Genomic DNA, 121896 nt, shown 5'->3' with positions numbered 1-121896 from the left:
GTCCTTATTGCTGGTCTGGTATTCTGCATTAATCACATCATTGGTTATCATCAATTGCTTACAAAATAAAATTCAAACTTCTTCCTAGTATTCAAGATCATTTATCATCTAGTATTGACCTGCTTTTTCAGTTTTATATATTTATTCCAAACTTAGGCACATATATAACATAAGCCATTCACATCTAATATTTAGCCTGTGCAGAAAGAAATCCCCTCAGGTTTTCTCCTCATGTGGTTCTTATACCATTCTAATCCCATCTTCTGTCAAAATCGAGATCAACCTAAAATATTCCTGATCTCTTTGATCAGAATCAATCTTTCCCTCATTCTGCTTATTTCCTTGTAGAGCTCATTAAAATCTGCCTTGTATAATTCACAATTATGTAACTCGTCCTCACTAGACTGGGTCTTCCTGAAAATAGACTTTTCTTTCCCAACATTTAGGTCAGGCCTTATACAAAACAATTTCTCAATACATGTTGGACTGAATTTATGCTGAATAATTTAAATAGATATCTTGTGGAATTTATTTGTTAATATTTTTATTTAAGAAAAATGTCCAAGGAGGGAGATAATGCAACATGTCTTTGAAACACAATAAATTGAAATAATTTAGAAAAGACTATTCTGAATTAAAGAAATATTAAATACAATGAATCATGAAGACAGATCGTTTGATAATTTTCCAGTTTATTTTATAACTCGCAATACTCATTTGCCAAATAAATGTACTTCAGGATTTGATTTAATGAGCAGATAAACATGTAATAATAAGCATAATTAAGCTGTTGAAATTTCCTATTATATTTTAAAATGATTGGATTGAAAGTGTCTTTTCTTAAGATTTCTCTTATAGTTTATATTCACTATTTAAACCAACTTTTATTCATCCAAAATTTTTGGAATAAACTAGTCTGATTCATTATTTTGAATAATTAAATATATACCATGTTCAGATAGCCTATTATCAAACTTTGAGTACAATGAAATACTCCGTATGAAAGCTTATCAAACATAGAACACATACTTGATTTAGCATGTCATTCATTTTCGTTATGATTATCTATTATGCAATAAGGAATAACTAATATTCCTTAATCACTTACTATGTGCTAGGTGTTATGCCACCAGATCTACATGTTATTTCATATAACCTTCACAGTATCCATAAGAAGTAAATATCTTCAGGGAATTCCCTGGCAGTCCAGTGGTTAAGACTCCGTGTTTCCAATGCAGAGGGAGCGGGTGTGGCGGAACTAAGATCCTGTATGCTGCAAGGCCAAAAAAAAAAAAGTAAATATCTTCAAGTATGAAAAATTAGCCAAGAGATTAAAAGATTTGTTCCAAATCATAGTCAATTACTGTTATATAATGTCTTGATGACTTGAATCAGGTCACTTAATCCAATACTCATGTACTTAATCAGTATCCTGAACAGTTTCCCTGATTTATAACAGTTGTGGAAAGTATGGAAAGTAATACCATCGATGTGTAACATTCCCTTATGGCTGATTTTTTTCCTTTTTTAAAATATATAAACTCATAATTTCTATTTGTTTACTTGACTCTTGAAAGTGGAAAGCAGGATGCCCACTTAAAAATTCCATTTGGGGCTTCCCTGGTGGCACAGTGGTTGAGAGTCCACCTGCCGATGCAGGGGACACGGGCTCGTGCCCCGGTCTGGGAAGATCCCACGTGCCGCGGAGCGGCTGGGGCCGTGAGCCATGGCCGCTGAGCCTGCGCGTCCGGAGCCTGTGGTCCGCGACGGGAGAGGCCACAACAGTGAGAGGCCCGCGTATCGCAAAAAAAAAAAAAAAAAAAAAAAAAAAAAAAATTCCATTTGGATTTTGAATTTATATGTATGTCATGTAAAACAACATTCTCTGCATTCTGCTTGGCAGATAAAAACTTCAGCCCTGTCTCTGCTAAAATTACAGCAAAACCTGAAATATGTTACGTTAAATGACGGAGGTTATATTATACTGATTAGTTTTCAGATCAAATTCTTAGTTTTAAAACTTTCTGGGTAGGTTCAGTATTCTAATTTTAATTATCCAATGTGGCAAAATATTTCTGGATAACATTTACTGTATAATTTTTCCAATAAAACCGAGGAACAAAATGAAAAATATTTGGCCCTGTTTCAGAACCTATTATTTGCATGTATTTGAAATTAAAAATGGAACAGTTGGAGACAATTATCTCATCACCACTAATGAGTATCAGGTGCTGACAATCTGTCACCCTTTTCTCCCAGCAAATGGAAGCAACCCCAGATTTCATATTTTTGATATGTAATATAATTGCTCCACTATTTCTACTCTTATGTGAGATATTTTTCCTTAGAGAAATTACATTTTTTAGCCTTTGCTGTATCCTGACCTCCAAATCACTATAATGGTTATCTTCAAAGGTTACTTAGTTATCAATTTCATCGAGAATATTTGTTTTACTCTAAATACTATTTTGGATTCTATATAAAGGAAATTATTTGCCCAGCTCTGAAGAGTCATCAAGGGCTTATATGCCAACGAATTACTATTTTCAGTTCTGAATACAGTTCTCGAGTGATTAAAATATGTGACTTTTGAATGAGACTACTTTCTAAATCCCATGCAGCTTTTTCATATTTGTTTTATTATAGAAGGACTTATGTTAAATTAGTTTACTGTTCACATCTATTATTGTTTCTTTACTGTTTTATTTACCATAACCTTAGAGATGCAGAGTAAGTTGGATTCCAAGCCAGAGGGTTTCCTCCAAGTATCAATGAATGAGACAATGCATGTAACATAGTGAACACTATGCCAGACACACAGTAGGTGCTCAGCGAACAACTACATATTATTATCTTATTCTTCCTACTATATCACTTCACCTTCTTTCCCTCTTCCCATTTTCCAGTTCTTAATTTCCAATTATTCCTAAAAGGATTTATCTGAATTTCAGCTAAATAAGGGTTATTTCCTTGCCTACTCGTCATCTTCAGTTGTTCATTGTTTCCATGCAACTATAAAACATGCTATCTTTAGTTCCAGGGAAAACTGCCTATGGTTTAACAAATCCTGTGTTTATTTTCTCCCAAGTATTTGCTTACTGGATACATACATAACTGGTGTGGGGGAGGGGAAGAGTGTTGAGTGGGGTGGGCGGTGTGTGTTTCTTCAGAACTACTAATGTTACATGTAATTAGAGGCTATATTTGCTGGGAAAAACAAGTTAGTAAATTTGTCTTATGATTCATTTGATGACTACATGTTTTCTTACAAACAAGGTAATATTATTGCTTTTGGCAGGCATATAAAGTTATATTAATTTAATCCTAGAATTTTTTTTTTATGACAACTCATACTTGATTTTATTGTTGATACTTTTAGGCTGTAGCAACACAAAATGCTACTGAGTGGAAGTACTGTAGATTGATAACTGGGTTGAACTCTACGCCTAGATGTAAAGCAAAGACTATATATATATATTTAAAATTATTTATTTATTTATTTATGGCTGCCTTGGGTCTTCATTGCTGTGTGCGGGCTTTCTCTAGTTGTGGCGAGCGGGGGCTACTCTTCATTGTGGTGTGAGGGCCTTCTCATTGCGGTGGCTTCTCTTGTGGAGCACAGGCTCTAGGCACGCGGGCTTCAGTAGTTGTGGCTCCCAGGCTCTAGAGCGCAGGTTCAGTAGTTGTGGCACACGGGCTTAGTTGCTCCATGGCATGTGGGATCTTCCTGGACCAGGGCTCGAACCCATGTCCCCTGCATTGGCAGGTGGATTCTGAACAACTGCGCCACCAGGGAAGCCCCAGACAATATTTTTGATTAATTGTAGTTAATTCATTTGTCTTAGGTAGGAACAAAGATCGGTTTATTTTATCCAATGATATTTACTGATATATATTACATATGTAACACTACTTGAGAATCTGGAGAGGGTACCAAAGAGGAATATGAAACATGTTCTCTAACTTCAAGGAACTGTGTGGTTGGGTAGACAATTTACCATATGTGAAAAAAGTCAGCATATATGCAAATTCAGAACTCTGTTGCGGAGAAATATTTCTGGTACAATAGATGGGATTAGGTGGGCTGGTATGCCAGCCTCTCTAGACCCAAACTTCATGTTTTCCAATTTTTCCTGGAGACATCTGCAGCCTGGACAATGTCAACAGACACTCTCTTTCCTCTGACATCTGGTTTGGTTCAAGGTTGCATTTGGGCAGGTGACCTGGGGAGGAGAATGAAGTCAGGGTAGGCACATGTGTGAGATGCGGGGCAAGAGTACACATGGAGGCCCAGTTACCATATCTTAACTACTGAAAACTAATTGCTTAGAAACAAACTGTCAAATAATATATGTTCTAGCCTCCTATTTTGACCAGTATATTTTAATAATGATCTGAAAGGCCAGGTTCAAAATTTGAGGTCTCCAGATCATCAGAGTTACACAGAGGAATGTAGGGACATGGGGAGAAACAGGTCTCTGCCTGAAGCCTACCTCATTCTTTTCCTACCCAGCTCTGCTCTGTGCTCCCCCCCCACCTCTTATTGTGGCGAAGAGCTGCTCCTGGGCCACCCCCCAGGCATACGGTTGTGCACATCAGGTGCTGACCTGCCTTGACCCTGGGAAAGCCTATGCAGTTTTTGGAACAAGACTTGGGGCCACTTGAGCAGGGAAACCCAGGATCCTGTGTATCCAGAGCATGGTCTAGAAGGGAGGGCATGAGTTCTGGGTGACCATGCCCCTTGACCCTGTGGACTCCATATCTTATAGGATTTTTTGCAGCTGAAGGAGGGCTGGAGTAGGTGCTCCCTTTGCTCAGGTCTAAGGGTAATATTAGGTCAAGCTATTCATTTCCCTAGCTTCTTTCCTTCTAGATTGCCTTTGGCTACCTGTTTCCTTCAAGCAAATGTCACAGCTCCTCTTAAGGTGATTCTCTCTACAGAATTTCCTAATTCCTCATTTCTTTGGACTTGGGAATAGAAAGGGCTGTGGGGTATTATACTATATGTTATGAGTATACCCTGACTGCTACCTGTCCATTCCTTTTATTAAACCATCACCATATATTCTTAATTTGAGTGTACCATCTATTTCCTTCTATTACTATGGCTGATACAGCTGGTCCCTCAAGTGAGATTTTCTTTTCTTCCAGTTTTATTGAGATATAATTGACATATAGCACGCTTAAGTGAGATTTTATGGTAAAGGTGAACTTGATGTAGACCTTAAGGGAAACTTCCACTCTGTAGGCAAAGAAAAATAAATGGAATTGAAAGGCTATAGAGGGCTTCCCTGGTGGCACAGTGGTTAAGAATCTGCCTGCCAATGCAGGGGACACGGGTCCAAACCCTGGTCTGGGAAGATCCCACATGCTGTGGAGCAGCTAAGCCCGTGTGCTACTGAAGCCGTGTGCCTAGTGCCCGTGCTCCGCAACAAGAGAAGCCACCGCAATGAGAAGCCTGCGCACCGCAACAAAGAGTAGCCCCCGCTTGCCACAACTAGAGAAAGCCCACGTGCAGCAACAAAGACCCAATGCAGCCAAAACTAAATGATAATAAAAAACATAAATATAGAAAAAAAGAAAGAAGGGCTATAGAATTCAAACTTCCCACCTTATGCCAATATTTTTACCTGTTTATTTGATATTTTATTTGATACAGCTTAAAGGGATTCTTATCTTTGAAGTTTTTAACTTCACACCCTATTGTGTTCCCTTGTACTAATCCTTCATACATCACATGTAGATATTGATAATGTATCTGCCGTATACCCTACGATGACTCACTTCTCTTCTTACTTTTCTTTAATCAAATTTCAGTAAGCTTTTTACTCAGGCAATATATTGTGACATTATTTCACTTGATGGGAATGCATTATTTATAGTACTTACTAGGTTTTCTCTAATCTTTTCTCATTAGCTCAAGACAAGGTAATGCTATTTGGTGCTATAACAACCGTAAGTACAAAGGTAAATTCAAGCCTTGAGATCCTGTAGCAATATTCCATTTTGAGGGAGTATGAACCAGACTATGAATCATAATATGTTTATATTAATTTCTTAAGTTATAGAAATATAAACAGAAAAAATGTTAAGTTATCCTAAGGAATTAATAGACTCTCTTTGTCTCCCCCTGTAATTCTGCTAACCTTAATTAGGAAAACATGGATTTTCAGGACTGAAATGATATGAGAGGTGAGGGAAAATAAAAAAGCTTGGTATGATGACTCAAATATGTCTGGTCTGGGCCACTGAGTACGTGATCCTGTTTACTGAAATCAGGAGAAAAAAAAAGATACTTTTCAGGAGAAAGGATGAACTTGTACAATCTCAATTTTAGTTTCCTACAGTACATTCCCTTTCTGGTAGATGGAGCTGTAGATACAAATTTGGAGATCAACAACATCTGCTGAAACCAGAAGAATAGATGTGGTCATTCAGGGAGAGCATGTAGGGTAAGAAGACAAGATGGCCAAAGAAAAACACCTTCCTTGCAGAACAAAGTTCCTGCAGAGTAGCAGTTAGCAAAGATGGGGAGAGGTAAGGAAGTGCCAACTAATGAAGGTTGATCGCCGTTCGGCTCTACAAGGATTGAGTTATTAGCCGCTGCAGCTGCTGAACTTTAGCATCCTGAAAGGAGGCCAGGGGAGAGATCAGGAGTGAGGTACTCTGTGCTCTGGAAAACTGGCAGAATAGGCTTTCAGATAGTTAGATATTTTCAGGAGAATTTTCTATGAACCTGGATTCTTGCATCTTCCCATAGTTGGAAAAGTACCAAAACCATTAATGAAGATATCTGTTCCTCATGACTAGCAGCAACCTTCTACTGAGATGTGTGCTTAGTTGCATGTACCCCCTTTGCCAAAAATCACATAGATACTGACCTTCCCCCTTACCTTTTCTGAGCAGTTACTCAGAGCTTTCCAAGAGGCTGTCTCCTGGGCTGTAGTCCTCAGTAAGTCCCCCAGTAAAACTGAAGCTCAGAGCTCTCATTTTGTGTGTTTTTATTTCAGTTGACAGTTTTGGTGACCACTAAGTGACTCAGAGCAGACTTCTCTCCTTTGCCTGAACTTTATGTGGATCTGGATCCTTGGTACCAGAAGGGCCCCTTGTGCTTGTCTGCCTCCTTGGTGAGCCCAGACAAATTTGAGTAAGCCTCTTCTGGTTCTTGGCCCTCCCAATTGTTGGTTGATGAGCCTAAGTTTTGTTTAGTGGTATATAACAGGTATCGGGCTCTCCAGTTGAAAGATACAGGGATTTGCTCAGTTGAAAGACACTGAGTGGTCTGGACTGGGTGATTAGGTGGGAGGCTGGCCTAATACCATTACTAAAAGAGGGGCATTAGAAAGCCAGCCTCCAGCCAAAGCAATCTTGAGGGAAAAAAACGGAGCTGGAGGAATCAGACTCCCTGACTTCAGACTATAGTACAAAGCTACAGTAATCAAGACAATATGGTACTGGCACAAAAAACAGAAATATAGATCAATGGAACAGGATAGAAAGCCCAGAGATAAACCCACGCACCTATCGTCAACTAATCTATGACAAAGGAGGCAAGGATATGGAGAAAAGACAGTCTCTTCAATAAGTGGTGCTGGGAAAACTGGACAGCTGCATGTAAAAGAATGAAATTAGAACACTCCCTAACACCATACACAAAAATAAACTCAAAATGGATTACAGACCTAAATGTAAGACTGGACACTATAAAACTCTTAGAGGAAAACATAGGAAGAACACTCTTTGACATAAATCACAGCAAGATCTTTTTTGACCCACCTCCTAGAGAAATGGAAATAAAAACAAAAATAAACAAATGGGACCTGATGAAACTTAAAACTTTTGCACAGCAAAGAAAACAATAAACAAAACAAAAAGGCAGCCCTCAGAATGGGGGAAAATATTTGCTAACGAATCAACGGACAAAGGATTAATCTCCAAAATATATAAACAGCTCATGCAGCTCAATATTAAAAAAACAAACAATCCAATCAAAAAATGGGCAGAAGATCTAAATAGACATTTCTCCAAAGAAGATGTACAGATGGCCAAGAGGCACATGAAAAGCTGCTCAACATCACTAATTATTAGAGAAATGCAAATCAAAACTACAATCAGGTATCACCTCACACTGGTTGGAATGGGCATCATCAGAAAATCTACAAACAACAAATGCTAGAGAGGGTGTGGAGAAAAGGGAACCCTCTTGCACTGTTGGTGGGAATGTAAATTGATACAGCCACTATGGAGAACAGTATGGAGGCTCCTTAAAAAAACTAAAAATAGAATTACCATAAGACCCAGCAATCCCACTACTGGGCATATACCCTGAGAAAACCATAATTCAAGAAGACACATGCGCTCCAATATTTATTGCAGCACTATTTACAATAGCCAGGTCATGGAAGCAACCTAAATGCCCATCGACAGACGAATGGATAAAGAAGTTGTGGTACATATATACAATGGTATATTACTCAGCCTTAAAAAGGAACAAAATTGGGTCATTTGCAGAGACGTGGATGGACCTAGAGACTGTCATACAGAGTGAAGTAGGTCAGAAAGAGAAAAACAAATATCATATATTAAGGCATATATGTGGAATCTAGAAAAATGGTACAGATGAACAGGTTTGCAAGGCAGAAATAGACACACAGATGTAGAGAACAAACCTATGGACACCAAGAGGGGAAAGCAGGGGCAGGGGTGGCGGTGGTGGGATGAACTGGGAAATTGGGATTGACATATATATACTAATATGTATAAAATAGATAACTAAGAAGAACCTGCTGTATAAAAAATAATAATTAAATTAAATTAAAAAGAAGAAAGAAAGAAAGCCAGCCTCCAACTAACACCCGAGCCAGGTTATGTACATACAAAACTTATACTTACAAGCACCAACTTAATTGGGAATTAAAGGAAATCTTGCTTCCAAAATGGCCAAGATGGGGCTCTTTCGTTGCATATGCAGTTAAGTTCAAGAAAGCCAACTTGATAAAATATCCTTTCAGAATTCTGATCCTAAGGGAAAGTCCTTCTAGGAGAAGCTTGCATTTCTCTCTCTGTGTCTTGAGATGTAAATGTTCTAGTAGGGCTCTTAGAAATTCATGTCTTATCTAGACCATCTTCAATTCCTGAGACTGAGAATAAAAAGTGTGGGGGGGAGGCCTTTTTAAACTCAAACGAGTAAACTTAACTTATTCCAATTGTTACTTATGAACTAGTGAGTTTTATATTGTAACACATGATTCATGACTAAGTTTTAAAATCCAACTGTGAGATCTCTCTGTGTCTATACGGATATATGTATGGCTGTGTGTATGTTAGAGATGTGTGATGTGTCTCTACCTCCAGATGGTATTACCAAAATTAATTTGCAAATGAGTTCTATTTAATTGACTTAAAGGAAATTAAGTGCTTATTTAAATTCTCAGAAATATAAAAGAAGCTAACCCAAATGAATTTCAGGTTCATGTTAACTGGGAAATATTCAGTATTAAATTAATATTTGGTATTAAATTTAGTTTAATCAATACAGACATGTCTTTAGAGTCATCAACATTAAGTATAATAGTATGATTGTACCTAGGTTTACTAGAAGTCAAATAAGATCCTACTATATCTGGTGCAATGTTTGTCAGCTTTACCAAAGTTTGTCAGCTTTTTTATTTACCAAGAAAAATAACTTGGTGTGATGAAGTTTTTAATAAGTAAATTAAATGTAAATGAGATTAAGAACCTAAAGGTAAACTCTTTAGGAATAATTATGTTTTAGGAATGTCTACCTAAAAATAGTCTCTCCAGATTTTGCTAACTTGAAACTTTACAGTTTTGCTAAATTAAGTTAAATGATGGAAGTTTATTGACTATCTAGGTCATTTCCAAATAAAATAAGATACTGAAACATTAATTACTGAACACTGGCTTTCTTTTACAGAGAAACTAAAGATATTTAAGGATGATTAATAAATACGTTTGGTGCCACACTGAGACATTTTCTATAAGAAAGCATGTTTTTAGACATTATAGTGTTTATAAGTTTGCCAATCAACAGAATGGTAATGTAAAATTTCCTAAGTGCTTACTTCTTTGTTTTCACTAGAAATTAAGATTTTTAAGAGTTGAGAATTCTAATTAAAATATGTACTTAAAGCTAATAGAAATAATAAGGGAAACATTTCACTATGCAAGGAAAGTAAGAGTTGTGTTTTCAGTAAAAGAAGATATGAGGAATGGAAATGCATTTTGTTAAGGGAAAATAAAGTAATTTTGTCTTAAAGCTGGTTATTTCTGAATAAGAAAGAAAATAAGGGACAAATTAATATGGATATAGCAAGTTGTGGAAGGTTCCTGGGGAAGAAATTAAAAAAGAGTCCTTAGAAAGGAATCCTATGTGTGGTCAGGACTGACTTAGATTAGAATGAATTTAATTGAGTAGATACATTTTAAGGTTAAAGGTAAAGTGGTGCAAAACTTGAATTTGGTTTTCTCTCTCTGTGAAGAAAACAAAGTTCTCTTAGGAAGTTGATTTGCTTTCGGTAACAGATTGTAAAGTTTCTTTCCTTATTTATTTATTTATTTAGTTAGTTTTGGCTGCATTGGACCTTTGTTGCTGAGCATGGGCTTTCTCTAGTTGCAGCGAGTGGAGGCTACTCTTTGTTGCGGTGCATGGTCTTCTCATTGTGGTGGCTTCTCTTGTCGTGGAGCACAGGCTCTAGGAGCACGGGCTTCAGTAGTTGCAGCGCATGGGCTCAGTAGTTGTGGCTCATGGGCTGTAGAGTGCAGGCTCAGTAGTTGTGGTGCACAGGCTTAGTTGCTCTGCAGCATGTGGGATCTTCCTGGACCAGGGCTCGAACCTGTGTCCCCTGCATTGGCAGGCAGATTCTTAACCACTGTGCCACCAGGGAAGTCCCTCTTTACCTTTTAAGTAATGTATCATAACTTTCTGAATTTGCCTTTGAAATCTTTCTTTCTTTTTTCAATTTATTAATTAATTAATTTTTTTGGCTGCGCTGCATGGCATGCGGTATCTTAGGGATTGAACCCATGCCCCCTGCAGTGGAAGTGCAGAGGCTTACTGGACTGCCAGGGAAGGTCTGCCCTTTTTAAAAAATAATTTTATTTAATTAATTAATTAATTTATCTTTTGGCCTCACCACGCAACATGTGGTATCTTAGTTCCCCGACCAGGGATTGAACCCGTGCCCCCTGCATTGACACTGCAGTGTCTTAACCACTGGACCGCCATGGAACTCCAAAAAGAGGTATTAAATTAATTAGGTTTATTTGATATTTTAAATTACATGGGAAGCATCATTAAATGAGTGATAAACCTTCCTATGTTATATTGGGGTAAATATTATTAATACAGGTATTCTAGAAATTATATGGAATTCCTAAAAATCTGGTATGTCCTGGCAAAATGTTATCAGTCATAATTCTAGTTATTTTAAGATGTTGTATGTCACAGCAGTAACCAAGCTTCTTTGTCAATTGCATTGAAATAAGATCTTTAACTATGCCTTTTAAAATCTTTTGTCATTTATAGACAGTTATTGTTGTATTGATGTTTTTGCAAAAAAATAAAGCTTCATCTTCAAGATTCATAGAAAGGACTGTTTGACAAGTACAGGTTTCTGATAAATTTCAGATCATACAGCTGAACTGGGTAAGGAATTAAAGAATTTTAATGGAAACCCTGATGGCTTCATAAAACTGTTAACAAGAGATCAAGGATTAGTTACATAGGACTGAGTGAACTACTGAATATGGTTATAATTTTTATGTTTTTAAAAATTTTTTGTCTGAAATGTTACTGGCTTTTACTCTGTGTTTTCCAGATATAAGGAAACATTTCCCCTTAAGCTAATTATGGCTTACAGCAATTTGGTAAATTATATCCTTGTAAGCAGAATTGAAACTTTTATCTTTTCTCTCTACCTCATCCCTCCAGAAATTGGAAACTCTTAGGTTCCCAGCAGACTTATCAGGTGAATAATGAAGGCCATCTCCTGACAAGTGCAGGAATCTCAAGATATCTTGGAAGCTTCAAGAAGAGAGGCATTCATTCGAATTTGTTGATATCACAAGTGGAATTGAGTTATTAGCCACTGCAGCTGCTGACCTTTAACACACCCTGAAAGGAGTTCAGGACAGAGATTAGGAAAAAGACTCTGGGAAAACTGGTAGAACAAAGCTTCAAATAGTTAAATATTTTCAGAAGAAATTTTTTATAAACCTGGATTCTTGTGCCTTCCCATACTTAGAAAAGCACTAAAACCATTTATGAAGATATCTGTTCCTCATGTCTGACAGCAACCTTCTACTGAGATGTGTGCTTGGGTACATGTACCCCCTTTGCCAAAAGCACATAGATACTGACCTCCCTCTTACCTCTTCTGAGCAGTTCCTCAGAGCTATCTGAGATGCTGTCTCTTGGGCTATAGTCCTCAGTAAATCTCCAAAAAAACCTGAAACTCAGAACTCTCATGTTGTATGTTTTTATTTTAGTAGAAGCCAAAACAGAGCTGTGATTTAAGAATAAGATGGTCAATGCTGTCAGATATTCCAAAAGGTGAAGTAAGACTGAAAAGTATTAATCATATCTGATGATTAAGTGCTGACCATAGTAAGAGCAATTTCAGTGAAGAGTGAGGGCAAAGTCTGATCACAGTGAGTCTAAGAGCAAAGGGGGAATTGAGGAAATGCAGCTAATTCAAGACTGTTTTGCTTTGCTGTGAAAATGCAGAGGTGACTGCAGGGGCGGAGGGGTGGAGGACTTGAAAACAATGTAAAAGATTTGGGCTTTTGACCATCAGTGGATGGTACCAGGTGGGGAGATGAAAGACGAGAGTCAACAGGTAGCTTAAACATAGAGATTCTCAAGGAATGAACAGATCAGCTCAAGGGTCAAATAAAAGAAGAGATTTCTTCAGAGTTTGGAGAAGGGAGGTTGGTGGAATTACAGACAAAGGGTGGGGAATTGAGGGAGTTCAGGAGTCACACTGAGTGGCCTCAATTTCCTCTGTAGAATAAGAGACAGGGTTTTCTACAGAGACCAAGGAGGGCGGAGGTGGAGTAAATCACCTTGGGAGAGTGCTGAACGTTTGGGAGAGAAAGATGCCCAGGAAGAAGTAAAAAGGATTACTGAGAGTTGCTGAGGGCATGGCTGAGGGTGTTTAACTATGAATTCAATGTGGCACTAATCTCAAAACTTCTTCCAATTCTGCCTTGCAGGGTGTAAGGTACAGAGAAGAAAGATGGAGATTGACTTCCACTTAAATTCCTATTCCCAATGGCCCAGACATATAGTTACGAAGGCATGTGGCCCAATCGTGTGTGAGTGCCGACCACACGTTTATGACCATCACCAGAAGGGCCAGCATGTTTGTATTCTAAGATGTGTTGTTCTGTAGAATCAGAATCCTAAGGCTTTTATAGAAATTGAGTCATTTAAAAACAAAATTTATTTATTTATTATTTATTTTTGGCTGTATTGGGTCTTCATTGTTGCGCGTGGGCTTTCTCTAGTTGCGGCGAGTGGGGGCCACTCTTCATAGTGGTGCAAAGGCCTCTCACTGCGGTGGCTTCTCTTGTTGCGGAGCATGGCTCCAGGTGTGCGGGCTTCAGTAGTCATGGCACGTGGGCTCAGTAGTTGTGGCCTGTGAGCTCTAGAGCGCAGGCTCAGCAGTTGTGGCGCATGGACTTAGTTGCTACAGGGCATGTGGGATCCTCTCGGACCAGGGCTAGAACCTGAGTCCCCCACATTGGCAGGCGGATTCCTAACCACCGCACCACTAGGGAAATCCCTAGAAATTGAACCATTTTTAAGGAGGGGAAAGAAGCCAGGAGATGAGAGGAGGGAATGGGCTATTGACTGAAGCACCTGCACAACCTAAACGTTTTGAGTTGTTTCATTCGGGGACCTGACTGAGCACTATAGCGGAGGAGAGCCTCTCAGATAGCTCTGAGGAACTGCTCAGAAGAGGTAAGGGAGGAGCCAGGATATATGGGTGTTTTTGTTGGATAAAAACGTGTTATGGAACATGAAAAGATTACTGCTAATCACAAAGGACAGACGTCTCAAGTTAATGATTGTAGTGCTTTCCTATGTAGGGGAAGATGCAAGAGTCTGAGTTCACTGAAATGATTCCTTAGATGTGCATCTTAACTATCTAGGGCCAGTATCCAAACAACAGAATGCTTCCTTGTTTTCTCCATCCTGAATTCCCCTCAGGGCACACCATCCGGGGCAGCTGCGATGGTTGATGGCTTGATCCTTGTAGAACTGGAATGGTAGGCAACATTCCCCTTCCTCAGGGTCCAACTTTTCTTCTCCCTGATCCATCCGGAGGGCAGGTGGCTGCTCGGCGGGTTGCAGGTGCAGCTCCTCTCAGTGGAGGAGGGCCCTGAGCAGGCGGGGCCTGGCGGGAGCGCCTCTGCCATTGGCCCAGCCCAGGCTGCACCTGCCCGGAGCCGGCAGGCCCATAGCACAAAGTCCGCGGGCCCAGGCCAAGGAGGTAGCAGTCCGTGGCAGTGCAGGTGGGTCCCCGCCCTCGGCCAGGCAAGATGCCCCTGCGGCTGCGGAGAAAAAAGAAATTCAATACCAAGGAGACCTCCCGGCTGGTGGAGGGCGAGCAGACTAATGCGGCTGGCGGCAGCCTACCCAGCCTCCCGGCGCCCACCTGCAGGCTGGTTTTCCACACGCAGCTGGCCCACGGCAGCGCCACGGGCAGAGTGGAGAACTTCTCCAGCATCCAGGAGCTCTACGCCAAGATCGCGAGCGTGTTTGAGATTTCGCCGTCGGAGGTAAGCGCCGGGGGCTGGGGCTCAGCCTCTCGCTCCCTCTCGCCGCTTCTCCCACCGCCCCGCGCAGGTTTAAATCGGCTCCGGCTGGTTGAGCTGCGCTTCCCGGATCCCGAAGTCGGAAGCGGGGTGGGGTCCGCGGCTGTGAGCGCCCCAGGGAGAGCGAGAGGGCCTTACAGGGAAGGGAAGAGGTAAGTCCCAGGACTGGAGAAAGTCACACTCTCCAGTCTCTATCTGGCCTCTGGGAAACCCGGGACGACCTTTCTTCCTCATGTAAATGAGCATGCTCTAGTAACCCGAGATTCAGCAGCTTCGGCGCCTTCCCAGCGTCGAGATCTGGCTCGGCAAATTAACACCCTTCACTTTGTCTGGACTTTGCCCTCCTGCTTCCTCTGCAGGGGTGAGCGGGCCACGCTGAGCATCTCCGGGATTGGCGGGCTAGGGGGTGCCTTCCGGATGATACCAAACCGAGCCCCATTTTGACCCGCATATATCATGTCACATGTCATCAACGCTTTGGTATTTCCGGGAAGCTTATTATTCCAAGGGTGGATAACTAAGAGAGTTATACTAAACTATGCGGGACTAGTTGACAAAAATTTCAGAGGGAAAAGCCCCTATAAATTTTACCCCATATCCTTGAAAAGGGACTGAAATTTGCTTTTATTAGATCGATAGCATGTGTGCCAGGAACTGGAGTTTGTTATAGGGTGATTTCCAAAGCCCTAGTTTAGGCGGACATTTATGTGACCACTTTTATTTATACTTACCCAAGCTAACTGCAAATGCAGGTGTGAGAAGTCAGTCCAAGAAAATATTTTGTCCATATTTCAAGGAAAAGCACAAGACCTTGTTGCCCTGGACTCCTGAGAGTGCAGAGAGCTGCCTTTGGGTGGCAAAGAGCAGCATTTGGCTATCTATTCTTTAATGTTGTTTATCAGGTCAGTTCAAGCGAAATTGAGGTCAAGACAAAATTCCAAGAGGAGATGAAAGAGATCTTGAAGCTAACCTTTTATTCTTTCAGGGTTCCCAGGCACTGAGGGGGCAAATCACAGACCCATTCTATGAATTATTTAGATTGATATAGAGTATTAACGATAATACTTCACGTTTGTATAGGACGTTTCAATTCAAAAAGCACTCTTGCAGGAAAAATGTTATTTGATCTTCTCTAAGAGAGGTAGGTGGCAGAGAGTTCATTGGGTAGTTAAGGACAGGATTTGGAGACTGACAAACCCCACTGTGGATCCAGGCTCTACCACTTACTAGCTGGGTGGCCTTGAACAAGTTTAACTTCTCTCAATTTCAGCCATTTGTAAAATAGAGATAAGGATATCTACCTTGAAGCGTTAATGTAAAGACTGGAGTGCATGTGTAAACCTATCAGATTGCATTGGTGTATGGTCAGTGCTTTACAAATTGTAACTAATATCATTAATACCTAATATCATTAATACCTAACAGTTAAATGAGTGGGCTGAGGTACAATGTGTCTGGCCTTTGGCCAAGGTCACATAGCTAGCAACAAAAAAGCTGGGCTGTTATTTTAAACTTGGATCTTCTTGTTTCTAAGCTAAGTGAGCTAGTTAGCATTCTTAACTGACAACTTTAAATATCTGTCCTGTAACCAGGGACTCCAGATTTATTTACTTTGCATTAAGTCTTCCTCATCATAATGGGATACTATTTTGAGTTCTAGATGCATGACTTTACTCAATCCACTTAATCCCTGAGAAGTATTATTATTATCCCTACTTCACAGATAGGAAACTAATGCTTTGAGGTTCAGAAAATTTTCAAAATTACATATAGTAAGTGGCAGATCCTGTGTTTATTTAATTAATTTATTTATTTGGCCATGCTGTGCGGCATGTGATATCTTAGTTCCCCGACCAGGGATCAAACCCATGCCCCCTGCATTGGAAGTGCAGAGTCTTAACCACTGGACTACTAGGGAAGTCCCAGAGCCTGAGTTTAAACCCAGGTTTTTTTTCTGGCTCCAAATTCCATGAAGTTATATTGCTTCCCAAGTTTTCCAGGGTGTCTCAGCAATAACTTGGCAACCACGTTCAGCATTTTAAGTTTACAATGTGCTGACTTGCATTAAAATTTCAAGATAAACATTAGGTATTTTGATGTGCTTTATCAAAGTTCATACATTTTTATAAACCTAGATATATATATTAGTATGTTTATGCATATAATAAACATTAATGCAGGTTTTCCATCTAGACTAAAAAGAGTTAAGTATATTCAAGGTAAAGTATTGATCATCATAGTATGTGTCAAAGTATCTAAATAGTTACTTTTTTAATGAATGAATGAATATTTTTTGGCTGCATTTGGTCTTCACTGCTGCACGCGGGCTTTCTCTAGTTGTGGCGAGCGGGGGCTACTCTTTGTTGCAGGGCGCAGGCTTCTCATTGCAGTGGCTTCTCTTGTTGCAGAGCACGAGCTCTAGGCGCGCGGGCTTCAGTAGTTGTGGCACGCAGGCTCAGTAGTTGTGGCTCGCGGGCTCTATAGCGCAGGCTCAGTATTTGTGGCGCACGGGCTTAGTTGCTCTGCTGCATGTGGGATCTTCCCGGACCAGGGATTGAACCTGTGTCCCCTGCATTGGCAGGTGGATTCTTAACCACTGCGCCACCATGGAAGTCCTCAATAGTTACTTTTGAAACGAGTAATTTATTAAAATAAAATGTACACTAGTGAGATCCCATTTCTCATCCCATTCCCCCAGCAAGAGGAATAGTGGTATAAACTGTTGAGATGTCAGTGGGGAAAAAACAAAAATTTTCCCCCTTTATATGACTATATCAGAAGTCCTGCCTTTTCTCTAGAGAGGTGGCTATAAGGATACAAATGGCACTGTATGAAGAGCTGTACTCTCTCTGCTAAGGAAAAGAGGGAAGGAGTTGGCCTGACCTGATGGCAGGGAGTCTGTAATGTGTCCCTGGCTGTGCGAGGCGTTTAAGGCTACAGGGTGGTCATTCCATCCTCACCATAGCACTGAGGCAAGGAGTCTTCTCATTTTGCAGTTGAGCTACATGAGGCTCTGAGAAGTCAAGTAGCTTGCCCAGAGTCACTGGACTCATGTGTGGCGGAGTCGGGATTCGAATCAAGGTTTCCTGGTTCCAAGTTCATTGCATAGCAGCTGTGGGATTCTTGGTAACTATATTCAGATTCCAAATACAAACCGGCAAAACTTCTTTTTTACACAAATGATCTTTTCAAGTAAACCCTCAGACTCAACCACCAAAATACTTACTACCTCAAAAAGATGCTGTAGTGAAACTGATAATTATGGATTTCACCTATTTCCTGGTTTCTGAAGGAGGAAGTTAACGAAACCTATGAATCACTTGCAGGGTGCAGTCTGTAATCATTACCTTGAAACAGATGGCCAATTATGCAAAAATTCCTTACAGCTGATATCATTTTTCTAAACAGCTAAATGAGCAATTCAGCAAAAAGAAAAAAAGTAAATCTCATCTAAAAGAACAGTTAAAAGAACAGTTAAGTCATAAATGCTGGGACAGTTTTACAAAACATTTGATACCATCTTTTAAAATATTCAGGATTCAGGGACTTCCCTGGCAGTCCAGTAGTTAGCGCACCGCGCTTCCACTGCAGGGGGCATGGGTTGGATCCCTGGTCAGGGAACTAAACTCCCGCATGCCGTGCGTGCACAGCCAAAAAAAAAAGGAAAAATTTCAGGATTCATGTACGAGTTGATTACTAAACTCTTGAGCTGTAGTCATAAAATTTGTTGAAGGGGCCTTTTGAATATTTTACTACTGTAATTGTTTGACAAGTAGTTTGTGTCATGACATATTTTCTTAATTCTCTATTATGTGGAAAGATTGTGGGGAAAGAGTGAATTTGAAAGAGTTTATTAAGAAATCACTTTTACAGCTAGATACTTGTCCAGAAGCTGAAAACTATAGATTTCAGAAATTATTAACTTCGATTTGGTTACATTAGTTTGTATATGTTGTGATACTAAGTAATTCATTGAATGAATGGATCAAGCAAGTACAGCCCCTTCTCTCTCAATACATAGAGCAGTCAAATAAAGCAGTGCACTGGGGAAGCAGAAGAGTCAAGAATTGTGATTTTAATTTCAAGCCAAACGTTCAACATGCAATTATGCTATTTCTCTTAAAAAAAAAACAAAACCTTCTCTTGTCACCTGCCCCCATCTCTTATGCTATTACCTCATTTCTCCTTTATAGCAAAACTCAAAAGTTTCTGTCTCCAATGAGATATATTCTGCATCTCATCTCTCTGCTCAAGACTGATAGCTCCTCAGCTCACTTAGAGTAAAAGCCAAAATCCAATGATGCTTACAGGCCCTGTGGCCTCTCTAACATGCTCCAGCTAGTCTGGCCTCCAGGCTGTTCCTTGAGCTCTGGAGCCTTAGGGCTTTTGCACTGGCTGTCTTCTCTACCAGAACCTCTCCTTGGCAAAATGATCTTTTTTTTTTTTTTGGTTACGCCTTGTGGCTTTCAGGATCCTAGTTCCACGACCAGGTATTGAGCCTGAGCCCTCAGCTGTGAAAGCGCGAGTCCTAACCACTGGACAGCCAGGGAATTCCCAGAATGCTCCTCCTGAAGTTTGGTCTAATGTCATCTTCTCAGTGAGGCTGGTACTGATCATCCCATTTAAAATTACAGCACCCCCTAAAAACAAAACAAACAAAAAACGAAAAGAAAAAACAAAACCCCCCAAATTATAGCACTCCCTATTCCCTTTTTATAAAAAATAAATTTATTTATTTATTTATTTTTGGCTGTATTGGGTCTTCGTTGCTGCGTGTGGGCTTTTCTCTAGTTGCGGTGAGCCGGGGCTACTCTTTGTTGTGGAACATGGGCTCTAGGCACACGGGCTCAGTAGTTGTGGCTCGCGGGCTCTAGAGCTCAGGCTCAGTAGCTGTGGTGCACGGGCTTAGTTGCTTCGTGGCATGTGGGATCTTCCTGGACCAGGGCTCGAACCCGTGTCTCCTGCATTGGCAGGCAGATTCTTAACCACTGTGTCACTGGGGAAGTTCTTATCCCCCTGTCTTGACTGATATAAATGACTGCTGCTCCTTTTACCACCCACAGTTTTAGCTTTGACAGTTTTCCCCACCTTGTAGATAGTTTTATTAAGATACTGAGTCATAGACTTGTCCCCAGTTCCTGACAGCAAACCTATGCTGTCCTAACATCACCTAACACAAGCCCAAATCTTTTCTAATGCCCTCTTACTCAGACCCTCCCCCACGGTTCTCCATGGTGTGCTGCCTCCTTGTTGCAAGGAACAGTAAACTAGAAATGAGAATTCCTGGTGGTTTTTGGCTGGAAGGCATTGACAGTTGTCACTGCTGGATTTCTACAATGCAGATTCTAAATGGTACCCTGAATATGGTTTCCCTGATTCCACCCATCCTCTATTTTTTTAAAAAAGTAATTAATTAATTTATTTTTGGCTCTGTTGGGTCTTCATTGCTGCGTGCAGGCTTTCTCTAGTTGTGGCGAGCAGGGGCTACTCTTTGTTGTGGTGCATGGCCTTTTCATTGCAGTGGCTTCTTTTGTTGTAGAGCATGGGCTCTAGGCACGCAGGCTTCAGTAATTGTGGCACGCAGGCTCAGTAGTTATGGCTCGTGGGCTCTAGAGCGTAGGCTCAGTAGTTGTGGCTCACGGGCTTAGTTGTTCCGCAGCATGTGGGATCTTCCCAAACCAGGGCTCGAACCTGTGTTCTCTGCATAGGCAGGTGGATTCTTAACCACTGCGCTGCCAGGGAAGTCCCGCATCCTCTATTTTAATATTGATTCTCATCATACCAATCTCAAAAACCTACAAGGCTCCCTGTTACTTACTGTCAGATTCCTTTTGGGCTGCTATTAAAAAAATACCACCAACTTGGTAGTTTATAAACAAGGAAAACGTATTACTCACAGTTCTGGAGGCTGGGAAGTCCAAGATCAATGTACCAGCATGGTTACCTCTGGTGAAGGCTCATTTCCTAGTCCATAGCTGGCACTTCTTTCTCTGTCCTCATCTGGTGGAAGGGGCTAATGGTCTTTCTGGAGCCTCTATGATAAGGCACTAATCCCATTTGTGAGGGTCCACCCTCATAATTTGAGCAATTCCCAAAGGCCCCACCCATTAACACTAGGATTTCAACATTTGAATTTTGGGGGAGGGGACATGAACATTCAGACCATAGCACTTACAAATAACCCCCACGAGCCAGACAACGTCTCCTAGTCCTGCCTGCCTCTTTAGTCCTGCCCCGTGCCTACTGCTCCAGTCTCATCTCCTAACAATCCCCTTTTTATTCCAGAATGTTTAACTGTTTCATTCCTCTATGCCTTTCCTCATGATGTTCTCACTTCCTTGTTCTGGTAGCTCCTACCCACCTCTCCAGTCTCAACTCTCACCTCCTCCAAGAAGCCTTCCTTGTGAATCTGCCAATCTAGATATGTTTTGTTTGTTTGTTTGTTTTTTTGCTGTACGTGGACCTCTCACTGCTGTGGCCTCTCCCGTTGCGGAGCACAGGCTCCGGACGCGCAGGCTCAGTGGCCCTGGCTCACGGGCCCAGCTGCTCCGTGGCACGTGGGATCTTCCTGGACCGGGGCACGAATCCGTGTCCCCTGCATCGGCAGGCGGACTCTCAACCACTGTGCCACCAGGGAAGCCCTAGATATGTTTAATACCCAGTACTGCATGATTTTAACATAGCATTAGCACACTGAATTGAATTTAGTTACTTATCTCTTACTGAGGGCTGGGAGAATTTTTTCCCTTAAAAATCTCATTTCCAGAGTTGCTAGATGGCTTAGTTGCACCATAAAAGTTTAATAAATAAAAGTAGATGGTGGATCCGGTAGGAGATGAAGCTGAAGATGTAAACAGTAGTGAGACTACAAATGTCCTTGAAGCTATATGGGTTCTATTCTGTAGGCAGTAAGAGTAAGCCAAGTATTTTTCAGCAGGGGAATGATCCCTGACTGGTGTTTTATAAAGTTGAAACACAATCGACCATTCCTTTGCTATGCTTCCTTTATAAAGTTTAGTTTAAGTTAAATAGGATGGTATTTTCTGGAATTGCACAGTACCATCTGAGAAGTTCTAAATATACTATGATCATTATGTATGCTTACTATCCCTCATGAGCATCAGCCTCTGTTTTCTATGAAAAGCTCAAGTAAAAAACAAAACACCAAAAAATTCCCCCTAGAACCATGACTCATTTTGAGAAGTGGGAGGATAGTCTCACCAGCTGCCTTATAGACCTCATTGCTCTCAGGAAGATAAGAAATGGGTAAGACTGTTGATTTGTGTGCTGGAGATCCCCCCCAAGTAGGTGTGTGAACAACTCTAGAATCAAGTCTGAACCCCTCCCCAAGCCTCTGCTACCTCATAGACAGATGGTGTCCCCTTTGCCGTCCCTCACCTACTCCCACCCCTCCAGCCATCCTGAGTGGACATGGGAGGCTCTTGCAGGTTGTAAGAGATGGAGACACTCAGGTTACCTTGGACAACGTGTATGTATGTATTTGTTAGGATGTATGGGGAGGTGAGGAAGCCCAGGATCGCCTCTGTGGCTGGGCAGTCAGGTTCCGTGGACAACTGGAACATCACTCATGCTGTCTGGGTGAAAGCAGTAACTTAAGACTCTGGAGAACCAAGAGCAAGTCCAGTTGCTCTTCCCCTTCCCTCTCAACCTGTCTCCCTACTTCTTACTGTGTTCTTGACTGATTGCCTCTTTTTATCCTTTGACTTTGCTCCTCTAAGGCCCCTATTGCCTCCTCTCTGTCTTTTAGTCCTTTGCTTCTGTACTTTCTGTGCGCCCACTCTGTCTCAAACTTGAACTCCCTGAGAGTGAGTCTCTGTCGTTGAGTCAGGGTACAGGACAGGTGGGGCAGGCCCCTTTGGCTTGTGGCTCAGGGCTCGTCTCTGGTCCAGTGTGTAGGTGGTACTAAGGCGGATGAACAGTGGATAAGGAGTCCTGTTGGAGAGGACAGTGGGCAGGACAGATCGTCTGAGACTTCTTGAATTAGGGATGTGGCAGACATCTTCCACGGCCTGTAGAGAGCATGAAACTATTCTTGGTTCTCTGACATTTATCTATTGTTCTTCTCTTTACCTGGAAATCTTTCCCCTGTTCTTTCCCTGTTAATTCTTTTAAAGGATAAACTGAGGCATATTTAAATTGAGTATATTTGAGCAAAAATCGATTTGGGCAGTGGCAAACCAGAAGGGGTTAGGAGTGCTCAGCAGACAGGAGTTAGGGGCAAGGTATTTCTAGAGGAGATGTGGAGGCAAAGTGAGGAAGTTATTTGATTGGCTCTAGCTTAAGTGGTTGCCTTATTTGGGAAAACCTACTTGGCTGCTTGTGATTGGTTGTCCTTTAGGTTTCTTAACTTTGAGGCATTTGCTGGCCTAGGTTTTGGTTTGCTTACCTAGGCTGCCAAGTGCATTAGAACCCTCTCAGTCTAATGGCCTCCTTTAAAAATTAACAACTCCTACTTATGCTCAGGCGTGTGAGTCAGTACTCCAAGAATGCAGGTTTCTGGGCCCCGCTTCTACAGATTTGGGCTAGGGCCTGAAAAATGTTGGTAATTTAACTTTTCCCTGGTGTCCCTAGGCAGTTGGTCTGTCATCTGTTGGCAGATATGTTTTTGGGAACCACTGGATTAAATGAGAAGATCCAAGGTCTTTTCCGGTATGAACGGTCTTCCAGAGCTTCTGCACTCAATTAAAAATATTGGAGTGTCATTTTTATGTAAAAAGTATTAAAATGCATACAAGTGTTACCAACTGCCTGTCTCATGGAGCTTACAATGTATAGGAGTGGTGGTAAGAGTAAACTAAGGCATATGAGTAAACAAGTATGTATATGCTGATAATACAAGGTGGAATATGAAGGATGCTGCCAGAGATACCAAATATGCAGGTAGGGATATGGTAGGCAGAGATCAAAGAAGAGTGAGATGGAATTTGATTGAGAAAATTGTGGCAGAGCCCCAAAAGTATTGAGCCGTGTGTACCTTTACTGCTCAGTGTACATACCTAGCATGTAATTTTGATTCCACAAATGCAAAACTGTAATTATACAGGAAAGTGTGGTAACAAACTAGAATAAAGAGAATGACTTCAAATCAAAGACTGTTTTTTAAAAAAATTATTGATTTATTTATAAATATTTATTTATTTGGTTGCGCCGGGTCTCTGTTGTGGCAGACGGACTCCTTAGTTGTGGCTCGAGGGCTCCTTAGTTGTGGCATGCATGTGGGATCTAGTTCCCTGACCAGAAATCGAACCCCGGCCCCCTGCATTGGGAGCGTGGAGTCCTAACCACTGTGCCACCAGGGAAGTCCCATATATATATATTTTTTTAAATATTAATATTTATTTATTTATGTGCCCGTACTGGGTCTTAGTTGCAGCACACGGGATCTTCATTGCCATGTGTGGGATCTTTAGTTGCAGCATGTGGGATCTTTAGCATGTGGGATCTAGTTCCCTCACCAGGGATCGAACCTGGGCCCCTGCATAGGGAGTGTGGAGTCTTAGTCAGTGGACCACCAGGGAAGTCCCCTCCTCAGTGTTATTAACTGTAACCTTCCTCTCAGGTCCTCCTCTTTCTTTCCACCTGTTGGCTCTCAGTGAGCACATCCATGATGTTTGACCAAAGACCACCAAGGGAAAATGGCTTTTGTGGTTTTGTTTTATTCATTCACTAAATTTCCTAGCAGAAATTACTCTCTGTGAAGCAGAAGTCCACAGAGGAGCTACATAGTAAATGTTATTTAAAACCAATTTTTATTTTATTTTTTATTTTAATTTTTTTAGAAATTGGTGTCTTTATTTTTATTTATTTTTTTTGGCCATGTGGTGCAGCATGTGGGATCTTAGTTCCCTGACCAGGGATTGAACCTGGACCCCCTGCACTGGGAGCATGGAGTCTTAACCACTGGACTGCCAGGGAAATCCGCCAATTTTTATTTTAATTGAAAAAATAATATATGTACATAGTAAAAAATTTTAAAAAGTGGATAACCACTTTTTTGTGTGTGGGGAAAAAAGTGTGAACCACGGTTCCCTAGTCCTCTTTCCCCAGAAGCGTCTGCTTCGGCCACTTTCTTGACCATCATTACAGAAAAATAAAATTTGTGAATTTATGAGTGTGTGTTTGTGTGAAAGTAAATGCATATCTGTGTAAGTGTAAACCTCCCTTCTACTTTTAACAGATTAGGAGCATACCATGTATCTGTTCTGTACAGTTGGTAGTAGCAGAAGCGAAGAAGTGGACCTAAGAAAAAAACATTGAAGCCTGGGGATGACAGAGTCACTGGGGTCCTTTCAAGGTCACAGAGGGCCATCAGAATGTCCTTCATGCTAGGAGAGCTGACACTGTGTCTTTAATGGCAATGAGCCAATTTTTAGTAATTTCTAAGAAGTCTGTCTTCTGAGAAGGTTTCCTGTGCTTCTTTTGTTTCCCTGTGTTTCCTTATAATAAATCCCCATCACCTAAGGTAACCAAAGGTGTTCATTTTTTTATTGAAGTATAGTTGATGTACAGTATTGTTTCAGGTGTATAACATAGTGATGCACAATTTTTAAGTTATATTCCACTTATAGTTATTGTAAAATATTGGCTATATTCCTGATGTTGTACAATGTATCCTTGTAGATTATTTATTTTATATATAGTAGTTTGTACCTCTTAGTTCCCTATCCCACTCTTCCCCTCCCTCTTTCCCTCTCTCTACTGGTAACCACTAGTTCTTTCTCTATACCTGTGAGTCTGTTCATTTTTGTTATATTCCCTAGTTTGTTGTACTCTTTTAAGAGTCCACATATACGTGACGTCATACAGTATTTGTCTTTTTCTGTCTGACTTATTTCACTTAGCTTAATACCCTCCAGGTCCATCCAGGTTGCTATAAGTGGCAAAATTTCATTTTTTATGGCTGAGTAGTATTACATTGTGTGAATATACCACATCTTCCTTATCCATTCACCAGTTAAATGACACTTAGGTTGTTTCCACATCTTGGCAGTTATAAATAATGCTGCTGTGAACATTGGGGTGCATCTAAAGCTGTTTCTTGAAACTACGTATTCAGATAAAGTAACTAACAAATACCTTTGGGCTAGATACTTGCTGAGATAAAGAAAAGAGGAAGCCAACAAAGAGTGGATGACTGTCACTGTTTCTCTGGATTGGGATCTAAAAACTGCTTTTTTCTCACTGTCTTAGAAACTCTAGCCTTTCTGTTTGGGGTATGCTGAGTATTTTGAAATTTTGGTGATTAAAATGTGGAGTATGAAGTTGAAGCTTGGACATGACTAATACCAGGGAGGTCCTATGGCTTTTAGGAACATATCTGACCCCCAGTTAGTAGTGGCTAAACAGGCCCAAGATCCAGCATTCAGAAAGTGTATTTGCTATTGTATAAAAATCTCCCTGGAGATAATCAAACTATGTGTAGAGGAAGAGTTCCAACTTAAAAAAAAAAAAAAAAAAAAAGAAAGGCTAAAATCCAGATCTACATCTCAACCTCTACAGGTTCTTAAGTTACAGTGTTAACTTTAAGTGGTCTTAAAGGGATACACAGTAACAAGGTTGAGGAAATGATAATTCTGTACCCATTCCTGGAACAATTTACATATCCATATATTGCATTAAGTAGTAGTGTTTGTAGTAGTGTTTGTGTGATTGATTGGCATTAACAACATGTTCTTCATGATCCAGGGCCAGAATGTAACTTGAACCTCCTGAACCTTTTCACATTTGATACTAACAGTGTGTTCTGGGTGTAGTTAGGTATTAGGTACAGATCATGATTTGTTACTCCCTTTCTTCTTCTGTATTCTTTTTTAAAAATTCATTTACTTTTGGCTGTGCTAGGTCTTCATTGTGGCATATGGGATCTTTAGTTGCGGCATGAGAACTCTTAGTTGCTGCATGCATGTGGGATCTCGTTCCCTGACCAGGGATCAAACCTGGGCCCCCTGCACTGGGAGCGTGGAGTCTTACCCGTTGGACCACCAGGGAAGTCCCTCTTTCTGTATTCTTTATACTTCCCCCTTCCTATCTTAATTTTCCTGCCTTCTGTAAAGGTAAGTGGGGGAGGGAAGCATAGCTTGAGCATTGAGAAGGGAATTATTGTTGAATACCTATCATTACCACTTAACCTGTGCTACCTTGTTTGAAATAGCAATTCTTAACAGAGCCCCCAGAAATGGCTGTGATGGATAGATGAGGCAATTGGAGCTCAGAACAAAAATAAACTACTCTGACTTTCCTGGTGGTGCAGTGGTTAAGAATCCGCCTGCCAATGCAGGGGGCACGGGTTCGAGCCCTGGCCCGGGAAGATCCCACATGCTGCGGAGCAACTAAGCCAGTGTGCCACAACTACTGAGCCTGTGAGCTACAACTGCTGAGCCCGGGCACCACAACTACTGAAGCCCACATGCCTAGAGCCCGTGCTCTGCAAAAAGAGAAGCCACTGCAATAAGAAGCCTGCGCACCGCAATGAAGAGTAGCTCCCACTCGCCACAACTAGAGAAAGCCCATGCATAGCAATGAAGACCCAATGCAGCCAAAAGTAAATAAAATAAAATTAATTAAAAAAAAAAAGTAAACTACTCAAGGGACTTCCCTAGAGGTCCAGTGGTTAAGGCTTCGCCTTCCAATGTGCAGGGGGTGTGGGTTTGATCCCTGCTCGGGGAACTAAGACCCCACGTGCCTTGGGGACAAAAAACCAAAACATAAAATAGACGCAATATTGTAACAAGTTCCATAAAGACTTAAAAAAAAAAAGTAAAGTACGCAAATCGTGCAGTCCAAAGAGACGTCTTCTGTCTTAGGTTTGTCTGACTCCAAAGCCCATGTTCTTTCCTTTACACAAGTGGTTCTTAACCTTATTGGACCCAAAGTTCCCCTGTAATAACAAATATTTTGTGGCACCACTTTTACTTATCCTGAAATAAAAATTTAAACAATAATACCTACCTATACACGTAATTTTTAAAACTATTAGGAACAAACATGGATTTCAATGCAAATACTTGGGAAAACTATCTCAGAAGACATAATGAAGCAGTCAGTTGCTTGTATTTACCTACTTACAGTGAATAAGTTTGGATTTAAAAAGAATAAGGAAACGAAGAAAAAAAATAAGACAGTAGTCACTTGATTGTTGTTGACTCCTTTCTGTTACCTTTTGTTATCTAAATATTTGTAGGTATTCGTAGAACTATATAATGAATGTAACAATAATAGGAGCAAATGGTATAAATGTTTCATGTTAAATTCAAATAACATGGACAACAGTGCTGTCAGTGACTTGATTTTCTGAAATGATGAACAACTCTTGATAAGGTTCTACACAAACAAGAGAATATATATATTCTTTTCCCAACATGAATCTCTGGTAGGACATTTGAAAATCATCAGAATTAGGCTCACCAGGCTGAGCCTCTCTGAGCACTAGAGTTCATACCATATCCCTGCCTCATCCCCTATCTCTGCCAGCGCCAGTGGTGTACATAATCATTGTAACAACCAAAAAAGCTCCCACAAGATTTCAAAGTTTTCCAGTATCACCCTACCTGCTGGCAACATTGCTTTATGCCAGTTTGCTTGAGGTTAATCACTTGCTCTAAGCTGTGAAGTAAGGATGTAAAGGGGGGCAAAATGGGAAAGCAACAAGAAGGGAAAAGCAGTAGAAAGACCTCTTGTTTTATACTTACAGTTTTAGGATCAGTATTATAGGATTGTAATTATACAAAGTGAAACATGGCTGGTTAATTTAGTGAGATTCCAAGCTTTTGCAATATCTCAAAGCCACACATGTTGCTGTGGCTATTCCACAGGCTTATAGGGTCCTATGATAGATGGAGAGTCAGGGTGGCATGACAGCAATGCTTTACGTCAATCTGATGGGGAGATGGGTTTCAGAGTAGTGTGGTGTGCCCCGAGTTTGATGCTTGGAGGTGCCACCGAGTGGCTTCAATTTTCTCACCTGGAAAATTGAACAATGGAATTGAACCTGGAAAATGTACAAATAATACCTGGCTTATAGGAGTGTCGCGAGAACTGAATGAAATAGCATATTAGGTATCTAGAACAACGGTTCAATAAATGTTAGTTCTCGTTCCCTCTTTTCCTCAAAAAAGATGCTTTTTAGGCAATTTTTGAGTAATTTTTTGGTAATTTTGTCTTTTTAGTTTTTCTATTCTAGACCTGTACAATTTCAGTCTCCTACTTTTTGCCTAATCCCAGAAAATAGGAAAGCAAATTTAAAAGTTTATCTCTATACATGATCCTCAAACTAAGCTATCTCAGTGTGGAATTCTGTGTTACAGTAACTAACGTGGACTCTTCTGACAAGGGCTTCTTCAATAAAGTTTAGTATAAACCTAATAAACTATTTCAGTCAACACAGTCAAAGATCTCAAACTTGAAATATTAAATATACAAATTTATTCAGAATTATTTTGCATTGCATTTGTCAATGCTTATTTCTCTTGAACTCTTATTCAGAAGAGTTATTTCAAAAAGAACTCTTTAGGAATACCCATGTTTCTTTGTGTCATATCTCTAGACATATCTGTGACAGAATTTTTCTCAGCATGGAATTCTATTATTCTACTCCATTCTCCCACTGAACATTTAGAGCTCATTTTCAACTCTCCCCACACTTGTTAAATCTCCTAGAATCTTTTTTTTAAAGTTAGTTGGAGATTTTAAAAAAGTTTTTATTTTTAAATTTTTTAAATGTCTTTATTATTATTATTATTTTTACAGTAAGTCCTTGTTGGTTATTTATTTTAAATATAACACTGTGTACATGAGTCTCCTAGATTCTTTTTTTTTATAATGAAGTATTTTTTTTTAAAATTTAAATTTATTTATTTATTTATTTTTGGCTGCGTTGTGTCTTCATTGCTGTGCCCCGGCTTTCTCTAGTTGCAGTGAGCGGGGGCTACTCCTCATCGCGGTGCACAGGCTTCTCATTGTGGTAGCCTGTCTCGTGGTGGAGCACAGCCTCCAGGCACGCGGGCTTCAGTAGTTGTGGCTTATGGGCTCCAGAGCACAGGCTCAGTAGTTGTGGCGCACAGGCTTAGTTGCTCCGCAGCATGTGGAATCCTCCCGGACCAGGGCTCGAACCCGTGTCTCCTGCACTGGCAGGCAGATTCCCAACCACTGCTCCACCAGGGAAGTCCCTCCTAGCTTCTTAATTGTGCTCAAGTCACGGACACTGACTTCCAAGAAGCTTCTGGGGAAGATTACTTACATGCTAAGGGATAGAGGAAGAACTCTACCACTGCCTTTCCTCAACATGCAAATCATGTTTTTCCTTTTATCCCATGTTGTCTAGTCTTATCATCCTGAAAAGGGAACGTGCTTATTTGATCTGCTTAGTAGAAGAAGCATTATAAATAGATGGCCATGTAACTTATATTTCCTGCCCAGACACTTCACAGAATGAGAAGGAAGGTTGTAATAATTACTCTGGGACAGCAGCGGTGAACTAGGATCCAGAGTCCCTCTAATTATAGAAAAGGAGAAAAAAAAATGCGATGTGAGAAAGTTTATCATACATTTGCTAATTAAGCACGCACCACACACAAGCCAGTTTCCTAGGCAGTAAGGAAGGTTTTGAATGGTAGGCATTTAGGGAGGGGGTGGGGAGAGGAGGGTGTGGGCATAAAAATAGAAGCAGGTAGTGAAGGCACAGCGTCAGCTCTAAGCTTGGAGCCAGGAGATGCTGGTACTCCTCGTCCTGGCTCTGGCTTGGTGACACATTCTTAGGGGTGAGGATGGAGCCCTGCCAGCTTCTTCGGGAAGCTTCCTGACACTGCTGGGTCCTCCTCCCCTCTTCTCTAACTGCTCTGTCTGCTCCAGTCGCAGGAGTCCTACAGGCAGGAAGGGCAGGAATGTTGGCAAGCAGAGGGTGGGAAGAAGCTGCTTGGGAGAGTGGGGAGCCCGAGCTGGTCATAAACCCCTGGGAGCAAAGGTGAGAGGCTCTCAGCCAGGGCTGTGACTAAGTGTCTCCGATTCTGTGACAGGATTCTATTCCTGGCAACTCCTCTCCGTGTCTTCCTGGTCTCTGTTCTTGGAGCTGTCTACCCCTGGGGTGGGAGGTGGCTTGAAATTGAACAACCTGAACCTAGATGAATCTTCACAGTCTCCAGACTCTCGGCTAACCTCCCTTGCGTCACACCAGCCCCACCCATGGGTGAACTTTTCTATGCTTCTCAGGCTTTCTAATCAGTAAGGGTCTAAGGCGGTCACTGAGTTTGCCTCCACTCCCTCACCCCAACCCTTCGTCACCTCTCATCTAGGGAACCCTGTAGTACATTTTCCTTTGTCCCCTCTTGCCCTGTCACTCTGCACTATGTTTTTCTAACATCTTTCAGGTGTCCTAGTTTAGAATAAAAATCAATTGCAATCTTTCACTCCCTCAAGTTGTTGATAGTTTCTTGCATGACCCATTTTCTTCATAAAGTGCTCATCTCTTTCTGTCAGAATTTCTGTTCTGGGGAATAGGAAGGAATAGACCACCCTCCTGCATCACTCCCGTCTTGACCCCTGAGTGGCTCCCCATGCTTGCTTTCCAATTTTTCATGATTTATTTGGGTAGCTTTTATTTAGTTAGTTATTGAAATATAATTCATTTACAATGTTGTGCCATTTGGGTGGATTTTAAATATCACATACCTTGTAGACATTTCATTGTAAGAGTTATAATAAGTCTGCTTCCTGGTTAATATGAAGAGGGTGCTTGCTACATGAGCACTCTGCCAAACAAATTTTAGAATTTTGTTTAAGGACCCTTTGGGGATCTAATGGCTTTTTAAAAAATAATATAATTTATATTTATATATTTGGTAAACTGGAAAGTTTAATCACAGGTCTCTTTACTAATAATAATTTATAACGTTATGTCTCACAAACCATTCTACTGCATTCTCGGATGTAAAATGTCTCCTATTATATCGAGTTTCTCCTTCCCTTCTGAGGTTCTCTTCCATCTTAAGTGTCAAACAAGAGGACGCTTTTAAGAAGATAAGTGGTTTAAAAAAAAAAAAAAAGAAGATACGTGGTTTAGAAACCTGGAAAATTTGGGACAGAACCTGACAAGGGGAACAGCAGTGATTTATGATGTCTTTCAAATTGGCATGTAACCTTGCAGCATTATTAGACCAGGCTAAAGCTCAGATATCTCCTCTGACCTGAATTATAGTTTGGAAGAGGATGGATATATATAGCTACACACATTTGATTTATCTTACTCCTCGGGTTAGTGTCGGTGTAATGTCCACAAAAGCAAGACTAAAACCTATCTCTATTCTTTTAACCTTTTCCTGTTTCAAGAATTGCTTTGAGATTGCCTTTCTTTGTTATGTGGTTGCTTTGATTAGATTTCATTAACAAAGGAAAACGTTCTTTCTGTTACTCTGGGAAGTCATTTGGTAGATTAAAAAATGTGATTTGATTTTGGAGGAGGGGATAAAATTATTTTTGTCACATTATTTTGCCCATTGAAAACACTGGGAAAAAATGTGGTTGTACCAGAGAAGGAACAGTACAAAGGATGATTCACCTTTTATTTAAGACTTGCCACTGCTGACCCAGGACAGCTAATTTAGAAGTGAATCATTTATAGAAAGTTCTACATAGTTCCGAGGCAGGGCTTTGTACGATATCCTCATGAAGGTCTAAATAGAGCATACAGTATCAGGTTTCTAAATATCTGTCTTGTTGCCAATTTTATATCTTTTCCAAACTGAAACTTTTTTTCTAGATGACTGTAGACATTGACAAGGTGAAGGCAAAGGCACTGGATTTATAAAATAATGTATATTTAAAAAAACAAATCTTAGAAATTTGTTACACGTGTTATACTGGGAAGATAATAGGCATGAGATCTTAAATGTCTGTGTTTTGTTACATTCATTTCTTTGGGTTATGGTCAGTTTTAAAATTAACTGGAAGAAATCATTTAAAATTACTTATTTTACAGTAAATCAAATTAAACAATGTATTAATATTTTGATATTTACTAATCACCTAATACATTTGACTTTAAAAATTTTTTATTTTAAATTTATTTATTTATTTAATTTGTGGCTGCGTTGGGCCTTTGTTGCTGTGCGCGGGCTTTCTCTAGTTTCAGCGAGCGGGAGCTACTCTTTGTTGTGCAGGCTTCTCATTGCGGTGGCTTCTCTAGGCGTGCGGGCTTCAGTAGTTGTGGTGCACGGGCTCAGTAGTTGTGGCTCGCGGGCTCTAGAGCTCAGGCTCAGTAGTTGTGGTGCACGGGCTTAGTTGCTCTGCGGCATGTGGGATCTTCCCGGACCAGGGATCAAACCCGTGTCCCCTGCGTTGGCAGGCGAATTCTTAACCACTGCAACCATTGCACCACCAGAGAAGTCTTACATCTGACTTTTCAAGTCCAATTACAAATAGCTCCTTTTTGTAAGCTGTCTTCACTCCTTTTAAGAAGTGGGTGGTTTAATAAATAAACAGTGTATTTGGCTCCATATAGAGCAAAAACTTTGTAGTCTCTGCCTTCTAGGAGTTTTAAGTTTAAAGCCAAATTTATATTTACATCACAGCTATGGTATCATGGGGTTAGAGAAAGCACAAAAGTCTGAATTCCAGTTTTGTCTCTGTCATTCACTAGCTATGTGACCTTAGACAAATCATGTGAGGGGGTTTGAGCTGGTTTTCTCTTCTACACAGCATGTAGTGATGCTTGTCCTCATGACCTGATGCGCATGGATTAGCTGAGCTAATGCTTTAGGAAGTGATCAGTAACTTGGATGTCTCTATGTAGATCTTAGGTGTCAGAGAGGCAACGTTGTAGGGGAAAGAGCTTGGAACTGGACAAGCAGGGTTGGAGTTATATTAGCATCAAATACTACTTAATCACAAACTATTTTATCTCTTTAAATCTTTATGTTCTAATCTGTATAGTATATGGGTATAGTAATAAACATCACATAGAATTGTTGTAGGATTAAATGAGGTAGTATGTGAAAATACCTGGTACACATAAGTGATCAATTAATGTTTATGAGACCTTAATTTTTATTTTATTTTTGTTTTTCCAGACCTTTATCTCCCCAGTTCCTTCACTTAGTGCTCTAATAGAAGTGGGACCCAGTCTCCAAACTGTGTAGAGCTGAGAGGGCTGAGCAGGTGTCTCATTCCATGAATGTCATTGAAGAATTGTTTGAGTTCTAGAATTTCCTTTATACAACACATCTACCATATATTTGGGGGAATCATGTAGGATGAGACTCTCAGCTTTTGGTAAGAGTTTTGAGTAATATAATTCTGTCACTCTGGCTTGCCTAGAGTTACTTCCTTCTGTTCAAGCACACAGGGTAAGTGGGTGATCTTTTCTCCTCAGTAATTATTCTTAGTTTCAGGTTGTTCTTAATTCCTGCTATTTTAAGGGCAATTAACTAAACGGAAGTAAAATCTTTTTTCTCTTTTTGAGAAACAGTCTGTGAGGCTTAGATAATAAGAATAACCCAGATAGGACCTTGGTCATTAACGAAGAAAACATAATCCAAGTGGTATTCTTGTGTATAAAGATGGTGGTATTAACTCCTGATGAAAGTATGGTTTAGTTAATTACTATGTTTATTATTATCCACTTTCTCTTTATTTTCTATAATGACATTGATATTTCTATAATGCTTATTTTAGAAAAATATAAAGAGTTAGCAAGGTTCTTGGTAGATTGAGATGTAGGAAAGTAGTTGTATTAAAATATTTAGTAACACTGTTATTTTAGATAACCACAGGAGATAACTATTCTAGTTGCTTATATTTATTTTTAAAAATTAATTAATTAATTAATTAATGTTTGGCTGCATTGGGTCTTTGTTGCTGCATGTGGGCTTTCTGTAGTTGCGGCGAGCTGGGGCTACTCTTTGATGCGGTGCGCAGGCTTCTCATTGTGCTGGCTTCTCTTGTTGTGGAGCACGGGCTCGAGGCACGTGGGCTTCAGTAGTTGTGGCACGCGAGCCCAGTGGTTGTGGCTCGTGGGCTCTAGAGTGCAGGCTCAGTAGTTGTGGCGCATGGGCTTAGTTGCTCCGAGGCATGTGGAATCTTCCTGGACCAGCGCTCGAACCCGTGTCACCTGCATTGGTAGGTGGATTCTTAACCACGGCGCCACCAGGGAAGTCCTTAGTTGCTTATATTTAAAATCACATTCCAAATACTGTAATGCAAGCCACAAAAGCCCATAATTTCTTCCAGAGATCTTTGGAGCATGTGGAATCTTGGGCCAACTCAGTTCCTGTTTAAGGAAAGCATTAAACAAAAGGTTGGAAGTGGACTTCCTGGAGTTTTAAAAATGAATTTGATGTGTTTTTGGAGAGATTTGCAACCTGTCTGTGGGCTAGAATATCTTTTGAAGCACTAATGACAAATGATTTATTTAACCCTATTCACCTAGCACACTCGTGGCATGTATAATGCTGCCATCAGAGAAAAAGCAATATTAATTTATATTAATGGCTCTATACAGTAGTTCAGACTCTTATCCTGGCCGTATTGAGTTTCTGGGGTGAATAATCATAACCGTGTGATGAGAACTGAAAAATAGCTATTGAAATATAAGTGCAGGGTAAGAATACTGTCATGAGTTACACTCAACAAAAAAAGTTGAAGGATAATGTAATTTATGGGGGAACGTGAAATCCATCCTGGTTATGACATTAAAAAGGAGCAAAATCTAATTTTCAGGAAAAGTAATGCAATTTAAGCTGTCAAGCATAGGTGTAAATATTATTCAAGAAGCACCTGTATTCCAGGAATAATACTAATAATAACCTTTAGAGCTTTTTAGTTTAAAAAGCACTTTTATGTATAGTCTCTTATTGAGTTTTAGTAACAGCTGTGTGATGTAGGCCAAGCTTTACTAATGCCAGGATGTACATGAAGACCAAGGAGGTCAAATGACTGAGCTTACTGAGAGCACAGAGTGGGGACTAGATCCAGGTCTCTTACCTCTTAACCCATTGTTTCCTTCTTTCCTTTACTTCTATTTTTCTTTCTTTTTCACAACCATTACAAGTATAACATAGCTCCTCTCTAGATATCCATTTTGCTGATACTGGAAGTAAGGGGAGCTTTACTTTATGCTTGAAATTTTTTTTTTTTTTTTTGCAGTACGCGGGCCTCTCACTGTTGTGGCCTCTCCCGCTGCGGAGCACAGGCTCCGGATGCACAGGCCCAGCGGCCACGGCTCACCGGCCCAGCTGCTCCGCGGCATGTGGGATCTTCCTGGACTGGGGCACGAACCCGTGTCCCCTGCATTGGCAGGCGGACTCTCAACCACTGCGCCACCAGGGAAGCCCAATGCTTGAAATTTTTGATAGGATATGAAATTAGGATAAGAATGCATATCACTTCAGAGCATTAAAAGAAACATGATTCACCATAGACCTCAGAGTTGTCTTTTTTTTTTTTTTTTTTAAGGATAAAATGAGACAGTAGGTAGAAAGAACTTTTAAACTGTGAATTATGGGGAGTTCCCTGGTGGTCTGGTGGTTAGGATTTGGTGCTTTCACTGCCGTGGCCTGGGTTTAGTCCCTGGTCCAGGAACTGAGGTCCCACAAGCTGTGGAGTGTGGCCAAAACCAAAACAAACCCCCCCTGTGAATTATGAAGATACAAAGGATAATGATTCTATCAGTTAGAAATCTGTTAGTTGAAAGCAACAGAAAATCCAACCCACAATGGGTTGGTGAAATTATTGGCTTGTGTAACTAAACATTCTGGGATAAGGCTGTGTATCAGATAGGATGTTTTCAGCCGCAAGTAGCACAGAGCTAGTTCAACTGCCTAAGACAAATAACTTTCTATTTTACATAAAAGAGGCATAGTGGGTTCCAGAGCTGGCTAACAGAGCAACTCACCAACGTCAAGGACCTAGGTTCATTTGAAATCTTTGCATTCTTAGCATTGATCTCTTCCTGCGTTGGTAGTAAGGTGGTGATGGAAGTTACTAGATCACATACAGGTAAGGGAACATCCGGGGAAGAGGGGATTGTCTTTTACTGTGTTTGTTTCTTAGGAATGAAAAAGTACTTTCCTGAGGCTTCCTGGACATCTTCCTCCCATGTCTTGTTGGCCAGGACCGGGCCACATGCTTACTCCTAAAATCACCACTTCTACCAGTCTAAGCCTTATGCCTGTAACACAGGAGGTGAATCATTTTCCTCCAAAGCACACACGAAGTATAGCTACCTGATATCGGAAGATTACCTTAGGAGGTGAAAGGGGTGGACAACTTCCAGTGTCCGTTACTGACTGTCTTTAAGTGAGGCTGGATCTAGAGGCGCTGCCCTTCTCCATGTGCCAGCTTTATCCCCAGGGTCAGTCTTCTAATGTTGAAGTGACAGCTGCAGTAGTTAGACTTCACATCAGAGGGACAGAGACACCTCTCTAGGAGCTTCTGTGGAAAAGAAGATTCCTTCCCCAGAAACCCCAACAAATTCTTTCTTGTATGTTATTGGCCTAAGTTGGATTATGAATTAGTCATTAACTGATTTAAACCTAACTATGATTCATTTCTGATGGAACTGAGGATGGGTCACTCCTACACAAGCTACCATATGGCTTAAAATGAGGAATGAAACTTGAGGGGGAAGGGGAATGGGTACTGTAGATATTGATGTCCAGCACAATAACAAATCTGGCCTCAAAGGGCAATAGCTTTCTCCTTTCATTAAACCACATCTCCTATAGATCATGGTGACAGGCACGCAATAAGACAAATATGACAATAAGATGAATCCTTACCTGCTAAAAGTTTACAAAGCAGCACATGGTAAGTTCCACAACAAATGTATGAAATTTAATAGGTGTATAGAAGGTGAAGGAATAACATTAGCTTAGGGTGTTACTAGAAAATGTAGTTTAGCTAGACTTTATTGGATGCGGAAGATTTTGACAGATATGACTGGGTTTAGAAGTTGAGTTTAAGCTATGGCATTTTTGGTCGAGGGAATGACATATATAGTTATATGGAGATGGGAAAAATACAAAGTATAAAATTGTTAAAGACATGGGATTCTAGAACAGAGCTGCCTAATATGGTAGCTGCTAGCCAGATATAGATATTGAGCACTTTAAGTGTTGCTAGTCCAAACTGAGATAAAATGCAAGGGTAAATATACACCAGATCTTAAAAACAACAACAAATGCTGGAGGGGGTGTGGAGAAAAGGGAACCCTCTTGCACTGTTGGTGGGAATGTAAACTGATACAGCCACTATGGAGAACAGTATGGAGGTTCCTTAAAAAACTAAAAATAGAATTACCATATGACCCAGCAATCCCACTACTGGGCATATACCCAGAGAAAACCATAATTCAAAAAGACACATGCACCCCAATGTTCACTGCAGCACTGTTTACAATAGCCAGGTCATGGAAGCAACCTAAATGCCCGTCGACAGATGAATGGATAAAGAAGATGTGGTACATATATATAATGGAATATTACTCAGCCATAAAAAGGCATGAAATTGGGTCATTTGTAGAGATATGGATGGATCTAGAGACTGTCATACAGAGTGAAGTAAGCCAGAAAAAGAAAAACAAATATCGTATATTAACGCATATATGTGGAACCTAGAAAAACAGTACAGATGAACCAGTTTGCAGGACAGAAATTGAGACACAGATGTAGAGAACAAATGTATGGACACCAAGGGGGGAAAGCGGCGGCGGCGGTGGTGGTGGTGGTGGTGGTGGTGTGCTGAATTGGGCGATTGGGAAAAAAAAAGACAATAAAAATGTAAACTCTCAATTTCATTTTAAAAATGATTATATGTTGAAATGATATTTTGGATATATGGGATTATATGAGGAAATTAGATTAGTTTCACCTATATCTTTTGTTAATGTGATTTTTAGAAAATTTAAAATTATGTAGCTTGTGTTACATTTATATTGAGTAGTACTGCTCTAGAAAGTGGAATAGTCATGAGAACTCCATCAATCTTATGAAAATTAACAATGATGGTGGTAAAGCATCAAATATAGATACCCCAGAAGATGTTAAGTATTTCATTTTACAGTGAAAAAACATCAGAAAGGTATACCTAATGGATGGATAATTTTCCATATATGCTACCTTACCCTGAGTTTACTTTCTTTTGATTTAGTTTGTGCACCAGAGTATAAAAAAATGACGTTAAGTACTATGTCGTACTACTTTTATCTAGTATATCTTTTCTCTAGTATATCTCTGTAACCAGGTATTTGTTAGAGGAACATTGATTATATAGCCACTTCAGTGTTTCTTTTCTTGTATTGTTTTTTCTTTCTTTTAACACTAAACATTTATTAGCTGTGATAATTGGATGAAGTCATAATTTTCTCATCCACAAAATGAGGTTAATAAAACCTAGTACACAGGTGGGTTTTATTAAACGAGGTAAGTGAATGTGCAGTGACATTCGGATAAAAACTGAGCAGTGCACTGTGTTAGACATCGTAGGAGAAAGATGACAGATCTCGCCTCTCTGAGTGAGGATGACAAATACGTGTTACACCAATTGGAGTTGAAGGCAAGGTGACTCAGACACTCGAATGAGGTGCTAGATTTAAACGTTGTGAGTGAAGTGGAAAGAGTGATTCCACCGGGCAGTCACATTCCTGCAGAGTCTCAGTAGACAAGAGCATGGGGGTAGAGTTGGGGGTGGGTGGGCAGGCCTTTTAGATTTTGGATTGAAGAAAATGTATGAATGGAGGTTGGAAGCTTCATGATATGTATCTGCGGTTCCTTTTCGGTTTAAATATCCAGGACTGTTATATTACAATTGGGTTATGTTGCCCTACTGTACCTCAGTGGAGCACCTACCAGCCTGGGAGTTCCTTGTGTATGAGGACTGGTCCTAGTCATCTTTGTACATCCAGCGTGCAGCACAGAACCTGACAAAAAGCACGTGTTCAATAGATGATTGTGAGTAGATGAATGAGCACGAACTTTGCAACATTTAGAAAGCATTTCTTATTTTTCAGTTCAAAATGCAGTATCTACGAGGAGTATTTGAATCTCTAGACTTTATGACATACAGATGTATTTGCTGATGTCTGGGCATTGAGATCGTGTGAGTGATAGGTTTTTATCCTCCCTTGAGGAACTGATCTGAAGTCTCGGAGCTTTAGTTACCTGCTGCTACAGAGGGCTCTTACTCCACCTCCCAGGGACCATTACATTTCTGCCGGTTTTCAACACAACTTTCTGTGGAGCTCTATTCCATGGCTCTACTCCTTCCAGGAAAGAAACCCTGATGTCTGGGCTGCCAACTTCTGGCTGCCCGGAGTGGAACGTTATTCTGCAGGGGAGGAAGCACAGTGGGAAAGGGTTATATCTACAGGAAATCTTACATTTGTTCTGTAGTGAAGCATGTGAAAAGGTTGAAAGAAAGGAAGTAGCTTAGTAGCTAGAAGTTCAGTTTGTGTGGGATTTCCTGTTTGGGGCTTTTTCCCCTACCCTGTTTTATCATCATTATGTTTTAATGTTTTATTTCCTGTCTACTTGGTAAGTTGCTTTTTTATAAATTAATTTTTATTGTAGTATAATTGCTTTACAATGTTGTGTTAGTTTCTACTGTACAGCAAAGTGAATCGGTTATACGTATACATATATATCCCCTCTCTTTTGGATTTCCTTCCCATTTAGGTCACCACAGAGCATTGAGTAGAGTTCCCTGTGCTATACAGTAGGTTCTCATTAGTTATCTATTTTATACATAGTAGCAGTAGTATATATGTCAATCCCAGTGTCCCAATTCATCCCCCCCGCCTTCCCCGTTGGTATCCAAACGTTTGATCTCTACGTCTGTGTCTCTGTTTCTGCTTTGCAAATAAGATCATAGGTCTACTTGGTAAGTTGCTTATTAGTGGTGGTTGGGATCCACTATGAACATCATTAACAGATTTTCACGGGGAAAAAACGACAAGGAGAAAACTGTTCTACTCACTTTCCATCTTTTTGAGAAAGGAAGCCAGAAAAGCTGTTTTCTATGCATACTACCTCCCCCTGACTAACCATGATTAATGATTTTTGTTAGTGGACTAATTATACCACTGACTTCACAACTGGAATAAGAAATAGGAGCCATTATTGGCTTAAATGACTCGCCGCCCCCCGTGAATAATAAAAATTTAGCACCAGTGAGTATTTGCAAAGGGTAACTATAAAGCCGAATATATTATGTCTTCACCGGGATACAAAGGTTAACAACCCTTTGTGTTAAAGGCCCACCAGTTAGAACAGCTCACTACAGACCTGGGTGTAAAGAGGAAAGGGCAGCGGCAGTAGTTCTTCCCTGTAGGCGTTAATTCTTCTGTACCCTTTGGCCTCTTCCTTGTCTTTATCACTAGTACCTTTTATATACCTCTGGGATTTGATAAGGGATTTGCCAACCATGCTGGACCTCTAACTGTAGAGCAGGGAGAGCTGTTCCAATTCAGACTTTTTTTTTTTCCTTGCGGTACGCTGGCCTCTCACTATTGTGGCTTCTCCCGTTGCGGAGTACAGGCTCTGGACGCGCAGGCTCAGCGGCCGTGGCTCACGGGCCCAGGTGCTCTGCGGCATGTGGGATCTTCCCGGACCGGGGCATGAACCCGTGTCCCCTGCATCGGCAGGCGGACTCTCAACCACTGCACCACCAGGGAAGCCCCAGACATATTTTGATAGGGCTTAAAAAGCCATTTAACAAATAGTAATTGCACAGTTTCTGAGCTTCCAGAGGCTTATGGATGCATTAAAACTCAAGGTTCCAGGGGAATCAGGAATGGTGTGAAACTCAGGGAGGTTGGGAGAGGGTTGGAAGTGAGGGCTGAAGCAAGTCTCAGGGATGGAGGAAAGGCTGACAATATCTTTGGCAAATGTTACTTGATAACAAAAGGTAAAAATTTTCATTTAGCCATTTTGATATAAAAAACCTGTATTAGGGATTTACCTGGCGGTCCAGTGGTTAGGACTCTGTGCTTTCACTGCTGAGGGCCCCTACCACCAAAAGAAAGAAAGTTTTGTTTGGTATGTAGAAGGTACTCAATAAATATTTATTTATTGAACTTAGTCTTTTTTTTTTAAGATTTAATTTTATTTATTTTTGGCTGCATTGGGTCTTCGTTTCTGCATGCAGGCTTTCTCTAGTTGCGGTGAGCGGGGGCTACTCTTCGTTGCAGTGCGCAGTCTTCTCCTTGCGGTGGCTTCTCTTGTTGAGGAGCGCGGGCTCTAGGTGCATGGGCTTCAGTAGTTGTGGCACTCGGGTTCAGTAGTTGTGGCACATGGGCTTAGTTGCTTCACTTGGCATGTGGGGTCTTCCTGGACCAGGAATTAGACCCATGTCCCCTGCATTGGCAGGCGGATTCCTATCCACTGTGCCACCCAGGAAGTCCCGAACTTAATCTTGAAACCAATGGCATGTTCTTAACCCTCCTTCTCCTCTTCCATTTTTTATCTGGGCCTCACAAATTACCCAAATTACAGTTGGCAAACTTAAGAGTAGCATTGCAGATTTTAGTAAAATGAATTGTATTTTTGAAGGAAAATGAGGTCAAATAAAGACTGGGTAAACGTAAGAAGTCCCTTTAAAACCTCCACACAACTTCTTGCCATTTCAGTCTTTCTGTTTCTACCATTAAGTGAATTTGATCAAGTTGCATTAGCCTCTCTAGACCTCAGTTCCCCCTTTCTTAAAGCCAAGGGATTGGGACTTCCCTGGTGGCCCAGTGGTTAAGAATCTGCCTGCCAACGCAGGGCACAGGGGTTCGAGCCCTGATCCGGGAAGATCCCACATGCCGGGGAGCAACTAAGCCTGTGCGCCCCAGCTACTGAGCCTGTGCTCTAGAGCCTGTGAGCCATGGCTACTGAGCCCACGTGCCACAACTACTGAAGCATGTGTGCCTAGAGCCCATGCTCCGCAATGAGAAGCCACTGCAGTGAGGAGCCCGCGCACCACAACAAAGAGTAGCCCCCACTTGCTGCAACTAGAGAAAGCCCATGTGCAGCAGCAAAGACCCAATGCAGCCAAAAATGAATAAATAGATTTATTAAAAAAAAAAAAAGCCAAGGGATTGGACTAGTCAAGGTCCATTTTAGACATTTTTGTTTTACTACCTCATTCATTAATTACTTTCTTTCTTTCTTTTTTTTTTTTACGATACACGGGCCTCTCACTGCTGTGGCCTCTCCCATTGCGGAGCACAGGCTCCGGACGCGCAGGCTCAGCGGCCATGGCTCACAGGCCCAGCCGCTCCGCGGCATGTGGGATCTTCCCGGACCAGGGCACGAACCCGTGTCCCCTGCATTGGCAGGCGGACTCTCAACCACTGCGCCACCAGGGAAACCCATTAATTACTTTCTTAAGCACAAAAATGCAAAATAAATAAAAATTTCCTCATTTAAAAAAGCAAATTTTCCAAAATAGTCTTGCCTATGTATTCATTGTGGTATACATATCATGACCCCACCTTTGGGAACACAACCTTCGATGTCAGCATTGTAAATGGCAAGTAACATAGGAGTGTAAACCTCTACGAAGTTGGTGAGACCTGAGCTTGAATCCTGGCTCTGACAAGTAATATCTTTGTGACTTTAGACAAATTGCTTACTCTCATTAAGTCTCGATTTTCTTATTGGTAATATGGAGATGATAATGTATTTATAAAGCTATTGTGAGGATTAAATATGATACTGGATATAAATTGCTTAACACAGAGCTTGGCCTATAGGAAACAGTTCATATCACCTAACGTTAATGATATAACTGCTTACATCATAAATTGAGAACTGTTTCACTCAAGTATTGAATAAACTAATGATCAGAATGTTTTCCTGGTGGAAACTGACCTAAAATATTTCTTTCTCTTTGCAGATCTTATATTGCACTTTAAATACACCTAAAGTTGACATGGGAAAACTATTAGGAGCACAGATAGGTCTTGAAGATTTCATATTTGCCCATGTGAAAGGGATCAAAAAAGAAGTGAATGTGTATAAATCTGAGGATTCACTTGGTCTCACCATTACAGATAATGGTGCTGGCTATGCTTTTATAAAGGTAAGTCTTAAAAATAACTGTGTGACTTAACTGAGGGCAACATATAATCTATATTATATGAAAATCTACCAGGTCAAAGAAAGTTTGAAATGATCTTTGGAGTGAGAGCTGACTCGACAGCGATGGATGGATTGGTAATGTTTCCTTTAAAAAATGTTTCAAAGACACTATTCTTTTTTTAAAAATTAATTTATTTTATTTAATTCATTTTTGCTGGGTTGGGTCTCCTTTGCTGCGCGTGGGCTTTCTCTAGTTGCGGCGAGCAGGGGCTACTCTTTGCTGCATTGCACGGACCTCTCATTGTGGTGGCTTCTCTGTTGTGGCGAGCGGGGGCTTCAGGAGTTGCCGTGTGCGGGCTTCGTTGCTCTGCAGCATGTGGGATCTTCCTGGACCAGGGCTCGAACTGCGTCGCCTGCATTGGCAGGCGGATTCTTAATGCACCACCAGGGAAGTCCCAACACCATTCTTTTGTTTACTCTTTCCTTGATTTTTTTTTTTTTTGATTTTTTTTTTTCCTTCAGATTAAACTTCCTCTAGAATTTAGCATTTACTGAAAAGGAAAGCCTGGCCCTGGTGCCTACTTATCCTCATGGGATCTTGTAGGTCTGTTGCTCGTCAGCATGTGACTTCCATGCTGATTGCCATTGATTTTGTGTTATTTCCAAGAGCACATATTTTTGGCCACCTTATTTTCTTTAAAAAAATGCTCTTCAGTGGGCTTTCCTGGTGGTGCAGTGGTTGAGAGTCTGCCTGCCGATGCAGGGGACACGGGTTCGTGCCCCGGTCTGGGAAGATCCCACATGCCGTGGAGCAGCTAGGCTCGTGAGCCATGGCCGCTAAGCCTGCGTGTCCGGAGCCTGTGCTCTGCAACAGGAGAGGCCACAACATTGAGAGGCCCGCGTCCCGCAAAAAAAAAAAAAAAAAATGCTCTTCAAAAATATCTGAACATATACAGTTGACTCTTTAACAACACAGGTTTGAACTGTGTGGGTCCACTCAGATTTTTTTCAATAGTAAACATTACAGTGTAATGCAGTCCAGGTTGGTTGAATCTATGGATGTGGAACTGTGAATATGGGGAACTGTTCACATGGTGGGATTTTTTTTTTTTTTAATGCTCACAACAATTCCATTTGGTATCATGTTTTCTTTTTAATTACTTTTTTGTTGTAGTTTTGCTTGTTTTTGAACTTCATGCAAGTGGAATCACATATTATGTACTCTGCTGTTTCTGGCTTTTGCTCAACATGTCTGTGAGGTTCATCTCTGGGTAGGCACTATTATCAACTGTTATAGATGTAGAAACAGGTTTGGGAAGGTTAAGCAGCTTGCCCAGAGTTAATGCAGCTGGACAAATTCAGGATTTGAAACCAAGCGATCTGACTCCAGAGCTGGCAATCCTACCCACTGAGCTTAGAATTAGTGATAAAGTTTCATGCCTTTTTTTGGTCCAGATCCTTGATTTGCAGATGCATTGTCATCATTGAAAAAAATAGCCTTAGGGAAGTTATCTTCTTAACTGTAAATAGTACTTTAATTAACTTCCCACTTGATAGAATGGCTATTTTTAGCTCTGCAAAAGATACGACTCTGCTGAAGGTTGAGCGGGTGACCAAATGGAAAATCCGTGAGTTGGGAAAGTCATGTGGGATTATCTGGGGGAAGCTCAGGACATGAGGTACATGGAGCAATGCCATTCTAATGTCAGCAGGGAAGGGCTTGGAAGTTTTGCAAGGGAAGGGCTTGGAAGTTTTGCAAACACGCATGGATTTTTTAGATCTTAGCCTCTGATGTCCAGAGCTTGTGTTTCTATTTTTTTATGTCCCTTCAGACATGTGCCTGCCTCAGATTACTAGTCACTAGCCCTGTGGGGACAGAGAACATGGTGTCAAAGAGAAAGTGGAGCCTAGGCCAAACCTCCAACTTACAGTTCAACTTAGAAAAGAAATGAAGATCATACTGTGTACAAGGTTGATATGATATTTTAAAAATTGTGGAGGGCATGATTTCAGACTTACTGAAAGAGTGTAATAACAAAGAACTCACATGATACCCTTTACTCAAAAAAGTTTTACCATTTGCCACATTTGCTTTATTCTCTTAAACACACATATACATATATGTAATTTTTCCTGAACCATTGGAAAAAGTGGAGTGCATGTATTATGTCTCTTTATCCAGTAATACTTCAGAATGTAGTTTCTAAGAACAAAGATATTCTCTTTAGTATACAGTACAGTTATGAAATTCAGAAAAACTAACAGCGATACAATACTGTCAAACTAATCTAATGTCCATATTGCAATTTATCAGTTGTCCTAGTAATGCATTTTTTTCCTGGAATAAGTCCAAAACAGGATAATGTATTTCATTTAGTTATCATGTCTTTTTAGTCATCTTTACTCTAGAATAGTTCCTCAGCCTTTTATAGAATATCCCTCAATTTAGACTTTTCTGATGTCTCTTTATGTTGTGAAACCGGTTATTATGCATTTTTGGCAAGAAAATTAGATAAGTGATGTTGTGTCCTTCTCAGTGTATTACCTCAGAAGATGCATTTTATTGGTTTGTCTCACTATTCATGATGTTAATTTTTTCCCTTGTGTAAGGTGGTGGCTGCCAGTCTTATTCACTGCAGAGTTATATTTTCCTTTGTAATTAATAATTTGTGGAGAGATACTTTGAGATTATGTATATATCGTTCTCTTAGTCACACCCCACACACTTAGCATCTATTGATGAGTCTTGCCTGACTCGGTCTTTAATGGTTGCAAAATGGCGGTCTTTCTAATTCCATCATTTCCTATATATTTTTTTAAAACATTCTATTATAATAAAGCACTCCACTTATTTATTATCTATTAGCAATGAACACATGATTTTTAAATTAATTTTTATTGGCGTATAGTTGATCATACAATGTTGTGTTAGTTTCTGCTGTACAGCAAAGTGAATCAGATGCATATACATAAATCTACTCTTTTTTAGATTCTTTTCCCGTGTAGGTCATTACAGAGTATTGAGAAGAGTTCCCTGTGCTATACAGTAGGTCCTTATTAGTTGTCAATTTCTTATTCAGTGGGTCTATTACCATCATTTATTTTGATACTCCAGTTTCCTGAGATTTGTCCTGCAGGAGTCCTTTTCAGCTGGCTCCTGTATCCTTTTGACCTGCCTCCCATTATTTTATTGAGCAATTCCTTCCTTTCTGGTACAACAAGATGTTCTACGATCATCTTTTATCTTGTTTTCCCCAGGTTTGGAATCAACCATTCTTCAAGGAGCTCTCTTTTTTAGTGAGGATGGGTATTTCAAAATCAAGATCTGAGCTGGTCGCATGCATTCATTGCTACCTGAGTGTCAGTGTTTCTAGGTCCTTTCAGTTACCACAGAAAGGGTTAGAAAACATGTATTTTAGGAATTATGATTTCATAATTATGCCTCCAATCTAATCCTGCCCCACAAGGTGCTACCTTGGCTTCCCCACTAAAATATTTGCTCTCAAGATTATTGAAATATTTACTTATTTCCTTAGTTCTACAATATACATAAAATAGTTTCAGAATTGCTGTATTTGTACTCTGAAAAATCTATTAAGAGTTCAAGATTTCTATGCATTTTTTGTCTTTAAATGTATGTACACAAAGTATTCTCTTCAGAAGTTAACTTGGAATAGGTTCTCACTTGCCCCTCCTTCCCCCACCCCATGATTTTTTTTTTTTTTTTTTTGCGGTATGCGGGCCTCTCACTGTTGTGGCCTCTTCCATTGCGGAGCACAGGCTCCGGACGCACAGGCTCAGCAGCCATGGCTCACGGGCCCAGCCGCTCCGCGGCATGTGGGATCTTCCCGGACCGGGGCGCGAGCCCGTGTCCCCTGCATCGGCAGGCGGACTCTCAACGACTGTGCCACCAGGGAAGCCTCCCCCCCCCCACCCCATGAGTTTTATTCATTTGAAATACTGTTGAATCCATTTGCTTCTATTCAAATTGAGTTTGAGTTTTTCCTCTCATGTTGATTTAATTTTCTGAGTATGTAAAATGGTTTCAAAAGTTAAAACTATAATAAAAGATGTATTCAGAGATGTCGCTCCCTCTGTGATCTCCATTTACTCATTTTCCCCACTCCTTAAAGTAAGCAATTTTGTTAATTTCTGGCTCACTCTTCCAGTGTTTTTGCCAAGATAAGCAGAAAAAATGTAATGTTCCAAGAGTTCGCATGTCATCCTTGTTTGGGGACTATGCTAATCTTCTCTGTATGGTTCCAATTTTAGTGTATGTGCTGCTGAAATGAGTACTTGATATGCTTTTAGCAGTGGCTGCAAGTCAGTGAAGGTCGATGTAAGAGAACAGTGTTGTGGGGATTCAGACAAGGGTGAGGAGGAAGGAGTCCATGATTAGGAAGGCAGTGCAGTGTGGTGTATAGGACCACGGGCTTTAGAATCAGGCCTGCTTTTGGTCTTGCTTCAACCATTTATTTACTTGCTGTGTGACCTTGGACAAGTCATTAAAGTCATTTCTGTGCCTTCTCTCAAATGGAATATTAGCACCTACTTTATAGGATTATTTGGGTATAAACTGATGACACCTCTGAAATGTTTGATAGTACTTATAATTGATAGCTAATACCTTAATAAATAGCAACAACAACAAATCATCACATAATTAGGAGATGAGATCGATGGCAGAGAAATGTATTTACTAGTACCACATGGTTCTCACTGATAAGCCTCTTCAGGTGGAAAGACAGCAGACTTAAACATGTAAAACTTTTGTACCCAAGTCTTAACATTTCCCAGGAAAATATATATAAATAACTTAATCAGAAAAATCAGAGTATACTTACAACAAACTCTACAAATTCCTAAAATAGTTCAAGACCAGAGCTGGCGTACATTTTCTATAAAGGGCCAGGTAGTGAATATTTTAGGCTTCATTGAATTTTAGGGTCATACAATCTTTGTTGCAACTACTCAACTCAACGTTGTAGCACAGAAGTTATATACAATACTTAAACTATGAGCATAGATGTCTTTTAGTAAAATCTTATTTATGGACACTGTAATTTGAATTTTGTATAATTTTCACATGTCACAGATATTCTTTTATTTTTTCCCAACCATTAAAAAAGGTAAAACCATTCATAACTCCTGGGTCGTATAAAAACAAGTGGTAGGCCAGATTTGACCTCTGAACTGTTGTTTCCTTTTCCCTAGTTTAACAGAAGAGAATACTTTTAGATTCAAACTAAAAATAAGGGCTTATACTATGCAATTAAGAAATGAAAACCTAAGTTGATTTAGAATTGAAGTAACTTATAAATAACCACAGAACTGTCATTTTCAGAATATCTTATAGAAATCTGTATACTTTGGGATACTTTTACTTTACTAGAACTAAATCACATTTTAGCATGATCCTTTGAGAAATATGGTACTCATATATTTCTAATATTTTGCTTATTTATCCAGAACTAATAATTGTACAAGATGAAGGGACTCGGGGGGCGGGGGCGGGGGCAGTTCTGGGATGGAAGCTAGGATCTCTGAGAAGAGGCATGTACAGAAAGAATAGAAGTGGTGATCTGAGAAAGAGGTAATATTTGAGATCTGGAGGCCATGATATAGATGAAGAACAGCTTTAGTAGAGGTAAGAAAAAGTAAAGTAGGAGGGTGGAGTTTGTAAAAACAAAAAAAGTTCAAAGGTGATAGGTCACCTTTTTCCAGTTTTATTGAGGTATAGTTGACATATAACATGGTGTAAATTTAAGGTGTACGATGTATTGATTTGATACACTTAGTATCGTAAAATGATTATCAAGGTGATAGATCATCTTGGATAACTACAACACCAAACTCCGGTCCTGAGTCAGAAGATCTTGAATTATTCATGTGACTTTCTTTCTTTCTTAACCAGACATTTGGGTTAGTTAGATCTGTTTGATTGGGAGTGTTTTGAGGAAAGAGCATGGTGTCTCATAATTATACCACCTCTCTTTGAAAACCAGTTTTCTTATTTATTAGCTGTGTTATTTTGGTTAAGCCATGTCATCACTGTGCTTTGATTTCTTCATTCACTAAAGGAATATTAAATATTTCCCCTCCCAGCCTCGTTAGGACTAAATGAAATAGCTTTACAATTGTTGTCTGCATGTTTATTATTATGAACAACGTTTGAGGACAGTGTTTGGAGGGTCAGCAGCAGAGACTCAGAGTTGCTGACCATGTGGGCAGGGTCGGCTCAAACAACCTCGAGTCAATGCTTAAGACTTTGAGGATGGTGGGATGCCACCCTAGAGTTCTGCTGATTTGTGATGAGAAGATAGAATTTTGTAACTATATGGGATGACTTAATAGAAGTTAATATAATAACGGTCTGAAATGTTTGGGAACCTCTAAGTTTAATAATATTGTAAATCCTACCTTCCAAAAAATATTTAATGTTGTCTTCACATTTTGCAGCATCAAGCTCCAAAGCCAGATGAGAGAAAGTTCTAAGTGTTTAAGAGAATGATATTAAGTAACTCAGTAAATATAAATATAGAATTAATGCCTCTTTTTTCTTGCTGGTCCTTTGTGCCCGAGTAGCACTTTTAGCAATATTATTAATCTATATCAAGTTATGGTATGATTATTAAAGTATATTAAATTGCAGAAACTTGTTTCAGTTGCTACCTCATTCTTTTTTTTTTTTTTTTTTTTTGTGGTATGCGGGCCTCTCACTGTTGTGGCCTCTCCCATTGCGGAGCACAGGCTCCGGATGCGCAGGCTTAGCGGCCACGGCTCACAGGCCCAGCCGCTCCACGGCATGTGGGATCTTCCTGGACCGGGGCACGAACCCGTGTCCCATGCATCGGCAGGCGGACTCTCAACCACTGTGCCACCAGGGAAGCCCGCTACCTCATTCTTTATTCTATCTATTTAGGAAGCTAAGGCTCAGGTCACCCACAAAATATATCATCAGTGTCTCCCACTTTGCTTCTATATCTGGTTCACCTATGGTGCCTTTCTCCAAGTTTCTTATGTCGATTTTCCTCTCTCTTCATCCCAGATTCTTATCCACTGGCCCTGATGATTACATATGCTTTGACTTTTCTCTTGCCCACGTGGATTCTCACCTTGCTACCTGCTGACTTCTGGTAATTGCCCTTCCTCCCTCTCTCTGGGCACCTTTCCTGTGACCTGTGGCTACTCATAGGTCCTGGTGACCCTAGATTTCTGTTACTCTGCCATTTAATTTACTGGTAAGATTCATACATGTCTTTAAAGTCTTTCATTTAGTTTTATATAGTGCTTATTTTTAATAAAATTACAACAGTAAGTCTTAAACTAAAAATATGTGGAACTGAAATTTGTATGGTATAGTTGATCAAAGGAAAAAATAGGTTCAGAATGTATCAAGAAACAACTTAGAATAAAAATGAAGAAAGTCAGAGTTATAGATTTTCATATTCTCTAGTGACTTAAGAAAGGTTAGATGACAGAATATTAAATTTTTTTGCTTTGTTTCTTCAAACTCTAGTCTTTTGTTTAATCTCACTTATGTTTCTATGACAGTTTGGAAACTCCAGGTGTACTGAGTGGTTTGTTACCACTCAGTACAGTGTTTGTTACCCTTGTTTGTTTCTCTAGTTTATGTGTCAAATATGGACTTACTAAAAAAACATTGTCACTTAGATTATGAAATTTCTGTTTTTTTTCCTTTAAAATTAACTACCTGTAATGACAATAATCTCCATGTGAATAAGCATTATTGTGTCGTTTGCATAAAGCCTGTTAACAGTTATTACAACGAACATATCAGTGTTCTTAAAATTGGGGGGGGGGTGAAAAAGAAACCCACTGTAAGTTTTGGTATAATTTAAAATTGTAATACAATTTAAAAATTAAAAATGCCCAACCTTTCTAGGTTAGTCTTCTACAACTTGTTTTTTCTTATGACAGTATTATGGAGATGTTGGGGTACTTGAGATCGGTTTGTCTCTCAACTCGTGGACGCAGTAATCAATCCCCTGCTGCCTCAGAAGATGTCGTTACTCCACCTGGCAAGAGTGGGGAATACACACACTTCAGTTACACAATAGCAGCAGCCCCTAATATTTCCAGCCTGTCATTCTCACAAAGGATTTTTGATGCCTGAGGCAGACTGTGGCCTGCATTTTGCCGTGTTCCTCACCACTGTTGAAGAATTTGTACATCCTCTGTGGGGCTGTTACCTGTGCAGAGTTTTCTGGAGCTTCCGTCCCTAAAATCTTTTCAGAAATTCTTAGGATTATGTTAGGGAGTCTTACACCTCATCTTGAAACTCTGCGCTACTGATATATTGTACATACCTATGATAGAGTTAGGAAAGACCAATTTGATATTTCTCCTTGGGTCCTAAGTTCTCCCCACCTAAGATATATGAATGAAAAGCGATGGTATAACATCCTTCTCATTGGCTCCACAACTGGTAACCACACCTGTCTCTTAAGTATCAATATTCTTTTTTTTTTTTTTTTTTTTTGCTGTACGCGGGCCTCTCACTGTTGTGGCCTCTCCCGTTGCGGAGCACAGGCTCCGGACGCGCAGGCTCAGCGGCCATGGCTCATGGGCCCAGCCGCTCCGTGGCATGTGGGATCTTCCCGGACCGGGGCACGAACCCGCGTCCCCTGCATCGGCAGGCAGACTCTCAACCACTGCGCCACCAGGGAAGCCCAAGTATCAATATTCTTAACTACCAATTCTTGTCTTGCATTTGTAACTAAGGTTTAAAAAACTGTAGCTGGTAGAAAAAGCTCAAGCTTTATTCTGATGTAATGGGCCTCATGTTGAAATGATTCAACAATCATTTATGTAGGGACTTTTCTGTGCAGATGTTGTGCTAGGCACAGGGCAGTGGTGAAGAAGACCATCTCTGTCCCCAAGGATATTACAGTTCAGTAGTGGAGACTGAGAGATAAATGAACAATTGCAGTATGGTTTGTTGAACTTGGCAAATTCCTTGATCTTCTGATCGAGACATGAGACTCTCATAAAGTTTGTTAAAATTAATTGAGATGGCGAATGTAAAGTACCTAGCTTAGAGCTCAACTTATGTAGCAGAAAGTACTACATGAGAGTGGCACCTTACCTAGTCTTGGAGTGGGCTGGGAGGTGTCAGGAAAAGCTACTCAGAGGAGGTGGTGACTGTGATGGAAGCTGAATTCTGAATGATAAATAAGAATGGTTGGGGGGCTTCCCTGGTGGCGCAGTGGTTGAGAGTCCGCCTGCCGATGCAGGGGACACGGGTTCGTGCCCCGGTCCGGGAGGATCCCACATGCCCCGGAGTGGCTGGGCCCGCGAGCCATGGCCGCTGAGCCTGCGCGTCCGGAGCCTGTGCTCCGCAACGGGAGAGGCCACAACAGTGAGAGGCCCGCGTACCGCAAAAAAAAAGAAAAAAAAAAAAAAAATGGTTGGGAGTAGGATGGTTGTCTTTGTTGTTTGGGCTTCTGTCTTTAACTGAACATTAAACTGCCTTGTTGATGTGTCAGTATATTGTATGTAATGTCTCAAGAGCATGATAAGTAATGTTACACAGTGCTATTTTATATTAAGTATTACCCTTCATTTTCTTTCAGAGAATTAAAGATGGCAGCATAATTGACTCAGTTAAAACAATCTGTGTGGGGGATCACATTGAAGCCATCAATGGAGAAACTATCCTTGGGTGGCGTCACTTTGATGTTGCTAAGAAGTTAAAGGAATTAAAAAAAGAGGAACTCTTTACCTTGAAGTTAATAGAACCTAAGAAGGCCTTTGGTAAGTCGGTTTGGTTTATGTTTCTCAGGGAAATGAGTACTGTGATATGGTACCATGTGCTTTTGTATATCAGTTAAGAACATAGGAAGTGATAGATAAGCTCTACTTATAAGGAAAACAACCATTGAAGGAGAAAAAGATTACCTAGAAGGACATTTTCTTAAAAAGACATTTTGGAGTTATAAAGTGTCATGTATAGTGACTCAATTTGCTCCAAGCTTGAAGAACAGCACCTTGTATTGCGTTCATCTTGCCGAGCAGGGAGATTTTTGACTGAGCTCTCTGAACAGTGATATCTGTCACTCATGGACCTCAATAGCAAAAATTTTAGTTACACACAGAATTGGTATTTAAAGTAGTTATTTGGTCTATTTTAAAGACTTCCTTCAATACTTTTCCTCCATTGGCATTTTAAACTTGGCAGTGTGGAATGGTATGAAATTGCTTCTACTTTGGTGTGACATCTGTACTTGCTTGGTTTTAGCCATGGCAGCTGTGTTCCAACTGCTGTTCAAACCCCTAGGGCCATCTCATCTACAGGAAAATGTGCCAGCTTCTCTCTCACTACCCAGAACTATTTTAATAAGCCAAATGATGGCCTAGTGTTCATCAGTGTTAAAATATCTTCAGCAGAATCATTCTCAGCCTGCCCTTGCTCATCTGTGACTCCACCCACCTTATGTTCTTTCCTTTGCTCACAAAGCATAAATATTCCTTATAGTTTGTCTCTAATGGCTTTTCTCAGGGCAGTTAATGACAATGATGAGTGAATGCAGTGGGTCTGGGCAATTACATTTCCCCACCCTAAGCAAGTAAGGGGCAGATCCTAGCCATACGAAATTGAAACACTTTCTCTGCTTCCAAGCAATTCTGTGCCATTTAATAGAAATGCAGTGTAGGTGGTATTGCTTGTGGGTGACAGAGTTCCAAGAAGATGTAAGAAAAGGATGCCTTATGCCAGTAGTGCTCCTGGAGGGAACATTCTAGGAACCACTGCTGCAGATACCGTGGTTCTGCATGGTACATCACAGCATCTGAGCTCACTTCCCACAGAGGAAGGTGGGCCATCACGCAGAGTTCTATCCAGCAGCCCCTTTTGAAATGGCTTTATTTGGTAACCAACTTCCCAGGTATCACAGCATATAAACTGATAGGATGTAGGCAGTTTGAGATAAACAGTATCTGATTTAGACTCTTTGTAAATCAAAATTATTCTCTTAGTACAGCTCAAGAAATATAATTTCTTTCTACATTTATTTCTACCATAGAATCTGTTTTCCAGAGTCGATCTCTTCCTGTTTTTCCTTGTCTGCATATAAATTGTGTGGTCCCTGTGTTCTTTTGTAGAAAGTTGCCGGTACACCTTAACTTGGATGTTAGGTTGGTAATAGTCTTGGATGTTACAGAGGTCATTGTATTTGGGTATCATTGCTCCATGATTAGATTTTTTTCCTTCAATATTTGAGATACATGTATGGACGGTTGGTGTACTTCACTGCCTTATGTGTCTGCGTTGGCTGAACCTGCTCTTTTGCTTCATATGAATTCCATGGACAAATTTGAAAAGGAGTTTCCTAATGGGGGTATATAATTTCAGGCAGCTCACATTCTGGTGGTATGAGTTAGGATACCTGGAGATTGATTTTGGGGCAGTGACAAGTTTTTATTTTCCATGGTTTCAATGGCAGCTTAACTCAATGTAACACCTGCTGGTGTATATGCATTTTTCACTCTGTAGATCAAGGTTTGCCTCTGGGCCCTAGCCCGGGGATTTCTCTTAGAAGTAGGCCTTGCTTCTCTTTCCACCCTTCAGCCCTTAATTTTGGTGCCTGTCTTTTTGACTCTAGGATAAAGGCAATGCTAGCTTGTTCCTTACCCTGTGGCCTTATTCCAGCACTTAGCTCTTTGCCAGGGAGGGAATATACATCAGGAGGTACTTGGGGGACCAGTCTTGGCCCCATTCTCTCCATCCCCATCTTATCTTTTGCTATGTTTCCTTCCTTCCTGTGTTTTTCTAGCATTTTCATTGATTCATTGATTCAAATTTAAAGTCCTTCATGATCTGACTCTGTCATCATGGATTCCTACCAGGAGAAAGGGCCAGTCTACATGAGGCAGAATTCTCTTCTTTGCATTCAGATAGCTTCAGCCAAGATGGCCTAAGTCATTTCTTGGACTTAACCAAAAGCTGTCAGAAATAGCCACACAATCCAGTATCTTGAGATTTTCCTATCAGCTTCCCAAAGATTTAGCCTGGGGAGGCATGTGGACTGTGTCCCAAAATATAGGAGGGAATAATGTAGTTGGCTGCTTTGTGCTGGCATAGCAGGTATGATGAACACAACTTCTTAACCGCTGATGAGGGAATCCGTACTGCCTGTTTTATTTCCATATTTTACACCCACCACTATCCACACTCCACTTCTAGGGGCCACTATATGTGTCAAGATTCTTTGAGAGCTACAGAATAAGCACTATCTAATTTAAGGAAAAGACATTTTTGGGAAAGACTATCAAGTAGGTCTCAGAAACAAAGAAAGTTCAATCAAGTCTTGGAAAGGTAGGAACTGAGGCTGTTTCAGGGATGTGTGAACAAGGAGCCCTTCATGGTACTGGCTTAATTGACTCCCTCCAGTTATTTCCTGTCTTCATGTTACCCCACTTAGGATTCAAATTCCTGGGAGGGGGGTACTTATTAGGTCATGTGTCTGTCTTGATAGTGGGGAAGGCAGACTACATAATTGACAGGCCCACCAAAATCACACAGAACAGTGAAGGGGAGGAAGTTTCCTTTTGGGTAGGAAAAGGCAGATGTCCATTTAACCATTTCTCTAAGCTTTTACGTCTTGTTCTTTAGGTAGAGAAGTGTTTGTTTTCTCTTGACTTTGAATCTGACTCTATCCATGCATGATGCTGTTAGTCTGGTGTATCAGAATGAGTCTGGAGGGAGGAGGGTATTGTCAGCTGGCTTTGGGTGTCTAGTCTTAAGGATTTTATTATTCTACTAAGTTTTGGGTGCTATATAGATGGCTGTTTGGCAGTGGGCTATCTGGAGACCATGACAGTATCTAACTTTCTTTCAGGGAAGGGCTAAAGCCATATTCTTCTTGGTGCTGGCCACCACATTTGGAAGGGACCTCACTCCGTAGATTTGGACTACACTCCTTGAAGGTCCTTCATTTATGTATCCCACAAATAATTTGAGAATCTGCTGTGTTCCAGGTACTCTGCTATGCCTAGCAGATACTAAGAAAAAAAGACTAAGTTATAGCTCCTGCCTCTTGAGAAGCTCACAGTCTAGCAGGAAGCTGTTATGGACTGAATTGTGTCCCCCTAAAATTTGTATGTTGAAGTCCTAATCTCCAGTACCTCAGAATGTGACAATATTTGTAGATAGGATCTTCAAAGAGGTAACTAAGTTAAAATGACGTCATTAGGGTGGCCCCTGGTCCAATATGACTGGTGTATTTACAAGAAGAGAAAAATTGGACATGGAGACATGTAGGAGGCGAATGCCTTGTGAACGTGAACTGCAAGCCAAGGAGAGAGGCCTCTCCTTGGTAACAGACGTCTAGCCCCCATAACTGTAGGAAAATAAGTTTTTGTTGTTTAAGCCATGTGGTCCTTTGTTATGGCAGCCCCAGGAAACTAATACAGAGGCCAAGAAGCAAAAAAAGAAAATATAGTGCAAGTTCTTTGACTATGGCAGTAGATCTTGGACTTCGTGACAATATAGAAGGTATAGGTTGGGTGTCTTAGCAGTCCTTTGGCCTTGGGCAGATGGCAAGAACTTACCAATATGTTTTCATTCAATGAATATTTGAGTAATTAGTATATACTGGTCTTAGGGTGTTAGTTGCTGGGATAAGAGTCACTGTTCATCGAGAAACAACTGTGTTCCATCACCATACTACATACTTGGTATTCCATAAATAAGATCCAGTTCTTGCCTTCAAGAAATGCATGTCTAGGGACTTCCCTGGTGGCGCAGTGGTTAAGAGTCCGCCTGCCAGTGCAGGGGACACGGGTTCAATCCCTGGTCCGGGAAGATCCCACATGCTGCGGAGCAACTAAGCCTGTGTGCCACAACTACTGAGCTTGCCCTCTAGAGCCTGCAAGCCACAACTACTGAAGCCTGCGTGCCACAACTACTGAGGCCCGTGCTCTGCAACAAGAGAAGCCACCACAATGAGAAGCCTGCACACCGCAACGAAGAGTAGCCCCCGCTCGCTGCAACTAGAGAAAGCCAGTGCAGCAGCAAAGACCCAACACAGCCAAAAAAAAAAAAAAAGAAGAAGAAAAGAAAAGAAAAACAACTCATGTCTAGTGAGAAGAGATGGATATGAAAAAATTTCAATAAAGGGTGTTAGAGGTGATAGAATGTACTGGAGGTCTAAAAGTGGGATACATCAAACCAACCAAGGAGTTTAGGAAAAGCTTCCTGGAGAAGGAGTTTGAGCTGAATCCTAAGAGGCTTACTCAAGGAACGAATCAGGGAAGGTTGTCCTAGGGAGTAGGAATAGAACAAACAAAGGTGCAGAAGCATGAAGCAGTATCATATACCTTAGAATATGATGTATGTGGGTGTGATTGGAATAGAGGTTATAGGTTGTGGTGTGGCAAGAGACAAAGCCCAAGAGTCAGTGGGCACCAAATTATCAAGGGCCTTATGTATATAGATAAAGAGTGGACAGTGGAGAACCACTGAAGGGGTTTAGGCAGGGGAGAAGCATAATGAGACCTGGATTTTAGAGAGGTATTTTGGAGACTATGTCACAGAGGTAGGGTATGAGTAAAAGGTCAGGAAGTCAGTAAAGACTCTATTGTGTTGAGGAGAAGCAAGATGAAATCCGGAGACAGTGCCAGTAGGCATGGAGATAAGAAATGGTTCTGAGGATTAGATGGTGGTGTGCTGGAGCCATTAGTGCCCGTCTCTTTTCAATTCCATGTTCAGTGGCATCAAGTCGGTTGCTTGAAATTGGCTCTGGTGTGGTATTTGTGTCACAGAAATAGAGAAGTGCTGCAAGGCAGGGCTTTTTTTTTTTTTTAACCTGGAAAGGTGACTTAAACATTTACCTGCATACCACTGAATATTAAGAAGGTAAAATTGGTAACGCATTGGATGTTGAGGTATAGGAAAAGAAGTTGCAAATGATCATCCACAGATCTGTGGATTGTGTGTGGTGCTCTTCCTTGAAAGGAGGAAAACTGGAAAAGAAAGATTTGGGCGAGGAGACAGGGAAGAGAGATTGTACTTACAGTACCATTTTGGCCTTACAAGTTTGAAATCTGTGGGACAGTTCAGTTGGAAATGCGTTAGACGTAGATGGGCATTTAGAATTGGGGCCTAGGGAATGGGATTTCTGAGTAACTTGAAGCCATGGAAGTAGATCCAGTTACTCAGAGTAATAAGAGAAAAAGGCCAAAAACAGAGCCCTGGGGGAACCCCAACATTCAAGGGATAGAAAGAGAAGGAGTCAGCACAGTGAGGAATGGCTGGACTTGGAAGAGCCAGCTTCTGGGTGGCCTTTACCCAAGCACTCAAGGAACAAGTCACTTGTCCCAAGAGCAGACGCGCCATCGCAGCTTTCCTATGTTGGCTATGGGACTCTGAGGGAGGAATAAACACTATTATAAAACGTACCCTCAGAATCTCCTCTGCTGGTTTAAATAGCTGTTTTTCAGCCAGTAGGTCTCAACTAGTGTGTTCGGAGCACAAAGTAGAATAGAACTGAAAATTTCATAGTGCTTTGTGCCTAGTAAGGGTAAGCATTGTTTCAGTTTCAATGTTTCTGTGTATGCATATGGGTGTCTCAGATATGTAATATATGTCATGATATAATGTATTATATATATTTGTCACTGTGTCACAGCAAAAAAACCACAGAAAACAAAAAACAAAAACATTTGAAAATGACTGGTTTAAATGACCCCCTTGTTGAAAACTTGTAATTTAATGGGAAATCTTATTCATACCTAACATGGTTTCTCCTGGTCAGCTGCATTCCAATCCAAATTTTCCATCTTCTAGCCATGAGTTGATGGCAGCCTTCCCAGTTCTTATCAAGTATCGGCTGGAATGTCTCTAGTGGTAATTTTTTTAGGGCATGGCTCACTTCCTTTTCTCTTTAGCCAGTGAAAAGGAACATGTCTCCACAATGAGCTCAACCCTTCAGAGTTTGCCCTGTAAACCTAGATTTTCCCAGGGCTGTGAAAATTCATTCTTCCATTTAACTGGCTGAAGGATCAGACTAGTTCAACTGGTTTGTTTTCTTACGAGGCCTTTTAATTATTAAATGTTATGACGCCTTGATTTTATTTAGATGAGTCTCCACTTAACTTATCCTGGAGAATTTCTTTAATTTGTAATTGTTCCACTTTATGGAAAGAGGTTTGTGGAAGGAGGTATGAAATGTATCAGTAAAGTGTTTTGAAAACAAAGGGAGTTGAAAGAATGTTGGCCTCCTAAAGCATCGATAGTCGTTGTTTTGGGGTTAGATTTTGTTACAGATCTCTGGGCTATGTCTTCTTTTAGAGACCTCATTTCTGTGCTATGTGCCCATCAGAATAGGATGTTCAGTATGTGAAGTACGTCCGATTCCCTTGAGTCATTCACAGCTGGAAAACTTGTACCTCATCTTCGTGATTCAGCTTAACTAATGTGCTCATTTTCAAAGACTAAGTCTATTTGCTATTAAGAGAAACTTTGGCTTTTAAGTATTATGACTTCTTAGATAGACACTTCAAACATTAAAAAAATACTCTCTACTATTCATGCTATTTTGAGTGAACACTTTTCAAGCAACAGTGCTTTTGGTACTTTTTTTTTCTTTCTTAATTATTTTTGGCTGCGTTGGGTCTTCGTTACTGCGCCTGGGCTTTCTCTAGTTGCGGCGAGCTGGGGCTACTCTTTGTTGCGGTGCGCGGGCTTCTCATTGCGGTGGCTTCTCTTGTTGTGGAGCATGGGCTCTAGGCTCTTGGGCTTCAGTAGTTGTGGCACACGGGCTCTAGAGCACAGGCTCAATAGCTGTGGCGCACGGGCTTAGTTGCTCCGTGGCATGTGGGATCTTCACGGACCAGGGTTCGAACCCATGTCCCCTGCATTGGCAGGTGGATTCTTAACCACTGTGCCACCAGGGAAGTCCGGTACTTTTATATATACTGAATTCTACTAAATATCCTGTGGAATATGAAAAAAGTTACAAAAGGGACAACAAAGTGTAAGTAGTTAAGTACGTAGACTCTGCCACATATGGGCTGTGTGTTAATGTGACATTGGGTGAATTAACCTTTCTGTGCTTTGGTTTCCTCACACAAAAAGTAAAGATAATAATATCGACCACATTGGGCCATTGTGAGGATTAAATGATTAAACACAAAAACAATCAGAACAGTCCCTGGTGCATATAAGTCTTTGGTGGAAGTTAGCTGCTATTATTACTACTGATACTATCTTGAAGGTGTAGCCCTTTCTTTAAGGAGTAATTTTAGAAACAGGATGAACCCCACATGAAGCAAGACAAACAATGTGGGTGAGTTGGTGATTAGCAAATATTTGTTGAGAACTCTGGCACTCTTCCGGATCGTGGAAAGACAGATGGTAAATCACATCTCATATCAAATAATGAACTATATCAGTATGTCATTGTCATAGCTGCCGTTCACTTTTCTAAGTACTTTCTAAGTCGGAAATAATTTAATCCTTACAGCCATTCTAAAAAGTTAAGCAATCTGTCCAAGATTTTAGAGTTAGCTAGTGAACGCGGGAGGTAGGCTTCTAACCCCTGCAGTGAGCCTCCAGAGCCAGCCCCTAACAGCTGTAATGGATGAGTCAGCATGTTTCCTGTCCTCAAGGAGCTTGCAATTTACATAAGGAGGCAGATATATTAAGAATCAGGTAGTTTGGGCCTCCCTGGTGGCGCAGTGGTTGAGAGTTCGCCTGCCGATGCAGGGGACACGGGTTCGTGCCCCGGTCCGGGAAGATCCCACGGCCTAGCCGCTGAGCCTGTGCGTCCAAAGCCTGTGCTCCGCAACGGGAGAGGCCACAACAGTGAGAGGCCTGCGAACCCCCCCCCCCCCCAAAAAAAAGAATCAGGTAGTTTATCAATAACCGTAATAGCTACCATTTGAAGCAATTGCTTATTAGAAGCAATATGGTATAATGGTTAAAGGCATAGATTCTGAGCCACACTGCTTGGGTTGAATTCCTACCTCTGCTGCTTACTTCCTATGTGACCTTGGACTACTTACTTACTCCCTTCTATGCCTGTTTACTTATCCATAAAGTGTTGTGGGGATTGAATGTGTTAATATAGGTAGAGCACTTAGAATAGTGCTTGGCACACAGTGCTGCATAAATGTAAGTCATTGCTACTAGGACTTCTATTCCGGCCTGATTCAATCCTTGTGTCATTCCTATGAAGGTTTTCTAGATAAGTTAACTGAGGCTTTGGGCAGTTGAATACCTCCCTGAGGTCATAGTACTCCATTCCTGTTTGCTCCTGAGGCTTCTGCGCTTAACAGTATGTGTTACTGCCTCTTAGACTATAATGCAAACCATATGATACGTGCTGTAATGCAGATTTAAACGAAGGGCAGTTCAGCTGAGAGCTGATTTGTCCATGACGGAGAAGGGTCCTGAAGCTGAGAGGGGGGGAGGCTGGGAGCCGTGGTAAGATTGCGAAGGAATTTTCCCAAAGTGATAAGCCATGGGACAGATGGCTTATATAGCATGTCCCACCAGTATCAAGGACCAGTGTCCCATTCCCATGTAACTCCCCATGAGAAGTGATAGGACTCCTGATAGAGTTGCAAAGGGATATCAGGGCTGTGAGAGCTGTGACCTTGCCATCGGAGGTGAAAGACCCCCTGTGCCCTGGGCTTGGACACCCTGACTTGGAGGTCAAGCTTCAGAGTAGGATCTATGTTGGACTGAGCACCATATCAGCCCTCTGGATCCCGAGAAGGGGAGACTCCCAAAGCAAAAACCAAGACTCAGTTTCTCACCAAACCTGTGGAGTGAGGGGCTCCCAGTCAGATTCAACCTGACATTTCTTTTCTCCAGAGCTGTGGAGCAAAAATTTAAATCCACTACAGACATTTAAGTGGGTGTTTAAAGAGGGGAAAGATAGGAGTAGGTGAGAAAGATTCCTGAAGAAGATTGCACTTGAACTTGGCCTTGCAGGATGGCAGGGGAAGTACAGACAAGGAAGGAGGGTTTCCTGTGGAAAAGAGTCTTGGAGGGACTGCAGCAAATCAGGCTGCAAAAATAGCTCCAGGCCGTGTTAAGAAGACCTCTGAAAACTAGGTGGGGAACCTGAGCTTGTCGGAGAGGATAATAGGGAACCATGGAGATATTAGAACTGAAGAATGAAATGATGAAATAGACTCTGGGGACTTAAGCCCGGAGGAGGAATGTTGGCTGTATTTGATTGGAGGAGAAACCACGTCAGAAGCTGCTGCAGTAGTCCAGGAGGAAATAATAAGGGCTGGGATTGGAGGCAGCAGTGGGAATTCGCATGAAAGAAGAAAGCCTGAGTAATACTGCAGAGGCACAACTAGAGGTTAGAGATGGGTTGATGCACTTTAGCTAAGAGAGGGAGAGAGAAGGTTTGGAATAAGCAGATGTAACCCCAGGTTTCTATCGTTGGAGCCTGTGATAAAAGTGATCATTGGAAATGGGGCCATTGGATGTAGTAATGGTTTGGGAGAAAGGGAGAGAAGTTTAATTTTAGATGTATTGCATTTTATGTGACAGTGGCACTCTCATGTATTTTTTGGCAAAGGTTTAAAGCACTCACAGTGACAAATTTGGGGGCTAGAACATGCCACTTAATCATCTTTTCATGTCATAGAGTTTGTTCTGCCTTTCTTATATCTAGCTAGACATTGGTTTGGCATTTACCACAAAAATACTATGGAAGAAGATAAATGAAGAGCCAAGTTCTCTTTTGTGGGGTGTGGCAATGTGTTAGATGAACGCTGGGTGTAACCGATAAATGTGTTTTCAGTGTAAAGACTCAGCTGGATAAAGACCTAGGCTAAATAGTCACTCTCTTCTACTCTAGCTATAAACTCTCTCTAAGGGAAAACTTATTAAATGCTCATGTTTTTAATCTAAGAAAGGTAAAATTATTATAATCTATAATACTGAAAGCTCTGTAATCTGTATTTCCCATGTCACTTACCCTAAACAGTGATTGATTTCTCTTAGAACTACAATGTTTAAGGAGCCTTTGGAATTAATAACAACCATGAGTGGAAGGTAGATAATAGTTCTCAGCTGTCTGTAAGCTTGATAATTAAAATAGCCATGTAGGATGAAGGGGTCAAAACTGATGCTAACATGGAAGTGGCTTCCTTAATATGGTAGAACAGTGTGAAGATAATATAACTTATTGGTCTAATTGCTCTTTTTCTAATAATACACATTTCTAATAATACACATTCTTCCCATTGTATAATGGGAAGTGTCATGTAATTGTAAGACAATGGATCTGACAAATTATACTCAAAACTGTCAGAGTATGCCTTCAGAAAAATGTAAGCAGATAAACAGTTCCCTTTGTGTATGGGAAAATGCTTGATATATTAAGTGAAAAGACAGATTACAAAACAATGTACAGTAATATCCCGTTTTTTGTAAAAAACTATCTTTACATGTAGAAGAAGTGACTTGCAGTATATGTATATTGAAATGTTAACAGTTATCTGTGGTGGTGTGTTTATGAATGACTTGTTTCTTTAGGTTTCTTGTGTTTCTCACGTTTTAATTACAAAATATTAACTTTTATAACCAGAAAACAATTATTTAAAAAAAAGTCTAGCATTCCTAGTCTAGGAAGTAGAGAAACGGAATCATTCCACTTTTAGTAGCTTTATAATTTTTAACTGTATGATCATACTTATTTTAAACAGCTTTCTTTAACATTATCTTAAATGGTTCCATGTTAGAAATGTGGTAGATTACATTGTATCAACTTTTTAAATTGACAGGATTGTGTGTTTTTTTTTTTTTTTTTTTTGCGTTACGCGGGCCTCTCACTGTTGCGGCCTCTCCCGTTGCGGAGCACAGGCTCCGGACGCGCAGGCCCAGCGGCCATGGCTCACGGGCCCAGCCGCTCCGCGGCACGCGGGATCCACCCGGACCGGGGCACGAACCCGCGTCCCGCTCATCGGAAGGCGGACTCCCAACCACTGCGCCACCAGGGAAGCCCCCTGTGGTTTTTTTTAATATGAACTAGACATTTTATTTTATTTTATTTATTTATTTATGTTTAGTTTTGGCTGCCTTGGGTCTTCGTTGCTGCGCGCGGGCTTTCCCTAGTTGCGGAGAGCGGCGGCTACTTTTCGTTGCGGTGCTCGGGCTTCTCATTGGGTGGCTTCTCTTGTTGTGGAGCACGGGCTCTAGGCGCATGGGCTTCAGTAGTTGTGGCACTCGGGCTCAGTAGTTGTGGCTCACGGGCTCTAGAGCGCAGGCTGAGTAGTTGTGGCGCACGGGCTTAGTTGCTCCGCGGCACGTGGGATCTTCCCTGAGCAGGGCTCGAACCCTTGTCTCCTGCATTGACAGGCGGATTCTTAACCACTGTGCCACCAGGGAAGCCTGGCAGGATTGTTTTTGTAAATTACTAAACTTTTTAAAAGGTGGAGGAAAAATATGTGTAATAAACCATGAATAAAAGTGAACAATTTTTGATTTTTGATTTTTGAATTCCCATAAAATCATACTATGGAATAAAATAAGTATAAAAGGATAAAAATACTTTAGCCATCCTTTTAACTTCCTCGTGTTAGAGTCCCGAGGTTTGTAATATTTTTGGTGACACAGTCCCCTCTGGATTAAAATTATCCCAGAGATGCACATTAACTTTTGCCTGTAATTTCAGGGAGTTATGAAAATAGGGTTGAGTTTTTCTCAAATGACACCTTACCTAGAGAACAAGATGATTTTGGGCATAGTTATTTCCCTTCTGACACTTGTCTTACACTGTTCAGTCTCATTAAAGGAACAGTTAAGAGCAACTTTGTGTAGCCTTTTTTTTTTTTTTTTTTTGGGTGGATTGGGTCATGTGTTGCCAGCCCTTTTGATCCGATAGCCACCTTGTGTATGTGGCATCCACTTATCTCCTTTTCCTTCGTATCCGCCCCAGCACCCTACCAGCTCGATCAAAACAAAAAAAACAGCATAGCTATTCTAAAGAAGTCTGAAGAATGTTGGAGAGAGGAAGGAGACATAGAAAAAGGGAATGAATAGTTAAAGTTTTAAATTCTGGGGCAAAGCTAGATTTTATGTCAGCTACTCTGAGAGAGGGGTGGGGGGAGAGAGAGAGAGAGAGAGAGAGAGAGAGGGAGGGAGGGAGGGAGGGAGTGTCGGAGGTCGAGGTAGGGAAGTGAGCACACCAGCTGTTTATGGACAGTGTCATTTATGTATGTCCAAGCATTGGAAGGTCTCTTTAGAAGGGTTGCTTCATTGCTCAGACACAATTCTGCATCTGTGAGGTATCTTTCACTTGGAAACAGTGGAAAACCTTATGACCCTGGCTAATGCAGAAAAGGGAAGCTTATAAATCAACCGTCCGTGAGTGATGCCGGCATTAGCAAAGCTCTATGTAGGGCCCGTACAATGTGATCAGGACCCTGTTTCTTGCCCTTCCTTTGTGCTCTGCTGCCTGAGGCATCAGCTTCATCATCCATACATCCTTAACGTATCCCAAGATGGTGATCAGCAATGGCTGGGACCATGTGCTTCCTTATTTACATAGAACAGAAAAAGAGAGTGTCCTTGCCTCAGAATTTCTAGCAAAAGTCCTTAGATTTTTTTCTGAGTTACCTTTGTTCCCATGTCCACCTCTGAAACAATCACTGTGATGAAGGGGATCAGTTAGCTTGGCCCATTCGTGTGTCCCATCCCTGAAGCTGGGAGCAATCAGCTTCCCCTGTACCACAGTGATCCTCATGACCACTGGGTACTGAGAAGACAGCCAACTAATGTCTGTTACCAATGGCAACTCATAATCTTTAAGAGAATATAAAATCAGGCAGTGGCTCTGGGGTAGCCTAGCTCTACCACTTACCAGTTGTCTATGACCTTGATGAAATCATCTTACTTCTCCAAGCCTCAACTGTAAGTTTAGTTGTAAAATTAGAGTAATACCTACCTTGTAATAGTGTTGTGAAGATTAAATAAAAGAACTTATCAAGAATTTCTAGTACCTGGGACATATTAAATGATCAGTTAAAAAAGTTACCTTTAATTTTCCCAGATGATCTATGTTTTTGCCCCTAGATGAATTATAGTGTAGATGTATGTGTGTATATTTATTCCTTTGAAATAAGACTGCAGTCTAAGAATAACACTAGTATATGAAACAGCATATAACGCTTTATAGCCATATGTAGTGAGAAATTCTATACCTTGAGAGATTGTCTGAAAATGAGGGCAGAGAGCTGCAAACCCCAAAGTAAAGTTGTCGACCCTAATTATTACTGTTTTGTAGGCATGCGTCAGTCTCCAAGAGAAACTTAAAATTTGAATTTTGATGAGAAATCACCCAAATTTTAAAAGTTGGCAACTAATTAAAAAAATCTGAAAACGTTGCACACTTCACAAACATGTCTGTGGACCACATGTCACTGAACTACCTGTTTGCAGCCTTGGACTGTGAGAGTTATCCTTTGTGCCCAAGTCCTTTTCTCTGGTATCATCCATGCACACTAAACTTCTCAGGTACCCAGTGGGAAGAAAGTTTCAAGTGAATTATTCCCAAGAGGGGTAGAGGCGTGGTAAACTGAGAGTCACCCAGTTGGGAGGGACTCTAAAATATCAACTCTCCACTCCTTGCTTTTGGAGTCTTGGAACTCATGGCCTGGAGCATGATCCCTTCCCCTTTTCCCATGTAGCCTTGCTGTCTTAGACCTTCATGGCTGGGTCTCTGCTTGGACATTTTCCCCAGGAAGTTTTGGGTTCATGAGAATGAAGCATGGGAGCCCACTTGGACCTTTGATACCATCCCTCCCTATGATTAATACATTGATGAATGACGTCTATTCTTGTGAATTTGGTTAGTGTGAATCAATCCCTAAGACTCAGGTCAGTTCTGGGAACACTGGAAGAAAGCACTTCTGGGCCTGCAGTGCTGAAAGTCATTGGTATACACATCCTGCAAAGTCCTGCCTGAGTTGCCATATGGCCACCATTTTTGATGCTGTCGAACTCCAGAGGTGGAAATTATAGAAATGGATTAGTGAATTTGGTGAAGTAGCTTAGTTCACCTACATGGGTGGTTAGGGGAGGGGACTCTAAGTTTCCAGGTTGGAGTGTTGATGTGTCTGCCCTCTTGCCCACACGGTGTCATGTAACTCTAACAGGACGTTTTGAATGGGGGTCAGAGGTCCCATGAGATGGACACTGGAGGGCCCCCACTGCTGAGTGCCCCCGCCCCCCCGAGGAGCTGGGCTTAAACTCAGCCACTTTGGCGAATCTGAGTAGGGTAATGGGTCATCTGTTGTTTCTACTCCCCTGTAAATGGAAGGGGGAAAAAAATCACAGTTCTATAGAAGATAGAATAAAAAGGAGACCTTTGTATTTGAAGTGACAGTTTTCTGAACATTTGAAGAGAGACTTCTGCATGTTTCTCATCCTGGGAAAAGCAGTGCAAATGGTTTTGTTTGGGAGAGCATGGGACAAGCAGATGGCTGTCTGTCCAGTGTGGACCGTGTCAGCAGAAGCAAGTCCAACAGCAGTAGCAGCTCTCTGTGTATGAGCCAGACCACTGGGCAAAGCACCTTTCATACGGCAGCCACTTGAATGCTTAAGACAACATCCTATGTAGGTAGTGTTACCGAGAGATCGACCTCTCTGTACTCGGGTGCCGAATCAAATCTTGGAGACAGAGTTCTGGGTGAAGTAGAAAAGGATAGCTTTATTACTTTGCCAGGCAAAGGGAGACACACCGGGCTTCTGCCTTGAAAAACTATGTGTCCCAACCCAGGAGGATTTGATGAGGGTTTTATAACAGTGGTTCAAAGGTGAGGGTCTGTGACAAGATTAGGGTTGAGCAGGGCCTGCACGCCCTTAATCTCAGCTCAGGTGGTCGGCTAATCTTGATGAGCTTCTCTGGTCCCTTTAATCTGGCCTCAGGTGGTTTCATGGCTGCTTCTCCCTTGATTAACAACTGTTGGAATCTGCCCTTTGGAACTCAGGGAAGGTCATAGAGGCTGGAGCCTTGCCCACAAGAAACGGGACAAAAGAGCCTCTGTGCTTGGGAGTCCCACAGGGCCTCACTTGGTTTCAGTAGTGTTCTTGTACAGATAAGAACTTATTCCTTAAGCTCTCACAATTTGTAAATGGTGGAGCTGGGTTTTAACTCAAGTTCTCTGATTCTGAAGTCTATCTCTTGCTGGGCACAGAGGTGTCCATATGTGCCCCCCTCTCATGGAAATCATGGCTCTGCCCCTGCTATGAATTGTACTCCAGGCCAACTCAGGCCCTTGTGGGACCAGAACAAGATCTTGTTCTGTGCAGAAGCAGGAGAATGCCTACCCTTCTCACTGTCACCCTGTGTCCATTGGGGATCTAAACCACTTGCATGTGTTCCACCTGAAGATAGGGCCTGGGCCGCTGTCAGTGCTCTTCTTCCCCTGCCCTGGGGCTCAGGGTGGGACTAGAGACAGACATCTTGCTGTCTTCTCCATTTCCCCATCTCTCCCCTGACCTTCACGTTGTAGCAGGGACTGGGGGTTGGTCTGTTTATTGAAAATGCCAGTTAAAACGGTATCATAAAGAATGACACAAGTGGATATAAACATTTTATTTTAAAACATATAAATATGCGTTCTTTTACAACTCTTTAGATGTAAAAAGCTCTTTGAGTAGAGGACACAAATTGGAGTTCTATGAAGTCTTGCTTTAGTAATCAGAACCTGAACGCACATCTATGGTTTCTGTTTGATATCTAAAAGCCAGATATGTGAAATGCTGGATGTTTAAAGATATTTTTCCTAATCTCCTAGCATCATTTTGCCCACACCTTTTTTTTTTTTTTTTTTGCAACTCGCCCTTATGGAGTCTTTCCAAAGCAGTTAACCTAGTTTTCCTAGCAATAATAACTCCGTGTTTCACACTTATTTCATCAGCTCACGTAGTTTTAAATTCAATTATGTAATTAGAGTAACAAATACAGTTGCCACAGAAGGGTTTGGAACTAAGGCGACTGCTTCTTGGTGACATCCCACTCAGCTGTGGGAGCAGCTGTGTACCCCTGAGCTCTGAGTGTCCTGTGCCCTAAGTGACGCAGGAGGGGAGCCCTGAGTCTAGTGAATCCTTCGAGCTGCAGGCCGATTACCAGCATCTCCTGTGTGAATTGCATCCCTCTCATCATTCAGCCCCAAGAGAGGCCTTATGAAAACCTGTTCATGAGAAGTGAAGTGACTGATCTAGGGCTTGGCCTGGTTGGTTCGACAAGCTTAGACCGGCCAGCACCCTAAAAGTAGGCCAGACTAGCAACCTTTGCAAACATTAAAAAAGCAAAACATTTTTTTCCCTCTGAGGCTGAACAGGGCCATCCTGCCTGTTTTCATGTATAAACCGGTTGATTTACTTCCCTGAATCAGGATTGTGGAGAAACATGGCTTCTATTTCTTTAGCCACAAGAACTGCCTTTCTGGAGGCTGGTCTAAGCCAGAAGTGAAATTTTAACTTTTGTTTTGGTGCCACCAAGTGGTTAGTTTTGAGATAACACTTTCGAGGAGAAGATGACAAACATGTAATGATTAAAAAAAAAATCTGGGGTGCACAAGCAGAGCACAGAGGATTTTTAGGGCGATGAAACTACTCTGAATGATACTCTGATGGTGGATACATGTCATTATTCATTCTTCCAAACCCACAGAATGTACAACACCAGGAGTGAACCCTAACATAACTATGAACTTTAGGTGATATGATGTGTCCATGTAGGTTCATTGATTATAACGAATGTAGCCCTGTGGTGAGGGGTATTGATCATGGGGGAGGTGATGCATATGTGGAGGCAAGAGGTGTATGGGAGAGCTCTGTCTTCTCAATTTGTTATGAACTTAAAACTGCTTAAAAAATAAAGCCTAGGGGCTTCCCTGGTGGCGCAGTGGTTAAGAATCCGCCTGCCAATGCAGGGGACACGGGTTCGAGCCCTGGTCCAGGAAGATCCCACATGCCGCGGAGCAACTAAGCCCCTGCGCCACAACTACTGAGCCTACGCTCTAGAGCCCACACACCACAACTACTGAAGCCCACGCGTCACAACTACTGAAACCCGCGTGCCTAGAGCCCATGCTCCACAACAAGAGAAGCCACCACGATGAGAAGCATGCACACCGCAATTAGAGAAAGCCTGTGTGCAGCAACAAAGACCCAATGCAGCCAAAAATAAATTAATTAATGAATTAAAAATATAAATGAATTAAAAATTAAAAATAAAACCAAGTAAAAAAACTTCTGTTCTACATTTCATTTTCCCTTTTAGCTACTGGTGTTGCAGGTAAGAGCCAGGTAAGCAGAGACATCATCTAGGGCAGCTGGCCGACTTCTCAAGCCTGGATGACATTCCCTGCGTGAAGTTCCCACGTTCCAGAGTCTGGGTCCTTAGCTTCGTACATCCCAGGAACCTTTAATTTCTTCAGTGTATCCAGAACTTGTGCAATTTTCCAGGGTTATATCTTGCTTACCAAACTTACAAAAGACTCGTTGTTAAGTCAGAATGCCAGTGTATTACTTTACAGTTAGAAATGTATATGTAGTTGTAAACCAAAGACATGTGTTAGCTGAGTGCTTCATTTGCCACCCTGTAGAAAATTTATATTGGAAGACAAATTATACAGAGCAGGTTGCTTCGTGAAATCGCGGTGGGTAGCGTGTGTGATAGGGGGAGGGCGGGTGTAAGGTTGTTTATCTTGGAGGTTAGCATCATTAAGGTGAGGCTGTCTTGACCACTGTAGGTCTGTACATGACTCCAAACTGGGTAGTATAGAATCCTGGACAGTGCTGGTGACAGACTGGCCTCATCTTTTTCGTTGGGCATTCTTTTGGAAACCCTGTGCTGAGTGAGCATCTCCTGTTAATCTGTTCTTCCCTCGGACGGGACACAGTGTGACTGGCAAGGCAAATGCTGCAGACGTGCTGACACAGCTCTGGTCTGAGCATCTCTCTGGTCAACGTGGTCAACATGAGCACCGTCAGCCACCATTGAGAGGTTCTGGCTTAGGGGAACTACCCTATTTATTGCATGATTATTTTGAATAATTTCACTCTCAGAGGAAAACTTATGTGTTTTATGTTTTGGTGGCTCTGTCCTCAAATGCAGGTTAAAATTAACATGTAAAATCCTTAGTCACCTTAGAATAGATCCCCAGTAGTGAAACAGGACTTGCTGAAGATGGGCATTATCCTAGATTCTAAGGAAGGATGTGTTTGTGCAGGCCACTTGACGTCCACGTTTTGAGAGCTTTGTATGGACCTCACCACCTGCTCGTACACTGCGGCCTGCCCTGTGACTCCGCACTGCAGCTCAGTTATCTCCCAGCCTTGGTGCTGCGTCTCCTCACACCCACCTCCATCCGTGCCCCAAACTGCTGCCAGAGTCCTCAGTCAAGAGGACCCGGGATACCTGCAGAAGTTATAAATCGGTGGCCTATGATTAGAATCTGATCCACAAACTTTTTATTTTTGCCATTACGTTGTTTGTATCTTTAATTTATTATTAATTTATTTTTGGCTGTGTTTGGTCATCCTCGCTGTGCCCGGGCTTTCCCTAGTTGCGGCGAGCAGGGGCTACTCTTCGTTGCGGCACGCAGTCTTCTCACTGTGGTGGCTTCTCTTGTTGCGGAGCACATTATGTTGTTTTTAAAAGTTTGATTTAGTTGCCAAAAGTTAAAAATCAGGAGGTTGGCACAAAACTGAGTGTTCATCTGCTTTGAAAACCAGTAGAAGATCTGGCTGTGCAGGGCCTACCTTCTCACAGAGCAGTTACTGGAGTGGCCTCGATAGGGTACGTCCTGGGAGTTATCCTCAGTTCCCACCCTACCCTTCTACTCATTTATGTTACTGTCTGGGAGTGGGGGTGACTCTTGGTATGCTGGAAAACCAAAACCAAACCAAAACACACACGTAGAAAACCAGCGAAGGGAAGGAGTGGCTTCTCGTGGACTCTTGCTCTCTGTTGTCGTCTGCCTTGCGAGGGGAACTCCTTCCTTGGAACCTGTTCCCAGCCTCTTGAGGTCCGTTACCTCTGAATTTATCCCTTGTGCTTCCAAGAGGTGTGGTGGTGAAGTGTTGTTGAGACTTTGGGGTCACAAGGCCTGGATTTGAATACCAGCTCTGATCCTTACTGAGTTCAGTTTCCTTTTCTGTAAAATGACGGCTCTAACTTGCCTCATAGTTTGGCCCAAGAATTAAATGGGATTTTGTATTGAAAGCATCCAGCAGAAGGTAGGTCCTCCAATAATAGTGCCTCCATCTCTGTCTTCTATCAAGACATGACTCCTTCCCTTCTTTACGACCTTAATGAAGTCCAGCTACACACCTACCTCTGCTTTCCTGCCACATATACCTCTTTACTCTTACAATAAAACCGACTGTTTTATTTTTTATTCCTTATAACTTCCAGTCTTTCCGATCAGCACATTTCACGTATTTCCTTTTCTTGTAGGCAGACCTCACAGAGACTCTCATATGAGAATAATGGATGACAGGTGAATTTATTTTGTTTTGGGAAATTTTATCAGAAGGCATAGCTTTTATCAAATCTCTTCAATAACTGTACAGAAATTTGTGATGGAAACTCATTAGCTTTTATAGCAACTGGTTGGAATTCTTAATATATGTACGTTTCCCCATCCATTGTATGTTTATAGACATGGAGCCCAGGTCAAAAGCTGGAAAGTCATCAACAGGAAGGATTGGTACTGGAAGGGAGACACTTCGCCTGAGATCAAAAGGTCCTGCCACTGTGGAAGAAGTGGTATGTTATGTTCATTTAATCCCTATATGTCTTGGAAATGGATGGACGTTCGTGTTTGTCAGAGCTGGAAATAAAGGCCCTCTTTCCCTCTACTCACTCAGCAGCCAGAGTTATCCTTTCGAAACTCAGATGAGATGGAACAATCTGTTCAAAATCCTCCAGTGGCTTCCCATGTCACTCGGAGTAAAAGCTAAAGTCCTCAGAGTGACCAACACGATCTGACTCTGCGTCTCTTCTCTGCTCTCATCTCCACCCCTCTCCTCCTGGCTCCCTCTGCTTCAGCTACTTGAGTCTCCTCTCTGTCCGCAAGCACTCCAGATACATCCCTGCCTCAGGACCTTTGCATGAGCTGTTACCGCTAGCTGGATGCGCTGCCCATTTACGGGCACTGCTCACTCCCTTGCCGCCTTGAGTTTCTGTCCACATCCTACCCTGTTTAACCTCTGCGCAGCTGGTATAATAGCAGGTCCCACCACCCTGCCCCCTGCCCAATCTTCCTTGCCCTTCATTTTTTTTAAGGCGCTGAACCCAGTGGGACTTATATCCTTGTCTCCTCTCAGTCCCATGTCTTGTTCTCACATGTCCTGTTCACAGCTGTATTCCCAGCACCCAGAACAGTGCCTGACACTTCAGAGGAGCTCAGATCTTTGAATTTAATGAATTAGTGAGTGATTCACTTACGCTTGACTGGAGGAAGGGTTTTGCTGATTGACTGTGTCTATGTAAAGGTCAGTATTTGAGTGAAAAACACGAGGAGAAGAGACACATGGAGGGAAGGAGGGTGGAAGAAGAGGGTGGCAGTGGTAAGGATTCAAAGTGACAAGTGGCAGGTCCGCTCACAGCAGGAAGACAGCGGTGATGAAGCCCTCCTTTGGGGAGGTCAGGCAGACCTCTGAGGCTCCGGAGCTCCTTGGCGTGGGGTGGGGGGTCTGGGTCGGGGGGAAGGCATGTCTGTGTGCACCTACCGTCCTAGGGCTCCCAGCTGTTTGAAGAGCAAGAGAGTGAGACAGATGAATGGTTAGGAGGCTGTTTTCATAGAATCCAGAGCTTTTGGGGGACGATGTCAGGGTCAGTCATGGGTGTGGTTGGTCAGAGCAGACCCTCAAGGAACCACGAGGCCAGGGTTGTCCTCTTGAATGTTTGAGTCACCCAGGATGTTGTCTGTTTTGGAGAATCCAGAGGAAGACTCCGAGTCGAGTGCCTTGGTCCTGGGTGAATGAAAAGATTGATCTGGAGGCAAGTGACAGCGGAGAGGCCTGGGAGAGCTGAAAGCATTTTGAAAGTGAGATATGACAAGATTTGTGAAAAAACCCAAGGCAGTGACATCTGGTTGTTCTGAGTCTTTGCTTTTCCAATGCCCAGCACACTGCCAGACATATTGCTGAAGTCCAGTAGATGTTTATTGTTGAACAAATGAACAGACCTCAGTGGAAGAAAGGAATCTGTAAGAGGATGGAAGGACAGTGGGAAGGAGCTAGGGGATGCCAAGTGTGCTTTAAAGTGGAGGAGAAAAGGACAGACCTTCAAACTGTTTGCAAAGGAAGTGGGGTCGGCAGGAAAAACTCCATGTCACTTCAGGAGGAACGCCCTCTTCTAACAGTTAAAATGGGTAATACATATCTGTTTATTTATGAGCAGCTGCTATATAGAAGGTGCTGCAATGAAAAAGAATAACTGCAGATCTGCCTGAGGAGGTGGGAAAGATTCATTCCAAGAAAAACATCTAAAACTCCCTTCCTATTTGCATAGCCTGCTTCATTAAATAGGGCAATTAAAATAGCTCGTAATAAAGGGGAAAAAAAACTAGTTTGGTGCTAATATTAAATTTGATGCAAATGACCTACCATTTAATTTGAAACACCAAAGGATTTACAGATTTGAAGCAAATCAGCCCCTCATTATCTAGCACAATTTCTGAAAACTGAACTATACTCCCCCTGCATACCTCACAATTTATTCACTATGTGTTTGTTGAGACAGGTACAGTCCAGGTGCTGGTGATACAAAGATGGATAAAGACGTTGTTTTTCCTTTAAAAGGAGAGAGGCAGGAAAAGAAGCTATTACAAATCAGAAGGGCAAGGTTAATGTCATAAAGGAGGGGCTGGCTGATCAGCTGCAGTCAGGGATTGGGAAAGGGCAATCAGGGAGAGTTCCCTCCAGAAGAAATGGTTGAGTTGGTCAAAGATGGGGAGAAGAGTGTTCTAGGCATGAAATGGAAATGTCCACGGGACTGGAGTGTGCTGCACGTACCTGGTGGTGTGTGATGAGGCTGGGTCAGGGCGTGAAGGGCCTGTGGATAATGGAGCGGGGGGGCTATTTAAAAATTGCAAGGGGAACAGCAAATCAGTTTTGTGTTTTAGAAAAACCCCTTGGTTCTGGGGGATGGGATATTGAGCAGGGTGGATTTGAGAGCGTGAAGATTTGTCTTTTTTTTTTAAAATTTTTATTTTATTTTTGGCTGCATTGGGTCTTCATTGCTGTGTGTGGGCTGTCTCTAGTTGTGGCGAGCAGGGGCTACTTTTCATTGCGGTGCGCAGGCTTCTCACTGTGGTGGCTTCTCTTGCTGTGGAGCACAGGCTCTAGGCGCACGGGCTTCAGTAGTTGTGGGGCGTGGGCTTCAGTAGTTGTGGCGCGTGGGCTCTAGGGCTCAGGCTCAGTAGTTGTGGCACGTGGGCTTAGTTGCTCTGCGACATGTGGGATCTTCCCGGACCAGGGCTTGAACCCATGTCCCCTGCACTGGCAGGCGGATTCTTAACCACTGTGCCACCAGGGAAGTCCCGAGCCTGAAGATTTCAGGCAGGGAGACCAATAGGAGACTTCTGCAAATAAGAAAAGACGAGGGGAGTATTATTCAGCCATAAAAAAGAAGAAAATCCTGCCATTTGTAACAACATGGATGGACCTTGAGGGTATTAAGCTAAGTGAAATAAGTCAGACAGAGAAAGACAATTATTGGATGACCTCAGTTATATGCTCCTCTCACCTCCCCCCCCAGAAAAACCCCACCTCATACAGAAATGGAGCAGATTGGTTGTTGCCAAAGGCAGCGGGTTGGGGATGGGTGGGTGAAGAGGGTCAAGGTACAAACTTTCACTTAGAAACAAGTCCTGAGGATAGACTGCACAGCATGGTGGCTATAGTTTATAATACTATATTATATATTTGAAAGTTGCTAAGAGACTAGATCTTAAAAGTTCTCATCACAAGGAAAAAAAATAACTATGTGTGGTTATGGATGTTAACTAGACTTTTTGTGGTGATGATTTTCCATACAGTGTATACACATATCAAATCTTTATGTTGTATACCTGAAACTAAGACAATGTTATATGTCAATTATATCTCAGTTAAAAAAGTCAGGACTGAACACAGGCAATCAGAATGTGAATGGAAGAGGGGGTGATGAGATCAAGAGCTATTTAGAATAGTAAGATCTTGGTAGCCATTTTTTTTTTTTGCGGTACGCGGGCCTCCCACCACTGGGGCCCCTCCCGTCGCGGAGCACAGGCTCCGGACGCGCAGGCCCAGCGGCCACGGCTCACCGGCCCAGCCGCTCTGCGGCATGTGGGATTTTTTCGGGCCAGGGCACGAACCCGTGTGCCCTGCATCGGCAGGCGGACTCTCAACCACTGTGCCACCAGGGAAGCCCTGCAGTGTAGTCTTGAATTCAACATCTGTACCCGTAGTTGAGTGTTTAACATCTTTGGGCAAATTTTATTTCAGCTATGAAGCCATTTAAAACCAAGTATTGAAATAAACTAAACAGAACCAGACTTCACCAAATATTAAACCAAGATTTTAAAAGAATAATAAAATATATCCAATCATGTTTTTCATAGAAACTTGTAGGAAGAACAAAAATATTTTGGTGCCATTAATACATAAAACAACAATTATTTAAAAATATTATTTCATCATCTTATAAAATTTCTATTTTTATAACATACTCAATACATTAATGTGGTAACACGTGTGTAATTGATAAAAATTGCATACAGTAGTCCCCTCTTATCCACAGTGGACACGTTCCAAAACCCCCAGTGGATGTGTGAAACTGTGGATAGTACTGAACCTTATATATACTATGTTTTTTCCTATACATACATACCTATGATAAAGTTTAACTTATAAATTGGGCACAGTAAAAGATGATAATAACTAATAGTAAAATAGAACTATTATAAAATACACTATAATAAAAGTTGTGTGAACGTGATTTCTCCAAATGTCTTATTTTACTGTACTTGCCCTTCTTGTGATGATGTGAGATGATAAAATGCCAGTGTGATGGGATGGAGTGAGGTAAATGACATAGGCATTGTGACATAGTGTTAGGCTACCACTGACCTTCTGACTCTAAGTCAGAAGGAGGATCATCTGCTTGGGTGATCCTGGATCATCTAGCCGTGATGATGGTGAAGGTTGGATCTCAGGAGCAGGTGATGTCTGTGGTTGGGGATTCTGGGATGGAGCAGGTGGTGTGAGATTTTATCATACTACTCAGAATGGCACACAATGTAAAACTTGTGAACTGTTTATTTCTGGAATTTTCCATATAATATTTTTGGACCTCAATTGACTGAGGTAACTGAAACTGAGGAAAGCAAGACCACAGATGGGGAGGACTTCTGTTCAATAAAATTAATAAAAAATAAATAATAGGGGTATGTGTTCAGAGTGTTTTACTCTTGGGGTGAGCTGTTAATGCATGTGGCCTGCATGATAAAGACCAAACCCCTATTCAAGGCATACAGGACTCCTTAAGATCTAGTCATGTCTGGCGCTATGATTCCCGTCTCATGAGACTTCTTGCAGTCCTTTAACCCACTGTATGCTTTTATCAGACTCTGCAACCTCACGTAGACTTTGTGTATATATTGCCTTCTACTTTCGGTGCCTGCTTCTGCTTATCTGACGCCAGTTCATTTTGAAAACACACTTCTTAAGTCACCTTTCTGAAGTCTTCCTGGACACTTAGAGATTTAAATTTACTTCCCCTGTGATGCCTCTTTGCCTCTGACATCCTTTAGAAATTGTCCTTATTATTGTTAAATAGCTATTTATTTTCACATCTGTCTCCCTTCTAGACTGCTAGCCGCTTGGAGACTGTTCTTGCTTTTCTTCTTTGAATCTATAATACTTAACACAAACACCAAAAATATTTACTATATTGATTTGTATTGAGTTGCAGTGCACATTCTAGATATATTTCCATTCAAATTAGCTGAAGTACACAACCAGGAACGGGCTCCATATCAGATTTCCCCCTATGTATGGCTCGACATTCAAGAGATTATACATAAAAATATGATTTTATTTCTCTTTTCTTTAATAAAGCCCTCTGAAACCAAAGCAAAGTCGATTGGAAAGGTTGATGATCTTCTTGAATTGTACATGGGAATTCGAGATATCGATTTAGGTAAGATCATACTATTTAAAAAAGTCTTATGTCTTAATTTGATGGAACTTAATGCTTATTTGTGTCTTGCTTGCATTTATTGTCACTTATGTTTTTCAAGATAAACAGTATCTGTGTAGTGATGAAAAGCATAATGAAAATAAAGATAAATAAAAATGAAAAGAACACCTGGCCCTTACCCCTTATTAGTTGTGAGGCCTCAAAGCCAAGTCAACTTTCCTAAACTTCAGGGTTTTTTTTTTTTTTTTTTACAGGAAAATGTTCATTTTATCTATTTTTTTAAATTGAAGTATAGTTGATTTACAATATTGTGTTAGTTTCAGGTGTACAGCAAAGTGATTTAGTTATATATATATATATTTTTTCAGATTCTTTTCCATTATAGGTTATTATAAGATATTGAATATAGTTCCCTGTGCTATATAGTAAATCCTTGTTGTTTATCTATTTTATGTATAGTAGTGTGTATATATTAATCCCAAACTCCTAATTTATCCCTCTCCCCCTTTTTCCCTTTGGTAACTGTAAGTTTGTTTTCTATGTCTGTGAGTCTGTTTCTGTTTTGTAAATTAGTTCATTTGTATTATTTTTTAGATTCTACATATAAGTGGTATCATATTTTTCTTTATCTTACTTCCACCCATGTTGTTGCAAATGGCAATATTTCATTCTTTTTTTATGGCTGAGCAGTAATATATCTATATCTATCACATCTTCTTTGTCCATTCATCTGCCAATGGACACTTACATTGCTTCCGTGTCTTGGCTATTGTAAATAGTGCTGCTATGAACATTGGTGTGCATGTATCTTTTTGAATTAGAGTTTTCATATTTTCCAGTGTATGCCCCGTAGTGGGATTGCAGGATCATATGGTAGCTCTATATTTAGTTTTTTAAGGAACCTCCACACTGTTTTCCAAGTGGCTGCACCAATTTACATTCCCACCAACAATGTAGGAGGGCTCCTTTTTCTCCACACCCTCTCCAGCACTTATTATTTGTAGACTTTTTTTTTGGCTGTGCTCTGCAGCATGTGGAATCTTAGTTTTCTGACCAGGGATTGAAACCATGCCCCTTGCATTGGGAGCACAGAGTCTTAACCACTGGACTGCCAAGGAAGTCCCCTATTATTTGTAGACTTTTTGATGATGGCCATTCTGACTGATGTGAGGTGATAACTCATTGTAATTTTGATTTGCATTTCTCTCATAATTAGTGATGTTGAGCATCTCTTCATGTGCCTGTTGACCATCTGTATGTCTTCTTTGGAGAAATGCCTATTTAGGTTTTCTGCCCATTTTTTGATTGGGTTGTTTGTTTTTTTGGTATTGAGTTGTATAGGCTGTTTTAAACTTCAGTTTTTAACCTATAAATAATATTTCCTACATAAGCAGTTTTATGGATTTAAAAAATATATATGATGATAAATGTTAACTAGACTTACTGTGGTGATGATTTCATAATATATACATATATTAAAATATATATAAAAATTTAGTAAATGATACATATGAAAAGTATTTAATACATCAGATTTAATGGACAAATTGTGTATTTATTACAGTATTAAAGTTGTGCCCCATTTAATAAGAATACTGAAACCTTGTGAACAATGAATCAAATATGAAGAAAGCAGACACACTTGGCATGTGACGAACAAGGGCAGTTGAGCAGTTGAATTTCTGTGTATTTGTTTATTTTATTTTTTTAAAAAATTATTTATTTTATTTTTGGCTGTGATGGGTCTTCGTTGCTGCATACGGGCTTTCTCTAGTTGCAGTGAGCAGGGCTGCTCTTTGTTGCAGTGTGCAGGTGTCTCATTGTGGTGGCTTCTCTTGTTGTGGAGGATGGGCTCTAGGCGTGCGGGCTTCAGTAGTTGTGGCTCATGGGCTCTAGAGCACAGGCTCAGTAGTTGTGGCACGTGGGCTTAGTTGCTCCACAGCATGTGGGATCTTCCCGGACCAGGGCTTGAACCCATGTCCCCTGCATTAGCAGGTGGATTCTTAACCACTGCACCACCAGGGAAGCCCTCTGCGTATTTCTTATGTCATCATTAGGATGTCAGTATCTTGATCTCTCAGTTAAGACTCTATCAATTGCAAATAACAAATGAAACAAAACAAAACTCAACAAATCTAATTCCAACTGGCTTAAGGGAATGTTAAGCCAGGGAAATGTTCTGGTTCTTATAGCTGAAAATTCCAGAGGTAGATCTTGGCTTCAAAAATGGTTAGAAGTGGAGTTCTCATGCTGTCATCAGGATGTGGTTTCTCTTCTCTCAATTCTGGCTTCATTTCAGATCTCCATGGTATCCCCTGGCAGCTTCAGGCCCTCCCTCATAGAACCCAAATGACAGCCATGGCTCCACCCTCTACATCTTCTTGGTGACAAGCACGGTGGGAGAGAGGGAGGGCCTTTTCCAAGTCATTCAAACAAAATGTTCAGGATCGTCTCTGATTGTCTCAAGTGAACTAGTCACAGAGGCCAGGGAGGTGGTTATGTCTGGGTCAGATGCTCTACCTATGCAACAGAGAGTGACTCTGAAATACAAGGGCTGAGATTGTGCAGGGCCTGGTCCCTCCAGTGTAGAAGCAAGATGATAAATGTTCCCTTAAGAAGGGCAGGTGGATGCTGGGTGGGGAAAGAGTGAATGAGCATGCTAGTGGTGGGGTGTGTGCCTGCATGCATCTGTGTGTGTGGGCATGGGTGAATTTGTATCAGGTACTTAATAAATTTTTTAAAGTCAAAGACTGGGACTATTTTATTTACTTGCTACCAGGGAAAGTATTTTACTTTACATTAGCTAGAAGTATTTAAAACTCATTCTTCCTTTTCTACTTCTACTCATTTTCCTTTTTCCTTACAGAGTTTATTCTTATTTTTTTCTAGCCTATCTGAACTTTAAAAATAAAATGTTTATGTTGGCTGTGCAGATGATGTCTGTAATTGAAAAAAGTGATACTCTTTTCTAGCTCCTTTAAGAGAAATATAAAATTTGCATATAATAGATCCTTGCTACACACGACACGAAGTTAAAGCTGAGATGATCCTATAGAAAGCAAGTGTTTTAAAATGTTTCTCCCAACCTGTTTGTATTTGGAAAAATAAAGAGATTTGCATAAATGATGTGGGCCTGTGGCAGTTATGCAAATGAACTTGCAAATGAGAGTAAAGGGGATTTAGAGATGGTAGTGCTCTTAAACTCAGGTAGTATTTGTTAGGAAAGTAATATGAAATATCTCTATTCAATTGAGAAGTTTTAAAATTGTATACTGTATAAATATTATAAGATTCAGGAACTAGGGTATCAGCTGCTGGATCTTGAGCTTTAGGAGAATCATACTTTTCAAAGGTGAGAACTTAAAGCAGTGCTTAATTTTAGAACTTAATTTTGGGCATAGGTCTTATAGCTACTTAAGTATAAATTGGGCATAATTAAATAAATCATATTTAATAATAAATCTTTTGTAATTAAAATATACAGATATACAGGGAAGAGTGCTGGGCAATGGTACAAGTAATTATAAATGAATTAAGAGAGTTCTTTTTTTATAGATTTATTTAATTAAATTTTTGGCTGTGTTGGGTCTTCATTGCTGCGCACAGGTTTTTTCTAGTTGTGGCGAGCGGGGGGTTACTCTTCATTGCGGTGCACAGGCTTCTCATTGCAATGGCTTCTCTCGTTGCTGGGCACAGGCTCTAGGCGTGCAGGCTTCAGTAGTTGTGGCACGCGGGCTTCAGTAGTTGTGGCTCATGGGCTCTAGAGCGCAGGCTCAGTAGTTGTGACACATGGACTTCGTTGCTTCACGGCATGTGGGATCTTCCTGGACCAGGGCTCGAACCCGTGTACCCTGCATTGGCAGGCAGATTCTTAACCACTGCGACAACAGGGAAGCCCAATAAAGTTCTTTAAAGATCAATTTTCTTTCACTCTGACAAATTCAGAGCACTAAACATTCCTCACAAATTCCTTGTAAATTAACTAGTAATCCCTTTATAAAGTTAATTAATCAAATTCCTCCAATGGCATAAAAATCATTATTATTATACATGATTAGCAACGTGATTAGTCACCTAGGGAGGTAAAGTTTAAGGAAAGTAATTATTTTGAGAATGTGAACCATTGTTGAATTAGGAATTTCTCTCATTATTCAGATCTGATTAGCATGAAATATGACTCACAAATATGACACTGATTCAACAGACAAATGAATATATTTACTTGTTTGTGTTCCAAGCATTTCTTAGCTTTCAGAAATGTTGTCTTAATGCAAATTACATTGATATCACGTTATATTCGAGTTAATATGTTTTTGTTAGAAAACTTAAAAAGTAATATGGCAATAAAATGACTAAAACCCAAAACACTATCCTCAAAAAAGGATTGGGATGTATTTACCATTTGAAAATGGAAAACAATTCAAATGGGTTTATGTAGAAGTAACCCTGAAGGGGATAGTGCTTCATTTGGTTGTAAAGTTGTGAACTATTTCACAACCAACCCAATGCCAGCCAACGTGGCTTGCCTTGGAATGTTACCCAATGGGGAAAATGGTTTCTGGAAGATTTTGAGTCCTGTAAGACCCTAGATGGGATTGACCTAACTTAAAGGAAAGTTGTGTCATGTAAGTTTCTTCATGAATATTTAAGGCCATTGTGTAAATTGTATACAGAACTACACTATTTTCTGATGATACCAACTTAGGAGTTTGGAGATCATCCCAGTAACTTCAGAATTTTAGGATTTCTAATTTATAAAGAGATCTAGAAGTCGGGGGGGGGGACCTTCAAGATGGCAGAGGAGTAACACTTGGAGATCATCTTCCTCCCCCAAAATACATCAAAAATACATCTACATGTGGAACAACTCCTCAAGAGCACTTACTGAATGCTGGCAGAAGACTTCAGACTTCCCAAAAGGCAAGAAACTCCCCACGTACCTGGGTAGGGCAAAAGAAAAAACAGAGGCAAAAGAATAAGGATGGGACCTGTAACTCTGGTAGGGAGATGTGAAGGAGGAAAGGTTTCCACACACTAGGAAGACCCTTCACTGGTGGAGACGGGGGGGCGGTGGGTGGGGGGAAGATTCGGAGCCACAGAGGAGAGCACAGCAACAGGGGTGCAGAGGGCAAAGTGGAGCGATTCCTGCACAGAGGATCAGTGCTGACCAGCACTCACCAGCCCGAGAGGCTTGTCTGCTTACACACTGGGGCAGGTGGGGGCTGGGAGCTGAGGCTCAGGCTCTGGAGGTCAGATCCCAGGGAGAGGACTGGGGTTGACTGTGTGAACACAGCCTGAAGGGGGCTAGTGCACCATAGCTAGCAGGAAGGGAGTCTGAGAAAAAGTCTGGACCTGCCTAAGAGGCAAGAGACCATTGTTTCAGGGTGTGCGAGGAGAAGGGGATTCCTTCCCTGTCTGCCCATAGAAGGCAGAGAACTGCCTAAACAAGCTCCAGAGATGCGCGCGAGCCGCGGCTATCAGCGCAGACCCCAGAGACGGACATGAAATGCTAAGGCTGCTGCTGCCGCCACCAAGAAGCCTGTGTGCAAATACAGGTCACTATCCACACCTCCCCTCCCGGGAGCCTGTGCAGCCTGCCACTGCCAGGGTCCCGTGATCCAGGGAGAACACACAGTGCACCTCAGGCTGTTGCAACATCATGGTGGCCTCTGCTGCCACAGGCTCACGCTGCATTCCAATTATAACTACTGTACCCCTCCGTCCCCCTGGCCTGAGTGAACCAGAGACCCCTAATCAGCCGCTTCTTTAACCCCCTCCTGTATGGGTGGAAACAGAAGCCTGAGGGCGACCTACACACAGAGGTGGGGCCAAAACCAAAGCTGGACCCCAGGAGCTGTGCGAACAAAGAAGAGAAAGGGAAATTTCTCTGTGCAGCATCAGGAGCAGCGGATTAAATCTCCACAGTCAACTTGATGTACCCTGCATCTGTGGAATACCTGAATAGACAATGAATCAACCCAGAACTGAAGCGGTGGACTTTGGGAGCAGCTGTAGACTTGGGGTTTGCTGTCTGCAACTGACTTGTTTCTGATTTTTATGTTTATCTTAGCATAGGTTTTGGCACTTGTTATCATTGGTGGATTTGTTTATTGGTTTGGTTGCTCTCTTCTTTTTCTAATTACTTTTTAATTTTTTTATTTTAATTTTTAAATTTTAATTATTTTATTTTATTTTTATTTTCTTTCTTTATTTCTCCCTTTTCTTCTGAGCCATGTGGCTGACAGGGTCTTGGTGCTCCGGCCTGGTGTCAGGCCTGAGCTTGTGAGGTGGGAGAGCTGAGTTGAGGACATTGGACCACCAGAACCCTTCTGGCCTCATGTAATATCAGTCGGTGAGAGCTCTCCCAGAGATCTCCTTCTGAACACTAAGACCTAATTCCACCAACGGCCAGCAAGCTCCAGTGCTGGATGCCCCATGCCAAACAACTAGCAAGACAGCAACACAACCCCACCCATTGGCAGAGAGGCTACCTAAAATCATACTAAGTCAAGACACCCAAAACTGGATGCAACCCTGCCCAAAAGAAAGACAAGATCCAGCCCCACCCACCAGAATATGGGCACCAGTGCCTCCATCAGGAAGCCTACACAAGCCACTGAACCAACCTTACCCACTGGAGGCAGACACCAAAAACAATGAGAACTACGAACGTGCAGCCTGTGAAAAGGAGACCTCAAACACAGTAAGTTAAGCAAAATGAGAAGAGAGAGAAATATGCAGCAGATGAAGGAGCAAGGTAAAAAACCCACCAAACCAAACAAATGAAGAGGAAATAGGCAGTCTACCTGAAAAAGAATTCAGAATAATGATAGTAAAGATGATCCAAAATCTTGGAAATAGAATGGAGAAAATACATGAAACGTTTAACAAGGACTTAGAAGAACTAAAGAGCAAGCAAACAGTGATGAACAACACAATAAATGAAATTAAAAATTCACTAGAAGGAATCAGTAGCAGAATAACTGTGGCGGAAGAATGGATAAGCAACCTGGAAGATAAAATAGTGGAAATAACTACTGCAGAGCAGAATAAAGAAAAAAGAATGAAAAGAATTGAGGACAGTCTCAGAGACTTGTGGGAAAACATTAAATGCACCAAGATTCGAATTATAGGGGTCCCAGAAGAAGAAGAGGAAAAGAAAGGATCTGAGAAAATATTTATAGAGATTATAGTTGAAAACTTCCCTAACATGGGAAAGGAAATAGTCAATCAAGTCCAGGAAGTTCAGAGAGTCCCATACAGGATAAATCCAAGGAGAAACACGCCAGGACACATATTAATCAAACTATCAAAAATTAAATACAAAGAAAAATATTAAAAGCAGCAAGGGAAAACCAGCAAATAACATACAAGGGAGTTCCCATAAGGTTAACAGTTGATCTTTCAGCAGAAACTCTGCAAGCCAGAAGGAAGTAGCAAGATATATTTAAAGTGATGAAAGGGAAAAACCTACACCCAAGATTACTCTACCCAGCAAGGATCTCATTCAGATTCAATGGAGAAATTAAAACCTTTACAGACAAGCAAAAGCTAAGAGAATTCAGCACCAAGAAACCGGCTGTACAACAAATGCTAAAGAGACTTCTCTAGGCAGGAAACACAAGGAAAGGAAATGACCTACAAAAACAAACCCAAAACAATGAACAAAAGGGTAATAGGAACATACATATTGATAATTACCTCAAATGTGAATTGATTAAATGCTCCAGCCAAAAGACATAGACTGGCTGAAGGATACAAAAACAAGACCTGTATATATGCTGTCTGTAAGAGATCCACTTCAGACCCAGGGACACATACAGACTGAAAGTGAGGGGATGGAAAAAGATATTCCATGCAAATGGAAATGCAAAGAAAGCTGGAGTAGCAATTCTCATATCAGACAAAATAGACTTTAAAACAAAGACTATTACAAGAGACAAAGAAGGACACTACATAATGACCAAGGGATCAATCCAAGAAGAAGATATAACAGTTGTAAATATTTATGTACCCAACATAGGAGCACCTGAATACATAAGACGAATGCTAACAGCCATAAAATGGGAAATTGACAGTAACACAATCATAGTAGGGTACTTTAACACCCCACTTTCACCAATGGACAGATTATCCAAAAGGAAAATAAATAAGGAAACACAAGCTTTAAATGACACATTAAAGAAGATGGACTTAATTGATATTTGTAGAACATTCCATCCAAAAACAACAGAATACACTTTCTTCTCAAGGACTCATGGAACATTCTCCAGGATAGATCATATCTTAGGTCACAAATCAAGCCTTGATAAATTTAAGAAAATTGAAATTGTATGAAGTATCTTTTCTGAACACAACGCTATGAGACTAGATATCAATTACAGGAAAAAACTGTAAAAAATACAAGCACATGGAGGCTAACAATATGCTACTAAATAAACAAAAGGTCACTGAAGATATCAAAGAGGAAATAAAAAAATACCTGAAAAAATTACAGTGAAAACACAATGACCCAAAACCTATGGGATGTAACAAAAGCAGTTCTGAAAGGGAAGTTTATAGCAATACAATCCTACCTCAAGAAAGATCTCAAATAAACAACCTAACCTTACACCTAAAACAATTAGAGAAAGAAGAACAAAGATACCCCAAATTTAGGAGAAGGAAAGAAATCATAAAGATCAGATCAGAAGTAAATGAAAAAGAAATGAAGGAAACAATATCAAAGATCAGTAAAGCTAAAAGCTGGTTCTTTGAGAAGATAAACAAAATTGATAAACCATTAGCCAGACTCATCAAGGAAAAAAGGGAGAAGATTCAAATCGACAGAATTAGAAATAAAAAAGGAGAAGTAACAACTGACACTGCTGAAATACAAAGAATCATGAGGGATTACTACAAGCAGCTATATGCCAATAAAATGGGCAACTTGGAAGAAATGGACAAATTTTTAGAAAAGCACAACATTCTGAGACTGAACCAGGAAGAAATAGAAAACATAAACAGACCAGTCACAAGCACTGAAATTGAAACTGTGATTAAAAATCTTCCAACATACAAAAGGCCAGGACCAGATGGCTTCACAGGTGAATTCTTTCAAATATTTAGAGAAGAGCTAACACCTATCTTTCTCAAACTCTTCCAAAATATAGCAGAGGGAGGAACATTCCCAAACTCATTCTACGAGGCCACCATCACGCTGATACCAAAACCAGACAAATATGTCACAAAGAAAGAAAATTACAGGCCAATATCACTGATGAACATAGATGCAAAAATCCTCAACAAAATACTAGCAAACAGAATCCAACAGCACATTAAAAGGATCATAACACCATGATCAAGTGGGGTGTATCCCAGGAATGCAAGGATTCTTCAATATACCCAAATCAATCAATGTGATATACCATATTAAAAAACTGAAGGATAAAAACCCTATTATCATCTCAATAGATGCAGAAAAAGCTTTCAACAAAATTCAACAGCCATTTATGATAAAAACCCTCCAGAAAGTAGGCATAGAGGGAACTTACCTCAACATAATAAAGACCATATGTGAGAAACCCACAGCCAACATTGTTCTCAGTGGTGAAAACCTGAAACCATTTCCTCTAAAATCAAGAACAAGACAAGTTTGCCCACTCTCACCACAATTATTCAACATAGTGTTGGAAGCTTTAGCCACAGCAATCAGAAAAGAAAAAGAAATAAAAGGAATTCAAATCGCAAAAGAATTAAAGCTGTCAGTGTTTGAAGATGACATGATACTATACATAGAGAATCCTAAAGATGCTACCAGAAAACTACTAGAGCTAATCAATGGATTTGGTAAAGTAGCAGGATACACAATTAATGCACAGAAATCTTATGCATTCCTATACACTAATGATGAAAAATCTGAAAGAGAAATTAAGAAAACACTCCCATTTGCCATTGCAACAAAAAGAGTAAAATACCTAGCAATAAACCTACCTAAGGAGACAAAAGAACAGTATGCAGAAAACTATAAGACACTGATGAAAGAAATTAAAGATGATACAAACAGATGGAGTGATATACCATGTTCTTGGATTGGAAGAATCAACATTGTGGAAATGACTATACTACTCAAAGCAGTCTAGAGACTCAATGCAATCCCTATCAAACGACCAGTGGCATTTTTCACAGAACTAGAACAAAAAAATTCACAATTTGTATGGAAACACAAAAGACCCCAAATAGCCAAAGCAATCTTGAGCAAGAAAAATGGAGCTGGAGGAATCAGGCTTCTGGACTTCAGACTATACTACAAAGCTACAGTAATCAAGACAGTATGGTACTTGCACAGAAACAGAAATATAGATCAATGGAATAGGATAGAAAGCCCAGAGATAAACCCACCCACATATGGTCACCTTATTTTTGATAAAGGAGGCAAGAATATACAATGGAGAAAAGACAGCCTCTTAAGTGGTGCTGGGAAAACTGGACAGGTACATGTAAAAGAATGAGATTAGGGCTTCCCTGGTGGTGCAGTGGTTGGGAGTCCACCTGCCAGTGCAGGGGATACAGGTTCGTGCCCTGGTCTGGGAAGATCCCACATGCTGCGGAGCAGCTGGGCCCGTGAGCCATGGCCACTGAGCCTGTGCGTCCGGAGCCTGCGTGTCTGGAGCCTGTGCTCCGTAACGGGAGCGGCCGCAACAGTGAGAGGCCTGCATACCACAAAAAAAAAAAAAAAAAAAGTGAGATTAGAACCCTCCCTAACACCATACACAAAAATAAACGCAAAATGGATTAAAGACCTAAATGTAAGGCCAGACACTATAAAACTCTTAGGAAAACGTAGGCAGAATGCTCTATGACATAAGTCACAGCAAGATCCTTTTTGACCCACCTCCTAGAGAAATGGAAATAAAAACAGAAATAAACAAATGGGACCTAATGAAACTTAAAGGCTTTTGCACAGCAAAGGAAACCATAAGCAAGATGAAAAAACAACCCTCAGAATGGGAGTAAATACTTGCAAATGAAGCAACTGACAAAGGATTAATCTCCAAAATATACAAGCATTTCATGCGGCTCAATATCAAAAAAACAAACAAAGCAATCCGAAAATGGGCAGAAGACGTAAATAGACATTTCTCCAAAGAAGATATACAGATTGCCAACAAACACATGAAAGGATGCTCAACATCACTAATCATTAGAGAAATGCAAATCAAAACTACAATTGAGGTATCACCTCACACCAGTCAGAATGGCCATCATGAAAAAATCTACAAACAATAACTGCTGGAGAGGGTGTGGAGAAAAGGGAACCCTCTTGCACTGTTGGTGGGAATGTAAATTGATACAGTCACTATGGAGAACAGTATGGAGATTCCTTAAAAAACTAAAAATATAACTACTATATGACCCAGCAATCCCACTACTGGGCATATACCCTGAGAAAACCATAATTCAAAAAGAGTCATGTACCCCAGTGTTCATTGCAGCACTATTTAGAATAGGTGGTACATGGAGGCAACCTAAGTGTTCATCAACAGATAAATGGATAAAGAAGAGGTGGCACATATATACAATGGAATATTACTCAGCCATAAAAAGAAATGAAATTGAGTTATTTGTAGTGAGGTGGATGGACCTAGAGTCTGTCATACAGAGTGAAGTTAAGCCAGAAAGAGAAAATACTATATGCTAACACATATATATGGAATCTAAAAAAAAAGAAAAAGGGGGGCTTCCCTGGTGGCGCAGTGGTTGACAGTCCGACTGCCGATGCAGGGGACACGGGTTCGTGCCCCGGTCTGGGAGGATCCCACATGCCGCAGAGCGGCTGCGCCTGTGAGCCATGGCCGCTGAGCCTGCGCGTCCGGGGCCTGTGCTCTGCAATGGGAGAGGCCACAACAGTGAGAGGCCCACGTACCGCAAAAAAAAAAAAAAAAAAAAGAAAAAGGTTCTGAAGAACCTAGGGGCAGGACAGTAATAAAGACGCAGACATAGAGAATGGACCTGAGGGCATGGGGAGGGGGAAGGGTAAGCTGGGACAGAGAGAGATAGTAGCATTGACATATACACTACCAAATGTAAAATTGATAGCTAGTGGGAAGCAGCCACATAGCACAGGGAGATCATCTCGGTGCTTTGTGACTACCTAGAGGGGTGGGATAGGGAGGGTGGGAGGGAGGGAGATGCAAGAGGGAGGGGATATGGGGATATATATACATATAGCTGATTCACTTTGTTATACAGCAGAAACTAACACAACATTGTAAAGCAATTATACTCCAATAAAGATGTTAAAAAATTAATGTTATTGCTAATGAAGTTTATCATTTTAAAAGTAGAAATGAAAATCCTTAAAAAAAAAAGAGATCCAGAAATACGTGGAAAGGAAATTTGAATGATAGTTTCTCAGTAGAGTTTTCCTGTAAAATCTTTTATAGGTCTTTTAAACGTATATGATAATGTTATTTAGAGGTTATTACATTTTTTCCTAGGATGATTTCTTTTTTCACTGAATTCAAAACAGTGAAAGTCATCCTTCTCAGATAAAGCCAATGAAATTTTGGAGATAGATTTTTCTTAAACATTCTGTATTGCCTGTATTTTTTGATGTTTGACTAATGTGTGAGTTGCTTGAAATGGGTTGACATTTATGAAAAGTCTTAGGGAAAGTAGGTGTTAAAGACTTTACGTAGAAAGAGGTACAGTTACAGATTTAATCGTTAAATTAACAATGGTTGTCACTAACCTTTATCTAAACCCTGCTATGTGCCATTTTATAGATTTGAGAACAAACAGATTCAGAGATGTTTGGTAACTTGCCCAGTCAGCTAACAAGGACTGAGATTTAATTCTGGGCCTTTGATACCAAGATTTTTCACCTTCAGTAGTACCTTATAGCTAAAAGTTATGTTTAAGTATTTAGAAACTTAGTGGAAAATACAGATTGACCTGTATCACCAATATAAGTTTGTCATTAATAATGATGTGAAAGTTGTTTAGTAGTGGTAATAATATAAAGATATTCTCAGTATGGCCACTAGATGTCAGCACTTAGCTGCTATATGTGGTGTAACAATTCTACATTTTAGTGGAATATTTTTTGCCAGGTTGTATTCAGGTGCTGAATATTATTGCGGCATACTGCAGATCTATTATAGTTAACATATTAAAAGCATTTTAGTAGCTGTCACTATGTTAATGTAATAAAACTTTTTAAAAAGTATTTCATTTTGCTAAAGTTTCTTTTGCTTTTCTCTTTTTTTCCATAAATTTATTTATTTACTTATTTTTGGCTGCGTTGGGTCTTTTTTGCTGCGCACAGGCTTTCTCTAGTTACGGCGAGCAGGGGCTACTCTTCCTTGCGGTCCGCAGGCTTCTCATTGCCGTGGCTTCTCTTGTTGCGGAGCACGGGCTCTGAGCGCACAGGTTTCAGTAGCTGTGGCACGTGGGCTCAGTAGTTGTGGCGCACGGGCTTAGTTGCTCTGTGGCATGTGGGATCTTGCTGGACCAGGGCTTGAACCCGTGTCCCCTGCATTGGCAGGTGGATTCTTAACCACTGAGCCACCAGGGAAGCCCTCTTTTGCTTTTTATCTTAAATCAGAGATTCAGTCTTTTACCAAAACGGATACAATAATACCATTTATTTCTCCTGTAAAAAATATTTAAAATCTATGTTTATACTTTATGAGTTAGCAATTCATAACATGTTCAGAGCATGCTCCATTCTTTATTTCTTTTAAAATACATAAGCAAAGTATGGATTTTAGAAAGATCTCTGGAGCACTGTATTACATACAGTATTTCCAGCATAACTATGAAGCTGCCTAATTGGTACTTTGGTTGCTTCTACAAGACCCGTGTTTCCTTGAAGGGAGATAACTTACTCAGTTTTTAATCTCAGCTCCTACCACAGTGCCTCTCCCAGAGTAAATCCTTGGTAAATGTTTATTGACCGAATGTCTGTTAAGAGGCACAAAAATAGTGAATTCACAGGGAGTATGGAGTCCTAATATCATTTTTGAAGCTTTAGCCCTTGGGCAAATTATTTAACTTTGAATCATAATTTCTGTATCTTTGTAAAAGGGTATGATAAAAAACAACCTTACTGGGTTGGCAAGGCATTAAATTAAATATATATAAAGTTTCTATCACATCATAAATAATAGGTATAGCTATTATCATTCTTAGCAATGATTACTAACAATTATTGCCAGTAATAATGGTAGTGGTGTAGTAGAGGTAGAAACATATAGGAGGTCTGAGCAGTTCTGGGGCTGTGTTTAGTGTATGGGAGGTTTTCTTCTCTGCTGTGCCAACATGAGTGAGATTATATAGTTTGGACTGTAAGGTTATTGTCTGGGCATCTTAAGCCATCATTTTTCTCAATTTGTGACTAAGGAACCCAAACCAGAGATTGCGAGTCAGAGTCGGCCAGGTCCAGGATATGTTGTTCCTGGGCTCAGGGCGCTAGCCAGTACTGCTGATTTCCTGAGGTGCCAAAAAACATGCACCAAGTTGTTTCTTTCAGCCAAAGTGTGTGTGTGGGGGGGGGGGGGAGAGAGAGAGCGAGAGAGAGAGAGAGAGAGAGAGAGAGAGAGAGAGAGAGAGAGAGAGAGAGAGAGAGAGAGAGAGGGAGGGGAGGGAGGGAGGGAGGGAGGGAGGGAGAGAGGGAGGTTGTTTGATTCAGTGTCCATTAGTGAACATCTGATCCTGGTCATCGTTTCCTCCAGCATTTAAGAGCATCAGTCATCTGCACTGTTAATTTCTCCTTCTGAATGGTCTGTAGGTTTTCTCATATCTTTTATTTGTGTGCATCTTATTTCTTCCTCAAAGAAGAAATATCACCCTCATGTCAGTATGACCTTTAGGTAACTGTCTCAATAAATGCTGTCTGTAGGCCCTATGAGAACTATTTAGAATTGGAGTCTAAGCAAACTTCTGAACTTGAGTCCTACTTTTGCAAAAGTTTTGGCTGCTCTTCTTTCACATCCTGGCTATAGGATCAGAGTTCTGGGCTTCACTTTCTTGAGTGCATGCTAACTGTGCAGGTACAAAAATTATTTAAGTGTAATTACAAGGACTCTTTCTGGACCTACCCAGCTACCAGCATTTACTGTACATAAGACACTGAACTAGTTTTCCCTGGGCATAAAAGACTGAGTAAGCTATTCAAGATCTGTTGGGAGTTTATTCTCTGATAGAGGCAATATGTAGATGAAAATAATGACAACACAGAACAATGTTAAATGTGCACCGTAAGGCCTTATGCCTCAGAGTGTGGTCTGGGGACTGGCATTACCTGGGGGTTGTTGGAAATGCAGAATCTCAGGCTTTGCTGCAGAGCTACTGGATCAGAATCTGCACTTTGCTGAGATCTCAGCCAATATGTTTGCATACTCAAGTGTGAAGAGCACTGGTAGAAGGCTTTAGGGAATGCAGATGTCACTTCCAGTTGGGGACACAGGATTTCATGGAGGAAGGAGCCTTGAAGGAGAGAAAGGATTTTTTTTTTTTTTTTTTTTTTTAATAGTACGTGGGCCTCTCACTGTTGTGGCCTCTCCCGTTGCAGAGCACAGGCTCCGGACGCGCAGGCTCAGCGGCCATGGCTCCCGGGCCTAGCCACTCCACGGCATGTGGGATCTTCCCAGACCGGGGCACGAACCCATGTCCCCTGCATCGGCAGGCGGACTCTCAACCACTGCGCCACCAGGGAAGCCCGAGAAAGGATTTTGATGGTGGAGCTGGTGATTAGGAGCAGGCTATCCTGGGCAAAGGTAGGAAGGAGGACAGACGGCTTTTTGAGTTGTCAGATTTCTAAGGGTACAGCGTTAGTGCAGGAGTAAGCCATGTGGGAACGAGGGGTACTTCGGATCAGAATGACAGACAGGGTTTAGAGTTTTTAAGATATGCGTTGGAGATCAAAGGAATATTTTCATATATGCGAGTGACACAGACAGTCTCAGAGGTGGAAAGGAGCTTCCTGGTCCTTTTGTCTTATTACCTAATAGGATCAGAGCTGTGCTTTAGGAAGAGAAATCTAATGTACCTATGGGAGATGGTTCGCTGACTAGACTTGGAGATTAAGGAAACAGCATGGTGGCAGTGCGAGTGAAATCAAGGCTGGAGAGGTTGCAGGGGTAGAATCAAGGGGAGGCAGTGTTTGGTACACAGGCAAGAAGAGAAAGTAACAGGGACAGTGATTGTACTACTGATGACAGTGATGGCAACGGGAAGGGGAGTAGCGGTTTTTTCGGAAGGGGACATGATGTTTGGTTTCTGGACATGCTGGTTGAGATGCTAACAGAATACAAGCTAGGAGACTTGTGCACCCCTTATTCAGAAAGGGGTATTTGGAACTTGTGAGAGAAGTCAGGGATGGAAGTGAAGGTTTGGGACTTCTCTGCAGCAGCCATGGTTAAGCTGGGCTTGTGGCTAAGACCTCCAAGGCAAGCCCACCTAAGGAGAGGAGGGACACAGAACATCAGTAGAGTCCCATTTCCTGAACACTTGGTTTCTTATCTCACTGTGGAAATGCGCTTTTAGGGCCGCTTTCCTCCTTTCTTGACTATGATACTATGGCTGTTGAAAGAGAAGCATTACTTATAGACATTAGAGCATTAGAGTGTTTCTCAGTGGCTTAGGAAATAATTTCCAAAATATAGCTGGTACCCACGAGGGCACAGAGTTGTAAGTCAGCCATAGTTTTACTGCATTGAACAGGCCCTAGCTAAAAAAACCAAAACAAAAACTTTCTCTCCAATTTGAATGTACCTACTGTATTTAAAATTTTCTTTCGGGCTTCCCTGGTGGCGCAGTGGTTGAGAATCTGCCTGCTAATGCAGGGGACACGGGTTTGAGCTCTGGTCTGGGAGGATCCCACATGCCGCGGAGCAACTAGGCCCGTGAGCCACAACTACTGAGCCTGAGCGTCTGGAGCCTGTGCTCCGCAACAACAGAGACCGCGAGAGTGAGAGGCCCGTGCACTGCGATGAAGAGTGGCCCCCGCTTGCCACAACTAGAGAAAGCCCTCGCACAGAAACGAGACCCAACATAGCAAAAATAAATAAATTAATTAATAAACTCCTACCCCCAACATCTCCTTAAAAAATAATTTTTTTTCTTTCATTGTCTGTGTAGAAGTTTCTCTCCCTAATATTTTATTATTGTGATTTTCAAACATATAGTACGGTTGAAAGACTTTTTAGTACTTCATACCTGTTACCTAGATTCTACCGTTAATATTTGATTATAATTGCTTTAACATACACTTCTCCCTTTATCCATCCTATGTAGAGATTTTTGTAAAAAACATAGTGTGATTGTAATATAAAATTTATGTACTGCCTTTTCAGTAAATATTAAAAAGATTTTCTCAAGTTATTACAAAGTTATAAACATTGTTTAAAATTACTTCAAAATATTTCATCAAATATTTCATCTAATATATTTCATCATACTAGAGGTCACTTAATGATCCTGTATCTTATTAAATAAAAAAAAAGTTCCTACATCTTAGGTTTTTTAAAAATAAAAATGTTCTTCTAAATTCTTTTCTGTTTTTAAGATTTAAAAAAAAAAGTGTAGATTCTCTTGTGTGAAGGAAAGAAGACACTATGTTGAAGAGATATCTGCACCCCTGTGTTCATAGCAGCATATTCGCAATAGCCTAAGAAAATAGACTTAGGAAATAACCTAAGTATCTACTGGCAGATGAATGAATACAGAAGTTGAGATATATATACAGTGGAATATTATTCAGCCATAAAAAGGAAATCCTGCCATTTGTGACAACATGGATGAGACTTGAGGGCATTATGCTAAGTGAAATAAGTCTGAGAAAGACAAATACAGTATGATCTCACTTACATGTGGAATCTAAGAACAGAACACCAAAAAACCAAACTCATAGAAAAAGATCAGATTTGTGGTTACCAGAAGTAGGGGGTGAGAGGGAGGGGAATTGGATTAGGGTGGTCAAAAGATACAAACTTTCAGTTATAAGATAAATAAGTACTAGGGATGTAATGTACACATGATGACTCTAGCTAACACTGCTGTATGGTGTATATGAAAGTTAAGAGAGTAAATTTGAAGAGCTCATTACAAGGAAAAAAAATATTTTTTGGTGTCTATGTGAGGGGCTGGTTGTTCACTAAACTTATTGTGGTAATCATTTCATGATATATATATAAGCCAAATCATTATGCTGTGTACCTTAAACCTATGCAGTGATATATATCAATTTTATCTTAATAAAGCTGGGAGAAAAAATGTATAGATTCACAGAAGTGGAAATATTAGTAGATCAAAGGATGTGAACATTTTTCAAGATTGGTACTTGTTGCCAAATTGTTTTTCAAAAGCCAAATTTACAAAGTCGATACCAGTATATTTGAGTGTTTGCTTCACTATATCCTGGCCAGCCTTGGCATATCACTAAAATATATATATATATATATATATATATATATATATATATACATATATATATATAAAAGTTTTAGTAAACTTGACAGGCCCTTGGGCTGGAGAAGAAGGTCCAGCTGCAGCTGGACCTTCCTCCCTTTTGAAGTTTGCTTCTAGGTTAATGGTAAATTGAGGAGCTTTTGGGTCATGGCTGAAGCCTGGGGCAACGTGAGAGACAGGGAGATGATAATGAGGAGATTCAATTTTCCTCACTTTTTACTGCTTAAAATATATTTTTTAGGCAATCTCTAACTTAGAGAAAAGTTATACAGTACAAAATTTTTTTCTCTTGAACCATTTGAGAATAAATTAATGATATACAATTGCCCCCAAATACTTTAGTGCGTATTCCCTATAAACAAAGGTATTCTCTTGTGTAACCCTGATATAACTGTCCAAATCATGAAATCAACATTGATACATTACTAACATCTAATCATATCCTGTTTTTTGTTTCACCAAGTGCCTTAATATCCATTGCAGCAAAAGAGCGTGTTCAAAATCATGTGTTACTTTTACTTGTGTCAGTTTGGAGCATTTTCCACTCCTGATTTTCATGACCTTGACACTTTTGGAGGGAACAAACCAGTTATTTTGCAGAATGTTCCTCATTTTTGGATTATTTTTCCATAATAACATTCAGGTTACACCTCTGGCAGAGATATCACAAATGTGGTGCTGTGTTCTTTTCATTACATCTTATCTGGAGGCATGGGATTTTGATTTGTTCTGTTTATGATATTGTTTATGTTGATGACTTGTTTAGGTGATATTTACTAAGCTTCTCCACTGTCAAGTTATTCTCTTCATAATAAGTATTTGGTGAGGAGATATTTTGAAGCTATGTAAATATCCTGTTCCTCATGAATCCACCAACCAACCTTTCATCCATCTATTTGTCAGTCAACCAATCATTTCATTATGGATTCATGGTTTGCTGTTTTGTTCAATAGGATTATAATCTATGACCATCACTACTTATTCTGATGCTCAAATTGTCCCTCATTTGGTCAGTGGGCATTATTCCACTCTGACTTCTATGTCTTTTCACATGTTCCTACCTTTTTTTTTTGAGACTTTCTTACTTTCTGGCAGAAGTTATTCTTAGTTCATATTGTACTTTTCCTCCTCCAGCCCTGGAATCAGCCATTTCTCTGAGGAACTCTGATTCTTTTTAGTGGAAAATGATATTTGGGAAACAAGATCTGGGTGTTTTGTGTGCTCATTGCTATTGGGGTGTCACTGCTCCCAGGTCCCCACAGTGGATTGAGGAATGTGTGTATTCATGTCTTTATTTTATTTTATTTTATTATTTTATTATTTATTTTTGGCTGCGTTGGGTCTTTGTTGCTGCATGCGGGCTTTCTCTAGTTGTGACGAGTGGGGGCTACTCCTCATTGTGGTGTGCAGGCTTCTCATTGTGGTGGCTTCTCTTGTTGTGGAGCACGGGCTCTAGGCTCGTGGGCTTCAGTAGTTGCAGCTCAGTACGCAGGCTTAGTAGTTGTGGTGCACGGGCTCAGTTGCTCCGCAGCATGTGGGATCTTCCTGGACCAGGGCTTGAACCTGTGTCCCCTGCATTGGCAGGTGGATTCTTAACCACTGTGCCACCACGGAAGCCCTGTGTTCATGTCTTTACCTCTATAGTTTTTAATCTCTCTTTTGAAAAAAAAAATATTTCACTGATCTCTACAATTCTAATTTAGCAGCAATCATTCTAGTTTTCTCCCTTTTCCAATTTATCTTTCTCTGACAGTGACAAACGTGGTTCCCATTATTCGGTGGATATACATGTATGTGATGCATGCCCTTGTATGTAACCAATCTCTCATCAGTGTGCCTGCTGTCCTCTTCTCCCCCACCCCATGCCCTCCTTACCACGCCTGGACTCTCCACCCTACACCAACCTGTCCAGCTATGTGGAAGCTCTCCTCACCTTAACTAGGGCTTTGACTCCTGCCCCAGGTCACCCCATCCACATCCCACTTCTGCTCTGATTGTGGTGCCCTTCTATTGGCCACATCTCCTGCCTTCCCCTTAGCCTACCTGTGTTAGTACTAAGCTGTTCCAGGTGAGGAACAGTTCTTAAATGCTCTCCAGAGCCCTAGTGGATTTTAGCTGGAAAGACCAGACCTCTTGGCTCATTCAGAGAAGTCATACAACCTTTGATTTGTTTAACCTTAACTTGGGAGGGAAAAAGAGGCTGGGCTTTGGTGTTTCCGTTTTACCTGGGTTTTTTTCACCCAAGTCCCAAATCACATCCACACTGTCTCTTCCTGGTAGCTAGTGCTTATAGGGGGCTGAGAAAAAAACCAGCTGAGCCTTATGGGCTCCCAGCCAGGAGGGACAAGTCCCAGGGGAATGTGTACTCCTGAAGATGCTGGTTCCCCAGACATAAAATATGGGATCCAGGCAACTTATTAGAAAAACAGAACAAGGGCACCATCTTTGCTTTCTATCCCAAACTGGAAAGGGCTCAAAAAAAGTTTCCTTGATTCCACGAGGAGACAGATTTCCTCCCCTTCTCCCTAGCTTGATTGCCCCGTTGCAAACTGTTATCCTTTGTCTTTTTTATAGTTGGGGGTGAGGAGTGGAAGAGGGGACGGAGAAAGCTAGTGACTATGGGGGGTGGGGAGCAGATGTACTCTGGGTCTCCCGTCAGACTTAGCCACAGGAGCCCTTGCTCCACCCATAGGGACACCAGAGGCTCCCACCTGATGAGCTCCAAGATGGAGGAGAAGACAGGGGTAGAAGATGCAAACCAGGGTGTCAAAGACAGATTGTTTAAAACATCTTTGCTACCTTGATGTGTAATGATAGAGAGTAACTTATTTTAATTTGTACTAGAAGTATGTATCTATGCATGTTCCTTTTATTAAAAATTTTTTTGAATGAATGAATGACTTTTATTATTTAAACTCTTTAATGCTAAATACACATGCATACAGAAAAATGAACAAGTTATAAGTATACAACACAAAATTCTCACAATGTGAACACTTATTTAACCGCCACTCATGTCAAGAAATAAAACTCTGCCAGTACTCAAAAGCCCTCTTTATGCTTTCTCCCAATTATTGCCTGTTCCCTCCTCTCCAAAAGTAACCACTTTCCCAACTTAGCCATAAATTTGTTTTGCCAGTTTTTTTATCTTTATGTAAATGGAATAATATAGTATGATTCCTTTGTGTCCGGCTTCTTTTGCTTAATGTCACATTTGGGAGATTTGAGAATGTTCTGGTATATTAGCTGTGGTTTTTTCACTTTCATTGCTGTGTATAAGTTCATTGTATGATTATACTATGTTTATTTAGTTTCCTACTGATAGATACCTGGGGTCTTCCTGGGTTGGGGCTGTTGTGAATAATACTGCCTATGAACCTTATTGCCCATGGATTTTGGTGCACCTAGACATGCATTTCCTTCTAGAATATCTATGGGAATAGACTTATGCATGTTACTTTTAGAAAGTATTTTGCCTTGGTGTCATTTTTCTCAGTCTTCTGATGCTAATTAATCTTTAAAAATTATTTTTGATAGCTACTACAATGTTTGAAGCTGGAAAGGACAAAGGTAATCCGGATGAATTTGCTGTGGCACTTGATGAAACCCTTGGAGACTTTGCGTTCCCAGATGAGTTTGTCTTTGATGTTTGGGGAGTCATTGGTGATGCCAAATGAGGATGATTATGATGTGAATGATCGTCTCTGGAGGAATGAAAAAAAAAAAGTTAAAATCTGCTTTTAGACACTGTTATGGACTCTGGCTTGTTTTATGCGTATGAATACATTCTTTTGAAATATAATTTTGATTTCTGGGCACTTTTTAATGCAGTTGCATATGTAGTATGCTTAAGATAAATTTCCTAAAACGTGATCAAATTTAATACTCATTTAAAAGCTTTTTAAAGTTAGTTTTAGAGAGTATTTCTAGATAGGTTATTTTGGTCCCCATTGACAGCCATATTTTGTTTTCCACGTATAAGTAGTTGATTGCAATCTCTTTGTAGTTCTTTTGCAAAATCTTAATGCAGTGAAAACGAGGATTGGAGTATAATTTGCCTCATAGCATCTTCATTTTGTTATACTAGCTTGAACAGGATATGTTCAGGACATGAAATACGCATTATGCCTACTAGAGGTCTAGAAACATTTTTTTTTTAAATCCACTGAATAAGGAGAGGAAGATTCCTATAGCCTGTTGATGTCTATGGCTTACTTACTCTCTTTGTAAAACAAGGATTGATTGACTTTTATTTTTTGCTTCTTTGTAATTGCTTCCTTGCTTCTTAAACTTGTTGAAATCTATTGTGTTGTGTATGTATCTGCACATGTAGAAGAAGGTGAAAAAGAGGCAGATACAGTAGAAACCACTTATATTTGATTTTTCTTTTTTTAGCAGTTCTTACAACACTATTTCTTTTCCATCCATACCTACTGTTATGTTACCCTTTAGAAGCATTCCAGGGAAAGTTTTTATAGTCTTTGTAGAACTTTTCTTTTGAAAGATGTTTACTCAGAAAATAACTATGTTTGGGAACATTTTTGAGGGTTAAAGAGCAACACTTTTTTTTTTTTTTGGAAGAGCAACACTTTTAAGCCTCCTGAACTTAAAAGGAGATACTATAAGCAGTAGATTTCCCCCTAGTGAAAATGCAGGAGGAAGGGAAAATTGAGAAAATATATTAGCTTATTATTTTAGAGTTCTAATGCACTCTCTCTGAAACCTTACATTATTGAGAAAATTGAGGGTAAATGACTGTTTTATCACTCTTAACTTGACATTTTACAGATGTAAGAGAAATGGAAATGAATGGTTTCAACATAGATCATTTAATAAGGCAGAGCATGGTGTGACCAAGTGTTCTTCTAAAATGTTAGATGGAAAATGCTGCACGCTGCCGTGGTAATCAGAAATAATAACCTGCGAGGGGTGTATTCTAGGAAATCAGAAGTAATTCCCTTTTCATGCTGGGTTGATGCTTAGATAACTCTTGTTTTCTGGTGCAACTTCACTTTTGCTGCGTTCCGCTCTCTTTTTCACATAAATTTAATTCTATGAATCTTGGTATTCTTTGTCTCATTAATCTGAAACCTGCACAGAAACTGTTGCAGTCATTAACATGTAACAAAAGCAGTCTATGGAATGTGGATTGTCTTATTGCCCTTGCCCATCATTTGGAAATAGCATTCAGCCCAGGCTGTAGTAATTTGTTGCTACTTGTTTAGTGAATTTCTTTCAGAGGTCCCCAAATACATACTAATTCTTTTTTTTTTTTTTGCGGTACGCGGTCCTCTCACTGTTGTGGCCTCTCCCGTTGCGGAGCACAGGCTCCGGACGCGCAGGCTCAGTGGCCATGGCTCACGGGCCCAGCCGCTCCGCGGCATGTGGGATCCTCCCGGATCGGGGCACGAACCCGTGTCCCCTGCATCGGCAGGCGGACTGTCAACCACTGCGCCACCAGGGAAGCCCCCATACTAATTCTTAATATCACTTCTCATAGGATAGGAAAGTTATTGGATGACTTAAGAGGCCTACAGAAATATTTCGGTTGAAGCAAAAAATAAAATTTTTGGCACTAGATGTTAGATTTGAAATGATGAGTCATTGTTTATTACTGATGGCTGTCTGATCCTCCTTTCCTTCTGGATATGGATGAACACTGACACTTGGTGCAAATTCCCTGTGATTTGTGGAATCTCATATTCACAAAGTGATCTTTCTAGAGTTTTGATGTGTAAGGTACTGACGGCCATGTACAGCTGCAACTGTAACTTGCTTGTTAGCATCCAATGAGCATAAAGGGTGTCAGCTGGGCACAGGTGTTTTACTACTAACAGTTTTTTTTTCTTGAAATGTCTTTCTCTGTTACCTCTACTGATAAACTGATAACAAAGTAAGTTTCTTCATTTTGTTCTCTTACCTGAAAATATACCTCTTTGTGAACTTTGTGCCTTTTGGTAAAACTCTCAGTGCACAAAAGGAACAGGGTTTCTTTTTGGATGTCACAGTCTACAAGTGCGAGCTACCCTTCTACTGCTACAATGAGACGAAGTCTTTTTTTTTTTAACTTTGTTGCCATTTTATTGGCAACACTAAACATTTTCAGAAGGCCTCTGTTGTTTTCTCTTGTTCTCTAAGAACTTTTTTTTCTCCAAGTGGAGGATGATTGTTTCATTCTTTTTAAGGTTTTGATTATTTTATTCTTGATTTCCTTTCATGCAAAACAGCATCTTTCAGTGGCCACTAAGAGCACACTCTGTTTTCTTTGTGCAAAGAATGCAAAGGATGAGTGAACGTTGGGTTCAATGGAGTCTTGAGCACAGCTTGGCTCCCAGCAGGTCTACACATTCTGATGACTACAAATGGGTACATTTTGGGTTTCTGTGATGTTTCAAAAATACAATTATATAATTATATGATATGAAACTCTTTAAGAATTCAACTAATAGGGCTTCCCTGGTGGTGCAGTGGTTAAGAATCCACCTGCCAATGCAGGGGACACGGGTTCGAGCCCTGGTCCAGGAAGATCCCACATGCTGTGGAGCAACCAAGCCTGTGCGCCACAACTACTGAGCCTGCATGACTAGAGCCTGTGCTCCACAAGAGAAACCACTGCAATGGGAAGCCCACATACCGCAACAAAGAGTAGCCCCCACTCGCCGCAACTAGAGAAAGCCCGCACGCAGCAACGAAGACCCAACACAGCCAAAAATAAATAAATAATTTAAAGAAAGAATTCAACTATAAAAGCTGTAATCAGTTAACCTCTGCTTGGGGCTGCTATAGCCAATAGTATAATGTGACAGATAATTAGCTAAATAGAGATAATTTTTCCACATGATGTTTAATTTGCAGTATTTCCCCCCATAACTTTAACAAACAGACATTTTCCAAGTGAAGCGCACTTTATTTGGGTCCATGTTGCTAGACCTCCATCAAGTCTAGAGAGCGCCTTCCTGGTTCCTTCAGTTATCATTGCCTTCCTAGCATAGTAGCAAAATGAATTTCCCCTGCAAATGGTGTTTTTTTCAAAGTAATGATTTTTCTAAATAGAGTACAGTTATCTGCCAGAGATGTAAAAGAGTGACCATATAATTACCATTTCACTCTGTGATACGTCTAAAACATATGGATACCAATAGTGTACCATTACTCCGGAGGAAGTAATAGGTTAAAAAGACAGTTGAGTGTTTTACTCAAGCTGTGAGTGAATAGAGAGAGATAGGAGATGCTATTCAACTCACAGTCCCATGTATTAGTGCTCTGTGTAAAATGCACATTTATTATCTTCTTGACACAGACTGAAAGAGATATCAGAGTAATGTATCATGGTTATAAAATATTTCTAAGATTGAGAAGTGTACCACTGGCACAGCCTGTCCCTACCTATTACCTGAAAACCCAGTTCTAAGAAATGATTCACGGTTATTATCTGCTAGGAGGGCGAACAAAAGTTGAGTATGACATCTTTATTTCATCGGAGACATTACATCTCTATGAGACTTATGTATAGCCATAGATATTTTCAAGCTATAGGAAGAAAAATTAAAAAAAAAATTTCTGAAAGATAGTTTTAAGTAAACGTTTTGTATTTTGAACTGTTTGTGCCATGCATATAGCATTGACTATATACAGGTAAAATATTCTACTTTTTCATAAAGAAAAGTTTTTTTCTCTTTTATAAAAATCATAGCTTATAGTTTAAAATGTATTTTTGAGATTGAATTTGGAAATTTATTAATATGTGAAATTACAAATTATATTTTGATACATTGTTTAAAAATGTAATATTTACTGTATTTCTACTTATAATGTATACATCTTCATGTATTGATCAAAAAGTAAATTATTTGTAAAGCTATCATAACTTTATATTTCTTATATTTAAAATAGAACTCAAATAAAAAATCGTTTTCATGGAAAAAAAAGTGATGAATGTTTTTATCGTGAAAACAATAAAAATTTGGGGTTTTAAATGTCAGACTTTTTAGTTTTGTCTAAATAAATAATGGGAATAACACATGTGATTGTCCAGGACTTTGTGTTTTTATCATACCTTGGTATATCTTTTTCTCAACATATTTTGTAACAAGGTATAACCTCATGGTCTCTTAGTTTTAAAATCCCCAAATTATTTGCTTTGATTCAGTAAAAATACACGAGATAGGCACTGCTACAATACTCTTAAGACAAAACAGTCAGAAGCTGTTCCTGTTATAAGATGGAGGTTTACCCAGGGTGACACTTTCTCCTTTATTCAACCAATTTTTATGGCAGTAATTTCCAAACAATAGTGTAAGTAAAAGACATATCAGCCCCTAGCTCTTCGGTAGTTATGCCTTTTGGGTTCATTATCTCCTTGATAGTTTGAAGGCCCTATCAGAGCTGTTAGAAATCCTTACAAATGTGCTAATTCCATGTACTGGTGGTGGGGCCCAGGAATCTGCATTTTGACACCTCCTCCAAATGGTTCTAAATGGAAATGAATCAGGGACCTTTACTGTGAGCTCTCTGAAGGTGCTGGCCTAGTCTAGGGTGGAACAATAGATAAACTCGAGCACTCAGGATCTATCAAGGTAAACAGAGGTATAAAAGAGATCTCTAATGCAATCAGATAAGTGCTCAAATGCATGTGATGTAGTATGCGAAAAAGCCGTAAATGACAATAGGCATTTTGTTAAGTGGGCAATTTTCTAAACGTTACTTGGTATGCTAGAAGAATTTGTTATCTTAGAGAAATAGACTCCCCAAGTGGCACACTATTGGTTAACCCATGTGATGGTTTTGCCTCAGTTTACATGCAGTGTTTGATGCTTACTGTTGATACAAGTAAATACTGGCTATTTATCTTACCCTTATTAGGTTTTTTTCCTCTTCTAGTTTTGTAGATAAAGATCCTCTGAAACAATGGTTTCTAAACATTTTCGCTTTTAGGAGAATGGAATTGACATGTGTGGTAAGAAGACTGACCTCTCTCAATTAGAGTAAGTTCAATGGATGCTGTGGGTTTGATTATGGAAAAGCTAATCTTGTAAAAATGCTGCTTGAATTCTCCTTGTATAGATTTTTCTCTTATTGAGGTCCCTTTATGCAGAGGGTAGAATGCAGAACGTAATTCATGCTTCCTTATCTTATGTGTCATCTAAAAATAAGTGAGAAATAATATTTATGATTAAAAAAGTTATACATCCAATGAATTAATTTAGCTTTGAAAAAGTGTTTTCTCTAGAAGTTAGAATTTCTACCCCCTTGTTCAGATAAGTTCTTGTAAAAATAATTTGATTCGTTTATTTAAAAATTTTTATTTATATTGCATATATATAATATACAATACTTATATATATTTATAGTGTATATATATATATATATATATATAACAAAATTTACTATTTTAACCATTTTTAAGTGTACAGTTTTGTGGCATTAGGTACATTCACAATGTTGTGCAATCATTACCTCTATTTCCAGAATTTTTTTTTTTTTTTTTTTTTTTTTTTTACGGTACGCGGGCCACTCACTGTTGTGGCCTCTCCCGTTGTGGCCTCTCCCATTGCGGAGCACAGGTTCCGGACGCGCAGGCTCAGCGGCCATGTCTCACGGGCCCAGCCGCTCCGCGGCATGTGGGATCCTCCCAGACCGGGGCACGAACCCGTGTCCCCTGCATCGTCAGGCGGACTCTCAACTACTGCGCCACCAGAGAAGCCCTATTTCCAGAACTTTTTCATCATCCAAGCAGAAGCTCTATATCCATTAAACAACAAGTCCCCATTCCTCTCTCTGCCCAGCCCCTGGAAACTTCTACTTTCTGTCTCTATGAATTTGCCTGCTCTAGGTATCTCATATAAATGGAGTTATACAATATTTATCCTTTTATGTCTGGGTTATCTCAGGAAAATGCTTTCAAGATTCAACCATGTTGTAACACATATCAGAATTTCATCTTATTTTAACAGAAAAGTAAACAGAAATATAAAAATGAGATAAACCAAAGATTTTCTTCCCCATAAAATAAGAGGAAAACTTCGTCTTTTGCAATGGCGCTGGAGAAAATGAAGAAATAAAATCTTACAAACTTAAGGAATGGAGTCAAAACCATGGGAAAATTTAGGATAACAGGATAATGGGAACATTGTAGCCATCTTCCTGCAATGTCCTTCCCTCTTCACACCTTCCATTCCTTGCTCTTTCTTCTCTACCTAACCTCCATCCATGGTGCTCCTCAGGCCTCAGGCCTGGGTTCCTATCCCCTATTCTACCCTCTTCTTAGGAGACTCATCTGATCCTGTATCTTTAAACATCTTTATATTTTCAACCCCAAAATCTGTATCACCAGTTTGGGCCTCTCTTCTGAGCTCTGTATGCAGATATTCAACTGCTTCCTTGACATCTCCACTTGGTGTGTCAAAACCTTAACATGTCTAGCATGAAACATTAGATTTTTCTCAGAAGTCTTACTTTCTTCAATTTCTGTGACAGGGAGTGGCTCATAATTCACCTCACTGCTCTTTTACCTACTGTGTCTAATTCAGCAGCAAGTCCTTTTTGTTGTATTTCCTAAAATGCCTCCTGAATACATCCACTTCTTTCCAGTTTCACTGTCACCTATTTCATCCACATGTCATTTCTCCTGTGGCTGCTGCAACAGGCTCTGCGCTGCCCGGTAACAAGGGTACCCTGAAAACATTTACTGCAGGGCATGAGTGTTCAGCATCCTTTAAAATGAAAGTGTCAGCGCCTCATTTTTTCTTCTCTGGAAGTGTTTGATATTAAGCTCTTTTCTGTCTCTGAGGGAAGGGACACTACTTTTTGGATGAGTCAGCTTCTACTAAAGGGCCCACAGAGTCTACTGTGAAAGAAATAAGAGGAAGGAGGCAAAATGAAGAAATCTCTTAGGTGTAGACTAAAGGCTGTGAAGGCTAAACTGTGTGTGTGTGTAGGAAGGGCACAGAGAGAGAAATGTCTTTAAAGGCCCAAACAGAGGAGATTGGTACCTTGTTTTCCTGCAGGCACATCATGGTTAGATGGAGTGTTTAGACCAACAGGAACAAAAGTCTTCAAAAGATCCCTGATCTTTCATCATGGCACAGAGGGAGTAAGGCCCATAGTGAGGGGTGGTGTTTGAACACCCAAGACCTGTGAGGAAGCTTGAGTCGTTGACCAGAGAGCACCAGCCTTCATAGAACAGCTCTTCCCATCCCCTATTTGTTTCTGTCATCAGTGTTCGGTGAGGATATTGTTTGTCAGCAGTCTTGCCTGTTGTTGTATAGCAGGAATGTCACCCTATCTGCTAGAACCTCTGGCTTATTCTTGTGGCTGCCCTATTCCCAGGCATTGTATTTATTTTATTTTTTTCATTTCATTTCATGCCATACCACGTGGCATGCTGGATATTAGTTCTCCAACCAGGGATCGAACCCATGCCCCCTTCAGTGGAAGCGTGGAGTCTTAACCACTGGACTGCCAGGGAAGTCCCCCCAGGCTCTTTTTTTAAAAAGGACACATAAGCTTTAGAAAAGAGAGATGGTCTCTTGGACACCTGGTGATGCGTGGGGGAATCCTTGCTTCTGTACTTGGGAGGCTGACCTGAACTAGCATGTGACCCCTGGCTGGGACACCGGCAAATGACATGTTAATGGGATCACATCACTCCCTTTCAAGCTCCATACAGTGGCCCCCTAAGCCCTGCCCACCCCATTGCCATACTCCCCCTAGTTCTGTGCTCTGGTTACATTAAACTTTCTTTTGACTTCCAAGCTCTTACCTTTCTCAGATCTTTTTCACTTGCTATTTTCTCTGCCTTGAACACCCTTCCTCCTATTCATGGCTATGTCCTTGTCATCTTTCTGTTGTTTGTTTAAATGCCACTTCTTTGGAAAAGGCTTTTTTGACCTTCTCCCTCCCCTTATTCTCCGTATTCTTGATCTCAGCCCTTGTTTGTTTCCATCACAACACATCATTATCTGTGATTATTTTATTAGGTTGTTTTTATTCTATGTTCCCCACCTTAATGTCAGCTTCTTGGGGGTGGGATTGTTAACGTCTCTCTCATAGTTGTATCCCCAGCACTTATCATGGAGCCTCGTATATATCAAGCACTAAAAAAGTTATCATTGATGAGGAATTTCAACAAATGTGTGTTGAGTGCCTACTGTGTGTCCAGCTGCAGGAAATGGATCACCTCACCTAATTCTCAGCAACCCCGCAAGGTAGGTAAAGATTAGCCCCATTTTAAAGATGAAGAAACAGGTCTAAAGCAATTAAATAACTTGCTCTAGGACATATATTTGGTTAGTGGCAGGATTTGAACCTAGTTTTGAGTTTAAGTCCTGAGCTCTCTGTAAAATTGATCCTGTTAATACTTTACCAGAGCAATGTTCTGAGTCACTCAACTGAAGAAAGATGTAGAGGGGATCAACACTTGGGGAACAAGGTTATAGATCCAGTTAACTGCTCTCGTCAGCCTGAGTAAGGGTGCAGCTATGCAGAGGTCAGGCTAAGAAGTAGACTTAAATGTCTAAGTGACAGATTTTTAGGTTAGAAACCATATGCTGAAGGATTTTAATGGTTTTTTAGGTTAAAAATTATAATTAGTAATAAGTCTGGATTTTTTTTATAGTCACTGGCATAATAATCACTTGCTAGTTTGACTGAAAAAAAAAAAAAAAGATTAAGGAAAGAAAGGTCCTGACCATTTTTTTGGAGAATAAGGACTTGCCTTAGAAATCCTTCAAAGCTTCTTCTAGTTCAAGTGATTTCATGGTTTAGTTGTTTTGACTTGGGCTGTGGGTATTTTGCTTCTGGAGTCATTATTGTTTATGTTTCAGTAAACTATTAAGGGGTGATTGCTGTGTTCTTCAAGCTTGTTTTTAATAGGATGAAACAAATTAAAAAAAAAAGTAGCAGCTTGTTATCAAATGCTCTGCATGCCACTTATTGTTTGAAAATGTCATTAGCATTTGAGGTTTCATGGAGCATGGAATCGTATCATTAACCATTTTTAAGACTCAAAGATACTTCAGTTCTGAGAAATGAATTGGTAAGTTATATTGCTTCAGAAGGCTTATTTCTGGACTAAAACTCAATTTATATGCCAAAGGGGTGAGTTTATACAGATGATTATAAATTCCCTGAACATATTCCCTACTCAATTCTTTTCTATACATGAGTGGTCAATTTCAACATATTAACTTATGAGTTGATGAGTAGGGAATATCTGTGAGGCTTCCCTCAATATTAAACTGAAAGTAAAACTATTTGTAACTGTGGTGATTTAAAAAATTAAATCAACCATGTTCCTTCCAGGGGATTACATATTCATGTGTAATTTAGATATGTTTATTGAATTTTTATTGAAATGAGATCCAAGGAAATTCTGAAGTGGGAAGGTATACTGACTGCAATAGAGACAGGTGGCATTTTCAAGAGTGATTATTCTGAAATTCCAAGGAGTATGTCTGTGGCTATCCTTTTTGATTTTCTTGATAAACATTGTTAATAACCTTGGCTTAGTCTTTAAATATAAATTCATTAGCTTCCAGAAAGATTCCTCCAGGTAATCTCATGCTTATTTCACTGATAAAAACTCCCACTATCTCCTTGTCCTATATGGCAGAATTCACTAGGCAACTTAAAATTTTATCTTGGCTGTCCATTATGTGGCATTGCCTGCTTTAGTTGCTACCTTGAGTCTATCTTCCTCTTATGTGAACCTGAATAGCAAATCAAGTATTTGTTATATTTTTGTTGTATCCATTCTGACTTGTCCACGGTCTGATTTTTGAGCTCGTCTGTGATCCAAAGAAGCATAGCCCCTTGACAGCTAAAGTGTCTTTGATAGCCAGATAGCTTCTCCTCTGACTCTTGGGGATTATATCATGCGGTTTCAGAGAGTATTCAGAGTGAATGACTAATTCTACAAAACCAACCAATGGTCCTCTAGACCTGAGAGGCAAAGAAATGACTGAGCACTGAAATGCTGCAGAGGTAATTATGGTTAATATCCTGTGAAAGTTATAGATGGCTTCATACCAAGCATAAAATTAAATAGGTACATTAAAAACTTTAAAAACCTCATTCATGCTTCAAAACTTTTAAATAAGTTTCAAGCAAACAGTTAATTGTGAATTTATTTGTTCTTTGCATGAATAAATAAAACAAACTGAGCTTCTTTGGACTTAGTACTTAATATCGTGTGGATGATTCACATCACTGAAAACCTTGTTTCCATTGAGATAGAATTCTGGCTAGACATTGATCCATATGTTACTGTTTCAACCGCTATCACTTGAACTAACTTTTCTTCTCTCTGATTTTTTCACATTTAAATAATTTACCAATACTTTTGAGGTAAATCAAGTCCTTTGGTCTTATCATAGGATATTTCCTTCTTATTATATATTAGCTCTATTATCACCTGATATTCTTGAAAGACTCATTAACTATAGTTAAATGACATTTGTTAGAAACAAGAGTTTTTAAAGTTGGAATTGAAATAGTTTCCTATCATTATGATAATATAGAATTGCTTTCTTATCAGTCATACCTGTCAATTCAGGTCCAGGGTATATATGAATGATTTCCTGCTGCTGTATGAGGTAGAGTTGCCCGTGAGAGAAGCAGCTGAATCACAAATCAACAACCTCAATTCAAATTGTTTTCTCTGGGCTTTATAACTGGTCATGGTATAACAGAGGCTCACAGGGAATAGCAGAGATATAAAAGCAAATGGGAAGTTGAAAGAAATCAGGGGCTTCTAGAAAATTTCCCTTTACTAGACCTACTGAAAAGCCCTGCTGTAAGCATTGATCTTATTTTAAATGTCCAAATTCTTTTTTAAAAATTTATTTTATTTTTGGCTGCGTTGGGTCTTCGTTGCGGTGCGCGGGCTTCTCATTGCGGTGGCTTCTCTTGTTGCAGAACACAGGCTCCAGACACGCAAGCTCAGTAGTTGTGGCACACAGGCTTAGTTGCTCCACGGCATGTGGGATCTTCCTGGACCAGGGATGGAACCCATGTCCCCTGCATTGGCAGACGGATTCTTAACCACTGAGCCACCAGGGAAGTCCCCTAAATGTCCAAATTCTTCATGTTGTTTTGATAATAAGGATTTCTTAATCTCTAGAGATTAGTAATTGGTTCCAGGAATAGCATGGATGCTTAATTAGGTGGTAAATGATGGACAATAAACTATTGTTAGATTCCTTAACATAGCTGATTTGTGGCTTATTTTTGCATCACTGTTTGTTTTCTGTGTTCACAATGTTTTATTAGGTATGGCATGTTCCTCCTTGTTGGAACCAAATACCCCAACCAAATGCTGGACTTGAATTTCAGTAGCCTGTGAGAGACCATGTCTCCTGTTTGACAGTCAGAGGAGTCAGCATCCTGTGCCTCATTTTCTGCAATCAGGAGGATTATGGTTCATCTCTTTGAGGACATAAACAATCTCCATTTCGAGCATCAGTCTCAATTGTTCCAGAGGGAATATGCCTCTCCTCTCCGATGTAGGCAGAGCCGACATCGAAGGATCAAAAAGCGACGTCGCTATGAACGCTTGGCCGCCACAAGCCAGTTATCCCGTGGTAACTTTTCTGACACCTCCTGCTTAAAACCCCAAAGGTCAGAAGGATCGTGAGGCCCCGCTTTCATGGTCTGTATTCGTACTGAAAATCAAGATCAAGCGAGCTTTTGCCCTTGTGCTCCACGGGAGGTTTCTGTCCTCCCTGAGCTCGCCTTAGGACACCTGCGTTACCGTTTGACAGGTGTACCGCCCCAGTCAAACTCCCCACCTGGCACTGTCCCCGGAGAGCCCCTCGGGGCTCGCCCCCCCCGCCTCACCGGGTCAGTGAAAAAATCCTAATATCCTATTAGGATTCAGTTATAGAGAACAGACTCTGATGCATCTGCTTTAAGCAGAAAGGGATTATTACAGATTATTAAACAGGCCCCAGAATTGTTAGAAGACTGGAGAGAAGACTCTGAGCTGAGTAGGCAAACACTAGGATAAATTCCCAAAGCCTTGCTGACCAATTGGTTTGCTAAAGGAGCTGCTGCCATGGCCAGAAAGCTGCTTCTGATAAAATAGTACCAACTCTGGGGCCATACCACTTCTGCTCTATCTGCATTGGCACAAATGATGCCGCATGCCTTGCCTCTCTCACAATTAACCTGGTTCTGAATTCAAGTCTTAAGTGCATGCCATTGGCAGAACTTAAATCATATCCAGAACCTGTAGCCTCTAGGGAACTTGGGGAAAATAAAAGCTTTTTGGCTAATGCAGTATCAGAAGGATAACACAAGGGTATTGGAATAGATGTTGCGCATGCCAAACCAAAATATTTGCCACCACCAGTAAACTAAGTCAGGTCAACCCAACCTACTTCCCTAATTGGTAAAAATCTGTCCAGCCTTTTTTGGCATGATGCATAGTGAGCAGATAGCCAGAATGTATTTACACAGCTTGGTAAACTGCTTTTCCTTTATCTATGCTGCAATGCTTCTGCTTTTAAGTAAAATCAGTAGTTTAGTGAATAAGAAATAGTTAACATCTTTTGTAGAGGTTTACGTGAAAGTTGGTGAAATATTGGACACAGGATAAGAGTACCATCCAAGCACATTCCATTGCCTTAAGACAAAATCATCTACATTAGAGGGTTTATTTTTGAAGATATGAAGCAAAAATGAGCTTCATAGATTAATTGTTGAGGTGTGTGGTAGAAGGCAGCTGATTGGTATACTCCTTTTTCTGCATATCTCTTTGGTGATATGGGACATATCAGGACTGTTTTTAGTTTGGGACTCAGTGAGTGGGCAGTCATCCACTGTGTTTTTGTTTCAATTGTATTTTACTTGTTGGGTGATTGAAATGTTCCAATTTTCTTAAAAAAATATCCTTTGTTCCTATATAAAAGGTGGACTTTTATTAGGCTTACTTCATTATTATAGAGGATCTCAGTGCAAAGGATATAGACAAATCATATTGAGAAACTAATAGGTTCCTAATTCATCTAAATGAGCAAATGGCTTTCTTGCCTCCCTGTTGTTCATGCTAAAGCATCTTCTCTATGAATTATATCCAAATCCAAATTGGATTTTACAAGCAATGCTAAACGCTAGTGATATTTTCCTTGATTTGTGCTAAGAACGGATCTAAATGAATACTTATTCTCTTTTAATTATTTTAGTCACTGACTCTTGGTTAGTATAATTCAATCCCTGATTGCTTGATTGTTGAGGTACTAGTCCAGCCATTCTCATAATAGGTATTTTGACTTTTGCTTTAAAAAATTGTAGATAATTAATGTTTTAAATGTCCCATACACTGAGAAATTCATGCTGCTGCAAATCTCTTGGCTCTAAGATATAAAGGTGAGTGATAAAATCATTGCTATATAATTTAATGTACTACAGAACAAGCATTGCCCTTAGAATTCCGTTTTTTTTTTTTTTTTTTTTTTTGTGGTACGCGGGCCACTCACTGTTGTGGCCTCTCCCGTTGCGGAGCACAGGCTCCGGACGCGCAGGCTCAGCGGCCATGGCTCACGGGCCCAGCTGCTCCGCGGCATGCGGTATCTTCCCGGACCGGGGCACGAACCTGTGTCCCCTGCATCGGCAGGCGGACTCTCAACCACTGCGCCACCAGGGAAGCCCTAGAATTCCGTTTTGCAGGCGGAGTCAATATGGCATACTAGGAGGACGGGGCATTCGTGTCTCTGCACAACTAGGGCACCTACCAGGCACTGGTGGGGGACCATGGACACCTAAGGGGATGGGAGGAACCCCCAGCAACAGGGTAGGATGTGGGGTGTGGAGGGAGTGCAGGGGAAGGAGGAGTGGAGGTGGGACGGCACTGGTGCCCCTGAGGGGCCACTGGGGGAGGGGAAGGGATCCCACCCCAAAGGGAGGAGTTGGAGGACCACTGGGAGGGCAGAGGATCAAAAGGGGGCGTGGCCACGTTTCCCCTGCCCACTTGGGCCCCCAGGAACCTACTGAGATCCCAGGCCTGATCCTCTGCCCACAAAGGCCCCCTCCAGCCTCACGGGTTCTGAGGGAGTGGGAGGGAGGGAAGGGGGAGCAAAAGTAAAGGCCAGACCTCCAGGACCGGCACCCCTGAGGGTTGGGGGGAGGAGTTCCTATACCCAGTGGGACCCACCCATGGTTAGGGGTCCAGTGGGCATGGGAGACCCTGGAGGAGATGGTGGGGGAGGGGCATGAAGGAACGAACAGAACGCGGCCAGTGTTTTCCCTGTCCACTTAGGCACCGGGGAGCCTGTTGGGCTCCTAGGCCTAATCCTCTGCCCTCGGAGCCTCCCTCCTGACGTGCAGAGCCCAAGCCCCGCCCCTACACCCCCACCCAGGGCCCCACCTCTACACTCGGAGACCCCCTCCAACGCCCTGGGCCTAAACCCCACCCACACACCCTCCCTCAGGGCCTTATCTCCAAACTCCGGAACTCTACACTCCAGAGGCCCTCCTTTCCACGTGCTGCCTCTCCCCTTGGGCACAGGTCCTAAGTAGAGGCTCCGCCCCACGCTTGAACGTTGCCCTGCCCTGGCCCCACCCCCAGGGAATTTTCGGGCTCTGTGGGTCCTGAGTCTAGGCCCCGACACAAGCTCAAACGTCACCCCCACACCCGCCTAGGTCCCGCCCCACCCTAAACCCCTCCCCTGCCTGAGTTCCACCCCCACCTAAACTCCGTCCCCATAGCCAAGGTTTTTTTATTTTGTTTTCCTCTTTTAGATTGGGGTTCAGTTTTACCTTGTTGATTCATTGTTGTTGATTCTTTTATATTTTTATTTTTCCTAATAAATCTTTATTTATTTTTCTAATTTTCTTTTATTCTTTATACTTTGTTATTTTTCTCTCCTTTTGGCTTGTTCTCCCCCACACCCCCCTTTTTTTTCTTTTTTCTGTTGTGGTTTTATTTTACCTTGTTGCAGTTGTTCCAATTATAGTTTTATTTTTCCTAATATATTTTTTATATTTCTAATTTTATTTTGTGTTTTATTCTTTGATATTGTACTGCTCCTATTTTTCTTTCTTTCTTCTTTTTTTTTAACCACACCACGAAGCTTGCGGTATCTTGTTTCCCAGGCTGGAGGTCGGGCTTGAGCTCCTGTGGTAGGAGCTCCAAGTCCAAACTGCTGGACTAACAGAGAACCTCAGACCCCAGGGAATATTAATCAGAGTGAGGCCTCCCAGAGGTCCTTACCTCAGCACCAAGACCTGTCTCTATCCAGCTGCCGGCAAACTCCAGGGCTGGATGTCTCAGGCTAAACAACCAATAAGACAGGAATACAGCACCACCCATCAAAAAAAAAAGGACAAAAAAATATGTTACAGACAAAGGAGCAAAGTAAAAACCTACAAGACCAAATAAATGAATACAAAATAGACAACCTACCTGAAAAAGAATTCAGAGTAACGTTAGTAAAGATGATCCAAAATCTTGGAAACAGAATGCAGAATGGAGAAAAGAAAATAAACATTTAACAAGGATCTACAAGAATTAAAGAGCAAACAAACAGTGATGAACAACACAATTACTGAAATTAAAAATACTCTAGAAGGAATCAATAGCAGAATAACTGAGGCAGAAGAACAGATAAGTGAGCTGGAAGATAAAACGGTGGAAATAACTGCCAGGGGGCAGAATAAAGAAAAAAGAATGAGAAGACTTGAGGACAGTTTCAGAAACCTCTGGGACAACATTATAGGCACAACATTCGAATTATAGGGGTCCTAGAAGAAGAGAAAAAGGAAGGGACTGTGAAAATATTTGAAGAGATTATAATTGAAAACTTCCCTAACATGGGAAAGGAAATAGTCAAGTCCAGGAAGCACAGAGTACCTTACAGGATAAACCCAAGGAGAAACATACCAAGATGCATATTAATCAAACTATGAAAAATAAAATACAAAGAAAAAATATTAAAAGCAGCAAGGGAAAAGCAACAAATAACATACAAGGGAATCCCCATAAGGTTAACAGCTGGTCTTTCAGCAGAAACTCTGCAAACCAGAAAGGAGTGGAAGGACATATTTAAAGTGATGAAAGGGAAAAACCTACAAACAAGATTACTCTATGCTTGCAAGGATCTCATGCAAATGCAATGGAGAAATTAAAACATTTACAGACAAGCAAATGCTAAGAGAATTCAGCACCACCAAACCAGGTTTACAACAAATGCTAAAGGAACTTCTCCAGGCAGGACACACAAGAAAAGGAAAATCCTACAAAAACAAACCCAAAACAATGAAGAAAATGGTAATAGGAACATACATTTCGATAATTACCTTAAATGTGAATGGATTAAATGCTACAACCAAAAGACATAGACTGGCTGAATGCTGAATGGATACAAAAACAGTACCCATATATATGCTGTCTATAAGAGACCCACTTCAGACCGAGGGACACATACAGACTGAAAGTGAGGGGATGGAAAAAGATATTCCATGCAAATGGAAATCAAAAGAAAGCTGGAGTAGCAATTCTCATATCAGACAAAATAGACTAAAATAAAGACTATTACAAGAGACAAAGAAGGACACTACATAATGATCAAAGGATCAATCCAAGAAGAAGATATAACAATTGTAAATATTTATGCACCCAACATAGGAGCACCTCACTACATAAGGCAAATGCTAACAGCCATAATAGGGGAAATCTACAGTAATACAGTAAGAGTAGGGGACTTTAACACCCCACTTTCACCAATGGACAGATCATCCAAAATGAAAATAAATAAGGAACCAGAAGTTTTAAATGACAAATTAAACAAGATGGTCTTAATTGATATTTATAGGACTTTCCATCCAAAACAAGAGATTACACTTTCTTCTCAAGTGATCATGGAACATTCTCCAGGTGAGACCATATCTTGGGTCACAAATCAAGCCTTGGTAAATTCAAGAAAATTGAAATTGTATCAAGTATCTTTTCTGACCACAACACTATGAGACTAGATATCAATTACCGGAAAAAACCTGTAAAAAATACAAACACATGGAGGCTAAACAATATGCTACTAAATAACCAAGAGATCACTGAAGAAATCAAAAATTACCTAAAAACAAATGACAATGAAAACACGATGACCCAAAACTTAGGGGATATAGCAAAAGCAGTTGTAAGAGGGAAGTTTATAGCAATACAAGCCTACCTCAAACAACAAGAAAAATCTCAAATAAACAACCTAACCTTACACCTAAAACAATTAGAGAAAGAAGAAGAACAACAAAAAAACCCCCCAAACTTAGCAGAAGGAAAGAAATCATAAAGATCAGGTCAGAAATAAATGAAAAACAAATGAAGGAAATAATAGCAAAGATCAATAAAACTAAAAGATGGTTCTTTGAGAAGATAAACAAAATTGATAAACCATTAGCCAGACTCATCAAGAAAAAAAGGGAGAAGACTCAAATCAACAGAATTAGAAATGAAAAAGGAGAAGTAACAACTGACACTGCAGAAATACAAAAGATCATGAGAGAAAACTACAAGTGACTATATGCCAATAAAATGGACAGCGTGAGAGAAATAGACAAATTCTTAGGAAAGCACAACCTTCCAAGACTGAACCAGGAAGAAATAGAAAATATAAACAGACCAATCACAGCACTGAAATTGAGAATGTGATTAAAAATCTTCCAACAAAAAAAAAGCCCAGAATCAGATGGCTTCACAGGCAAATTCTTTCAAACATTTAGAGAAGAGGTAACACCTACCTTCTCGAACTCTTCCAAAATATAGCAGAAGGAGGAACACTCCCAAACTCATTTTACAAGGCCACCATCACCTTGATACCAAACTCAGACAAAGATGTCACAATAAAAGAAAACTACAAGCCAATATCACTGATGAACGTAGATGTAAAACTACTCAACAAAATACTAGCAAACAGAATCCAACAGCACATTAAAAGGATCATACACCATGATCAAGTGGAGTTTATCCCAGGAATGCAAGGATTTTTCAATATATGCAAGTCAATCAATGTGATACACCATACTAACAAACTGAAGAATGAAAACCATATGATCATCTCAATAGATGTAGAAAAAGCTTTCGACAAAATTAAGCACCTGTTTATGATAAAAACCCTCCAGAAAGTAGGCATAGAGGGAAATTATCTCAACATAATAAAGGCCACATATGACAAACCCACAGCCAACATGGTTCTCAATGGTGAAAAACTGAAACCATTTCCTCTAAGATCAGGAACAAGACAAGTTGTCCACCCTCACCCCTATTATTTAACATAGTTTTGGAAGTTTTAGCCACAGCAGTCAGAAAAGAAAAAGAAATAAAAGGAATCCAAATCAGAAAAGAAGAAGTAAAGCTTTCACTGTTTGCAGATGACATGATACTATACATAGAGAATCCTAAAGATGCTACCAGAAAACTACTAGAGCTAATCAGTGAATTTGGTAGAGTAGCAGGATACAAAATTAATGCACAGAAATCTCTTGCATTCCTATACACTAATGATGAAAAATCTGAAAGAGAAATTAAGGAAATACTCACATTTACCACTGCAATGAAAAGAATAAAATACCTAGGAATAAACCTACCTAAGGAAACAGAAAACCTGTATGCAGTAAAGTATAAGACACTGATGAAAAATTAAAGATGATACAAACAGATGGAGAGATATACCATGTTCTTGGATTGGAAGTATCAACATTGTGAAAATGACTATACTACGCAAAACAATCTACAGACTCAATGCAATCCCTATCAAGCTACCAATGGCATTTTTCACAGAACTAGGAAAAAAAAAATCACAATTTGTATGGAAACACAAAAGACCCTGCAAGCCAAAGCAATCTTTTTTTTTTTGCGGTACATGGGCCTCTCACTGCTGTGGCCTCTCCCGTTGCAGAGCACAGGCTCCAGACACGCAGGCTTAGCGGCCATGGCTCATGGGCCCAGCTGCTCTGCAGCACATGGGATCTTCCCAGACTGGGACACAAACCCACATCCCTGGCATCGGCAAGCAGACTCACAACCACTGCACCACCAGGGAAGCCCCAAAGCAATCTTGAGATAGAAAAATAGAGCTGGAGGAACCAGGCTCCCTGACTTCAGACTATACTACAAAGCTACAGTAATGAAGACAGTGTGGACAGCACAGAAACAGAAATATAGATCAATGGAATAGGATAGAAAGCCCAGACATAAACCCACGCACATATGGTCACCTTTTCTTTGATAAAGGAGGCAGGAATATACAATGGAGAAAAGACAGCCTCTTCCATAAATGGTGCTGGGAAAACTGGGCAGGTACATGTAAGAGAATGAAATTAGAACACTTCATAACACCATACAAAAAAATAAACCCCAAATGGATTAAAGACCTAAATATGAGGCCAGACACTATAAAACTCTTAGAGGAAAACATAGACAGAACACTGTATAACATAAATCACAGCAAGATCCTCTTTGACCCACCTCCTAGAGAAATGGAAATGAAAACAAAAATAAACAAATGGGATCTAATGAAACTGAAAAGCTTTTGCACAACAAAGGAAACCATAAACAAGATGAAAAGACAACCCTCAGAATGGGAGAAAATATTTACAAATGAAGCAACTGATAAAGGATTAATCTCCAAAATTTACAAGCACCTCATGCAGCTCAATATCAAAAAAAAAAAAAAAAAAAATCCAATCCAAAAATGGGCAGAAGACCTAAATAGACATTTCTCCAAAGAAGATATACAGATTGACAACAAACACATGATAGGATGATCAACATCACTAATCATTAGAGAAATGCAAATCAAAACTATAATTGAGGTATCACCTCACACCAGTCAGAATGGCCATCATGAAAAAATCTACAAACAATAACTGCTAGAGAGGGTGTGAAGAAAAGGAAACCATCTTGCACTGTTGGTGGGAATGTAAATTGATACAGTCACTATGGAGAACGGTATGGAGATTCCTTAAAAAACTAAAAATATAACTACCGTATGACCCAGCAGTCCCACTACTGGATATATTCCCTGAGAAAACCATAATTCAAAAAGAGTCATGTACCACAGTGTTCATTGCAGCACTATTTAGAATAGCCAGGACATGGAAGCAACCTAAGTGTTCATCAATAGTTGAATGGATAAAGAAGATGTGGCACATATATACAATGGAATATTACTCAGCCATAAAAAGAAACGAAATTGAGTTATTTGTAGTGAGGTGGATGGACCTAGAGTCTGTCATATAGAGTGAAGTAAGTCAGTAAGAGAAAAACAAATACCATATGCTAACACATATATATGGAATCTAAAAAAAAAAATTGTTCTGCTGAACCTAGGCGCAGGACAGTAATA

General features: G+C 40.7%; 1 protein-coding gene, 1 long non-coding RNA gene and 1 other non-coding gene across 3 annotated transcripts; 1 reads left to right on the top strand and 2 right to left on the bottom strand.

The window, feature by feature from the left end:
- Window positions 1-675: 675 nt before the first annotated feature.
- Window positions 676-20903, bottom strand: LOC117196619 (uncharacterized). Its single transcript, XR_004476889.2, has 3 exons — window positions 20742-20903; window positions 4114-4223; window positions 676-1273 (listed from the first exon to the last, which is right to left on the bottom strand). It is a non-coding gene; the product is annotated as an uncharacterized LOC117196619 (long non-coding RNA).
- Window positions 14253-102617, top strand: GIPC2 (GIPC PDZ domain containing family member 2). Its single transcript, XM_004279934.4, has 6 exons — window positions 14253-14808; window positions 43729-43914; window positions 53510-53690; window positions 73578-73684; window positions 79024-79105; window positions 101096-102617. The coding sequence occupies exons 1-6, from the start codon at window positions 14569-14571 to the stop codon at window positions 101233-101235; spliced, it is 936 nt and encodes a 311-aa protein (XP_004279982.1). The 5' UTR covers window positions 14253-14568; the 3' UTR covers window positions 101236-102617.
- On the bottom strand, window positions 48103-48209 carry LOC117196624 (U6 spliceosomal RNA). Its single transcript, XR_004476900.1, has one exon. It is a non-coding gene; the product is annotated as a U6 spliceosomal RNA (small nuclear RNA).
- Window positions 102618-121896: the final 19279 nt, after the last annotated feature.

This window comes from Orcinus orca, chromosome 1 (genome assembly GCF_937001465.1).
Source record: "Orcinus orca chromosome 1, mOrcOrc1.1, whole genome shotgun sequence".
NCBI classification, from domain to species: Eukaryota; Metazoa; Chordata; class Mammalia; order Artiodactyla; family Delphinidae; genus Orcinus; species Orcinus orca.
The sequence above is the reverse complement of the archived record's forward strand: the minus strand, read 5'-3'. Positions and strand labels throughout refer to the sequence as shown.

What these genes read in the sequence shown, in the direction of transcription:
- GIPC2 (XM_004279934.4), top strand. Translation starts at nt 14,569, where the DNA reads ATGCCCCTGCGGCTGCGGAGAAAAAAGAAATTCAATACCAAGGAGACC. An exon ending in CTGCCACTGTGGAAGAAGTG is followed by an intron (nt 73,685 to 79,023) that starts GTATGTTATGTT and finishes TCTTTAATAAAG; the next exon opens with CCCTCTGAAACCAAAGCAAA. An exon ending in AATTCGAGATATCGATTTAG is followed by an intron (nt 79,106 to 101,095) that starts GTAAGATCATAC and finishes TATTTTTGATAG; the next exon opens with CTACTACAATGTTTGAAGCT.